This window comes from Eptesicus fuscus, chromosome 1, assembly GCF_027574615.1.
Source record: "Eptesicus fuscus isolate TK198812 chromosome 1, DD_ASM_mEF_20220401, whole genome shotgun sequence".
Lineage (NCBI taxonomy): Eukaryota > Metazoa > Chordata > Mammalia > Chiroptera > Vespertilionidae > Eptesicus > Eptesicus fuscus.
The window spans coordinates 130,320,401-130,432,038 of NC_072473.1; the positions used below are offsets into that span (position 1 = coordinate 130,320,401).

The following is a 111,638-nucleotide window of genomic DNA, read 5'->3' on the forward strand; positions in this document are numbered from 1 at the left end:
TGGGGGGTGTGCAGGAGGCAGCTGATCAATGTTTCTCTCTCATCAATGTTTCAGCTCTCTAGCCTCTCCCTTCCTCTCTGTGAAAAATCAATTAAAAAACAATGGGAAAAGTATCGTTGGGTGAGGATTTAAAATTCTATATAATAAAAGCCTAAAATGCAAATTGTCCCCTCGACTGGGAGTTCAACCACTCGTTATGACGTGTGCTGACCACCAGAGAGCGGTGCGGAACATGGCAGGCATCAGCAATGCGCTGCGACCTCTTGCCAGCTACCTGGGGGTGGGGGTGACGGGAATGGAGGTGTGGTGAGAATGCGAGGTGTCCACTGAGCTTGCTCTCACTCCCCCTGCTACCCTCTCCCGGGTCACCAGGGCTTGTGCACCAGCGAAGCCCTCAGGCTCAGGTGCTGGGCGCCCATGAGGAGCCCACCCCACACCCACGCAGCATCTTCCAGGTAAGCCAGGCCACAGCCGCCAGGACTGCAGGGGTGGGGCGGGCTCCCCATGGGGGTTCATGCAGAAGCCGGTCTGCGAGGCCGGCTGGGAGAGAGTGCACTGCCCACTCAGCTTCCATGCGATGCCGTTGGGCAGCCCAGAGGCCCACTCTGCACCCCAGCCCACAGCATCTGGCTGCACTCACTGCATCTCCATGTGGGGACTCAGGCACCGTGACTCAGGCAGAGGAGGGCGTACAGGGGCCCAGGGGCCAAGTGCTGTCCAGGGCCCAGAGGTCAGCTGAGACCTGCCCATCCACACCAGATGCATGTGCTTTGATCGCTGGCCAGGCCTAGGGACCACACCTGTGCACGAATTTCATGCACCGGGCCTCTAGTTAATAAAATCAAAGGAAACAGCAGTTCAGTCCATGTCCAGCTTTTCTTTTTTTAAATAAATTTTATTGATTTTTTGCAGAGAGGAAGGGAGAGGGAGAGAGAGTCAGAAACATAGATGAGAGAGAAACATCGATCAGCTGCCTCCTGCACACCCCCTATTGGGGATGTGCCCGCAACCTACTGGGGATGTGCCCGCAACCAAGGTACATGCCCTTGACCTGAATCGAACCTGGGACCCTTGAGTCTGCAGGCCGACGCTCTATCCACTGAGCCAAACCGGTTAGGGCAAACTTTTCTTTTTCTAAGTAAAGACAGACTTGAATTAATGTGGTGCTGCACTTTGCATATACTTGGAACTAGGTTTTATTCATAGCGTTCTGGTAAACACAATCAGAGGTTCTCCACTTGCCCCAAACCATCTCATAGTTAATTGCACATGTAAGAAAGTCATGTTTCAACCCCTTGTGAGAAACGAAGCTTCTGTCCTCAGTCAGCAGTGCTGTCAGTGTTGCTTAAAATCCTTCAGTGACTCTCTGCCAAACAGAAAACACATTCCTTCCTTTAACCTGCAAGATTATTAACATCCCTCATGGCTTCTCCCTTGGACTATCCACTCCAAACACTACAATCACAATAGCCAACACTTAGCGAGTGCTTATTATATGCCAGGCACTCAATGTTCTAGATACTTTCCACACATTAATTCATTAATCCTCACAATAACCCATGAGGTAGGTGCTATCATCCCCATTTTACAGATGAAGAAACTGGGTAACTTGCTCAGAATCACACAAGGAGTAAGTGGCAGAATTGAGACCTGAACCCAGGCTACCTTGTTCCAGGAGCTCTTTTCAGTTCTCCCAGAAATGGCATCGGATTCTAAGTCACCGTGCATCTGGCAACACACCATCTTTGGCAAAAGTTACTCATTTTTAAAAAAAAGACATTGCTTACGTGTCCCTTCTTCCTGTAGCAGTTCTGGTTTCCCCCTCTTCTTGTTTTCAAAAACAAACAAACAAACAAACAAATGATTTAAGACATCATGGTTAGCAGTGTGGACCCAAGTTAGGCTCTCCATATGGCTTTGTATCCATAAAACTCTATTTCTACTATGGAAAATTTCAAACATATAGAAAAGTAGAGAGAATCTCTCTATATATAAACCTAATATGCAAATAGACCGAATGGTGGAACAACTGAACAACTGAACAACCGGTCACTGTGATGTGCGCTGACCACCAGGGGGCGCATGTAGAACATGGCGGGCATCTGCCGTAGCAGGATGCTGGAGCAGGTGAGTTGGGGCACCAGATCAAGGAGGGGGGCTGGTTGCTGTCATCAGGGCGAGCCTCTGGTGGTTACTGAAAATTCTTTGCTCACACCCATTGCCGGTGCCCAGCACTGGTCCTGATCACTCAGTGCTGTCAGCAGGTGCAAGCGGTGGCTGCCAGCCCCAATTGCCCCTGAGGGCTTCTCTACCTCCCCCTGCTCCTGAGGAGCGATCGGGGCAGCAGCTGCTGCTCGCACCCACTGCTGGTGCCGGCCCCAATTGCTTCGCACCATCAGCAGGTGTGAGTAGGGCTGGTGCAGTCAGCGTGTGGGAGCGGCGGTGGCAGGAGCGGGGCTGTGGGCAGACAGGGGGCTGGGGGCCATGGCGTAGGGGTTGGGTGGGGGCGCAGAGGATGGGCCGAGACCCGCCCCTGTGCCCACCACAGCCTCATGGCCCACAGTTCCTTTCAAGGTGCATGAATTCATGCACTGGGCCCCTAGTAATAGAATAAATCTCCATTATCCATTACTCCATTGCAACAGTTATCAATTCACATCCAATCTTATTTCATCTATAGCCTCCACCCTTTTCCCTATCCCCACTGAATTATTCTGAAGCAAACCAGATATATCATTTTATCCACAAATATTTCAAGATGTTGCTGTAAATGATAACTCTTTTGAACAAGTTAGCTTTACATCATTATCATATCTCAAAAATTCATCAATGAATTTTGGATATCATAAATTGTCTAGTCAGTTACTTTTTCTCTATTCTCCAGAATAATGTGCTGGTTCATTAGCATCTTTCAAAGGTGGTCAATGATTTTTGTAGCTTCATCGTGATCTCATGGCTAGTGGAGTATTTTTTTAAAATATATTTTATTGATTTTTACAGAGAGGAAGGGAGCAGGATAGAGAGTTAGAAACATCGATGAGAAAGAAACATCGATCAGCTGCCTCCTGCACACCCACTACTGGGGATGTGCCCGAAACCAAGGTACATGCCCTTGACCGGAATCGAACGTGGGACCCTTCAGTCTGCAGGCCTGATGCTCTATCCACTGAGCCACACCGGTTAGGGCTAGTGGAGTATTTCAATCCATTGCAGTTATTCTTTTTGATGCTTACATTGCTCCACCTTTGTCCAGTGGAAGCCTTTTAGACTTGGTTGATGTAATCCCAGTAATATTCAATATGTTCCTTACTCTGGAGTATGACAAGACATTTGAAATAGAATATAATTATATATAACATGATTAGTATATACTAGAGGCCCAATGCACAAAATTTGTGCACAGGTGGAGTCCCTAGGCCTGGCCAGCAATCAGGGCCTATCTGTGGAGCGCCAGGTGGGGCGATGTCCCCCCTCCCCCCGCCCTCTGGCACCCGCCTTGGCCGGCCTGGCACCGCCTGCTTGCCGGCTCTGCCCCCTAGTGGTCAGTGCATGTCATAGCAACCAGTCATTCTGCCGTTCAGTTGATTTGCATATTAGGCTTTTACTATATAGGATTTACAAGATTCCAAATACAATAGTATGGTGTATTCAGAGAAATCTAGCTTCTCTTCCTGTCTCCTCCCCCTTTACCCCTTCTTCTCTCCTCCCATAGGAAATCACATTTTCCTTTTTTTAATTGATTGTCTTAAAAAACAGCTGTTTATTTTTTTGGCTTATACTTCCATTAAAAATATGTAAATAGCTAGATATTTTTTAAAAATAAATGTAAAAAGTAACTTCCAGGCAATGGAATTCTTGGGTCAAATGTGTATAAAGTGAAAACTGATCAATATTGCTCCACTTCCTCCAAAACTCTTGTTTAATTTTCTACTTTCACCTACTGTGTATTATCACATTTCCTCATATTCTCGTCTGCACTGGCTATTAGAGAACGTATACATTTCTATCAATCTGAAAAAATGAAAAGAATATCTCCTTGCTTGGTTAGAATTTTTTCACTTATGAATTAAATTGAGCATATTTTTTACATGTTTATTGGCTATTTGTCTTCCTTTTTGTGAGCTTTCCATTCATATCTTTCGTCCATTTTCTGGTCATTTTTTGTCTTTCCTTATTGATTTATAAATTAAAGAAGTTAGCCCTTTCTTTTGGGTTCGGGACCCAATCCCACTGTGGGGGGAGGGGGTTTCCCTACACATCCAACAAGCATTTTTCTGACACAAGCTGGGTGTCCTATGAGAGCTCAATTCTGACATGATCTAACCAGAAATAGCATCAGAATCTACAGGTTTCGGGCTCAACCCCCAGACGGTCCGCAGTCAACTTCATCCTTTTTGTTTTTTAATATATTTTATTGATTTTTTACAGAGAGGAAGGGAGAGGGAGAGTTAGAAACACCAATGAGAGAGAAACATTGATCAGCTGCCTCCTGCACACCCCCTACTGGGGATGTGCCCACAACCAAGGTACATGCCCTTGACCAGAATCAAACCCGGGACCCTTCAGTCCGCAGACCGACGCTCTATCCACTGAGCCACACCGGTCAGGGCTCCTTTTTGTTGTTAATCCTCACCTAAGGATATTTCCCCATTGATTTTTAGAGAGAGTAAAAGGGAGGAGGAGGAGAGAGAGACAGAACCATTAATGTGAGAGAGACACATCAATTGGTTGCCTCCGGCACGCACGCACCCCGATCAGGGCTGGGGATCGACACTCTATCCACTGAGCCAGACCGGCTAGGTCCCAGTCAACTTCAGACCCCAGGCTCAAGGCCAGATTACCAACAGCATTTCTGTCCAACTTGGCTATAACTAGGACGTTCCCACAACCCCAACTGGGGTTTAATTTGCTCAAGTGGGTCGAAGAACTCAGAGGAACATTGACTTACTAGATCACTGCTTTATGATGAAAGGATCTGACTCAGGAACAGCCAGATGGAAGAGATGCTTAGGGCAAGGTTTGGGCAAAGGGTGGAGAGCTACCTTCCATGCTGTCTTTCAGCACGCCACTCTCCCCAAACCTCCTCTGTTCACCAAAAGAAGCTCTCCAAACCCCGTCCTTTTCTTTCTTTCTTTTTTCTTTTTTTTTCTTTTTTAAGCGGGCTTCATTACAGAGGCATGGCTGATTAAATCATGGTCTTGGGTCATTGAACTCAAGCTCCAGCCCCTCTCCCTTTCCCAGGGGCCAGGGGGTGGTACTGAAGGTCCTAATCCTCTAATCACTTGGTTGGTTACTCTGGCAACCAGGCCCAATCCTTAGGTGCTTTGCAAAGTAACCTCATTAGCATAACAAGAGACACCTTTATCGCTCCCAGCACTTAGGAAATTCCAAGGGTTTGGGGAGCCTTGAGCCAGGAACTGTGGACAAAGACAAAATATAAATATAAATCACCATCTCACACCCTTTGTCTTTCCTGTGTTGCAAATATTTCCCCCAGCTTATCTTTGGTCTGTCGATTTTGTTTTGGGTATATTGTTTGGGAGTTTTCAACTATATCTTGAATATGTTAAACTATGCATTTTGCACTGAGATTGTATCTTATGCATTTTGGTAGGTAATGTTTTCATAACAAAAATGGTTCAGTATTTCCACTCTCGATGTTCTGCAAATTTCGGTTTATTTATACGTTGATGCAAGAGTTGCTTAGAAGACACGCAAAAAGAGCTGCTTAAGAGAGTAAACTTTTCTTTCAAAGCTATTGGAGTTTTGTGATTAAAAAAAAAAAAAAAATCCAAGTTTATTCCATTTTGGCCAAAGAATGTAATGTGGATTCATTCTTCTTTTGGGAATTTATTGACATTTTCTTTGTGGCCTAACATGAGTATGAATGATTATTAATGCTCCATAGTTACTGACTAAAAAAATGTATTCATGGGTGTACGAGAATAAACTTGCTAGAGCTTTATTAATTATACTATTTTTTTCTGTGACTACTAGATCTATCCTAGGCTGACAAAGTAAGTCCGCTGCTTCTGTTTCCATGATCCATTTCTTGCATTTCCTGGAGGTTTTATTTTTGCATCTTGCCACTCTAGTATTAATACATTCAGGCTTATGACCGTTACAGCGTTATTATAAACTGTTCCCTTCAGCACCGGAAGTGCTTGTGGAGTCATTCTGAATCCCCAGCACTACCTTTTGAACAATGTCATACTTTGCTTTCTGGTCATTTGACATGTTTTCAGTTAGTGTTTATTTATGTGTTGTTTTTCTTTCTTTTTTAAAAAAAATATTTTTTATTGTTTTGAGAGAGGAAGGGAGAGGAGAGAGAGATAAAAACATCAATGATGAGAGAGAATCATTGATCAGCTGCCTCCCATACGCCCCACACTGGGGATGGAGCCCGCAACCCGGGCATATGCCTGTTAGGTCTGATCAAATAATTGAATCGATACCCCTCCACCCTCCCTCCACCCTCCGGACCTGCACAAAGACTTCTTTTTTAAAAAATATATATATATTTTATTGATTTTTTTACAGAGAGGAAGGGAGAGGGATAGAGAGCTAGAAACATCGATGAGAGAGAAACATCGATCAGCTGCCTCCTGCACTCTCCCCACCGGGGATGTGCCCGCAACCAAGGTACATGCCCCTGACCGGAATCGAACCCGGGACCTTTGAGTCCGCAGGACAACGCTCTATCCACTGAGCCAAACCGGTCAGGGCTGCACAAAGAATTCTCCGCCCAGAAAAAGCCCGCCACAAGTCCTTTAAAAGCCGCTGGCTCCCCTCACTGGGTGCTGGAGCCATCCAGGCTCAGCCACCTGGTGTGCAGATGGTCGAATAAATTCGTAATCCCTCACCACTCTGGCCTCGTGCGTTCCCCCTTAAGCGACCTAACGGTGCCCTGACTGGGAATCTAACTGTGACCTCCTGGTTCGCAGGTAGATGCTCAACCACTGAGCCACACCCTTTCATATCACTTCCTGAAGAGAGGCTCTGATCACAGCCATCACATAGGGGTGCCTCTGTTGGCATGAGTTGTTAGGCTCTTTCCAAGTAGGGTTGCCTTCTGCTCACACATCAACTTCTGGTCTCCTCAGCTGTGGCCAAGGGGCAGGAAGGTTCTCAACCCACATGGAAAGAGCCATTGTAATCTGGACCACCAGCATCAAATGCGGACCCCTCCTCCCAGGGAGCAACAGAATTGGCAGCCATTTCAAGGTTCTGTAATTTGGTACAGACCTTGTGCAGGAAAGAGTATATAGCATACTTGAGACTTGTCCTTAGAAAGGCCTGCAAATTTGGTCATTGGTTATTGTTATGGTCTGAATCCTGTTCCCCCCGCACCGCAAATGTATATGTTAAAGCCCTAATCCCCCAAAGTAACTATATTTGAAGATGAGGCCTTTAAGAAGGTAATTAAGGTTAAATAAGGTCATAAGGGTGGGGCCCTAATCCAATAGGATTGGTGTCCTTATATGAAGAAGAGTCCAGAGATCTTTCTCCTTGCAGGCACAGAGGGAAGGCCATGTGAGGACGTAGTGAGAAGGCGGCCATCTACAAATCAGAAGGAGAGTCTTCACCAGAAACCAACCCTGGTGGCACCTTGATTTTGGACTTCTAGCCTCCAGAACTGTAAGAAATACATTTCTGTTTTTTAAGCCACCCCGTCTTAAAACCCAGCAACCCACAGGTTGAGAACCGCTGCTGTAGAGCCTAAGAGCCATCGGAAAACACAGATATTTACATTACGATTCATTAACAGTAGCAAAATTACAGTTATGAGGTAGCAACGAAAATAACTTTATGGTTGGGGGTCACCACAACATGAGGAACTGTATTAAAGGGTCGCGGCGTTAGGAAGGTTGAGAACCACTGCTCTAAATGAGTGGCTCACTGCACCTACACTGTATTGTACAAACACTGGTTTATGCTGAACATCTGCTTTCCTTCTGGGGATCTGGGACTTTGGTATATGCTAGCTAGCCTATGTGACTGGCCCCTGATAAAAATCTTGGGGTCTTTGGCTCAGGTGAGTTTTCCTGCAGACAATATTTCCGATATGTTGTTACAGTTTGTTGTCAGAGGAATTAAGCACGTCCTGTGTGACTCCCCTGGGAGAAGCGTCATGGCAGCTTGTTCCTGTTCCTTTTCCCTTTGGGGATTGTGTTTCTGTCCTTTCACTGTAATAAATCATAGCCATAAGCATGACTACATGGAGTCCTGGCGTACTATGCCATTATTCTCAAAGCCCCTCCATCCGTTGCTTTACTGCCTGGATTGCTGCCAGCAACTTGGGGCAGAATCCTTGCCTTAAAAACCATTGTATTCCCAGTGCCTGGCAGAGAATAGGCTCCCAATAAATGTCTGCTGAGTCCTTTTTCTGCCTTAAAATGTATTCTCTAGTGGCGTTGGAGGTCAGAAGTCTGAAATCAAGGTGTTGGCAGCGCCATTCTCCCTCTGAAGGCTCTAGGGAAGGATCCTTTCCGGCCTTGTGGATGAAAAGGGGCCACATGTCAACCTAAGAGACCTAAAGTAACCACAAAGGATGGTCTGAAATGAAAACCTTTAATTTAAAAGCAGTTTATAGTGGGTCGTCATGTCTAAGGGGGGGGGGGTATCTTCCCTGACAAAATCAACTTGGATCTTTACTGAGCTTATTGTGGTATTTTGCATCTAGATAACATACCTGTGGAATGTCATAGTAACTTGTAACTTCCCTTTTTCCAGACCCCTCAGGACACAACCAATGGCCAGGGCACCAGGGCAGAGACCACATATCCCCTCACTCTTATTGTTACTTGTTAATTATTGACTGTTAACTATCCTGTCCCCACTTATGTAAAAGAAGTATGTGTCATGGGCAATAGGGTAGTGAAGAACTGGTGGGAGGGGGTGGGTAGGGGCTGGGAGGGGGGCAAGGGGGGAAATGGGAGATATCTGTAATACTATCAACAATTAAAAAATATATTTTAAAAAAAGAAGTATGTGTCTATCGTTTTACTCTTTATCCAATCCCAGAGGTTTCCCCGCTTTGCTTTCTCCCACCTCCCTAATCTATCACCAATGGATTTCCTGTAACCCACTTAGATTATAATGTATAAAACAAGGTGAAAAACTGCCATTCTCAATACGTTGAGATTCTGCTTTCTGGCAATTGTCGACAGCTTGGCTCAAACAAACTCACAACAATTCTTTACAGGTTTGAATGTTTTCACACGTTAACAGCCTCTTCTAGCTTCAGGTGGTTGGTAGTCCATAGCTTTCAGCTGCATCACTCTAATGTCTTCCTCCATAGTTACATGGCATTCTCCCAGTGTGTGTCTATTTCTTCTCATAAGGATACTAGTGAGTGGATTTGGGGCCAACCCTAATCTGGTATGACTTCATCTTAACTTATATCTTAATTACATCTGCAAAGACCTGATTTCCAAATGAGGTCACATTCACAGGTACCAGGGGTTAAGACTTGAATAATTTCCTAATGAAAGATGATACGGAACCTAGTATACCTTGTACCACGCCACAAATAAGCAATTAGGACCCCTGCTCTGGGTTCTGAGCCAAGGGGCCCCATGCTTTGGGTTACCTTCCTTAAAGTGGTCTAAAATCCCCTCTAGCGGCTGGGACTGGCTAGGGCCATAAGTACCATTTGAGTGAGGCACCCTGAGTCTGGACCAGGACCTAAGTGGGCCCTGATCCCCACTTTTCCTTTTTAGGGGTGTTTTCTCTTACCTTCTACCCCATGTATGGGGCCAGACAGTTCCCCTCATGAACTCTGGTACTTATACCTATGGGGCTGCCCCAGGACTCTCTGGCCAGCCCCAAGGGGTGTGACCTAGCAAAGGGTTCGCTTCTGCTGGCTAGTGGAGCTTTCTTTCACAGGATCTCATGAGACCGCGCCATCAGAATGCTGGTGATATGCTGATTTTGAGTGACTCATTCATGTCCTTCACAGGCCATGTTCAAAGCCCTGGGTCACTGGCCACTGCCAACCTTTGGGCTTGAGCTGCACTCGAGGCCCATGTGTCAGCTCTCACCTGTCAGCATTCCTACCTCCTGTCTAGAGCACCCAATGGTGGGCGGAGGTAGTGGCAGGTGGCTCTGTGGCTCCCCTTGCCAAATAAGGTCACATGCACAGGTACCAGGGGTGCGGGCTCGATCCCCAGTGAGGGGCGTGCAGGAGGCAGCCGATCCATGATTCTCTCTTCATCGTGGATGTTTCTCTCTCTGTCCCTCTCCCTTCCTCTGAAATCAATAATAAGAAAAAACTCACAATTAGCTCATCTGGACCCATGATTTTGTAATAGATTTTTATTCAAATTATTTATATAGACACAGATCCTGTGAAAAAAAATATCTGTGTAGGGTCCCACACACCTGATGGAATCATTTCCGAATGAAAGGAAATTATTCAAGTTTTGCCACCGGCCACCCGGCTGACATGGCTCAGGGTGACTTATGAACCAGGAGGTCATGATTCGATTCCAGTCAGGGCGCATGCCCAGACTGCGGGCTTGATCCTTAGTACGGGGTGTGCAGGAAGCAGCCAATCAATTATTTTCTCTCTCCCTCTCCCTTCCTCTCTGAAATCAATATATATATATATATATATATATATATATATATATATATATATATATATATATATTTTAAGTCTTGCCCTGACTGGTTTGGCTCAGTGGATAGAGCGTCGGCCTGCGGACTCAAGGGTCCCAGGTTCGATTCCGGTCAAGGGCATGTACCTTGGTTGCGGGCACATGCCCAGCGGGGGGTGTGCAGGAGGCAGCTGGTCGATGTTTCTCTCTCATCGATGTTTCTAGCTCTCTGTCCCTCTCCCTACCTCTCTGTAAAAAAATCAATAAAATGTATTTTTAAAAAAATAAAAAATAACAAAAGTCTTGCCACTGGCACCCAGGACAAGTCACTCCCTCCACAGGCCGCGCACCAGGTACCAGGCCATGTCTCCCACCTCTAAGGACTTTTGAGACGATTGCCCCCCAACTCCAAGGCGGTCTTTTGGCTCATCAACGTGGGGGGTCTCATGCTTCTCCAGGTCAGTCTCAAGTCATGCCAGATAGGAATGGACATTCTTTGTACAAATGGGACTTCTCTTTTCATTCTGCCAGGGCCCCTGGCTTTCCCCCCGCCTGCTGGCGGTGTGTGGAAAGCAAGGGCACAGTCAAGCTTGCATCCTAGGAATGCAGGGATTACTGTTCAAAGAGTGCAAGAGAAGAGGCAGTTGGAGGGTGTGGTTTTCTACATTTATGCTATAAAATTCCAGACGGGAAAGTTAACAGGACCAGGAAATGAAGTCTTGTTCCCATTTTCTTGCTTGCTCTGCGTCATGTTTGCTTTTGTGGCCCTTATCAACAAAGCACAGTTGCTGAAGGAGGAGGCATTGTTGGAAGCCAGTGTTCAGGGGCAGCCCAACGAATGGTGCAGTGCTTGTCACAAGTAAGACATAACCAGTATTAAACCAACGGTATTAGGGACACACAGAGGCAAGATCTTTCTTTCCCCAGTATAAACAGGTTCTGAAGAGCCATGGCATTGTAAGAAAGGTGCTGCTGCCCTCTTGTGGTGGGAGATGGAGTTAGCCAGGAATGTCACATCTGACAATAAAGAACATCAAGAATATAAGGAGATGGTTCCTGGACCCGAACAGGAAAAAGTTGGAGCCTGGACACTTCGAGGATTCCTCAGGTGCATTAATTAGACAATAAACAAGTAAGGAGGTACTTCTTCTTTGCACTTTGTTCTAAATCTTCATCAATAAATCACAATAGCCCAGCCGGTCGACCTATAAACCAGGATGTCACAGTTCAATTCCCGGTCAGGGCACATGCCCGGGTTGTGGGCTCGATCCCCAGTGTGGGACGTGCAGGAGGCAGCCGATCCATGATTCTCTCTCATCATGGATGTTTCTACCTCTGTCCCTCTCCCTTCCTCTGAAATCAATAATAAGAAAAAAGTCACAATAGCTCATCTGGACCCATGATTTTGTAATAGATTTTTATTCAAATTACTTATATAGACACAGATCCTATGAAAAAATATTTGTGTAGGGTCCCACACACGTTAGGGGCAGTGTGATAGGCAGCTTCCAAGGTCGTCCCCCATGACCCCCCCACCTCCTAGGGTTCATGCCCCTGTGTAACCCTCTCCCTTTGGGGGTGGCCTGGATTTACTGACTCACTTCTAACAAAGACAATATGGTAGAAAGGATGGGATATCATCTCTGAGGTTAGTTTATAAAAGGATTGCAGCTTCCATCTTAAGTGTGCTCTCTCTCCCTTGTTGGTTCTCTCCCTCTTTTCCCTCCCTCAGTTGGAGCCCAGCCAGGGTAAAGAAGTCCAGGCTATCCTGCTGGAAAAACCATATGGAAAAGAGAGGCCCTGGAGGATAAAAGGACGCAGCGGGGGAGCCGAAGCACTCCAGCCAGCAGCCAGCATCAACCACCAACCACGTAAGTGGGCCTTCTTGGCAGTGGACCCTACAGCCCCAGATGCAAATTCCGGACAAACCCTGAGCCACAGCTATCCACCCCAGCTGCACCCAGATTCCAGACCAATAGAAACGGTGAGATAATACATGTTTGTGGTTTTAAGTCATTCCAAGAAAAAAATGTTAGATAAAATGTCTCTAAGGCCAATGATTAAACCTATTTTCCCAAAGACGTCAATGAATACTATATCTGATTTATTAAAATGGGTGACAAAATGGATGAATAAATTTTTATGAAGAAAAAATATTGAGATATATAATAATCCTAAGACATAGTATATATAATTTACCAAGGATATTAAGTAAGTGGGTTCAGTAAGTTTGGAGTAGATTCTAAACACACACACACACACACACACACACACACACACACACACACACACACACACATTATTGATTTCAGAGAGGAAGGGAGAGGGAGAGAGAAATAGAAACATCAATGATAAGAGAGAATCATCAATCAGCTGCCTCCAGCACACCCCCAACTGGGGATAGAGCCCGCAACCCGGGCATGTGCCCTTGACCAGAATCGAACCTAGGACTCTTCAGTCCCCAGGCCAATGCTCTATCCACTGAGCCAAACCGGGTAGGGCTAAACATCTATATTTTAATAATACTTTCTGGGTAAGTCTGTTGCACATTGAGAATCACTGGCCTAGAAAATGCTAGATTTAAATAAAAGAAGTAAAGTTGTGACTGATAATTCTTTTTTTATTTATTGGTGTTTTTTTTTTAATTGATTTCAGAGAGGAAGGGAGAGGGAGAGTAGATAGAAACATCAATGATGAGAGAGAATTTTGGATCAGCTGCCTCCTGCACGCCCCCTACTGGGGATCCAGCCTGCACCTCGGCCATGTGCTCTGACTGGGAATGGAACTGTGACCTCCTTGTTCCTAGGCCTATGCTCAACCACTGAGCCCTGCCCACCAGGCACTGATAATTCTTTACTGCTGTTGTCTTAGATCATCAGGCAAAGGACCACCAAGACTGTCAAATATAGGAAAACTCAATGAAAATGTTTTATAAGAGTTTTGGTCAGTGTTTCGACATTTTTATGAAAAGCAAGGGCACAAATCTCCAGGGGATTCTCACTTTCTGCACTTTCTAAGATATTTATGTTAGCATTTTAACCATACAGATGTAACCTAAAGAAAGCTGAGGATCTCTCCTGATTGGCCAGCTCTTCCCATGCAATTCATCAATAGTAACACGTCAGCCCTAACCGGTGTGGCTCAGTGGATAGAGCGTCGGCTTGCAGACTAAAGGGTCCCAGTTTCGATTCCAGTCAAGGGCATGTACCTTGGTTGCGGGCACATCCCCAGTGGGGGAGTGTGCAGGAGGCAGCTGATCAATGTTTCTTTCTCATCGATGTTTCTAACTCTCTACCCCTCTCCCTTCCTCTCTGTAAAAATCAATAAAATATATATTTTTAAAAATAGTAACACATCAAATAAGCTGAATTATTTCTAGCATCTTTTTTTTTTTTTTTTAATAAGGCGAAAGAAGAGATCTTTGTGAAGGACCCTGTGTGAAATCTCAAAGATAGTTTTAGGCGCAAAGAGATGCTGAAAATAATTGAATTTTATTTTGTTTTGTTTTTTCAATATTTAAGTCTGATTTGGGCACTTGGTAAAGATAGGATCACAGGTGTCTGAGAAACAATACTGGGCACCTTTTGCTTGTTCGTTTGTTTGTTTGTTTTGTTAATCCTCATCCTAGGATACTTTTTCCATTGATTTCTAAAGAGAGTGGCAGGGAAGGAGGGGGGAGAGAGAGAGAAACATCTATGTGAGAGACACACAGCCACTGGCCACCTCCCACATACGCATGAACCGGGGCAGGATGAACCCGCAACCCAGGTACATCTCTTTGACTGGGACTCAAACCTTCCACCTTTCGGTGTGCGAACCAATGCTTTAACCACTTAGCCACACTGGCCAGGGCAATGTAACTAACGTGACAATCCTACCTAATAATAGACAAATATGCAAATTGACCACACCTTTGCTATGCCCAAGCCACGCCCACCAGCCAATCAGGGCGAGTATGCAAATTACTCCAACCAAGATGGCGGTTAATTTGCATATCAAGACAGCGTAGAAAGAAGCCAAGAGCTGCAGAAGGGAGCAAAGCTGCAGAGAAGCAAGCTAGCCGGGGGGAGGAGAAGGGAAGAGTGGAGGCAGGGCGGGGGAGAAGGAAGGAGAGCAGGTGGGGCGGGGTAGAGTGCAGCAGGAAGCCCTATTGCAGGAAACTTCCTGCAACGGGAACGCTAGTAAAACATAAAAAGGAACATAGGAAGCAATACTATTGTAAAGAACTTAAGTGAGAAAACTTTGTTCTTTTTATTTTTTTTCCTTCAAAAATTAATAACAATAAAGTCCATATAAAGCACAGAAAATTATTCTAGAGAAAGTCTTCACTATCTGGGCAGATTAGATTGAAAGGAAAAATAACAATTCATGTTGTGGGTGAAGGCAATAGACAGCACACCAAGGAGATGAACACATAAGTCCATCAAAATTGAACAAACTATGATAGCAACACAGCTTCATTCAAAACTCCGGTATTAGCCCTGGCCGGGTAGGTCAGTTGGTTTGGGCATTGTCCTGATATGCCAATGTTTCGGGTTCCATCCCCTGTCAGGGCACATACAAGAATGAATCAACTAATGAATGCATAAATAAGTGGAACAACAAATCTCTCTCTCTCTCTCTCTCTCTCTCTCTCTCTCTCCCCCCCTCCCTCCCTCTCCCTCTCCCTTCTTCTCTCTCTAAAATCAATAAAAACATATTTTTTTAAAGTTCAAAAATTATGCTTAGTAATCAGTGTTTCTGTTTTCTACCTGATGTAGAAATGATCTGGGCATCTAACGAATCCATTAATTAACTCAATCTAACATCAGTCTAAGTTTTCAGTTACTTAAAGATCTCGGAAATTTATTATATATATATATATATATATATATATATATATATATATATATATATAATGTTAATCCTCACCCAAGGATATTTTCCCATTGATTTTTTTTTAAGAGAGAGTGGAAGGGAAGGGGAGAGACAGAGACACAGAGAGAGAAACATTGATGTGAGAGAGATACATCAATTTGTTGCCTCCCCCATGAGCCCGACCAGGGCCAGGGATCGAGCTGCAACCACGGTAAGTGGCCTTGCCCAGAATTGAACCTGGGACCCTTCGGTTCGTGGGCTGACATTCTATCTACTGAGCCAAACAGGCTAGGGCTTTAAAAATACGTTTTTATTTATTGCAGAGCGAGGAAGGGAGAGAGAGAGAGAGATAGAAACATCAATGGGGCCCTAGCCAGTTTTGCTCAGTGGATAGAGCGTCGTCGGCCTGTGGACTGAAGGGTCCCAGGTTCGATTCCGGTAAAGGGCATATGCCTGGGTTGCAGGCTTGATCCCCAGTAGGAGGCGTGCAGGAGGCAGCTGATCAATGATTCTCTCTCATCATTGATGTTTCCAACTCTCTCTCTTCCTCTCCCTTCCTCTCTGAAATCAATAAAAATGTTTTTGTTTTTTTAAAAAAAAAACATCAATGGGATTGTGCCCACTACCCTGGCATGTACCCTGACCAGGAATCAAATCATGACCTCCTGGTGCATGGGTCTATGCTCAACCACTGAGCAACACCAGCCGGGCCCTGGAAATTGCTGTTGAAATAAATTTATCAGAATAATGATTCATTTGAGTCAAACACAAATATACATTTTTTTGTATCTTAAACAATCCATTGGAGTAAGAGCTGCTTATTTGGTCAGTAAACCTGTATACGTTTAGGAAAAAACAAACCCAAGTACTGTAGAATAAAATGCACATTTGTATTATACTTAACATTGATAATCAGAGAAAACATAATTGTTTTTATTAAACCCAAGTTCGTAAACTGGTTTCATTTGCCAAAGATTTACCTTAATTATGTCGACCTGGATTTTGTTAAAAGCCTCTAAGTTAGTTTATGAAAGAATTTTTTTCAAGTCTACCACACGTCAATGTCCTCGTTTTCTTGGAATTTTAGGAATATTTGATTTGTATGAGTGCTTAATTCTTTCTATATGCCAATCAGAACAGAGCTCTCTTAATTTAACAGACTTCACAAAATAATTTTTTGGTGCCTTCTGGAGACAGGACAACGTTACACACACACGTAATACTGAATGAATGACAGACTCAGACTCAGAGCACTTTAAGCTTCAGTTCTACAGAGGCAAGAGCTGCCAGAGGTGCAGACTAACAAAGCAGATGCTCTGTGGTATCTCACCCATCCATCCATCCATCCATTCATTCATTCATTCATTCATTCACAGAGCTCCATTCATTTATTCACAGAGCTCACCAAATGGTCAGATCATAAACCAAAATCCCAATCATTGCTGCCACGGATGGGAAATAACTGGGCTACAAACAAACCAAAAACGAACATTTAATCCACAGCTGGACAGGCAGCGTAGCCTGGCTTTGGCTGGCTATATTCCCTTATTTGATCCATGTGAGGAGCAGGGTGATAGGCAGTAAAAAAGTCTTTTTCCTGCACTTCGCTTTTTGACTGCTGCTGGAAAAACCCTTGTAAAACTCCACCCTGATCTCTCTGAGCTCCTGCTAAGAACTCCCTGTGGCGGCTCCCTCCCTCCCTCCCTCCATGTGAATGCAGCTGGTTATTTCCTCGGCTCCACGCCAGGCCATCATCTGTCTGAATATGCATTGAGGCCACGGCATTTACCGTGTGTCAAACAAGCAAGGCCAGGAATGACGTCTGCTCTGAGTGTGCGTCACTGGATGGGTGTCAGGGATCACTGAGGGCAGAGGTTTGGCCTGCTTTTCTTTTTTATACATGTTTATTGATTTCCGGGAGGAAGGGAGAGTTAGAAACATCAACGATGAGAGAGAATCATGGATTGGCTGCCTCCTGCATGCCCCTCACTTGGGATCGAGCCCACAACCCAGGCCTGTGCCCTGACTGGGAATTGGATCGTGACCTCCTGGTTCATAGGTCGATGCTCAACCACTGAGCCACACCGGCTGGGCGATTTTGCCTGTTTAGTTCAGCATTATATCCTGATAGTGCCTAGCCCAGTGTAGAGACTCAGTCAATATATGTCAGAAGAATAAATGAAATGACTCCTGAACCCTCAGCTGAGTCTGGAGAAAATGGAGGTAGAGTGTGAGGCGCCTGGCTCAGGACTGTGGGCTGACTGATGGAGGAACCAGGCTTTAACCTGGGTCCCCAGTTACTCCCCAAGTGGCATATTTGTTGATTTTCACAGTGCCTTTCCTGGCACCAGCCAGACCCGTTTCCAGGAAGCACTCGCTGGGCAGCTGGCGGCTTCTCAGGGTGGAGCTCAGCTTTGGAGAGCCACCTCCCCTGAGGTTCCGCCCTGCCTGGGCCAGGCCACGTGGTGGCTGAGCTGGGCAGAGGTACAGAGCTGGGCATTTCCTCTCCGCAGGGCTGTGCTCTGACGGGCGATGCCTGCTCCAGAGCCGTCCACTGGGCCACCGAGGCTTCATGGGGCCTGCACTGCAGTTCAGCTGTCCCACACTTGGAGGAATACACACTGGGCTGTGGGACCCCACATAGAATTGGCGCCACAAGGGCATTGCTGGGAAAATGACAGGCGCTCAGATTCAAGGTCAGGACTGAGGGTCCTAAAGGTTGGATTGGAGCAACAGGGCACTGATCGCAATCAAGAGAATCTCAGAATTCAAGGTCAGATCAGAAGACAATAGCTGGTAGAATAGCATACAGAGGCCCTGGTTTGAGAACTGACGAGTGGTACACGGATAGGTAATAATTAACTAAGGCCCGGCTTCAAGCTCAGACCAGAGAGGCTTCTGATGAAGTAAACACACAGATTCCAAGTCAGACAAAGGACATGGAACAGTTAACGGAGGCCTGGAATTGAGGCAAGACTTGAGTGGCATTGATGGCAGAATGGTTAAGAGTTCCAGATCTGATGTTAAACCAGAGGCACGGTGATGATGGATAAATGAACAGAGGCCCAATTTGACCAATAAGATTATTTTTATTATATGCTCATTATTTATTGAAGATTATTGTATTTATTTATTTTAAAAAGTTTTTAAAATTGATTTTTTAGAGAGAGGGAGAGGGAAGGAGGGAGGGAGGGGGAGAGAGAGAGAGAGAGAGAGAGAGAGAGAGAGAGAAACATCAGTGATCAGCTGCCTCCTCTGCCTCCTGCATGCCCCCTACTGGGAATCGAGCCTATACCCCAGACATGTGCCCTGACCGGGACTCGAACCAGCAACCTTTCAGTGCACAGGATGACACCCAACCAACTGAGCCACACCAGCCAGGGCTGAAGATGATTTCAAAGCAGGATGTCAACTCTGCCACCTCCGAATTTTACAATGAGAAAACCTCCAAAGCCATGTATAACAACATGCATAATCAGCCATCTTGATCACAGACTCCATAAAGAACACGAAGAGTGTGAAGGAAAGAAAGTGTTAGAGAACAATGAAATCCTCCCAAATGATCTTGGCCACCCCGACTTTGGATGGAACCCAGCAACCTTTTGGTGTTGCATGCTGTGCAGAAGAGTTAACAGAGCAGGCCCGAACTGCTGTCCTTGGAAAGGTCTGCTTCAAGGTGAGCCCTTGGCTGGCGTTTGGAAACTTAGACCTCAGAATGGCCCTCACTACTCTATTCGTATAAGCACCGTGGTTCATGCTGAACACCTGCTTCCCTCTGGGAGTCCGGAAGTTGTATATGTACCAGGAAGGGGTTGCCTAGGTGACCAGCCACCAATAGAAACCCTGCGTGCTGAATCTCTAAGGAGCTTCCCTGGTTGGAAACCTTTCGCGTGTGTTGTCACAACCCAGGGCTGAGGGAATTACGTGTCCCGTGCAACTCCACTGGGACAGGATCCCTGGAAGCTTGTGCCCCTGGACTTCATCCCATGGGCCTTTTGCCCTTGCAGGTTGATCTCTGTATCTTTTGGCTGGAAGAAATCATCGCCATGTATGTGCTGAGACTGAGTCCTCCTAGCAAACCATTGAGTCTGGGTGGTCCTGAGGACCTCCAACACACATATACACTGAGTGGCCAGATTATGATGATCTCTGAACGCATAATAATCTGGCCACTCAGTGTGTGTGTGTGTGTGTGTGTGTGTGTGTATTAGAGGCCCAGTGCATGAATTCGTGCATGGGTGGGTCTGGCCAGCCTGGCCAGGGGGAGGGGACATGGGTGGTTGGCCTGCCTGCCTGATGGCCAAAATCCTGGTTGAGGGGACAACTTGCATATTAGCCTTTTATTATATAGGATATACACTGAGTGGCCAGATTATTATGCGTTCAGAGTTCATCATCATCTGGCCACTCAGTGTATACATGACCTTGATCCTGAGCAGTCCAGCTCTCTGCTGTCCCCATCTCCTCACCATTTACCTTAGGGTCTCTGAGATGGAAGCACAGTAAGTCCTCACTTAAAGTCATCAACAGGTTCTATACTTCAAGCAAAACGACATATAACAAAACCAATTTTACCACAGGCTAACTGATATCAACCAGAGTTCAGTTTCTACGGCATCTCACCAACATCATCACAAAACGACATTGAACAAAACAGCGTTATTCAAGGACCTGCTTCTGGCTACGAGTAACCACACAGTCCAATAACAGTGGCTGGAACCAACAGGAGGCTATTTTCCTCCCGCAGCAAGACTGCTGGTGTTAGTTCAGCAGCTCAACAATGTTGGGCCAGGCTGGGGTCTCTGTGACTCTGTGCACTGACCCTGAGGTCTCAAGATGGGTGTCACGCTTCCCACTGATGCTTCTGGACATGGCAGCCTACAGAGGTGGAGCAGCTGGACCAAGAGCCTCTGCCATTTCTGGCAACGTTGACATTCCTTGGTGACTCAGGTCATTGACAAGGGACTTGGGTTATCTATCGCCCCGTCTGTACCCCAAGCTTTCTCTTCTCACTCAGTGCTCCCCTCAAATACTGAACATGGCTTGGTGGCCTCTGAGTAGTTCCAGGACTGGACTTTGGGCCCTGGGTGGGCATGAGAGGAGCTATGGGTGGTTTGGAGTTCCTCTGGGGGTAGAGAGAAGCCCCATGTCCTCCACTCCTAGTAGAAGCCATTAGCTCCGCCTTAGGGTTCATGGTTGCTCCTGCCCTGGCGTGCACTTCAAGTCCTCAACGCCTTTGCTTCCTGCTTCTGGACAACCCGATGCACAGACAGGTGTGGGGCCCAGGCAGTGGCTGCCCTAGGGCAGGGGGTGGGGGAGACTGGGCGTCCCCGAGGCAGCAGAGTCCAGCAGACTCACAAGGTTAAACCCTGGGGTAGAAGCCAACATTCGCCACCTCAACTTCTCCAGTGCCCCTGGCGCAGCTCCCCATCATGCTCGCTTCAACTACTGCAGGGTCTCCTGACTGGCCCTCCTGCTTCCACCCTCGCCCCCCACGCCCCTCTGTTCTCTTCATGGCACCCAGAGGGATCCTCTGCTCAAAACCATCCGGTACCCTGGCCGGTTTGGCTCAGTGGATAGAGCGTCGGCCTGCGGACTGAAGGGTCCCAGGTTCGATTCCGGTCAAGAGCACATGCCCAGGTTGTGGTCTCGATCCCCAGTGTGGGGCATGCAGGAGGCAGCCAATCAATGATTCTCTCTCATCATTGATGTTTCTAGCTCTCTCTCCCTCTCCCTTCCTCTCTGAAATCAATAAAGAAATATATTAAAAAACAAAATATGTCCGGTGAGTCCTAGCTGGTTTGGCTCAGTGGACAGAGCATCAGCCTGCGGACTGAAGGGTCCCGGGTTTGATTCCTGGTCAAGGGCACATGCCCAGGTTGCAGGATTGATCCCCAGTGGGGAGTGCAGGAGGCAGCAGATCGATGATTCTCTCTCATCAATGATGTTTCTCTCTCTCTCTCCCTCTCCCTTCCTCTCTGAAATCAATGTGTTGTGTTTTTGGTTTTTTTTAAAGTTCTCAAGGTTCATCCATGTTATATGTAGCGTCTATGAAAACTTTATTTAAAAAAACAAGCCCGGTGACGCACGCCTCACTCAGACAAAAGCCCAAGTTCTCCTGCTGGCCCACAAAGCCCTCCAGGATCAGGCCGGGCCAACCTCATCCCTCCCACAGTGGCCTCCGTGCCTTTGCACTGCTCTGTCTGGAACGTTCTCCCCCAGGTGCCATGGCTCCCTCTCTCACTTCATTCGGATCTGTTTACATTTCACAGGCAGGAACGTCTCCCAGGGTGACGGCACCCAAAGGAGCCCAACCTTCCACTCCTGCACCGCTGTCTCCTGGCCTCGCTTTCTTTTTCCTCCCGGCGCCCATTTTCAGCTGGCCTGTTACACATTTCTGTTATCTGCCTGCTCCCACTAGAACGCGACCCCGTGAGGGAGGGCAGGGATTTGTCAGTTCAGGTCACAGCTTACCCCCCGAGCCTAGAACAGTTCCCGACCCACAGGACATACTTAGTAATGTCTGTCAATGCACGACTGTAAAACCCTCAGAGTGGTGCCTCTGACATAGGCAGCCAGACGGTCAATGGTTGTTGAATGAGAAAAGAAATCAGCACACGCATGCATGAATGAATAAGTGAGCCCCTGCCCTCTCCCCTCTCCCGCCCCCAGCGGCCCTGGGAGCCAGCCATGGGCATGAGCACAGGATCTTTATTTACAAACACGAGGCTGGAGCACGGGCCGGGTGGGAAGGTGGGCATGGCAGGGCCGGGAGCCCCCTACTTCTGCTCCCGCCGCCAGACGATGACCATGCCGCTGGCGTCGCTGGAAGCCAGCAGGCTCTCGTCGCAGTTGAAGCTGACGTCCAGCACCGGGGCGCTGTGGCCCTGCAGCTTGTTCACGGCGGCCTTGGCTGCCCGCTCCACGTCGAAGAAGTGCACGCACATATCCTCGCTGCCCGTCACTGCGCGGGCGCGGAGGACAGGCCGTCAGCGGGTGTTGCGGGAGGTGGGGTGACCCAGGGGGACGTCTCTGAGGTCCCAGCGGGCGCCTGGGGGGTAGGGGGACCCATTCCTAGATGGGGAGGTTAACTAGCCCTTTGGGATCTACATCTGGAGACTGATGAGAGAGACTCCCTCTTTGGAAGGCCCATGCCTTAACAGGGGTCCTCAAACTATGGCCCGTGGGCCACATGCGGCCCGCCGAGGACATTTATCCGGCCCGCCGGGTGTTTTTGCCGCTGCTGCCTGTCCTGCTTAGCAGCCGACTTAGCAGTGTGCATGGGAATTTGTTCATAGTCTTTTTTTAAACTATAGTCCGGCCCTCCAACGGTCTGAGGGACAGTGAACTGGCCCCCTGTTTAAAAAGTTTGAGGACCCCTGCCTTATGGCGTGAGGTTTCTGAGCTGGTTGGGGCTCTGTGTTCACAGTGGAGGGCTGGTGGGGTGGGAGACGCCTCGGGGCCCGGAAGGCAGGGCCTCGGGGTGTCCCGATGTCTGAGCCAGATCAGCACCAGCCTGGTGTCTGCCTGTCCCCGGCCACCCAGACACCCAACCCTATGGGACTCACCCACGCAGGCGCCCTGGCGGAAGGACATGAGGGGGCAGAAGATGCTGCGCACGGGGTGCGAGCTCTGCTCAATGGGGAAGCTCCTCTTCAGCTGCAGGGTCCCCTCGTTGTCCACCACCCTGAGGGAGAAGGAGGGCGGGTCAGGCGCAGCCTCAGGCCCCGAGGGGGAGGCGTGCTGTGCTAGTCCGCGTCCCTGTCCCTGCACCGAGTTCTTTCAAGGTTCATGAAACCCAGTCCTGGGACGACTGCGTCAACCTGGAAAGCATGGCTGGTGTGGGGTTTAGTGACTGTTTGGACACTCTAGCTGTTTTTTTTGTGTGTGTTTTTTTAAAATATATTTTATTCAAAAAGATAGATAGAGAGACAGTAAAGCATCAAACAGACTTTCAAATTACAGGGGGAAAGTTTGGGAAAGGTGGGGGAGTTTTGAAATCAAACGAAGGACTTGTATGCATGCATATAAGCATAAACAATGGACGCAAAACTCTGGGGGGGGAGGGCATGTGTGGGTGTGGGGTGGGGGGGTAATAATAAGATATGTACACATATAATACCTCAATAAAAATATTTAAAAAAAAATAAAATAAAATATATTTTATTGATTTTTTTACAGAGAGGAAGGGAGAGGGATAGAGAGTTAGAAACATCGATGAGAGAGAAACATCGATCAGCTGCCTCCTGCACACCCCCCAGTGGGGATGTGCCCGCAACCAAGGTACGTGCCCTTGACCGGAATCGAACCTGGGACCCTTCAGTCCGCAGGCCGACGCTCTATCCACTGAGCCACACCGGTTAGGGCCGGACACTCCATCTGTTGATATAAACAGAGAGCCTCTGCGCTGTAATTCACTAGTTACTCTTCCTAAGGGTCTCTAAGCGCTCTGGCGCTCAGATGGGCACGGAGAAGAAACGGCTGGCTACACTATGGCACCCGTGTACCATGCACACCACACGGCTGTTCAAAGGAATGAACCAAAGCTACCGCAGGTGGTCTGCGGCTTGTCCACGGGCATCGTCTGCTGAGAAGAGAGAGGCGTGGGGAAGGGTGCAGAAGGAACCCACGTCCATAAAACCATGACCCTCCTTTGTGGGTGTGTGCGCGCAGAGGACGACGGGAGAGGGAACAAAGAGTGGAATGGTACATTCGAAGCTGTTAACATGCTTGACTGTGGCAGGTGGTGGCCAAGATGGCAGAAACGAGGAAGAGAGCAGGCAGAGGATGGGGGAAAGAGGCAAAAAACTTAGGAGTATGCTTAAATTAAAAGTTTAAAAGGAGAAGAAAAATAAAATAGTAAAATGGCAAGCATCCTGTCAGGCAGTGGTCTTCAGACATGGCTGGATGATACTTGGGGAACTTTTCAATATACCAATGCCCAGCTTGCCCCAGAGCTTCTGAAATCCCTGGCCCCATCCGGCTGGCATGGCTCAGTGGTAGAGCATCGACCTATGAACCAGGAGGTCACTGGTTCGATTCCCGGTCAGGGCACATGCCGGGGTTGTGGGCTCAATCCCGTGTGGGGTGTGCAGGAGGCAGCCAATCAGTGATTCTCTCTCATCACTGATGTTTCTATCTCTCTCTCTCCCTCTCCCTTCCTCTCTGAAATCAATAAAAATATATTAAAAAGAAAAAAGAAATCCCTGGCCTGGAGTGGGGCCTGGCCATGACTTATTTTTTAATATTATTTTTATTGATTTCAGGGTAGAAGGGAGAGAGAGAGAGATTAATGAGAGAGAATCACTCATCAGCTGCCTCCTACACCGCCCCTACTGGGGATCAAGCCCACAACCTGGGTATGTGCCCTGGGTATGTGACCAGGAATCGAACTGTGACCTCTTGGTTCCTAGGTTGACACTCAACCACAGAGCCACACCAGCTGGGCCTGGCCATGACTTTTGAAGTCGTTCAGGTCATTCCAACATGTGGTCCAGCCGAAACCGGTTTGGCTCAGTGGATGGAGCGTCGGTCTGCAGACTGAGGGGTCCCGGGTTCGATTCCGGTCAAGGGCATGTACCTTGGTTGGGGGCACATCCCCGGTGGGGGGTGTGCATGAGGCAGCTGGTCGATGTTTCTCTCTCATTGATGTTTCTAGCTCTCTGTCCCTCTCCCTTCCTCTCTGTAAAAAATCAATAAAATATATATTTAAAAAATAATAAATAAATAAAACAACATGTGGTCCAGGCTGAGAACTGCATTTGGGTAACATGATATATGTGAGTGGGGACAGAAAAACTTCCCTCCTCAAAAAAAAAAAAAAGGGAAAACGGGTCACTGCTTTATGGGGCCCTAGTCCATGTTATGCCTCAGTTTGCTCATCTATAAAATGGACATGATAAGAGCACCCACCTCACAGAGCTGTTATGAGGATTAAATGAGGTGATAGGTATGAGGTGCTTTGAAGAGGACCTGGCCCCAGTAACTGCTACCAACTGCTAGTACTGCCATTACTTTTTTTTTTAAAAAAAACATATTTTTATTGATTTCAGAGAGAGAGGAAGGGAGGGGGAGAGAGAGATAGAAACATCATCGATGAGCCCTGGCTGGTTTGGCTCGGTGGATAGAGCATTGGCCTGTGGACTAAAGGGTCCCAGGTTCGATTCCGGTCAAAGGCACATGCTCTGGTTGTGGGCTCGACCCCCAGTAGAGGGCGTGTAGGAGGCAGCTGATCAATGGTTCTCTCTCATCATTGACGTTTCTATCTCTCCTCTCCCTTCCTCACTGAAATCAATAAAAAATGTTAAAAAAAAGAAAAAAGAAACATCAATGATGAGAGAGAATCATGGATCGGCTGCCTCCTGCACGCCCCCTAGTGGGGATCAAGCCTGCGACCCAGGCATGTACCCTTGACCGGAATCGAACCCTGGACCCTTCAGTCCACAGGCCGATGCTCTATCCACTGAGCCAAACCGGTCAGGGCTGCCGTTACTTTTTACTGCTACTACTGAGGTCATCATAATATGAGGAGGAGGAGGAGGAGGAGGAGGGGGAGGGGAGGAGGGGGAGGGGGAGGGGAGAAGGAGACAGGCCTCCCCTCCCATCCCCAGGTGGCCGGAGGAGGGAGACCCACCTGTAGAGCAGCAGCTTGTTGAGACAAGCATTGATGAGCAGCGAGGGGTCCCGGGCCTCGCGGCTGACCCAGGAGCGGGCAGAGATGCTCGTCACAGGGCTGCCTTCATGCACCACCAGGCGCTTGGCCTTGGTCAGCTTCCCTGCCACAACGGAGGGGAGAGGAGGCCAAAGTGAGGGCGAGGGCTGCGGACCAGGAGGGCGGGGGTGCGAACACCCGGATGTGGGCCTGGGGCCCGCCTACCTGTGGCCATGTCGAAGAGGAAGGAGAACACGCTGCCTCGGTCATCCCCTGCCCAGAGCAGCCGGCCAGGGGCATCGAAGGACAGAGCCAGGACACGGCCTGTCAGTTTGCTGGAACCGCCCTTCACCTTCTTGCCCGTGGAGATGTTGACGACGTGCAGGTTTTGCTTGGCATTCCCCACCTGTGGGTGAGACCCGCGCACCATCATCCGGCTCCCAGCCAGTCCCTCCTCGAGTCTGACCACCGTGGGGCTGCGATGAACGGGACCCGCTTCTCTCTGCTGGAGTCTGATTCCAGGAGGGCCGTGGTGGGTAGACTAGAGGTGACCCAGGCCCATAACCCTCCTGAGCCAGCCCTTCTTATAAGCTGACCAGAGCACCCAGCGCGGCAGGGACTACAGGGGTCACAGACCCACAGTGCTGGCCCTCGGCCAGTGCCCACTGTTCTCAGCAAAGCACAGGGCCGTCCCAGGCCAGGGGTCGGCAAACTCATTCGTCCACAGAGCCAAATAGCAACAGGACAACGATTGAAATTTCTTTGGAGAGCCAAATGTTTTCAACTTAAACTTCTAACGCCACTTCTTCAACATAGACTCGCCCAGGCCGTGGTATTTTGTGGAAGAGCCACACTCAAGGGGCCAGAGAGCCGCATGTGGCTCGCGAGCCGCAGTCTGCCGACCACTGGGGCGGGGGCTGCTTCTCCATCTGACAGGCTCACTCAGCCAGCTCCCCCTCCACTCCCACTCGGGGCCAAGCCAGACCTCATTTCCTTGCCCCACTGCCCCCCCCTCTGACTCTCTATCCGAGGGTCGGACCACAGTGGAGCGTCCACTGAGACGAGATGAGGTTTCCATCTAGTAATCCTGCTCCACACCCAGCAGCCCCTGCAGCTGGAAATGGAAGGCCTACAGCTGACGGGACCACAGGGGTGGCAGACCCATGACCCCACCCCCCGACTGGTCACCCCCTGGTGTCTGCCACAGCGAGGCCATCCCAAACCAAGAACTGCATGTCCCCATTCTGACTGGATTCCCTCTGAGTCTGACCGCCCGGGGACTACGGCGATGGACTAGAGGGGATCCCCCCACATCGAGGCCCTAGAACAGCTCTCCTGGCCCCGCCCCCCGCCCTCGGCGATGGCGCCCTGGAGCCTGACCACAGTGAGGTTGTTGTTGACCGGCTGGAAGGTGCAGCAGAGCAGTTCAGCGCCATCGGGGTCGGGGATCTCCCGGATGCAGCGGCCGTCGTCAGAGGCCCAGATGCGCATGGTAGCATCGAGTGAGGTGGACACGAGGATGTCATTGGAGAGGGACCAGGCAAAATCGGAGACGCCGCGGGTGTGGCCGCGCAGCACACGGAGCACGGTGGGTGGAGCGGGCACCAGCTGGCACAGGGAGATGCTGCCATCGAGGGAACAGCAGGCCAGGCGGTGCCGGTCGTCATTGGCGAAGCGCACCCGGGGCACTGCAATGCCAAGGAGCCGCGGGTAGGAGTCAGCACACTCACCAGGTGCTTTTGTTTATCAAAGGTTCTGCCCGTCCGGTGTGGCTCAGGGGTTGAGCATCGACCTAGGAACCAGGAGGTCACGGTTCGATTCCCGGTCAGGGCACAGGCTCGGGTTGCGGGCTCGATCCCCAGTGTGGGGCGTGCAGGAGGCAGCCAATCAATGATTCTCTCTCATCATGGATGTTTCTCTCCTCTCTCTCCCTTCCTCTCTGAAATCAATAAAAATATATCTTTTACATATATATATATGTAAAAGTGGCCTGCAAAATCTTGGGTATTTTTATATAAATAAAATATATACATATATATATACACATATGTATATATGTATATACACACACACATATATTCACATATATACACACACATATATATACACACACATATATATATATATCTATATATATTTCTTTATTGATTTCAGAGAAGAAGGGAGAGGGAGAGAGACGTCAATGATGAGAGAGAATCATTGATCAGCTGCCTCCTGCATGCCCCACACTGGGGACCGAGCCCGAAACCCTGACAAGTGCCCTTGGCCGGAATCGAACCTGGGACCCTTCAGTCCACAGGGCAACGCTCTATCCACTGAGCCAAACCGGCTAGGGCTAAAATAGATCTTTTGTAAAAAGGTTCTGATGCGTGAACTGAGGGCAAGGAACCCACCGCACCAGGCACAGGGGCCTTAGCAAAGGGCTTTCCTTGACTGATAAAGGGGGTTGCACCCCTGGAAAGCGCTCTGTTGAAAGTCTCGCGCATCTTAGCCGGTGCGCAATGGACTGCAAGACTTCTGCAATCTGAAAAGGCCTCCGCACCTCAGCAGGCATTAGTCACCAAGGTCTTAGCAGTTTGCAAGACGCACTCTGACCTCTGCAAGGGGATTTCTCTGCAGCAAAAGCTTTGGACTGGTTCAAGTGACTCCCAACCCCAGAAGCCGCAAAGGGCTCTTTTACACTCCTGAGCCCCTTCTTTTAAAAATTCTTTTTTCTTGCCCTAGCTGGTTTGGCTCAGTGGATAGAGCGTAGGCCTGTGGACTCAAGGGTCCCAGGTTCGATTCCGGTCAAGGGCATGTACCTTGGTTGCGGGCACATCCCCAGTCGGGGGTGTGCAGGAGGCAGCTGATTGATGTCTCTCTCATCGATGTTTCTAACTCTCTCTCCTTCTCCCTTCCTCTCTGTAAAAAAAAAAAAATCAATAAAGTATTTTTTAAAAAATTCTTTTTTCTTTTGTTAATCCTCACCCAAGGATATTTTTCCATTGATTTTTAGAGAGCGTGGAAGGGAGGGAGAGAGACAGAGAGAGAGAGAAACATCGATGTGTGAGAGACACATCAAATGGTTGCCTCCCGCACAGCCCTGACCAGGCCGGGCTAGATGGCAACTGAGGTATGTGCCCTTGACCGGAATTGAACGCAGGACCTTCCAGTCCACAGGCCGACACTTTATCCACGGAGCCAGTTTGGCTAGGGCTGCGGAGCCCCTTCATGGTAGACAAAATACCCAAGATTTTGCAGGCCACTTTGCAGAGGGCTTTTAGGTTTGGGAAAGGGTTTTTTTAAAAAATATATATTTTATTGATTTTTTACAGAGAGGAAGAGAGAGGGATAGAGAGTTAGAAACATCGATGAGAGAGAAACATCGATCAGCTGCCTCTTGCACACCCCCTACTGGGGATGTGCCCGCAACCAAGGTACATGCCCTTGACCGGAATCGAACCCGGGACCCTTGAGTCCGCAGGCTGACGCTCTATCCACTGAGCCAAACTGGTTTTGGCTGGGGAAGGTTTTAAGGGCTGGCAATTCCTCCTTCGGAGGGGGCCAGAGACTGCGTTCTAGAAAAGGATATAATGGGTGGTTGTGACAGTTTGGGCGAATTCGTGGTGATGGGACCTGCCATCTACTGGCTCACCTGCCTCGTCCACGTGCTGGTCAAAAACATGGTACATGCCCGCGAAGGCGTAGTTCTCACTCAGCGACGTGTCCCCAGCCATGGCTCGGCTTGCTTCTGCTGCGGATGTGGGGACCACACTGCCAGGGGGTCTGGGCCCCAACCGAGGGAGGAGGTGAGAGGAGACAGGTTCTGGCATCCAGCCTGCCATTGCACCGTGGCTCCCTTCCTTCTCACAACCCCCCCCCCCCCCCGCGCGGTCCCTGGTGCATACCTGTCCTCATAGACGGCACGATTCATCTGGGCCTGCAGCTGGTAGGAGCCTCGGCTGACAGAACGGCGGTGTCCACGGGCCCCCAGGGCCCGAGGATCATCCTCGAAGTCCTGCCGAGAGGATCAGGGTGGGCGCATCTTGAAAAGAGCCCTCAGGAACCTGAGGTCTAGAGCCTTCAAAATATACCCAGAACCAGATCCCTGCTCACCCCGTCCCCTGCCACCACCGTCACCTACCTGTACCACGGTGGCCTCTGCACTGGTTACCCTGCTCCCACCCTTGCCCTGCTCAGGAGATACTCAATAAATGGTCTCTGAACCAAGAATGGACACCTCCCAGGAAACCACTCAGCTCAGTGTCTCGCTTCATTCAAGTCTCAGATCAACTTTCACCTCCGCAGAGAGGCCTTCCCTCATCATCCCCATCAAAAATAGCTTCCTGCCCTGACCGGTTTGGCCCAGTGGATAGAGCGTCGGCCTGCGGACTGAAGGGTGCCAGGTTCGATTCCGGTCAAGAGCATGTACCTTGGTTGCGGGCACATCCCCAGTAGGGGGTGTGTAGGAGGCAGCTGATGGATGTTTCTCTCTCATCGATGTTCCTAACTCTATCCTGCTTCCTTCCTCTCTGTGAAAAATCAATAAAATATATTTTAAAAAATAGCTACCTGCCTGGCTGGCATGGTGTGGCTCAGTGGTTGAGCATAGATCTATGAACCAGGAGGTCACGGTTCCATTCCCAGTCAGAGTACATGCCCGGGTTGGCGGCTGGATCCCCAGTAAGGGACGTGCAGGAAGCAGGCAATTCATGATTCTCTCTCATTATTGATATTTCTCCCCCTCTCCTTTCCTTTCTGAAGTCAATTAAAAAATTATATCTATCTATCTATCTATCTATCTATCATCTATCTATCTTATCTGTATATAAGTTTCCCTTTGTCACCCACAACAGTTGTTTTTTCCCCCAATCTGCTTTATTTTTTTGCATGTTAGCATGTGTCACTATAAGCGATGGTAATTATTGATTTGTTTATCTGGTTTGCTATGATTATTGACCTACTTATCATGTGTATTGCCTACTTATCAACCCATTTGTCTTATTTATTGTCTGTTTATTGACTTCTCTCATCTATTATCTCTTTTGCCCTCTACTCAATCCTAAGAGCTTAGAGCAGTGCCTTGCACAGGGCAGGTGCTTGACAGTTCTGTTGAAGAAATAAACACGGAGGCAGGTGGTATGCTCGGCAGGCGGCGTGGAGGAAGCTCACCTCCATGCGGTCAAGGGTAGTGCGGCTGCTGCGGACGATGCTGTTGCTATAGGCACGAGCACTGCCTGGCTCGGAGAGGGGCCCGTAGCGCTGGCCCAAGAGCTGCCCCCGCAGCCTCAGGTACTGCCGCCGCAGCGCTGGGGGGTGCCCGGCCTTGGCATTCTCCCGCAGTAGCTGGCTGCGCCGCCGGATATACTGTGTCCGAAACTGTGGAAACGTTGGTGTGCGGTACGCGTTGTACCTGTGATGGCAGGAGGCAGGCGAGCGGCAGGCACAAGACAGATGGAATCAATCAACTCGGAGGGTAGGGAAGGAGCATGGAGGTGTGTGGCAGGGAGGGGCCAGGATGGCAAGTGATCAGCCGTGCTGATGGGGGTTCCTCTGGCAATGTGCAAGGGGGCGTGTACAGTAATAATGAACATGGAGAAGAGGTCACGTGGGGACAAGCGCAGTCCGCAGCTCGGCTGAAGTTGGTATGGGGTGACCGAGTCAGTGTAGACAACGGGAGGGGTCAGTCTGACATGGTGATGGGGGTTAATGGGGGGCAGAGGTGGGCGGGGGTCAGTATGGGATGGTGATGGGATGAGACTGGGGAAATGATGGTGGTAAGAGAAGTCTGGCGAACAATGGTGGGAAATAGGATGTCACCAGCCTGAGCTCCATCACCTTCCTCCCACCCCCCGACTCCCCACTCCCGCAAAGGGTCTGCTAACCCAGCCTCTTTGGGCATGCCCACATCTGACCGCCTTTTCCCAGCATGCTCTTTAAGACCCTCTCCGGCCAGCCCTCGCCCAGGGCCGGCTCGCACACCCTGCCACTGCGCATGTTCACCTCCGGCATGCCCACGCCCAGCCTCGCTGATGCCATTGCCCGGGCACCACAGTCACTTCCGCTCCCAGGGGATCCGACCCCACGCCTCACCTCGCGTCTACGGCTAAGACCTGCTGCCACACCGCGGCCATCACCCGGCCTCCTCTTCCGCCGCGTCCGCCCGCGGGCGCCTGCAGGACAAGGGCCTGGAATGTCAGCGGCTCAGGCGAAGGGGGGCCGTTCCGCCCCTCCTGCCGGGCGATCGTGGCCACAGACAGTGCGTCCCTCCGCGCCGAGATACCGTGAAATCACACCGAGCTGCGAGCATGGTCAGCACTCCGGCCCTGTCCAGGCAGCTCCGGGAAGACTCACGGCGGCGATTCGGCCCTCACTCCGCCCCCCCCGGTCGCCATAGCAACGCCCCTCCCCCAGCCTAGCAACCCGGCCCGGCCTTCCCCACCCACCTGGCCCCCACCGCCCCGCCTTCCCTTTTCGGGTCCGAGAACGGGGGCCCGGGATCGGGAACCACCTCCGGGGCTGCCTCCGGCTCTCAAGGCCCCCGGGGCGGCCCTGAGGCCGGCGTCACCCTTCCCTACTGCCTCCTCCCTCTCTCCAGCTCCAGGCAAGATGGCTGCCCGCGGCCAGGAAGAGCTGCCAAGCGTGGAGCGAACGGATGGGAATCCTCCCCGGAGTGGGGGAGAACCACGCAGGCGCACTAAGGGCCGGTGGCTTCCGGCGCGAGGGCGGGGGCTCCGCCCCTTAAATTCAACCCATTCCCAGCCCCTATGCGCCCTTTTTTACACCCAAGAATACTGTCCAGGGGCAAGGATGCGAGTCACTCACTAAAAATCAGAAATATGACTTTCAGAAACAGAAACAGGATTTTCTTTTTTAAATAGATTTTTATTGATTTCAGAGAGGAAGGGAGAGGGAGACATCAATGAGAGAGCATCACGGATGGGCTGCCTCCTGCACGCCCCACACTGGGGATTGAGCCCGGAACTCGGACTTACGCCCGGAATCCAGCTGGGATCTCCTGGTTCGTAGGTTGATGTTCAACCACTGAACCACCCAGGCCAGGCCGATTTTCTTTTAAAGGAGTGGTGTATATATAAGCTGCTTTTTAGCAGCACAATCTTAGCCAAGCAAGATCTGAAGCATAGAATACAACCATCACACATGCACAGGCCCCTACAACGTTCTCCAGTTCTTAGAACGATTGATGGGCCTCCGGACACCCCAAGATGAGAAGTCTGTTCTGTGGGAAGGATGGGAATGTGTGTGTGTGTGTGTGTGTGTGTGTGTGTGTGAGCGCGTGTGCGTGGGGGGGGGGGTGCGGGGGTGCGGATGCGCTGGGCTTGATGCTCCTAGGCAACGGAACGGTTTGGCCATGAGTCTGCAAATAATTAGGCACAACAATCTCAGGACCCTATCCGAATCATCCTTATTTCAACTTCTACCGGAAGCTGCATCTCTATTCCTCTTAAAGTGGTCAGGATATACAACTTACGAAGTTGAAATACAAGGTTTAGTAGCTTCCTACTGGATTTTAACATCAACTGCTACAATTCTCAAAATTGTGATTTTTTACACGATTTTTATCACAAATTCCATAATCTGAAAAATGTTCTAAAGCCACCTGAAACGAGGAGACACATCCAAAAGCATACTGCCGCCCTGGACAGTTTGGCTCAGCGGTTAGAGCACTGACCCGTGAACCAAAGGGTCTCGGGTTCGATTCCTAGTCAAGGGCAAGTACTTTGGTTGCAGGTTCAATCCTCCACCCCTGGTTGGAGCGCGAGTGGGAGGCAACCAATGGGATGTTTCTCTAACACATGGATGTCTCTCTCTTCCCCTCACCCATCCTTTCCACTCTCTCTAAATATCAATGGGAAAAATATTCTCACTCATTGGGTGGGGATTAAAATAACATTTTTTAAAAAGCATATTGCCGCCCTAACCGGTTTGGCTCAGTGGATAGAGCGTCGGCCTGCGGACTGAAGGGTCCCAGGTTCAATTCCGGTCAAGGGCATGTACCTTGGTTGTGGGCACATCCCCAGTGGGGGGTGTGCAGGAGGCGGCTGATAGATGTTCCTCTCTCATCAATGTTTCTAACTCTCTATCCCTCTCCCTTCCTCTCTGTAAAAAATCAATAAAATATATTAAAGAAAGGGAGAAAGAAAGAAGAAAGAAAGATAGAAAGAAAGAGAAAGAGAGAGAGGGGAGGGAGGGCGGGAGGAAGGAAGGGAGGAAGGAAGGGAGGAAGGAAGGAAGAAAGAAACAAACAAACAAACGTGGTGGGAAGAAATCACAGGAAAGTCAGCAATGCCAGGGAGATTGTCTCACTGGCAGAATTGATTCTATTTTTAAAAATATTTTTATTGACTTGAGAGGAAGAAAGAATGAGAGAAAGAAATATCGATGATGAGAATCGCTGATGGGCTTGGTCAAGCCCACAACCCTACAGAATCAAACCATGACCTCATGGTTCCATAGGTTGATGCTCAAGCACTGAGCCACGATGGCTGGGTCTGTTGATTTAAAAACTTTTCCCAAGGGAAAACACACACACACACACACACACACACACACACACACACACACATAAAAATAAATAAAAACGTTGCCCAATAGCAGATCCATCTGCCAGAGGCAGATCTGGTGCAGAAATAATGTGAATTAGAATGACCACAGCTGCCTCTTGCATCCATTATGTACTCTGCATTTTTTCAATTTTTGTTCTTTTCTAAGCATTCACACACTCTCATTGGCTTAAAAATAGGTTTTGAACAATAAGCTAGTGATAGAAAGCACTTTCAGTTGTTAGAGAGAAAGGGGCAGAGATTATCAGCATGAATGGCAGGTCAGTGGGTGGGGAAAGGAGGGTCTCAGGACTGGAGGTGTCAAGTCATGAGAATCTATCTGTTCCTGGAGGTTGTGAGTGACAGTGGTTACAATCATGACCTCTAGAAAAGAAGCTCAAGCCCACAGAGGACCACAAGTCCTACTCACTCCAACAGGATCAGGGTTCTTTCACTGTCAGAATGACAGTTGTGGGTCCTAGCCAAATGAACGAACTAAAATAGATTTGGACAGAAAAGACAGGTAAGCCAGAGCTGTTTGAAGATCACACCACATCACAATAGCAACTTAAATGGTGGCAGAAACAGGCAGGGGCCATGTCTGTTCTGGATTCCTCCTTCCTTCATGTACCTTCTGCCTATCTGGCCCCCAGAGTTTAGAAATGCAAAGGCGAGCATTGAACCACACTGGCTGTGGCCACTTTTCATTACTAACAGAGGCTAAAAGGAAACCTGAAATTGGGCCCAATCTTCAGGAACAAACAGGAGCATGATTTAAAGGAAAGCCTGGGTCGTTTGGGATGCCAAGAATCAAGGCCAGAGAGTGAAATTTGGGGAGACATGGAGCTGAAGTATAATTCACTTATCTCATCCCTGAAGTTTCTTCCTAAACGGGACAAATGGGGGTTGAGAGTCATAACTTAAAATTTTATCCTTTCCTCCTGGGGAAACATTTGCCTCTGAAGCCAAAGTTCTCACAGTGCTCAAAGTTCTTTTTAAAAAAGTGTTTTATTGATTTCAGAGAGAGGGAGAGGGAGAGAGAAAGGGAGACGGAGAGGGAGAGGGAGAGGGAGATGGAGAGGGAGAGAAAAATCAATGATGAGAGAGAATCATTGATTGGCTGCCTCCTGTAAGCCCCACACTGGAGATCCAGCCTGCAACCCGGGCATGGCCCTGACCGGGAGAGAACCGTGATCTCTTGGTTCATAGGTTGAGGCTCAACCACTGAGCCACGCCAGCTGGGCCCATTCTTGAAGTCTTAATGGTGATAGAACTCTCCACAGCCTGAGTCAGAAACAAGATTCCTGCAAAAGCCTCCCAGACCACTTGAACTCCCCCCCCCACCCCCCGGTAAGTTGAAACAGGGAGTCAGCCTTCCAGCACATATCAATCAAGCCCCTGCTAGGTATCAGGCACTGGGGCAGCAGCAGTAACTCAGAGAAATGGTCTCCAGCCTCATGGAGTTGCCATTTTAGCTGGAGAGATAAACAATAATGACAATCATTTATAAATTGGTACTTACTATCATGAAAATAGTTCCCTTAGCGTTGCTAAGCTGTGGAGGGAGGGGGAAGAATGGGAAATAAATTTAAACTCGAACCTGAATAAAATGGAGCAATAGACACAAAGCTCTGAATGCTGAATGTGCGGACAAGGCCAGTGAGGCCAGTCAGTGACCGGTTCCCAAAAGGGGACAATCACTTTGCAGGGCTAGAACTGCGGCTGCTCTGCTCTCAAGATCACAATTCCTGCCGAAACCGGTTTGGCTCAGTGGATAGAGCGTCGGCCTGCAGACTCAAGGGTCCCAGGTTCGATTCCGGTCAAGGGCATGTACCTTGGTTGCGGGCACATCCCCAGTAGGGAGTGTGCAGGAGGCAGCTGATCGATGTTTCTCTGTCATTGATGTTTCTAACTCTCTATCCCTCTCTCTTCCTCTCTGTAAAAAAAAAAAAAAAAAAGATCCTGCCCGGCCAGCAGGGCTCAGTGGTTGAGCATTGACCTATGAACCAGGAGGTCATGGTTTGATTCCTGGTCAGGGCACATGCCCAGTTTTGGGCTCGATCCCCCAGTGTGGGGCATGCAGGAGGCAGCCAATTAATGATTCTCTCTCATCATTGATGTTTCTATCTCTCTCTCCCTCTCCCTTCCTCTCTAAAATTAATATATATATTAAAATATATATATATATTATATAATCTATATATAAAACCCTCATATGCAAATAGACCAAATGGTGGAATAACCAAACAACCGGTTGCTATGACATGCACTGACCACCAGGGGGCGCATACAGAACATGGTGGGAGTTGGCAGCAGGTGGCAGAGCATGGAACACGGCTGTGGTGGGATGGTGGAGTAGGTGGGGGGGCGGGGTGAGAACAAGGCAGGGCACTGGTCACTGTCATCGGGGCAAGCCTCTGGTGGTTACTGAAAATTTTTTGCTCTTGTGTGCCTCGATCTGGCGCTCACACCTGCTGCCGGCCCTGCTCGCACCCGCTGCCAGCGCCAGAGCTGCCGCTCGCACTCGCTGCTGTGGCCCGGGGCCGGCCCCAATTGCTTGGTGCCATCAGCAGGTGTGAGCGGCAGTGGTGGTGGGAGCAGGGCTGCCGGCAGACAGGGGACCGGGGCTGCGGTGGGAGGAGCCAGGCAGGGGCGGTGCCGCTCTGCCCACTACAGCCTTGCTGCCCACAGTTCCTTTCAAGGTGCATGAATTCATGCACTGGGCCCCTAGTATATATATATTTTTTATTTTGTAGTTTTTAAAGTATATTTTTATTGATTTCAGAGAGGGAGAGAAATAGAAACATCAATGATGAGAGCATTATTCATCAGCTGCCTCCTGCACGCCCCCTACTGGGCATGGAGCCCGCAACCTGGGTATCTGCCCTTGACCGGAATCGAACCTGGGACCCTTCAGTCCGCAGGCTGACGCTCCATCCACTGAGCCAAACCAGCTAGGGCTATATATTTTTTTAAAGTTTGGAATTCCTTTTACTCAGTAAGAGCTTTAGGGCCAGACTGTGGGCCTGGGAAAGACTGGATCCTGGGTTTGGTAGCTCAGTCCTAGGCAATATAGCTAAGTGAGCACAGCCCTTGGTTCTTCTCATCTTTTTCTGTCAATACACTGCATGCAGCTCATTGCTTTTAGAACGTTAAGCCACCCTTTCTTTCCTGGGATGTGCCCCACCTGGTTTCATCCATCTCCTGTAATTGTCACAACCACCCTAATGCGGTAGGTGCAATACTGAGCCCCACTTGGAAGATGAGAAAAGTGATCCTCCAAGGGGTTTACTTCTCATGGTCACAGAAGTAGAAAATTTGAGAACTAGCATCTGGACCCCGGCAGGAAGTAGAACTGGACAGTTTCTCATCCTGGACACAGAGACCACTTGGTAACCAGCCAGCAGTGTTGACAATAGTGCCCCCATTCCTCTCTCTCCTCTGTACATCCCCCTGCATCTAGTCCCTAATCAATTTCTTCTCCTCTCTTCCAACCTCCTGCACTGAAATTCACAGTAGCGCCCCCCCCCCCCCCATGGGGAGAAGCTGATCTCTTAGGCCTCCTCTCCAACTTTGTCCCTTGTTGCTCTTCGTCAGTCAGGGTATGTTCTAGCCACAATGACTTAATTGCACATCCTTTGAAAACTGCACAAGCTGTTCCTGGGATCTGGAGCGTTCTCTTCTGTATACTCACGCAGAGAACACACGTCAACACATCCCACAGTAATATTATTAATACCCAGCTCGCTGTGCCAGGTACTGCTATACTCACTTTACAGACAGAAAGCCTGTGTGAGCTCCTCCAGTGCAGATTCCTAACAAGTACTTTCTCTCTTCCTACCCTCCTCACTTGATCTGTCAGCAAACCCTGTCAGGGCCTTTGTACTCGCTTGCTTTTTCTTCTGCCATCCTCGGAATGACCTCCAGCCCTGGGCAGGTAACTCAGCTGGTTAGAGCATCATCCCAATACGCCAAGGCTGCAGGTGTGATCCCCAGTCAGGGCACATACAAGGACCAACCAATGAGTGCATCAACAGGTGGAACAAAGCGACGTTTCTCTTTCTCTAATTGAAGAAGAAAATGCTCTATACTCCGGGAATGGGATTTGAGGTTTTTTAAAAATATATTTTTTATTGATTTCAGAAAGGAAGGGAGAGGGGAGCAGCCAATCAGTCTCTCTCTCATCATTGATGTTTCTCTCTCTCTCCCCTCTCCCTTCCTCTCTGAAATCAATAATATATATACACTGAGTGGCCAGATTATTATGATCTCTGAACACATAATCTGGCCTCTCTCTCTCTCTCTCTCTCTCTCTCTCTCTCTCTCTATATATATATATATATATATATATATATATATATTATATATATATATATATATATACACTAGAGGCCCGGTGCACGAAATTCGTGCATGGCAGGGGGTTGTCCCTTAGCCCAGTCTATACCCTCTCCAATCTCGGACATCCCTCTCACAATCCAGGACTGCTGGCTCCCAACTGCTTGCCTGCCTGCCTTCCTGATTGCCCCTAACCGCTTCTGCCTGCCTCTCACAATCCAGGACTGCTGGCTCCCAACTGCTTGCCTGCCTGCCTTCCTGATTGCCCCTAACCGCTTCTGCCTGCCAGCCTGACCACCCCCTAACCACTCTGCTGCCAGCCTGTTTGCCCCCAACTTCCCTCCTCTGCCAGCCTGGTCACCCCTAACTGCCCTCTCCTGCAGGGTTGATCACCTCCAACTGCCCTCCCTTGCAGGCCGGGTGCCTCCCAACTGCCCTCTCCTGCTGGCCATCTTGTGGTGGCCATCCTGTGTCCACATGGGGGCAGGATCTTTGACCACATGGGGGCAGCTATATTGTGTGTTGCAGTGATGATCAATGTGCATATTACTCTTTTATTAGATAGGATAGAGGCCTGGTACAGGGGTGGGGGCCAGCTGGTTTGCCCTGAAGGGTGTCCCGGATCAGGGTGAGGTACCCTGGGGGCATGGGGCAGCCTGAGCAAGGGGCCTGTTGTGGTTTGCAGGCCGGCCACGCCCCCTGGCAACTCAAGCGGAGGCCCTGGTATCTGGAATTTATTTTCCTTCTACAATTGAAACTTTGTAGCCTGGAGCGGAGCCAAGCCTGGGGCTCCCTCCGAGGCCTGAAGCTGTTTGTGTTGGGGTTATAATTGAAACTTTGTTGCCTTAAGTGGGTGGGCCCGGCCAGGGTGTGTGGAAAGCTTTGCTTCCCGTTTCCGGCGGCAACCCTGGCCTGCTCTCTCAAGCTCCATTCTGCTGCCATTTGTTTGAATTTATTTACCTTCTATAATTGAAACTTTGTAGCTTGAGTGGAGGCTTAGGCCTGCAACGGCTGGCAGAAAGCTTGGCTTCCTCTGTTACCTAGGAAACCTTGCTCCCTGTGACTGTAGCCATCTTGGTTTGGATTAATTTGCATACTCGTGCTGATTGGATGGTGGGCGTGGCTTGTGGGTGTGTCGGAGGTATGGTCAATTTGCATATTTGTCTATTATTAGATTAGATATTAGAGGCCCGGTGCATGAATTTGTGCATGGGTGGGGTCCGGCCAACCTGGCCAGGGGGAGGGGACATGGGCGGTTGGGCGGCCTGCCTGCTGGTCGAACTCCTGGTCGAGGGGACAATTTGCATATTAGCCTTTTATTATATAGGATATACACTGAATGGCCAGATTATTATGCATTCAGAGATCATCATAATCTGGCCACTCAGTGTATATATAAAAAAAAGAATTAAAAAAAAAATCCAACCTCTCCTTGCCATGCCCACTGCCTCCACCACCCGGACTACTGCCCTGGCCTCCTCACTGCTTCCGCCTGGATCCCTCCCCCCGATCTGTCCTCACAGCAGCCAGAGGGTCCTGTTACAACCAAGTCAGCCCGAAGCCCTCCTCTGCCCAGACCCCTGTTGTGGCTCCAGCTCTCTCAGAGACAAGGCCAAAGTCCTCCCCGTGGCCAGTGAGGGCCCTCAGGACCAGGCCCCTGTCACCTCTCCAATCTCACCTCCTGCCATCTGCCTTCTGGCTCTCTCTGCTCCTGTGCACTGACCTTGTTAATCACACACCAAGCAAGCTCCACCTCAGGGCCTTTGTACTTGCTTGCTTTTTCTTCTGCCTGTAATTCTCCCTTCCCAGAGGCAAAGCTGACAGATTTGGCCAGGAGAGACCAGCTCTTACTTAATTCAGGTGTTTGCTGCTTTACATAGATCGCAAAAGCAAGAATAGCCCTCGTTGGTTTGGTTCAGTGGATAGAGCGTCGGCCCATGGACTAAAGGGTCCCAGGTTCAATTCCAGTCAAGGGCATGTACCTTGGCTGCAGGTTCCCTGGCCCTAATTGGGGTGTGTGCAGGAGGCAACCAATTGATGTGTCTTTCTCACATCGATGTTTCTGTCTCTCCCTCTCCCTTCCACTCTCTCTAAAAATCAACGAAAAAAAAAATATCCTCGGGCAAGGATTAATAAAAAAATAAATAAAACAGGTTCATTAAAAAAAAAAAAGCAATAGCCACAGATGCCAGCTCATGTTCCTTGTGTGGGTGACACTGAAACAAAGGGGCTGATGACTACAGCAGAAGTGGTAGGACACCCTGCTGCAGAGAAACTGATGCCACGCTGAGCAATTCCACAGCCCCTGAGTCAGGGAGGACAGAACGCCTCCTACCTCATCAGGACCTTAGGGGGTGAAAAACTGGTTCAGGACAGTCTCTTTGGTGGACAGGGAGGTTAATGAGAGCTGGCCTCCAAGCATTTCCTCACAAGCCTGTCAGGCTGTGTTCCGAAGATCAGAGTGTTCTGCCAATTCTTAGATGAGCTTGCCTACCTGGCTTATGCGGAGATGTGCAAGACAGCCAAAACGCCATGGCGGAACCATTGCCCTACCCCATCTCCTCCTCCTCCTCGCTTGCTCTCCCTCTATCTGCATCTCTATTGTAAAGCTGCCTTCCCCGACCACCCTGTGTAAATAGCACACCCTCTCCCTCTCCATCCCGTTTCATTTTCCTTACTGCTTGCGGCGTCCTAATGTTCCATTACGCACCGGTTTACTACGTTATTGTCCGTGGGCCTCATCAATACAAGCATGATTTCTGAGGGGAAGAAATTTGTGTATTCTTTGCTGTGTCCCTACTATTACCTGGCACACATAACACTTACTGACTACGTCTAACTACCAGACACTATTCTAGATGTTTCCCATGTCTTGACTCATTTAATGGGCATTACCCCCATCTTACAGAGACAGGTTTTTATTTAATTTTTTCCCTTCCCAATTTAAAAAAAATTTTTTTAATGTATTTTATTTATTTTTTACAGAGAGGAAGAGAGAGGGATAAAGAGTTAGAAACATTGATCAGCTGCCTCTTACACCCCCCCTCCCACACTGGGGATGTGCCCGCAACCAAGGTACATGCCCCTGACCGGAATTGAACCCGGGACCCTTGAGTCCACAGGCCGACGCTCCATCCACTGAGCCAAACCGGTTTTGGCAATTTTTAAAAATCTTTATTGTTGAAAGTATTACATATGCTTCCTTCCTGCCCCCCATTGACCTCCTCCAGCCTGCCACCAGCCCCCACCCCATTGTCTGTGTCCATGGGTTATGCATATATGCATACAAGGGAGAGACAGGTTTTTAGAGGTCCTAGGTTTTGGAGGAGGGAACGCAGGGCTTCTGGTGCTGGGCAAAGGGATGGTCCCTCTGTCTAAAGAACCCAGAGGGATCCTGAGGGGAGGGGAAGCTGGAAGCCATTATCTGGAAGATAGTAACTTAAGGAATGTCAGATGTCAAGAAATAGAAGCTAGCATTTATAGAGCAGGGTGTCTTGAGGCCCTTGGAGTAGAAATGCCTGCAACTAATGGAGAGGCTTGGGGAGAAAGGGCAAGTCTGCAGAAAACAGATGACAGCTACCCACCTCCCACACAAATGTGGCAAAACTCTGTTTTATTTTTTTAACTTTTTATTATGCAAAGTCTCAAACTTACATTAGTATTGATAGAATAAACATTCTTGTACCATCCCCCAGTTTCAACAATTATAGACATAGTATTTTTCTTTTAAATTCTCATCCGATAATGTCTATTTTTAATTTTAATTTTTGTTAATCCTCACCCGAGGATATTTTCCCATTGATTTTTAGGGAGAGTGGGAGAGAGAGGGAAAGACAAAAACACTGATGAGAGAGAAACACATCGATTGCTTGCCTCCTGAAACCAGGGCCCAGGCCAGGGAGGAGCCTGCAACCAAGGGATGTGCCCTTGACTGGAATCGAACTCGAGACCCTTTGGTCCGAAGGCCGGCACTTTATCCACTGAACCAAACCGGCTAGGGAGTGTGTTTTTTTAAAAATTGATTTTAGAGAGGAAGGGAAACATCACTGAGAGAAACCGATCAGTTAGTTGCCTCCTGCATTCGTGCCTTGACTAGGAACCCAACAAGCCACAGTGGCCAGAGCTAAACATAGTATTTTCCAAACTGCAGCCTCCATAAGCATTTGAGTCATTTGGGGCCAGCTGACTTCGCTAAAATACAATAAACTAGGAGACATCAGGGAACTTAGGGTATTTCACCATTAAAGTTTCCTTCCCCTTACACAAATGCGTGGACTGGACCCCAGTGAGGAAAAATGTACTTCATATTATGGATTACAATAATAAAGTTTAAAATAGACCGAAAATTATGTGCTTGTGAAACTAAAGAAAACTTTCAGAGATGAGTTTTCAAGTTTAAAATTTTGACTTGATGGCCTATTAGAAATGTTTATGTAGAACAATGCCATGGATTTAAAAAAAATGTTTTATTGATTTTTTACAGAGAGGAAGGGAGAGGAATAGAGTTAGAAACATTGATCAGCTGCCTCCTGCACACCTCCTTCTGGGGATGTGCCCTCAACCAAGGTACATGCCCTTGACCGGAATCAAATCTGGGACCCTTCAGTCCGCAGGCCGACGCTCTATCCACTGAGCAAAACCGGTCAGGGCTGCCACCGATTTTTTAAAAAACAATTTAGAAGCCCTAATGGTCTTTTGGCATTCATTGTTATATTGAAGAAAAAAATCCCTTCTAGTTTTCCAGATATTGGGGCAGTCTGAATTCCAAGGGATCGTGGTCCTTGTTAGCCCGGGAAGGGATGGGAGATGGAAGAGGTATTCAGCTGGGCTGGGACGCGGCAAGTTTTGTCTTGATAAGCAGGAGTGGTAAGAACACTGGCAGTGATCCTTATCCAATTTTTTGTTTGTTAGCATGCCTGAAGTATTCACAGCATATTTTAAAAGGCTATCCGGGCCCTAGCTGGTTTGGCTCAGTGGATAGAGCGTCGGCCTGTAGACTGAAGGGTCCCAGGTTTGATTCCAGGCTAAGGGCACATGCCAGGTTTCTGGCTTGATCCCCAGTAGGGGGCGTGTAGGAGGTAGCGGATCAACGAGTCCCTCATCATTAATGTTTCTCCCTCTCTGAAATCAACAAAAATATACTTTAAAAAATTGGAAGGCTATTTGGAAGTTTTCTACACCCCTACATCTAGAATGGGGGCAGTATCAGGGACCCTTAACTCCATCAGGTGGGGCACTATCTCCATTTTACATACGTTGAACCTGAGGTAAAGAAATTAAGCTAGGAAGCAAGGTCTGAAGGGATTCAGTTCATAGGGGGTAGGGGGGGCAGGGCTTGGGATTTATCTGGGTCCTTGCAGTGGTGGGGGGTGGTCATGGGATGTTTGTAAGATGGCTCTTCATAGGCCCTGGAACAGATTCTCAAGGGACCTTGAAATGTTTGGGAATTCCTGGTTTCGGTGGGTGCTTGGGAAACATGCATGTTAGTGAGATGCTGAAAAACTGAAGTGGAGGAATAATTGGCACTTTTGTCTGGAAATGTTATTGATTAGCAATTTTAGTGCCAGAGAAAACCAGCTGAGAGTTCTCTAGGCCCTTCCTTAAGAGCAAATACACAGCGAGACTGGGCTGCCCTCCCTGGGCTGGATTACGAGGCACCTTCCGAAACCAGGAGAGAAGAGCAAGTTGATCAGGTTGTCATTCAGGTCTAGGAGGCTACTTATTGATGTAGTTCAGGGGATCATTTTGTTGCAGAACTTCCAGTTGATGGGAGTCTCATGCTGCACTGAGAGGGAGGATACTTGACTCCCTGAGGTGCAGGGAAACCCGGCCTCACTCAAGGCTGTAATAATGGTCCACTACCTCAGCTCCTTGCAGGTCCAGCACAGAATGCCTACAGGTACCCAAATGGTGAGGGTAGGACAATGCCTTTACCCAGGCCTTGTTCAGGGGGCTAGGTAGGACCACCTGTATGGGAAGAAAGGTCCAGGCCTGGGAAGCAGGCTGCCAATACTGACACGCCCAATCCAGGGACCCATGCTGTCAGTTTGGTCTGCTTTAACAGTACCACACACTGGGTGGCTTATAAACAGAAAGGTCTCAATTCTGGAGGTTGGAAACTCAAGATCAGGGTACCAGCATGGTTCAGCCCTTTCAGAATGCCTTCTTGTAGCCCTAGCTGGTTTGGCTCAGTGGATAGAGCGCCAGACTGCGGACTGAAGGGTCCCAGGTTCGATTCCGGTCAAGGGCACATGCCTGGGTTGCAGGCTTGATCCTCAGTTGGGGGCATGCAAGGAGGCATGTTTCTCTCTCTCTGAAATCAGTAAAATAAAGGCCTTCTTGTACACTCACATGCAGAGCTGAGCAGGGAGGCAAACTATTTCTAATATCAAGGTCTCACCCTCATTAGCAAGGAAGGTCTCACTTTCGAATACTATCATATTGGGGAGGATTGCAACGTATGTATTTTGAGGGGACATGATCAGTCCATGACAGTCATGTCCCAGGAATGAGGTAGTAAGGCAGTTCAAGTTGTCCAGGAACTCAAGACTAGTCCAAGGTACAAAACTGGACCAAACCATTGCCACCACCTTAGCACTGAATCTGTGACTGAAGGGTTGGCCAATGGTTGTATATGCCCATTAAATGTACTTTACCCTCAACAGAAAAGGTAAAATGCCCAGGGTGCTGAGGCACACAGGTTAAATGACCCACAGTCAAATAGCTGGGAAGCAGCAGAATCCAGTTTGAGCTTAGAATTCTGTTCTTAAACCAGGATTCTCCTGGGACCCTCACACTAAAATGAGTTTAGTATTCTTTTTCTCACATATCTGAGGTGTGCCTATATACACACACACCCCCCCAAACCAGCCCCAAACTCTAGATGTATTTGCCCTTTGGGCAGTCCCTGCTCACCCCTCTAAATTTTTTACTCAAAGTCTCCTTTCCCAATCTTTATTTTTAAAATTACAAGCTAGAGTAAGGAAAAAGCAGCAGCAATATCAATTCTTTAGGTATCATTTTTTTAATCAGCTCCATGAAAGACATCCTAACACTACATGAAACACAACAGAATATTTTTCTTCCAGTATTAAAAAAATGACATTCACAATTATTTTAAGAAACTTCTATATAATTAGGGCAGTGATCTTCAGTTAAAAAAAAAAAAAAAAAACTCCAAGTAATCAGGTCCTTGATTTATTGCAATTATATTTGGAAATTGTTTTTAACCATGATAAACACTGTATACAAGTTTTAAAAAATGTCTCTTAGATGCACATTATTTCTGGGTGGGGGGAAAAAGTCTGGCCAAACATTTTTTTTTGGCTAAGACCACTCCTGAGAGCCCAAACTTCAAAAAAAAAAAAAGGGTAAAAGGAAATATTCCAGACTCTATAAATGTTCCAGAATTTGTCTTTAAACGGGAGAGAGAAAAATAAAAACACATGGAGCTTTCTAAAAGGTCTTTAGCAAGCTACCTTGGGAGCTCAATTCAAAAATAGAAGTTGACATACTAAAACAGGTGTTTCAGTGCAGCTCCAAAACTCTATAAATACAGCCATTTGGAAGGACGATCCTGGATCAGAAGTTTTATTCCTTGTGTTTGTGTATCTGAGAACAGTAAGAAGGGGAAGAGCTGTGATTTTAGGAAGAAACAGGCTGACATGCTTACCTTCTGGGGTTGATAAAGATACAGAAAGGGCTTCACAACAAGGACACCCCCTCATCTCCATGGCCAGCAGATTACAGGGGAGACAGGTTTTCCCATACAAGTCTCACCTACATTAGGTGTGGCATGCCTCATCTCAGTTGTCATAATTGTCTCTGTAATTTCCTCCTGAGTAGCGGTCATAACCACCCTGGCTTCTGGGAAAAAAACACAATGTTACAGGAAATGTATCAGACACCCCCAGATAATACAGAAACTCTTATTTACTTATTCCATCACATCTTATAAACGTTAATGTGCAAAACAGGGTATGTTAAAGCATGTGAACATCATATAGAAGTCACAATTATACGGTATGTAATTCACACAACACACTGAATCGTATCAAACATTAATGCAATGGACAAAATTAACCACAGCACAAAACATACATGTTACCTATCATATACTGCAATTATGTGATCTTATAATTTATTAACGCGTTACACATAAGTCAAAATATCCCTCATATTTGTTTTACAGTTTCATCATGGTTTGTAAAACAAACACTAGCAACACCGAGGTAAGATAGGTATACATACCCAGGCAGCCCAGCTCTTAAGGAGAGAAAGGCAGTACCACCCAAGCACCCCAACCCCTTGGCTACCCACCTGCCACCATAGTCTCTGGATCTTCCATATCCATAGCCATATCCTCCAGGCCGACTGTCATACCTGCCACTCCCATAACCCTGGTCTCCACCACCTACAGTAGACAAAAAATAAAAAATAAAATACTTCAATTGCAATTGTCCCAGACAGAGGCCACTAACAGGTGGCTCTTCCCCACACCACATGACCAAATTTACCACTGTCATTACCTCTAGAGTAGCTGCGACCACGCCCTCCAAAGCCACCACCTCTGCCCCGGGCCGACTTGCCAGCATGGTCCACACGGATCTGGCGGCCATCCAGAGACTAGGTGCGAGGAGACATAAAGAGGATAAGTTGGTGGTCACACAGGGAAGTGGCAAGTCAAGAGTGGGCAGGGCAGGTGGGCAAAAGAGCCCAGAAACTCCTGCTGAGCACCAAGTTTTGGGTGCTATGTTCCATAACAGGCTCCTCTGACCAGAATGGCCTTATCAGGAGCTATAGAACCCCACAAAATGACCTGGATCCACCGTGCTCCCCTGCTACTACTTACATCTTGACTGAACTCAGGTGAGTTCTCCTCCCCACTCCTCTAAGCTGCCCAACTATTCGGGCTAGACAGACACCTCTCTTGGTTTGAGGCTTCAGAGTCCATCCCGGAAGACTCACGAGGTCCTCTCCGGGCCAGGCCCGCAGATCTGCAGACTCTACTACCTAAGCCCAGGGCAGGTCAACCATCCACAGGTGGCTTCTCGGCCTCATGCAGGACCAGTCGTCGCCTCCCAGGCAGCCCGGCTCTGTCTGCCGCTGCCCTCCACCCCCTAGAACAGAAGGCAGTCACGCTCCTGTGAGTGGGCACTGTGGGGTTTGGTGGCCGCGCTGCCCCTAGCAGACACAGAGGGAAAAACAGAAAGAATGGTGGAAGTGGTAGAGACGGGGGCAGGACCCCTAATGCAGGTAAAAGGCCTCACCTCTCCGTTCATGGCTCTCATGGCATCTGAAGCATGCTCTGGGTTGGTGAAGGTAATGAAGCCAAAACCCCGGGATCGCTGAGTCTCCCGGTCCTTGACAACGACCACTGAGAAAGAGGAAGCAAAAAGTGACCCATCTTCAATGAAAAGTGATCAGGTTCTCCAAAGCCTGAACTATCCCCTTAGACCTAAGAACCGAGCAAGGAAAAGTAGCACAAGGCGGCCTGGAGCCCTGGCCTCGCTCTCCAAGTTTGCTGAAATGCAAGGGTCCCAGATTTCCGGTCACTGTCCACCCCCTTCTGGGTCTGGCCTGCCGCTCACCCTCCGAAATTGGCCCGAAGCTGCTGAAATGATCTTCCAGAGCCTGCTCGTCGGTGTTGAAGTTGAGCCCTCCAACGAAGAGCTTCCCTTCTTCAGAGGACATGGCAATGAATTCGAGTCCTGTGGGGGAGAGCACGGAAGAGCGTGGGGTGCAAGTGGGAGAAAGGTCGGGGGGAAAAAGGACGAAGAGAAAAAAAATGTTGCGAACAGAACGCAGACAGGAACAACAAAACAAGGTGTAACCAAGGAGGCAGACCGAAAAGACGGCAAACGGCGGGGCAGCCATTTGGGGGCCGCCTTCGCGCATGCCCACAACATCCCCACCGCCACGCCCGTCATTTTGTGCCACAGCGCAGGCCCAGAACGTCCATGCGTTCACTGTGCGCCCACGGAACAAGATGGCGGCGGTCACGTGGGAAAAAAGCCCCCCCTCCCCCGCAGTTCTCGGCCGCCGCGTGGTCACTCCCGAGACCAACCCCAGCCCAAGTCACTCCGCTAGCCCCTCCGGCTACTCCTCGTGCCGGGACGCAGTGCGCCGGCACCCCACCAAGTCAAAAAAGTTTAACCTCGAAGCACGGGACCCGCCCGCCTCGAAGAAGCCCGAGCCTACGTGTCCGAAGCTGCTCCTCGTCCCACCTGCACGCCTCGCTCTAGGGCAGCGCGGCGCACACCAGTGAGGCGAGGAGAGGCCGCTCCGTCAAGGCCGACACCACTTACCTAGAAGTTCAGGAAAAGGGCCGTAAGGACAGTTACCGCCAAGGAGCAGAGCGACTGAGGGGGAGATCGCGCGGGAAGACGCTTAATAAAGCGTACGTAGCGTGCACGTCACTGAACGTCGCCCCGCACGCGCTCATTGGCTGAGGCCGGCGAGGGCGGTGGGAGGCGTGGTCTGCCGAGCAGAGGAAGCCAAGTTCTCTGCCTGCTTCCGGGAACGGAGGCGGAGGTTTGTGTGGTCGGGGCCCTATGACGTCAGTATACCTCCATTGGCCCCAGCCATTTTCGTCTCTTCTGCGCACGAACCTTTTGGCTCCCACATCCCTTCCCTGCCCTTACTTCCTTGACGTCATTTCCCCATTGGTTCCCACGATTTTCTCACCATCTCAAGTCTTTTTCTAGGTCCCCGACGACATACCTGGCAGCCACTAGCATAACCTGCACTCACTTTCTAGTCCTCTAACCTTATTATCCCTCCAGGGCCTGATGCTAATCCTCCAGTTTCTCTGATGTCATCACCCTTTACATCGAACGGTACCTTTTCTCAGTGTCTGATCCTGACCTCTAGGTTTTCTTCTCTGCCCCGCCTGTCACGGGACCCTTTTTCCTGGCATCATTCCTTCTCATTTCTTTTTTAAAATATATATATTTTATTGATTTCAGGGAGGAAAGGAGAGGGAGAGAGATAGACACATCAATGATGAGAATCATTGATCTGCTGCCTTCTGCACGCCCCGCTGGGGATCCAGCCCGGAACCCGGGTGTGTGCCCTGACTGACAATCGAACCGTGGCCTCTTGGTTCACAGGTCGACGCTCAATCACTGAGCCACACCAGCTAGGCATTCCTTCTCATTTCTGACTTCAGCCCTCATCTTTATCTGACAGCCTCCTGAAGCCATTCTTGATCCCCACCCCCCAATAGACTGCCTGAGGGGCCTTCTTAAAGAAACAGGATGCTCCAATCTCCAGAGGAAGTAAATCCCGGTCCACACAACAATTTTTGCTGTCACTCAGGGTTGCTGAGCCCTTGATCCACAGAAAGGACGTTGACAATACACAGTGGACTTATGCAAAGCAAAGTGTGTCTGACCCATTACCCACAATTTGGTCTTGTGAAGCCTTCAGTGTCTGAACTACCTTTGCAATGAATGGATGTGACAGACTCAATTTCTGCGGTCCCAGTCCAAGAAGAAATGGGTTAGTTTCCCTCAAAGATTAAGCTTCTCATCCATAGAATGGAAATCTACTTTCTAAGCGTCAGCCCCTCAAACACAGTCTAGATTTGTTAACTTTCAGAGTACAGTATCATATGCATCTACAAAATGAACTTGTCTGACTTTTGCCATATTCAGACCTCCTATGCCCAGGTTTTATGTGAACAGTTTTCACACTGTCCACATTCATTCTGGTATTAGACAGACCTCAGAGAATCTGAGCCCCATGCAAAAAAAAAAAGAGGTACTTGTTTGCTTTTCAAAGTGTCTGATCTCTGATCATATTCCACAGTTCATGACGCATCCTCATTGTTGTTCCATGCAAAGCCCCTAATTTTATTAATTCTTTTATTCCTGCACCCAACAATCTTTCTCTTCTTCCCACAGTTTTACCATTTTATTGGGTTCAATGTGTATCTTTATGCATGATTACATATAAAATCTACATTTTACCTGTGCTTTTAATTAAATGGTAGTGTCATTCTGTGTGTTCCCCTCCCTGCCCCCCTCTCCCAACTGGCATTATGTTAAGATTCACCTGTGTTGTTATGGGTGTAGATAATCTATCTGTTGCTTCTAATGGTTCCAATAAACCCCAATGTGTACATCCACTGTATCATTTTACCCCTAGGTGCTCCCAATGAGGTACACTGGGCTGCCTCCAATACCCCATTTCAATAAATTATGCCTTGTAAATGCTCCCTATGGGCCAGTGTGAAAATTTCTTTAGGATGTATATTCAGAAAATAGCTGGGCCATAGGGATGTACATAATTTCTGTAAGCAGTGCCAGATTTGATCTGGAATAGGTGGAGCAATGTATGAAGGACCCTACATTCCCCTGTCTCCATCAACACTTATCATTATCCAGCTTACTAAAATTTTCTAGTCTAACCAGTACAGTCATATTTCATTAGTTTTTAACTTAAAAACCTAATTGGCTTTATTGAACGATTCATGAATTGGGCAGCATCCCATCTAGTAAATAGAAAGGTGCTCTTCTCATTAGTTTTTTTTTTTTTAACTTGTATTTTAAAGTGATTGATAATGATTTTGAGCCCTCGCTGGTTTGGCTCAGTGGATAGAGTGTCAGCCCAAGGACTGAAGGGTCCCGGGTTCCAGTCAAGGGCATGTATCTCAGGTCCTTGATTCCAGTCAAGGGCATGTATCTTGGTTGCAGGTTCCATCATTGGCTCTGGTGGGGTGTCTGTGGGAGGCAACCAATCGATGCGTCTCTCTCACATCGATGTTTTTCTGTCTCTCCCCCTTCCTTCCACTCTCTCTAAAAACAAATTGAAAAATATCTTCAGGTGAGGATTAACAACAAAAAAGAGATAATGATTTTGAGTACTTTTCACACGCTTGTTTGATTTTGGGTTTCCTCATGTAAATTGCTTATTCATATCTATATTCCTATTAGGCTATTTCCCACATCCCCATAGTTCTCTTGTTGATTTTCAGGGGTCCGTCACCTAGTCCAATTATGAATCCCTTCCTATAGCCTTTCTTCATCATTTCCTTTCCAACATTTCTAAATCTTTTTATGTGTGTGTACACTGCTGGATCTTTTTTTTTTTTAAATATATTTTATTGATTTTAGAGAGGAAGGGAGAGGGACAGTGTGATAGAAACATCAATGATGAGAATCATCGACCGGCTGCCTCATGCACTCCCCCCACTGGGGGATCGAGCCCGCAACCCAGGCATGTGCCCTTGGCCGGAATCGAACCTGGGACCCCTCAGTCCACAGGCCAACGCTCCATCCACCGAGCCAAACCAGCCAGGGCTGCTGGATCTTTTAAAAAAATCCAATGAGGGCTCTCTTGTGTTCTACTCTTTTTTTTTAAAAGTATATTTTATTGATTTTTTACAGAGAGGAAGAGAGAGGGACAGAGAGTCAGAAACATCGATGAGAGAGAGACATCAATCAGCCGCCTCCTGCACACCCCCCACTGGGGATGTGCCCACAACCAAGGCACATGCCCCTGACCGGAATCGAACCTGGGACCCTTAAGTCCACAGGCCAACGCTCTATCCACTGAGCCAAACCAGTTTCGGCGTGTTCTACTCTTGTACTATTTAAAACTTCTGACATCTCATTTCATATTTTCTATTTACAGTGTTTTTCTACTATCATTCTCATAGTATTTTGGGGGTCTTTTTATATCTCTTGTTCTTGTTTTATCTTTTTTATATTACCTATTATACTTATTTAAAATTATTCGTCTGACCTAGTCCTTCTGTTTTGGATATTATGTCTCCTAGTGTGGCAGCCAGCCTCCAATATAGCCCCCAATGATCCCTATCTCCTGGTATTCACGTCCTGTGTAGTTCCTTCCTATGTTCTACTAGGGTTGGCCAGATACCCCAATATTTTGGATGGTCCTCAGTGTGTGGGGTTGCCTGAGACCCTTATGTGTACCTGTTAGACCCACAGTCTTGCAGCACCCCAGATAATGGTCTTGTCCTGCTCTCCCAGTGACTGAGCCCTTATCTGAGGAATGGTCAGCTTCCCTTCTAATACTGGGGTGTGCTGGGAGCCTTTTAAGAGTTATCTCCATGCCCTGACTGGTTTGGCTCAGTGGATAGAGCGTCGGCCTGTGGACTCAAGGGTCCCAGGTTCGATTCCGGTCAAGGGCATGTACCTTGGTTGCGGGCACATCCCCAGTAGGGGGTGTACAGGAGGCAGCTGATCGATGTATCTCTCTCATTGATGTTTCTAACTCTCTCTCTCCCTTCCTCTCTGTAAAAAATCAATAAAATATATTTTAAAAAAAGAGTTATCTCCAGCTTTATATGGCATTCTTGGGAAGGAGATGAGAGGATGGCTACCCTGATGCCCCTTGTGGAGCAATTTCTGGCCAGAACCTGGCACAGCAAGGTCACAACCTGTAGGACCCCAGTTACCCCACCCATTGCCTGCCACTCCTTGTGGAGGATAGCACCGGACCTGTGACACATCTGCCTTCTGAGAACGTACGTGGGAAAAAGGACTTTGGTTTGATCATTAACCTCCAAAAAAGCAAGTGACTTCTTTTAGGGCCTGAGCTTTAGCAGTGCTTGATTTGTTTGTCCATAGTGGTGGGTTGGAGAAGGCAAATAAAAGGTGTCTGTTGGTGAAGCAGTTAAGACAGATACCCATAACCTGGAAACCCAGTTTAGGGCTCAGAGTCCTAGGCATGGCAAGGCCACAGTCCCTCAAGGTAGCCCCAAAGCAAGTACCAAGAATAGGAGCCGTAGATCCCTGCCTAGGACTCCCGAGGAAGGGTCTGGATCCTAGAACGGGTGACATGTGGAAGGCTAGAGGTGGCTGCCCAATGTTTCTCTCTAAGTAGCCCACACTTCCCAGCCTTTGTGATGAATCTTGCCCTTTTTGAGTCAGGAACTCTCTCATTCTTCATTCAGGGGCCTGTCCTGAAATCATACACTCACAGCTATAATCCAGAGCCTTACAGGTAGACAGCTGTACCACACAACACCCTCAAGGCTTCCTTCCTCCAGCTGTCCTCCACCTGGGCTCATCTTTCAGAACCAATTCTCAGCATCCACTCTCCGACCGCCGGGGAAGAAGGCGCTGCATGACCCCCCCCCTCCACCAAGTGAAGCATTTCGGCTCCATCAGGTAAAGAGCCCCTGGAGACTCCATGTATAACAAAAATCAGAAAGAGGGCAGAGAAATCAACAGACCACAGGGAGCTTCATGTGTGCAAAGTCCAGTTGTTAAAAACAAAGCAACAACAGAAAAGAGGCTGTGGCCTCAATGGGACAGTGCTGAAGCAGAGCCCCATATTCCCAGACCTGTGGAGAGAGGGTCCCTGCACCCCAACAGGTCTAGGGCTGGCAGGCAGGGAGGTAGGGTCTCATGTGGAGGCCCTCGTGGCAAATAATGGAGATCTGGTGGGGCTGATGGTGGGCTGGAGGGAGCCTGATTACAATGGGGCTGTGGCCTCAGCTCCCTCCTCCGAGTCCCACACCTCAGACTGCAGGTAATCAGCAAAGAGAGCCTTGGCCCGGCGTAGGACGCGCCCCAGGTGGTGTTTTCGCACGAGTCGGTCAAAGTGCATGGCCAGCTCGTTGTAATCCAGCCCGTTGCGCATGATGTGGTCACGGTGCTCCAGCAGTATGGCGAGACAGAGGAAGAGCATGAATGGGTTCCCCTGGCCAAACTCCTGGGGTGGGGGCAGGCCCAATGGGTGTGGGGGTGGCAGAGACTTCCCAGGGTCTTGTGGGGAGCCCGCCTCAGGCATCAGGGGGGATCCTGCAGCCACATCACCAGCAGGAGAGGCCTCCTGGGAGGATGGCGGAGATGAGGAGGATGGTGAATCGGGGTGGGAAGAGGAGGAGAGTAGCGGGTCTGAGGAGTTCAGCAAGGGCTCTGAGAGGGACTTGGAGCTGATGAGGGCAACTGGGTGGGGCAGCTGGACCCGAAGGTCCCTCCTGGGGCTGGTGTTATCCCTGAGTTGCTGGAAGTCATCCAGACTGGCTTGTCTCAGGAGACGTCCCCCGCCACCGGGCCCCTGACTGGTCATGGCCAAGTGGTCAACCGCATCTTCAAAAGCACCGCCTCCCCCACCGGCAGGCCTCAACATGTGCCTCTGCCGCACAGGCCGCCCCCTGTGGCTGCCGAAGCCAGTGTCTGCCACTTGGCTCGGGGGTCCGATGAGCTCTACCTCGTGTTCAGGAGGATCGGGAGGCAGCGAGCTCCAGGTGACCTCGAGCATGCGGAGGGCGTCGTCAAAGGCGAACTCGCGCTTGAGCTCCAGCAGCAGCCAGCGGTAGCAGAAGAAGAGATCATCAGCACCAGCTTCCTGCAAGTATTGGTAGAAGTCGGGGTCGGCGTGTCGCAGCAGCAACTTGAGGTGCGCGAACTTGGTGGCCATGGCGCGGCCATCCGGGTGGAAGTTGCCAGCCAGGCGCTTCATGATGCCACAGAAGCAGACGAAGGCATGGCCTTCGTGGTCCATGACGGCAAGGATGGGTGAGGCGAGATCGCTCATGCCCTGGCAGTAGGACACCTGTGGGTGGGTAACGGCGTAAGTGGTGAGCAGGTCGTGCAGTGCCCGCAGGTGGGGGCCGTCCTCGGGCCCCGCGTAGTAGGGGTGGGCCCGGTCGGTACGCAGCACATCCTTGAGGACCGTGCTGCGGATGAACTCCAAGTCCTCGGGGCTGGCTCGCTGTGCCCACTCACTCTTAAGCTGCTCATATTCCCGACTCTTTCGTTTCATGTAGTCCATCCTTTCGCGGCCTGTCAGCCCGTCTGGGTACACATTCAGCAGATACCGCCACACCACCTGGCCAGGGACACAAAGGATGAGGCTGAGGATCTACAGATGAGCTGCCACATCCCAGGGTATACCTGTCACCACCCCCCCCCCCGCCCCCGCCCTGGACCTCTGTCCTCCTTCAGAAAAGTTTGCCTTCCCACCTTTGACTCCTAGCCCCTCGGGAAGGAGAGCTTGCTGCCCGGGAACATCACCACGCCATCCCATGACAGTGTGGGTCCACTGCATGTGTCTCATGAGCTACTCATGACTGCGGGAGGAATGGATCCAGTGAGTGGTCCAGGGGGCTCACCTTGCGCAGGGAGGGCTCAACACCACCGTGATAGATCCGCAGGCGCAACTCCTCGGGGCGGGAGAGCTGGCCCTCGTGGTTCAGGTATGTGTGGAACTCAGCATCACTCAGGGGTGGCTTGAAAGGCTTCACATCCTCCCCGTATGACCAGCTCAGCACCTGCTGGACCTTCGACAAGGTGCGGCCCACCTGTGGAGGAGGGGGGAGGCCACTGGTCAGCTGGCAGGCTAGGGGCAGGTGCCAACCAGCACACCCAGAATCAGGGGAGCCAGGCAGGCCCTGCCCTACAACCACCTGAGAGTCCTGGGGGGTCCCTGAAACCACCTGAGAGAGGATGGACTGCGTGAAGGGCAGGGCAGCTGCTGTCAGCGATGACCGTTTCTCAGCCAGCAGCACGTCGGAGCCAATGACATCCTTGGGGCTGATTATGTCCCAGTCTTCCAGCAGCGGGCCTGGACACACAGAGTGCAGCAACATGATAATGGAGATAAGAACCCCACACCTCAGGGCTGGGTTCCTCTCCTGCCGAAGCCAGGCAACCATAGGGCAATGAGCGACTCCCACTCTCTCTTTCCATGTCATCTAAATCATGCAAAACATAGAGCCATAAATGATTCTTTTCTATTAGACCGACTGTCTTTTATATTAGGTAACTATCTCACAAAATGGCTGGGCAGACTCTAATAGTAATATTTACCATGTGCCAGGTACTATGTGACAAGGGCTTAGCTTTAACATAAATAGTAACATGAGACAATGTTTCCATAGTGCTAAGTGCCAGGAAGTGTTCTGAGCCCTTAGCTTTTTTTTTAAGAGTTGAATTTTTAAATATTTTTTTAATTGATTTCTGAGAGGAAGGGAGGGGAGAGAGATAGAAACATCAATGATGAGAGAGAATCATTGATCGGCTGCCTCCTGCACGCCCCATACTGGGGATCGAGCCCACAACCCGGGCATGTGCCCTGAGCAGGAATCGAACTGTGACCTCCTGGTTCATAGGTCGATGCTCAACCACTGAGCCACACTGGCTGGGCAGAGTTGAATTTTTAAAATTGATTGTTTTGGGGGAGAGAGTGAGGAAGGGAGGGAGGGAAGAAAGGAAGGAGGGAGAGAGGGAGAGGAAGACATAGAGGGAGAGAAAAGGAGAGAGAGAGAGAGAGAGAGAGACATGGATGTGAGCGAGAAACATCTATCAGTTGTCTCACGCACGCACCCTGACCAGGGATTGAACCCACAACCTTTTGGTGCATGGGATGACGCTCTAACCAACTGAACCACATTGGCCAAGGCTTAGCTTATTTACTAGTCCCATCCATCCTATAAGTTAGGCACTATTATTATCACCACTCTTTCATGAGGAAACAGGCGCAGTCAGCATAAGATAGTTGCCCAAGGCCCCACAGCTAATGAGTGAAAGAACCAAAATGTGGAGTGCCCAAACTCTTTATCTTATACTAGAGGCCCAGTGCACGAAATTCGTGCACGGAGGGGGAGAGGTCCCCTCAGCCCAGCCTGCACCCTCTCCAATCTGGGATCCCTCTCACAATCCAGGACTGCTGGCTCCCAACTGCTCACCTGCCTGCCTGCCTGATTGCCCCTAACCACTTCTGCCTGCCAGCCTGATCACCCCCTAACTACTCCCCTGCCAGCCTGATCAACACCTAACTGCTCCCCTGCCGGCCCAATTGCCCCTAACGGCCTCCCCTGCAGGCCTGGTCACCCCTAACTGCCTTCCCTTGCCAGCCTGGTCGCCCCCAACTGCCCTCCCCTGCTGGCCTGATCTCCTCCCCTGCTGGCCATCTTGTGTCCACATGGGGGTGGCCATCTTGTGTGTTGGAGTGACAGTCAATTTGCATATCACCTCTTTATTATATAGGATTCATGCCACAGCTCCTCCCACAATCAGTATAGATTACCATAGTCATTACTGAAGATGGAAAACGGTTGGAATAATTAGTAAGTGGCCAAGATTCCACGGCTAGGAAATGGTAGGGCCAGGATCTGAATCTCATTGGCCTTACTCCAGAGCCCAGATAGATCTCAGAAAAAAATATTTGTGGAATATGTATGTTGTGTATGTTAGATAGAGGAAACAATGCTATGCTGGACTTTCTCCAGTTCTGGCCCTTGGAACATCAGCAGAAGTCTGTCCCTTCTCTCAGTTCTTTACACCCCTAGAATCCTTTCTTCCCACCTCAAATGTGATGTGGTGGCTGAAGCAACAGTGGCCACCTGGAGGTTAAGTTGGAGAGATTTAGGAGATGTCAGCCTTGGCACCACAGAGCTGCTAAACTGACAACCGCAACATCCAGTGCCTTTCAAACTCTATATATGAAACAAATCAACTTGGATTTGCTTAATCTGTTATCATCTGCAGGCAACTGCCAGCCCTAAGCAGCATTTCCATGGAGTTCACTGTACTTTCTCCCTCAAGCTGAGGAGGAAGCAGACTGACCAGTGGTTCTCAACATGGGGCACATGCCCCACAGGGGGGAAATTTGATTTTTAAAAAAAAATATTTTATTGATTTTTTTACAGAGAGGAAGGGACAGGGATAGAGAGTTAGAAACATCAATGAGAGAGAAACATCGATCAGCTGCCTCCTGGACACCCCCCACTGGGGATGTGCCCACAACCAAGGTACATGCCCCTGACAGGAATCAAACCTGGGACCCTTGACTCTGCAGGCTGATGCTCTATCCACTGAGCCAAACCGGTTAGGGCAGATATTTGATTTTTAAGGGGGGCAATTCGAGGATGAGTCATTAACAGTGATTTTTTTTTGCATTTCTTATGGTTCTAGGGGCCTCATATACAGTATATAAATATACACTGAGTGGCCAGATTATTATGATCTCTGAACGCATAATAATCGGGCCACTCAGTGTATATCCTGTATAATAAAAGGCTAATATGCAAATTGTCCCCTCGACCAGGAGTTTGACCAGCAGGCAGACTGGCCAACCGGCCATGTCCCCTCCCCCTGGCCAGGGTGGCCGGACCCCACCCATGCACGAATTCATGCACCGGGCCTCTAATACACACACACACACACACACACACACACACACACACACACTTGAGTGGCCAGATTATTATGCGTTCTGAGATCCTAATAATCTGCCCACTCAGTGTATATTGTGACATATTTATGCATTTCAGTTCTGTTATATGTTTTGAAATTTTATTTGCTATTTTTTCATATCACTTCATATTATTATTTTTAACAATTTCTTCCTCAGCACTTCAACTGTCCTTTTGTTCTTTTATTTTTCTCTTTCATAGATGCCATGTTCTTTGGAAGCTTGTTTAGACCAAATTAATGGCCTTTTAGGCTTCCTCCATGTGAATAGGAGTTCACTTTTTGAATAATAAGAATTATATGTCATGAGGGGGGGGCATCAGGATTTTAGAGATGCTTAGGTGGGGCATGGCCAAAAAAAAGGTTGGGAACCACTGTCCTAGACCATTTGGATGTCGCTGGCCCTCCCTGGCTGTCTCACCTTGCATTACGAACCTACGGGATCCAAAAGGGGAGCCTGAGTGCTCGCTTCGGCAGCACATACTAGTGTACTAAAATTGGAACGATACAGAGAAGATTAGCACGGCCCCTGAGCAAGGATGACACGCAAATTTGTGAAGCGTTCCATATTAAAACAAACAAACAAACAAACAAACAAAAAACACACACAAAAGGGGAGCCTGAGAGCCACTCTGCACATGGCCTCCTCTGCTCCTCGTATGAGTGAACAGTGTCTCTATCCGTTCAGTTGCTAAGCCAGCAACCTGAGAGACGTCCTTGCTGCCTCCCCCTCTCTCAACTCCCAGTGCCAAACCGTTGCTAAGCCCCATGGTTCCTGCATGCAGAACATACTTTAATTCCACCTCTTCTCTCGTTTCCACCTTGTCAGCCTGTCTGAGCCACCACATCTCCTACCTGAAACTGCCGCCTAACCAGTCCCTGCTTCCTTTTTGCCCCTCCCCTCTCTCCCAACAGCTGCTAGAGTGGTCTTTCTAAAACATTAATCAGAGCATTAAAACACAACAGGTAAAATGGAGGTCACGCTACTGGACGGGTAAAATGAAGGAGAAGACCAAGGAGAACCCCTTCAAGGCACAGACCTAAGCTTGAGGATTCGAGTGAAAAAGTAGAGAGACCTGGAGGCCAAGTCCAAAACACCTAATACTCCAACACTAGGAAACGCAGGGGGAGAAGGGGGATCAGGTGAAGACATTGTAGTCACACAGACATGAAAGAGAATGCCCTTGAGATGAAGAAATGGCTCACCAAGCCTTAGATAGGATTATTGAACAAACCACACATATAACAGGCCTTCCCAGCTCTATCCAGATGCTAGTGAAATGCCCAAATTCCAGGAAGGAAGAAAAACTCTTGCCAGCTTCCAAAGTCGAGGAATAGGCTGCTTACGACAGAAAGAAGGTCATCGGAACTCCAGAAGCAAGAAGACAGTGCCTTGTGGCACAAATGGAGCGCTGAGAAGAAAGGCCCAAGACCCAAGGGCTCCATGCCCAGCCAACCAGTACCTGTCTATGGTGGCCTAAAAAAGACATTTTTGGTCACTAGAGTACATCTAACTCACATACCTTATTGGAAGAGGAAGAAGAAGTTCTCAAAGGAAATGACTACAACGGCTCAAGGGAGGGAAGGCAAAGGAAGTGTAAATGGTGAGGAGCCACAGTTTGTAGCATATATAGTTAAACATGAAATGACAGAGACACTGTGATTGGGAGTTTGTCATCTTAAGTGTTACTTTTGCATTCCTGAAACTTAAGCAACCTACTATAAAGAAAAGATAATGATAGCCTGGAATTTAAAAAGAAACAAAAATTACCGTCTCAGCAAAACCCACAAGTTAAGGGTTAGGGATCAGAAGAAGAATTCGAATTAAAAGTGTTCCAGCCCTGGCCTGGTATCTCGGTTAGAGCATCATCCCGATATGCCAAGGTTGCAGGTTCCATTCCCAATCAGGGCACATACAGAAATCAACCAATGAATGTATAAACAGGTGAAACAACAAATCTCTCAATCAATCAATCAATATCTCTCTCTCTCTCTCTCTCTTCCTCCCTCCCTCTCTCCCCTCCCTCTTCCTCTCCAAAAATCAATTAAAAGTGTTCCAAAGCTTTCTTTTCAAGGGCCAGGGAGGGTGGGAAACACTGGACGAGAAAAGTAAGATTTCACTGTTGCCCTAGCTGGTTTGCCTCCGTGGATAGAGCATTGGCCTGCAGACTGAAGGGTCCTGAGTTCAATTCCGGTCAAGGGCATATGCTGGGTTGCAGGCTCAATCCCCAGTAGGGGGCGTGCAGGAGGCAGCCAACCAATGAATCTCCCTTATCATTGATGTTTCTATCTCTCTTTCCCTCTCCTTTCCTCTCTGAAATCAATAAAAATATATTTTTAAAAAAGATTTCACTGTCAATTATGTAAAAAAGCATACATCCGGCTATGGGATTTTAATGAGCGATATACCTAAAATTAGGTGACAAAAAAAAAAAAGATGAAAATTGGCCCTGGCTGGCTTGGCTCAGTGGGTAGAGCATTGGCCTGTGGACTGAAGGGTCCTAGATTCAATCCCCGATCAGGGGCACATGTCTGGGTTGCGGGCTTGATCCCCAGTGTGGGGTGTGCGGGAGGCAGCCAATCAGTAATCCTCTCTCATCATTGATGTTTCTATCTCTCTACCTCTCCCTTCCTCTTTGAAAGCAATAAAAATATATTAAAAAAAACTCTCAGAGACTGAAAAGAAAAAAGAAAAGATGAAAATTGAAGAAACCTGAAGGAATACCTGGCAAACACAAACAGGACAAGAGCAGCAATATGAATGTCAGAAAAAAACAAAAACAAAACACCACTCAAGGCCAAAAACATTACAGGAAAAAAGAGACAGTCTTATGTTGATTTTAAAAAGAAAGAACCCATTGGGTAAAGGATTTCTACAAGCACAAACTCATCTAGTGGCAAAACCTGATCTGAACTGACATGAGGCTATATCTAGTCTTTATGTAACCCACTGAGTGTGAATATGCATACATTTCCCTGAAGAAACGCCCAAGTATTTTATTACAGGGTGTTGCCTCAGGCCCTGCATGCGGTATTACATAATAGATGCTGTACAGACTACATTTCCTCATCATAAAATTGTCAAACTTCCCAAACCCCAAATACATACATAAATGCTGTGTAATGCCAAGCGGAAATGCAGTGGGGTTTTTCCTGGAACTGGATAAAATTATTTTAAGGTTCATATGAAAGAATTCACAGTTAAGGATAGTTAAAGGAAAAGAAGAGTCATGAAAAAGAATAGTGGGAGGATGGCACTGCTTGACTTATTAATATTTACCACAAAAGTACTATGATAAAAATATGATGTTAGCATAGCAGTAGAGAAAGAGAGTCAATTGGTGGAATGCAATAGAAAGCCGAGAAATAATTCCAAGTACACATGGGAACTCAGTATTGACAAAAATGGCATTTCAAATCAGTGTAGAAAAGGTGGTTATTTAAAAAACGCTGCTGCTCTGGCCGGTGTGGCTCAGTTGGTTGGACCGTCATTCTGTACAACAAAAGGTGGCAGGTTCCACTCCCGGTCAGGGCACATACCCAGGTTGCAGGTTCAATCCCTGGTCAGGGGGCATGCAGGAAGCAACTGATTGGTGTTTCTCTCTCATCTCTCTCTCTCTCTCTCTCTCTCTTAATAAATAAATAACATGTATAAATGATGCTGGCATAATTGACTCTTTGGGATTTAAAAAAAACCTATGTCTAGTTATCAGAATGTTGACAGAGTAGATATTTACAAATCCTATCTGATAAAAGAGTAATATACAAATTGACCATCACACCAAGCCACAAGATGGCTGCCCCCATGTGCACAAGATGGCCGCCGCAAGGTGGCCTGCAGGGGAAGGCAGTTGTGGGAAGTTAGGGGTGACCAGGCCTGCAGAGGAGGGCAGCTGGGGGGGGACCCAGGCCTGCAGGGGAGGGCAGTAGTGGGCGAGCAGGAGGGCAGTTAGGGGTGACTGGGCCAGCAGAGGAGGGCAGTTGGGGGAGACCAGATCAGCAGGGTAGGGCAGTTGCGGGGGACCAGGCCTGTAGGGAAGGGCAGTTGTGTGCGATCAGGCCAGCAGGAAGGGCAGTTAGGGGTGACCAGGCCAGCAGGGGAGGGCAGTTGCGGGGGGACCAGGACTGCAGGGGAGGGCAGTTGGGGAGGCCAGGGCTGCAGGGGAGGGCAGTTGGGAGGGACCAGGCCTGCAGGGAAGGGCAGTTGGGAGGGACCAGGCCAGCAGAGAAGGGCAATTAGGGGCAATCAGGCCAGCAGAGGATGGCAGTTAGGGGTGATTGGGCCAGCAGGGGAGGGCAGTTGGGGAAGACAAGGCCAGCAGGGGAGGGTAGTTGGGGGGGTGACAAGGCCTGCAGGGGAGGGCTGTTGGGGGGACCAGGCCAGCAGGGGAGGGTAGTTGGGAGCCAGCGGTTGGACATCCTTCAAGGGGTCCCAGATTGGAGAGGGTGCAGGCTGGGCTGAGGGCCACCCCCTCCCTGCCGTGCATGAATTTCATGCACCGAGCCTCTAGTAAAGAAAATAATAAGCATATTAGGAGATATAGGGGAAGGTGTTCCAAATTAAGAGGAGAATATCAGAAAACATAAAGAAATAGGTATCCTATATAATAATACCCTAATATGCAAATTGACCAAATGGTGGAAAGACCCTATGATGCACACTGACCACCAGAGGGCAGACACTCAACACAGGAGCTGCCCCCTGGTGATCAGTGCACTCCCACAAGGGAAGCACCGCTCAGCCAGAAGCCGGGCTCATGGCTGGCAAGCGAAGCGGTGGTGGTGGTGGGAGCCCCTCCCACCTCTGCGGCAGCTCTAAGGAGCAGCGAGCAGGTGGGTGGCAAGGAGCAAGGGGTCCTGGACGGCGAGAAGGCACAGGTCAGGCTGAGGGACTGCCGCCGCCGCCCCCTGCCATGCACGAATTTCAGGAACTGGTCCTCTAGTCCTATCTAATAAAGAGGGAATATGCTGAAACCGGTTTGGCTCAGTGGATAGAGCGTCGCCTGCAGACTGAAGGGTCCCAGGTTCGATTCCGGTCAACGGCATGTGCCTTGGTTGCGGGCACATCCCCAGTAGGGGGTGTGCAAGAGGCAGCTGATCGGTGTTTCTCTATCATCGATGTTTCTAACTCTCTATCCCTCTCTCTTCCTCTCTGTAAAAAAATCAATAAAATATATTTAAAAAATTAATAAAGAGGGAATATGCTAATTGACCATCACTCCGTCACATTCCCATAAGGAGCCTTAATGAGTAATCAGCAGGGACCTGAGGCTACGCCCTCCCCCGCTCCCATGGGGCTGGACAGGGGATCTCAGGCCACATCCCCCACCATGGCATCAGGCTGCAGGACCTCAGACTGCACCCTGCGCCCCAGTGCCAGGCCAGGGGACCTGAGGCCACGCCTTCCACCCGGCAGGGCTTGACGGGGTACCTCAAGGTGCACTTTCCATCCTGGTGCTGGGCTAGGGGACCTCAGGCTGCTCCCCCCGCCCCAGCGCCAGGCCGGGGGACCTCAGGCCACACCCCCCACCAGGTAGGGCTTGACACAGGACCTCAGGCTGCACCCCCCACCCCAGTACCGGGCCAGGGGACCTGAGGCTGCGCCCCCCTGCCTGGCTGGGCTTACCAGGGAACCTCAGGCCATGCCCCCCACCCAGCGGGGCTTGATGGGGGACCTTAAGGTGCACCCCCAGTGCTGGGTCAGGGGAACTCAGGCCACGCCCCCACCCAGTGGGGCTTGATGGGGGACCTGAGGCTGCATCCCCCTCCCAGTGCTGGGCCAAGGGACCTGAGGCTACGCCCCCCCGCTTGGCGGAGCTTGATGGGGGACCTCAGGCCATGTCCCCCACCCAGTGGGGCTTGACAGGGGATCTCAGGCCGTGTCCCCCACCTGGCGGGGCTTGATGGAGGACCTCAAGGCACGCCCCCACCCCAGTCTGGGCTGGGGGACCTCAGGCCATGCCCCCCATCCTGGAGCTGGGCCAGGGGACCTGAGGCTACGCCCCCTGCCCAGCAGGGCTTGACAAGGGTGGGACTGGCCAGGTCTGGATCTAGCCCAATGGGGCGGGGGGGGGGGGGTGGCCGGGTCTGGGTCTCACGCGATTTTGAGGTGCATGTGGGTGGGTGGGGACTTGACTCTGGGTCCCGAGGTGTGCCCCAGACTCTGACAGGAGGAAGGTTTTCATATACCTTTTATTAACACTTCTATTATAGAGAAAGGGCAAATAGCAATATTAAATTATTTCCTCTAATTAATCCCCCTTTTTAAAAAAATATATTTTATTGATTTTTTACAGAGAGGAAGGGAGAGGGATAGAGAGTTAGAAACATCAATGAGAGAGAAACATCAACCAGCTGCCTACCAGGGATGTGCCTGCAACCAAGGTACATGCCCTTGACCGGAATCGAACCTGGGACCCTTGAGTCTGCAGGCCGATGCTCTATCCACTTAACCAAACCTGTCAGAGCTAATTAATCCCCTTTTAATGTGCATGAATTTCGTACACCGGGTCACTAGTATATGTATAAGTTTGCATCTACATTTTAATTTTCTTAAAAAATATATTTTTATTGATTTCAGAGAGGAAGGGAAAGGGAGAGATAGAAACATCAATGATGAGGCAGAATCATGGATTGGCTGCCTCCTGCATGCCCTCTACTGGGGATCAAGCCCAAAACCCGAGCATGTGCCCTGAATGGGAATCGCACTGTGACCTCCTGGTTCCTAGGTGGATGCTCAACCACTAAGCCACACCAGCCGGGCTTAATTTTTGATAGGACAAAAAAAATACCATAAATAAAACCATTAAACAAAAGGTAAGCTGGGGAAAAACATTTGCAATTCATCTAATTGAAAGAAGATTCTTTTTTTAAAATATATTTTTATTGATTTCAGAGAGGAAAGATAGGGAGAGAGAGATAGAAACATTAATGATGAGAGAGAATCTACAGACGAATGAACCAGGAGGTCATGGTTCAATTCCTGGTCAGGCCAATTCGAGGTTGTGGGCTTAATCCTCAGTAGGGGGTATGCAGGAGGCAGTCGATCAACGATTCTCTCTCATCACTAATGCTTCTATCTCTCCCTCTCCCTTCCTCTCCGAAATCAATAAAAATAAATTAAAAAAATAAATACAACTGCCATTATTACAATCACATTGCTACATTTACATATTAATATAGTTGAAACATATCTATAGCTCTATTGTTATATTGCATTGTATAATTATATATTACTAGATTATATGCTACAATAATATAATTATTGTTACTAGAGCTAATACTTTTTTAAAAAAAATATATTTCTTTATTGATTTCAGAGAGGAAGGGGGAGGGATAGAGAGATAGAAACATCAATGATGAGAGAGAATCATTGACTGGCTGCCTCCTGCACGCCCCCTATTGGGGATCGAGCCCACAACCCGGGCATGTGCCCCTGACCGGAATCGAACCCGGGACCCTTCAGTCCGTAGGCCGACGCTCTATCCACTGAGCCAAACCGGCTAGGGCTAGAGCTAATACTTTTTGAGCATTTACTATGTAGCAATGCACCGTTACACGCATTTTACATGAATTTCCCTGTTTAATCCTCTCAAAAGCCCTAAGATACCATTATCTCTACAGGTAAAGAAATTGAGGCCCAGTGGCCAACCCAGAACTTGGAATGAGGCTACCTTGCTCCCTAGCCCACGGTGAGGGAGTGTATTGCATCCTACAGGGACAGGGTAGGTCCCGGAGCAGTGCCCCTCAGGACACTGGGTACTCACTGTCCTCAGTGGGCCGAATATCCACACGCAGCTGCAGGTAAGGTTTGGAGGCAGTGGCGAAGGCGGTGCTGAGGTCCCAGTCAGACAGGAGTGAGAGGTAAGCTTCCTGCCCCAGCCGATCCCGGCCCAGGTAGCTGGTGCCAAAGTTCTTCTTCCTGGACACGGGAGGTGCGGCAGCTCTCAGTGCCCCGGTGCCCTGGAGGCTCAGGGACAGTTTCCAAAAGAACCAGGGGAAGGTAAATGGTGTTGACAACAACTCTCTACTGTGTGCTAGATACTGTGCTAAGGATTGAGGGCAGATCCCTCATCTCTACTTTGTTACGCTAACACAGAAACACACACACACACACCTGCTTGTATCTGGAGGACACACTGGAAACTGGTAAAATGTTGGTACCCTCTAGGGAGGGTAACAGGGTAGTTGAAGGGTAGAAGTGGAAAGAAAGCAGCCTTCTTACTGCATAAAAAAAGCAACCTGTATGATTGTCATTTTTCACAACAAAAGATGTTTACGAAAAAAAGTCAAATAACAACTAGGAATTTGTTCTCAGATACATTTGTGTAACTATGCAAAGAAGTATGTTGTGTGCTGACTACTGTAACCATGACAACATCCTAAATACCCATTACTTCGGTACTCTTTGAGTTTGTTACCATGTGCTTGTATTCCTCCCAAATAGCCACCAAAAGAAAAGAACCATCACACCTGCCCCCAAGGGACCCCACTTTTCATCTATCAGGTTGGCAAATTTTCCAGTATTTTATAGTAACCCGTGTTTGTGAGGGGAACAGGCATTTTATACACTGAGCGGCCAGATGATTATGATCTCTGAACGCATAATAATCTGGCCACTCAGTGTATATCCTATATAATAAAAGGCTAATAAGCAAATTGTCCCCTCAACCAGGAGTTCGACCAGCAGGCAGGCCGGCCAACCGCCCATGTCCCCTCCCCCTGGCCAGGCTGGCTGGACCCCACTCATGCACGAATTCATGCACCGGGCCTCTAATATATATACATACACTGAGTGGCCAGATTATTATGCGTTCAGAGATCATCATAATCTGGCCACTCAGTGTATACTGCTGGTGAGACTGTAAATTGGTAAAACCTGTCCGGAGAGCATTTTGGAACCACCCACTGAAAATTTATAAAGCAGACACCCTTTAATCCAGCAACACCAGTGCTAGGTGGCTGTTCACTGTGGGGTTATTTATAATAAAACAAGCAAATAACCTATCAAACAACGACAATGAAAAGGCCAATCAGTCACTGTTGAGGTGGGTAGCTCACTGGTCAGTCACCAGCATCCCCTTACTCACCCATTCAAGTCAAATGCTCGGATGAGGATGTGCTGCAACACATCCAGTGAGGTGATCTGGGGGTCAACAGCAAAAGAGCGGAACTCAGGTGGCAAGAAGCTCTCACATTTCTGGGGAGAGAAGACCCAGGGGAGGCCATCAGGGGTTACATCACCACGCTGAAGCAGAGGGAGCAGGAGGAGGCAAGGTCAGAGGAGTGGTGGGGGCCAGATCAAGGTGGGCATTCTGGACGATGGTGAAGACTTTGGTTTTACTTTTTAAAAAATATATTTTATTGATTTTTTACAGACAGGAAGAGAGAGGGATAGAGAGTCAGAAACATCGATGAGAGAGAAACACCAATCAGCTGCCTCCTGCACAGTCCCCTACTGGGGATGTGCCTGCAACCAAGGTACATGCCCTTGACTGGAATCGAACCTGGGACCCTTCAGTCCTGCAGGCCGACGCTCTATCCACCGAGCCAAACCCGTCAGGGCAAGACTTTGGTTTTTGCTCTGAGTGAGGCAGTAGCATTGGGAGGGTTCTGAGCAGAGGAAAAATGTGGTCTGACTTAAGATTTACAGGATCCTTCTGGCTTCTCTGCTTGGGACAGACTGTGGGGTGCAAGGGAGAAAGCAGCAGTTGAGTGAGGAGGAGGCTACTGCAATGGTCCAGACACCCAATCTTTCTTCTGTATTCCCTCAACGATGGTTGTGAGGATCACCATGTCCAGTGTGGCCTCTATTAAATTCGTCCTCCATGCTGCGACCAATCTAGCACATCGAGCTACAACACTCCCCTGCGTAAATATCTTTAAAAAAGTATTTTTATTGATTTCAGAGAGCAAAGGAGAGGGAAAGAGAGATAGAAACATCAATGATGAGAGAGAAGCATCTGATCGGCTGCCTTCTGCACGCCCCCTACTGGGGATCGAGCCCACAAACCGGGCATGTGCCCTAGACCAGAATCAAACCCGGGACCCTTCACTCCACAGGCCAACACTCTATCCACTGAGCCAAACTGGCTAGGGCTTAAATATCTTTAAAGGGTCCCCAACAGGTGGGCCTATAGGATCCCAGCCAGCCTCTCTCCCATCAGCTATTTTTAAAAATATATATTTTATTGATTTTTTTACAGAGAGCAAGGGAGAGGGATAGAGAGTTAGAAACATCGATGAGAGAGAAACATCGAATCAGCTGCCTCCTGCACACCTCCTACTGGGGATGTGCCCGCAAGCAAGGTACATGCCCTTGACCTGAATTGAACCTGGGACCTTTCAGTCCGCAGGCCGACGACGCTCCATCCACTGAGCCAAACCGGTTAGGGCCCATCAGCTATTTTGTGTTTTTTTTTTTTTTCAATCCTCACCCGAGGATATTTTCCATTGACTTTTAGGGAGTGGAAGAGAGAGGGAAAGACCGAGAGAAATATCAGTGTGAGAGAAACACTTCGATTGGTTGCCTCCTACACGTGCCCTGACCAGGACCAGGGCCTGGGCCGGGGAGGAGCTTGCAACCCAACAGAGGAACACGTCCTAGAGCAGAATGGAACCCGGGACCCTTCCATCAGGTCTGCAGGCCGACACGCTATCCATCGAGCCGAACCGGCTCGGGCCCATCAGCTTTTTTGAACTTGACACTCGTACTGCCAAACTGCTGTAAGTTGACTTCTCTCCAGAACCTACCCTCTTCTCAGCGCCACCACCTTAGTCTGAGCCACCAGCACTGCTTGCTGGGACTAGTGCAACAGCTTTCTTACTCAGAGCAACACTTCAAAGGCCCTTCACCATCTGCCCCTCACCCCTCCGCTTCCCCTGCATCCACTCCTCCCCTCCCTCTCTCCGGGGCTCCAGGAACATGGGAGCCTAAGGGCACAGGCCAAGCTCATCCCCGCCCCCGCAGCCTTTGCCCTTGCTGTTCCCTCTGCCCAGGACACTCACCCCCACCTCCCACCCCCACAAGGCACAGGCTGACTCCTTTCCACGCGGGTCTCTGCTCCTTCAATCCCTTCCTGGGGATTTCCCTGCACCACCTTGGCTAAAGTAACGCCCCCGTTGAGAACCTTTTCCAGTATTTCCTCATGACATTCACCAGTGTCCGAAGCATCTCATTTATCCAGCTGTGTGCCTCCCTCACCAGGTGGGCACCTGCACACAAGTGCGCTCTCGACGCAGATGTTCACTGACCTAGGCGCCTCCTTTTCAGACAGCAACCCCCCCACCCCATCCTCAGGGACCCACTCCTCAACAAGTAAGGCCCCTCCTCCATCCCTCCGGCCCCCCTTCTCCACCCTAATCCCCACCCTGCCATTTTCAGTCTCCACGCCTTCCAGCCCTGGCCTCGCATTCCCACGTCCTGCCTACTCCACCCCTCCCTGTCACTATCGCCAGGCAGGCCCTCCAGCCTCGCCCCTCAGGTGACACCCCAAATCTCAGGTCCCGCCCTCCATCCTAGGACAGTCACCGCCTTCTCCTCCCCTGGGAGCCCCGGGCCGGCTGGTGGAGCGGCAGCCGACCTCACCTTGACTCGGACCCGTACCACTTCTCGCTCCTCCTCCTCAGCCGCCGCCGCCGCTTGGACTCCCCCACCAGGCGGGGGCGCCCCAGAGCCGGCCAAATCCGAGGACCCAGTGGCCGTCGCCATCCCGCCGCCACCCGCCGCCACCCGCCTGAGGGTGACGGGTGACGGTTACCCCCCTACCCCGGCGCGCACTCCAGATTGCGGGCGCCCGCAGCCCCACCTTGCGCCCGGGCGCAGGCGCAGAGGGCGCTGCGCGACCCTAGCACCCCCCACACCTGATAGAGTGGAGGTCGCTTCTGCGCGTGCGCAGAGAGTGCTGTTGCCAGGAGCCCCGCCCCACAACGCCGGGTGTTTTGCTTCACTTCGGCCAGTGCGCAGGCGCCTACTGAGGTCCCACCTCCCCTTGTCCGTGGTTTGGCTGTTTGGATAGTTTACTTCCGGATTCACCTAGTTGGTGTTAAAGTGTTGACCTATTCCAGCGAGGGGAGTGGGCGGGGAAAGGAAGCTGCTGCGCGATGACGTCAGGGCCCCCCCACAGCCTGCCGCAAGTGGCCTTGTGCCTCAGCTTCCAGGTGATGTCATCTATTTCAGATGCTGTGGCCCCCTTCAAAGGATTCCGCCGACCAGAAAAATAACCCTGTTCTCGAACCTTTTTTAAAAAATAGTTTACACATTGTGAAAATTAATGGATAGCGCTTGTGTTTGTTTATGTAATTTGTAGACAAAAACTACGTACAGGTGCTAAAAATAAAGCCTCTTTTGCAACTCAGAACTCATTGTTCAGTATGAGTTTTGATACAGATAAGAAGGAACATGATACAAAACAAAGACAAACAAAAACCCCCCAAAAAACACAAACAAAACAAACAAACAAACAAAACAAAACAAAAGAAAATTAATGGAGCCATACATTTTAAATGTTTGTGATTTTGTTCACATGTTATACTTAAATAATTTCCAAGAAAAGCCGTTTTCACGCTCTCTAGAGATCCTAGCTTTTTAACGTTCGCCTTCATTTTATTTAATCTTTGAGGACAACATGTTGAGGTCAGGCCTGTTATTAAATGGTGTGCCCACTAAATATTGGCTGAATGATTGAACATATCTTAGATTCCTCTGAGAAACTTGATGTATGGAATGCACAAACACATTCTCCTTACTGGTACTTTACTGCACAATATCCATATGGTTTGGACAAAATACAGACTGCTCTTGCAAATGTAATTTTTTTGGGTATTTTGTATTTTTTTCTTTTTCTTCAAGTGTAATTTCTAACAAAGGAGTCCTGTAAGATGCCTGGACTTCAGCTATTGTTGCAGTGTTATATGGATGCTACCCTTAACATCAACTTTTTTAAAGAATACTGCAATTTTGTTTTGGTATCTTTTGAAATAATTTGTTGCTTTGGTACTAATATTAAATTGACATATTTTCTGGAATCTATCTATATAAAAGCCTAAGCGACTGAATGACAGGTCAACCGGTCGCTATGATGTGCACTGACCAACAGGGGCTGCCCCGTGGTGATTAGTGTGCTCCCACAGCGGGAGTGCCACTCAGCTGACTGTCGGGCGCCAGATGCAAGGCTCATGGCTGGCCACCACTGCCCAGAGACCGCAGCAGAGCAGCAGTGAGCCTACCGAGCGGTGCAGCAGCAGGTGCAGCGGGGCTGGGATGAGCAGGAGTGGCAAGCAGGAGGGCAGGTGATGTTGGACTGCTGGTTTCGGCCTGATCCCCACAGGGTATGCTGAGGGACCCCACCAGTGCACAAATCCATGCACCGGGCCTCTAGAGTATAAATAATGATTTTTTTTTGAAAGCTAGAAGAGGGTTATTGGCACATTTCTCTTATCCCAGGTTCTGGAGTCCAAAATACTTATGGCATTGCCGGATTTTTTTATGGAAACAAGGAGCTTGAGAGTCTGCTTTTCATTAAAATTACTGTAGAATGGGATGAGCAAAACAGCCTGGAGCTTGAAGTTTACCCTGAGTGCACTAGAGCAGCGGTCGCCAACCAGTGGTCCATGAGGTCCGAAAGATTGGTGACCGCTGGTTTAAGGAAACCTTTGGAGCAGCGGTTGCCAACTGATGGTCCGTGGACCACTGGTGGTCTGTGAGGTCTGAAAGGTTGGCGACCGCTGCTCTGGAGCACAGGTTTTAGATGTGGTCAGAAGCCTCTGTCTTGGTTGTGGAGAGAGTTTTTGATGGAAAGATAATGGAAACAAGATAAAAAAGGAGGTATTCACCATGGTCCTGGGGAGAACTCTTTCTTTCTTTGATTTATTCTTCCATTCAACAAATAGAAATTGCATGCCAGAGAGTCTACATATATTGATTCACTTAATCTGCATAAAACCCTATGAGGTAGTCACTATTATTACGAGCATTTTACAGATGAGAGCATTGAAGGTCAGGAAGAAACATGCTCAAGGTCAAAGGGATAGTAAGTGACACAGAGAGTAGACAGTGCAATGGATGGGAGGTGGAGCTATGCCTGGCGTGTTTGAGGAAGAGCAAGAAGGCCAGGATGCCTTAAGTAATAAGGTAAGTGATGGATATGAAGTGAGGAAGTAACTCACAGCTTTGACCTTAAAAATGAGGCATTTCTCAAAAGTTATACTGTAAGCTCAAGCAGAACCAAGATTGGAACTGAAGTCCTACTCTGCACAGGTCACCTGGAACCAGTCTACAGGTACCATACTTTCCAGCGTATAAGACGACTGGGCGTATAAGATTTTCCTGGGTTAAAAAGTCATTTTATACACCAGAAAATATGGTATATTGGACTATATTGATGGGATTAGATATAATGGATTAGATATATTGGACTACTGTATTTTTCGGCGTATAAAACGACTTTTTAACCCAGGAAAATCTTATATGCCCAGTCGTCTTATACGCCGGAAAATACGGTATCTGTAATTTTATTATTCATGTCACCTCCTCTAAATTCGTCAAGTTCCCATTAAAAAATTTTATATATATATATTATATATATTGATTTCAGAGAGGGAGAGGGAAAGATAGAAACACCAATGATGAGAGAGAATCATTGATTGGCTGCCAATGGCATTCCCCCTACTGGGGATTGAGCCCGCAACCTGGGCATGTGCCCTTGACCAGAATCGAACCAGAGACCCTTCAGTCTGCAGGCTGATGCTCTACCACTGACCCAAACCGGCTTGGGCAAGTACCCATTGTTTTTTGATTGAAGGTCTGTGAGGTTAATGACAGAAATTGTGAGATGAATGATGATGAATTCTTCAAGGTGAGTTATGGGGATTTTTTAAATCCTATATAATAAAGAGTTAATATGCAAATTGACTGTCACTCCAACACACAAGATGGCTGCCCCCATGTGGTCAAAGATGGCTGCTCCCATGTGGACACAAGATGGCCACCATAAGACAGCCAGCAGGGGAGGTCAGCTGGGCCAGCAGGGGAGGTCAGCTGTGGGCGATCAGGCCAGCAGGGGAGGGCAGTTGGGGGGGACCAGGCCAGCAAGGGAGTGCAGTTAGGGGCGACAGGGCCGGCAGGGGAGGGCAGTTGGGGGTGATCAGGCTGGCAGGGGAGTGGTTAGGGGGCAACCAGGCTGGTAGGCAGGTGAGCAGTTGTGATCCAGCAATACTGGATTGTGAGAGGGATCCCAGACTGGAGAGGGTGCAGGCTGGGCTGAGGGACACCCCCACCCCCAGTGCACGAATTTCGTGCACTGGGCCTCTAGTTATTTAATATATGTTTATAGATTTGAGAGAAGGGAGTGGGAGAGATAGAAACATCAGCGATGAGAGAGAATCATTGATTGGCTGCCTCCTGCACACCCCACACTGGGGACCGAGCCTGCAACCCAGGCATATGTCCTTGGCCGGAATTGAACCTGGAACTCTTCAGTCTGCAGGCCGACACTCTATCCACTGAGGCAAACCACCTAGGGTAGTTATGGGGATTTTAAAGAGTGGGTGATGGGCCCTAACCGGTTTGGCACAGTGGATAGAGCGTCGGCCTGCCGACTGAAGGGTCCCAGGTTTGATTCCCATCAAGGGCATGTACTTTGGTTGCGGGCACATCCCCAGTGCGGGGTGTGCAGGAGGCAGCTGATCGATGTTTCCCTCTTGTCGATGTTTCTCTTTATCCTTCTTTCTTCCTCTCTGTAAAAAATCAATAAAATGTATTAAAAAAAAGAGTGGGTGATGGGGCATCTGTAGGGTGAGTGATTAAAGGCCAATAGGGTAAATGATAGGGTTCTGTGTGATACGTGATGCGGGGGTCTATAGGGTGAGTCATGGGGTTGTTGGGTACATGATGGGAGGTCTGTTGGGGCAAGTGATAGGTCCATGGTGTGATAGAGGTCTGTGAGTGATAGAGATCACTCTATAGGGCAAATGAAAGGCTGTTGTGGGGCCCTGACTGGTTTGGCTCAGTGGATAGAGCATTGGCCTGTGGACTGAAGGGTCCCAGGTTCAATTCCAGTCAAGGGCATGTACCTTAGTTGCGGGCACATCCCCAGTAGGGGGTGTGCAGGAGGCAGCTGATTGATGTTTTTCTCTCATCGGTTTCTACCTCTCTACCCCTCTCTTCCTCTCCGTAAAAAAATCAATAAGAGCCCTAACCGGTTTGGCTCAGTGGATAGAGCGTCGGCCTGCAGACTGAAAGGTCCCAGGTTCGATTCTGGTCAAGGGCATGTACCTTGGTTGCGGGCACATCCCTGGTAGGGGGTGTGCAGGAGGCAGCTGAATCGGTGTCTCTCTCATCGATGTTTCTAACTCTCTATCCCTCTCCTTCCTCTCTGTAAAAAATCAATAAGATGTATTAAAAAATAAGAAAAGCTGTTGTAGGGAGGGTGATAGGTGTCTTAAGGGGTAATGATGGGGTATATAGGGTAAGTGATGGGAGGGTCTGTGGGGGTGAGTTTTGTGGGGTCACGGGTAAATGATGGGGATCTTTGGAATAGTGATGGGTGAGTCTGTGGGGTCAGTGTTGGGGTTTTTGGAGTACCTGGGGGGGGGTCTGTGCGTTGAGTGATGGGGTATCTGTGGGGTGCTTAATTAGGAGACAAGGGGCTGAGTAAATTGAAGAACTTGAAGATTTGGAAAATTCTCAGCTTATCCCTATTACAAAAAATGAGCAAGTGTGTTCTGGAGAGAACACCAAGTATGTGGGGTTCTCTCCTTAAGAGAGATTGCAGGTGTGTGACTCATGACTCTAATCAGCCATCATGGGACTTTCTGGAGTTAGTGAAGTCTACATGATTGAAGGTCTATGTGATGGGGATGGGAATCTATGGCTGAGATAATGGTGGTCTGTGGAATGAGTGAGTGATAGAGGGGTCTTTGGGGTCAGTAATTAAAGATCTTTCAATGTTAGGGTCATGACCTTTTATTTCCTTATTTTAAAAATTACCACCACTGCGGACCTTGTAGGTTCTCTTGGACGTTTGTCCCCACAGCTCCTTGCAATAGCTCCACACAGCTCCTTCCTTCCCCATTGCTGGCCCTTTTGGTGCCCGCCCATCAGCCTGTTTGACAGATCAATTCACTTTGTCCTTTCCACCTGTGGGAGCAAGGAACAGACTCCTCTGGCAGATGGAGAGTTCGTCATCAGCCCGTGGGAAAGCCCAGTCCATCACTCATCATTTCTGCTTGCTCTTCATTTTTATGGCTTTGACATCCAGCAGGCTCTGGGCGTGCATGAGCTGCGTCACAGAATCGAGCACAAGGATTCCGGGCAGCACCATCCACAGGGCATTCAGGAAGACAAAGTAAAACCAGAAGTAGAGTGGGTGGCCCAGCTCGCTGTGCTTGAATCCATCACGGTACTCTGTCAGGAAGTAGAGCACATCCCCGTACATCTGACCTGTGGGAGGTGGAAGGGAAATGTGAGGAGGAGGAGGAGCTATTGCAAGGCATTTTCCAAGTCATCATTTGAGGTCTCAGTCCTTAGGATTCCCAAATTCAGAGAGCTAAAAATTATGAAATCATATAGCTAAACAGTTGAAAAAAATCAGAAAAGTGAGAATTCCAGAAATTGGAAGCTGAGAATTTCAGAACCCAGGAGAGCTCATATCTCCAGAATGTAAGGAAGCTCAAAATCCTTTCATTCAAGACAGCTGAGGATTCCAGGACTAAAGATAACCCACATTTCTAGAACTAAAGAAAGCTAACAATGTAAGAACACTGAATCTTAGATGAAAGAGGCTGGAAATCCTAAGCCTACAGGACCCAAGGACTTCCTGCCAGCGTGGGCCACCTCATGTAACCTTCACAGGAGACTGTTTTTAAAAATATATATTTTTATTGATTTCAGAGAGGAAGGGAGAGGGAGAGAGAGACAGAAACACCAATGATGAGAGAGAATCATTGATCGGCTGCCTCCTGCACAACCCACACTAGGGATCAAGCCTGCAACCCGGGTATGTGCCCTGACCTGGAATCAAACCATGACCTCCTACACAGGAGACTTTGTGATGGAGGAGGAAGAGAAATGAACACTTCCCACTTGAGAACACAGGCTGAGAGGGGCATAGCTGTTCTAGAACTTCAGGGAATTTATCATTCAATCTGACTCAGTCCTGGGTGGGCGCAATTGAGAGATCCTACCCACACGGACGCCCCCATATCCGCGCATCCCTGATAACCCCTCCAGCATCAGTGTGGGCCCTCTTCTCACCCGCAGAGACCACGAGCTGTAGGATAAAGCGGACAGGATGCTGTCGGAGAAAGGCAACAACCACACAAATGCTGAGTGGTCCCCACAGGAAAGCCGTGATAGTCTCCATGCATATCATGAAGTTGTCATTCCTGCAGGAGAAAGGGTGAGGCGACACTGGTATCACTGTGCTCCAAGCTCAGGGAACCCCGTTAGCGCTCCCTGACTCACCACCACCCCAAACCAATTCAGGCCGCCCTTGACAGAGGCAAACACTTACAGGATGTAACGGCTGTCTCCCTTGGCATACTCTTTCCCTGAAGAAGACAAGAGACACACATGAAGAATAAAGGCGGGAAAAGAAACTCACACGTGTGACAGCGGAGGGCCCAGGGAATAAGGCAGGCTTCATAACCTCTCCATGCCTCCAACTCCTCATCTGCGATGAGGTGGCTGTCTGGATTTTAGAGTTCATATATGTATGCAAGACATGTGTGCAAACCTGCCATAGAACAGTAAGTGCTGCTGTGATTGTCTGGCATTCCATAAATATCTGTAGAATAATGGAGGCAGGTATAGATGATGAAGTGAATGACGTAGCCAATGAGAGAGAGAGAGAGAGAGAGAGAGAGAGAGAGAGAGAGAAGAGAGAGAGAAGAAGAAGAAGAAGAAGAGAAGAAGAAGAAGGAGGAGGAGGAGGAGGAGGAGGAGGAGGAGGAGGAGGGAGGGAGGGAGGAGAGAGAGAGAGAGAGAGAGAGAGAGAGAGAGAGAGAGAGAGAGAGAAAGAGGGCAGGAGGGAAGGAGGAAGGGACTGAGCGAGAAAGTGAACAGATGAATGAATGAAAATGCAAGCAGAGAATCAATAAGAAAAAGGCAGATCACATGACATAAAAACAGGCAGGAGACTGGAGTAGGTTCTTCACTAAAGAGGATTTCCAGATGGACAATACACAAATGAAAGGTGCTCAAACTTGCATTTATCATTAAGCAAAAGCAAATTAAAACCCCACAATGAGAGAGCACCCACATCCACTAGAAGGTCTACAATTTAAGAAACAGCCGAAACCGGTTTGGCTCAGTGGATAGAGCGTCGGCCTGCGGACTCAAGGGTCCCAGGTTCGATTCCGGTCAAGGGCATGTACCTTGGTTGCGGGCACGTCCCCAGTAGGGGGTGTGCAAGAGGCAGCTGATCGATGTTTCTCTCTCATCGATGTTTCTAACTCTCTATCCCTCTCTCTTCCTCTCTGTAAAAAATCAATAAAATATATTAAAAAAAAAAAAAAAAAAGAAACACCTGACCATACCAAGTGTCAGCGAGGATGTAGAACTCTCATATACTGCTGGTGGGAATATAAAATGATGCAGCAGTTTTTGAAAACAGTTTGGCAGTTTTTCATAAAGTTAAACACATATCTACCATACAACCCAGCCACTCCTCCATAGTTACCCGAGAGAAATGAAAGCAGAGCCCCACACAAAGATTCTTATAACAATGTTCATAGCTGTTTTATTCATGAGACCAAAAGGAGTATTACTTATAACAGCAAAATACTGGGGGAAATGATCATTAATACTAGACAAGTCAAGCCTGGCTGGCATGGCTCAGTGGTTGAGCATGGACCTATGACCCAGGAGGTCACAGTTCGATTCCTGGTCAGGGCATATGCCTGGGTTGCTGGCTCCATCCCCAGTGCAGGGTGTGCAGGAGGCAGCCGATCAATGTTTCTCTCTCATCATGGATGTTTCTCTCTCTCTTTCTCTCTGAAATTAATAAAAATATATTTAAAAAATACTGGACAAGTCAAATAATTCTGTAACATTTAAGCTTTGAAAGCTCTTTAAGAGCTGATGAGGAATGATCTGATTAAAAAAAAGCAAAGTTCAGAAGTGTATATAGCATGTTTCCATTTGTTTATATAAAAGGGAAAAATAAAAATGATGATGATAATAAACAGTTATATAGCACCTGTTGTCTGCCAAATAATAATAATAATAATCAGTTATATGGCTTTCCAAACATTGTTCTAAATGCCTTACATATATTTGGGTATTACTATTATCCCTCTTTTACAATTAAGCAAACTGAGACTTCTGTGTATAATTTATGTGTAAATAAACCCTGGAAGAAAACAAGCAATTATTAACAGTGATTAATAATTGAGGAAACTTGGTGGACAGAAGGTAGATTTTCACTGCATGCTTCTTTTTATTATTTGTTAAACCTCACCTGAGGATATATTTTCCATTGCTTTTCAGAGAGATTGGGAGGGAGGGAAGAAGATGGGAGAGAGAGAAACATCAATGTGAAAGAGACACATCAATTGGTTGCCTCCTGCACGCACCCCAACCAGGGTGGGGTATTGAACCTGCAACCCAGGTTTGTGCCCTTGACCTGGAACCGAACCCTCAACCCTTTGATGCACAGACCGACGCTCTAACCACTAAACCATGCTGGTCAGGGCACACTGCATACCTCTTTATTTTATTATTTATTTATTTATGTTATATATTTTTATTGATTTCAGAGAGGAAGGGAGAGAGAGATAGAAACATCAGTGATGAGAGAGAATCATTGATCGGCTGCCTCCTGCACGCCCCACACTGGGAATTGTGCCCACAACCCAGGCACATGCCCTGACCAGGAATCAAACTGTGATCTCCGATTCATAGCTCAACGCTCAACCACTGAGCCACACCGGCCAGGCTGCATACCTCTTTAAATAGTTTTGTTTTTTGACCCATGCGAATATATATGCGACAGTTAAATAAAAATTTAAAATAAATTAATAGAAGAAAAGTTGTTAGCCAATCCCTGCCCCCCAAATTCCCTCCCACAGCATATGAAAGAACTCAGGACTCACAGAGTTGGGACAAGAAGGCTTGGTCTCCAAGAAGTTCCTTGCTGTAGAGGCTGAACCAGCCTTCAATCACCAAGTGAATGAACCCACAGACTGCAAACCAGCACAGTGACAGTCGTCGCCAGGTTCCCAGGGGGATGATGGCAACAGGTCCTGACAACAGCCATGTGATCCCAACTACGACCCCGGTGGCGGAGAAGAGGCCAGCTATTATATGCCAGGCAGGGTAGTCATTAGGCACATAGCTGTCCAATCTCAGGTGCCGAGGCCAGTATGGGTGCAAGGGGCTGGCATTGGTGGCCATGTCTTTGTAGGCTGATGGCTGTGCGTGGATAAGCAGAAAGAAGACAAAGGGAAGAGAAAAACCTGAACAAATAGAAAGCACAGAATGAGATAATAAAATCACATCCGAATGGTTTATTATCACACAAAAAAAATGCAAACGGACGAAATGGATCAGTTACTAGCCTTCTAAAAACTGGCTCAAAACCAAAATCGAGTCATATGCTGCTTTAAGGCCACAGAAGGAATGAAAACCTGTCCCAGCCCTCGGGGACCCATATGCGGTAAACACAGTAACCAGACCAGCTCCCTGCCCTCAGGGTCAGAGTCAGCTGAGGAAGACAGGAATCAGGACGGGTCCCGGCTCTCATTGGTCACAGTCCGGTGGGCAGACAGAAGAATCTGACTAGGTCACAGCCCTCATTGGTCACGCCCTGCTAAGGTTAGACCCAGGAACCAAGCTCGGTCCGTGCCCCCCGGGGGTCACAGGCTGCTGGGGGAGAAACGGACACCAGGTTGGGCCCCATGGCTGGAGTCGGTGTCCTGCATCGTTCAGCGGAGAGCTAGCCCCGCTCTGTAGTCCTGGGAACGGCAGGACAGAAGAGAGAAGACTAACGAGAACCGCAACCCTCGGGCTCAGCGCGCGGAAAGCCAGACGCTTCCCCGCACCAGCGTCCACCGCCGGCCACCTGCAGGGAACGGGCAAGTGGAAGGCACAGGTCTCCGCGGCGCTTACGGAGGAAAAGGAGGGTTCAATGCAGAGACCACCAATCAGAACTCGAACCCTCTGGTCCAGCTGCCCAATGGGAAGGAGGATCTTCGGTAGCCCGGACGACCACGCGGTACCAGGGGGTCTCGCGCAGGCGCGTGAGGTGCGTGGCGCGGTGGCGGATTGCAGGGGGGGGGGGGGAAAGGGTCTCGCGCAGGCGCGCCCTTGGCGGGCGCTCTCAGGCAGCGGAGAGCGACGGGATGGAGCGGCAGGCGGGGCGGGGGTAGGGGGGGCACTCACCCAGCGGCGCTGTCTCAGCGACCTGTCCAGCAGGGTCCCGGCTCTGCTGAGCTGGCCTGCGGGCTCCGTGACAACCTAGCTCAGACCCATTGCCTCACAGGTTCCTCGTCTTAGGGAGTTGGCCAATGGAGGGGGCTGGGAGGCGGCCAGTGCCACTCCCCACCAATCAGAGCTCTCTATGCGCCGCCGGCCCCGCCCTCAGGCGTGGTGCCACTTTCGTTGTTGGCTGAGCCCGAGTCTGGAGGTGGGTGAAGGCAGGGAGTGCCGCGGTTGGTGGGCGTTTTCGACCGAAACCAACTTGCAAGCAGTCTTGGCTTCAGTTTCCCTATCCTCTTATCAGTCAATCGTCTGCTGTGGAGTCAGCATTGCATTGTGTCCTCTCTTCTTTGCCCTCGTTTTCTAATCAGACCAGTGAATCCGTTGCCAGACAAAACCTGCGTTCTCTCTTTTTTTTTTTTTAAATATATTTTATTGATTTTTTTTACAGAGAGGAAGGGAGAGGGATAGAAAGCTAGAAACATCGATGAGAGAGAAACATCGACCAGCTGCCTCCTGCACACCCCGTACCGGGGATGTGCCCGCAAACAACGTACATGCCCTTGACCGGAATCGAACCCAGGACCCCTCAGTCCGCAGGCCGACGCTCTATCCACTGAGCCAAAGCGGTTTTGGCCTGCGTTCTCTTTTTAAAAAAGTAGGTTCTTATTGATTTTTAGAGAGAGAGGGAGGGAGAGGGTTAGAGATAGAAACATCCATGAGAAACATCATCCATTGGCTGCCTCCTGCACGCCCCCTACTGGGGATCGAGCTGCAACCCGGGCATGTGCCCTTGACCAGAATCAAATCAGGAACCCTTCAGTCCGAAGGCTGATGCTCTATCCACTGAGCAAAACCGGCTAAGGCCAAAAGCCTTCATTCTTATTGCCCGAATGCACAAGGAAACAATACTACGATCACATCCTGTAAACTACACCTCTATCCTCTACCTCAGTGCTCAGGACTCCTTAGCGGTCATCCTCACCTCTCCCGACTTCAGGTCAGAAATACCAATCAAAACACCTTGAGAGCCAATTGGCATGGAGATACTCAATCTCCCTGTGCCAGCTCTACAGAACCAAATTGAACTCCACAATTCTAAGCCAGTGAGCACCCAGAATGCACCGTCAGAATCCAGACCCATCCCAAACCTCCTGTCCAATTACAACTCATAACCCTCAGTCCTAAGGATCAGTAAGCATCAACTATGTATATAAATATATATATATATACTAGAGGCCCGGTGCACGGATTCGTGTACTGATGGGGGTCCCTCGGCCTGGCCTGCGGGGGTCAGGCTGAAACCAGCTCTAGGACATCCCCTGAGGGGTCCTGGATTGCGAGAGGGCAGTTCTCAGGTGACACACTCCGGAATCGGGCTCCCTCCTCTCTGGTTCCAGGTGTGTTACCTGAGAACTGCTGCTGCCAAGTGACCGCAGCTCAGCAGCTCCTGCATTGAGCATCTGCCCCCTGGTGGTCAGTGTGCTTCATAGCTATTGGCCAGTAGGCTGGTTGGCCGGTCACTTAGGCTTTTATATATGTAGATATATATCAGAGAGAGGGAGAGTTAGAAACATCAATGATGAGACAGAATCATTGGTCAGCTGCCTCCTGCATGCCCCACACTGGGGATGGAGCTGCAACCTGGGCATGTGCCCTGACCTAGAATCGAACTGTGACCTCCTGGTTCATAGGTTAATTCTCAACCACTGAGCCATGCTGGCCAGGCTCAACTGTGTCTTGCTTTCTCTTTTCTCTGTCCCAGTTAGAGCAACCAATCAGCTTTCCTGCCAGATGGTATTAGGCCTCCCCCACACGCAACTAATTCGTCCCAGCCCTACTTATATCAGGCAGTGCCATCTTCTATCTCAACATCCAATCATGAACAATGAGCTAATCACAAACTGTTCCCTCTTCATGGTTTCAGCCTCCAAACCTTTATCCATGCTGTGCCCCCCTCCTCACTCACTTCTATTCCCCACTAAGCAGTGAAGAAAGAGTCTTTTGTATATTTCCTACTTTTATTTGACAATAACAAACTGTATATAAAAAGGGAGTGGGAAGGCGGGAAGGCTGTGGATCTCCCCCTCTCTGCTTCCCTAAGCATCCCCCATCCCTTGGCCCCAGCAGGGACCACCCCCTTCCCGCCTTGTGGTGGGGTGGGGGATCAGCAGGCATGAAAATGGTGTGTGTGTGTGTGTGTGTGTGTGTGTGTGTGTGTGTGTGTCTAAGGGTGTTAGGGGGACTATGATGGAGAGGGGTCAAGAATTAGGGGGCCATCCCTCATCCTCCATCAGAGCTGGCACCCTGAGGAGGGGTTGAGCCTTGAGGGAAGTTGGAAGGTCCACAGATGTGCCTCAGCCTATGAGACGGTAGAAGATCCAGCATCCAAAAGTGACCCAGTGACTGGCCCAGCTGAGCTCTGACCACTTGTGGACAGTGTATGCCATGCCATAACCCTGTGGGAGAGAAAGAAGTGATGGTCCCACTCAGCAAGAACAAAGACGGTCTCAGGAAAACCCATCCTTTGCTTAAGGCCATTTCTGTGACTCCATGCTGACCTTAGGTGAGGCCCCAGAGAAAAAACTGGGTGATATAAAAGATAAACAGGTTTAGTTTTATTTCTTTTGTGTTTTCTTCTTCAATCCCACTGTCTGACCTGTACTCTGCATATAAAAGGTAAGCAGATTTAGGTTTTTTTTCTTTCATGCTTTCTTTAGAAATCATTTTAAAGACAGGGCAAGATAACCCCACTCTCTGACCTGTACTCTCCTTTATATGTAAAGAGCTCCTAGAAATCAATATTTTAAAAAGACAAAAATTGGCAAAGGAGGTGAGTAGACCATTCTCAGTAAAGGAGAAAACCAAATAGTTCTTAAATGTATGGCCTCACTCATAATCTTCCTCCTCTCAAACTGGCAAACACATCCGGAAAGTCTGAGAGGCACTCTGTTGGTGGGGGGACAGACATGTTCACACACTGCTGGTGGGAGAGCAAAAAGGTAACTTCTCCACTTCGACTACCAAAAATCGATCCTACAGTTCTGTCTGCACCTGTGTGAATCTACACGGGTATGAGGATATTACTGGCTGCAATGTGATTTGCAATAGGAAAGGACTGGAAATCACCTGGGTGTCCACTGATAAGGGACAAACTACCCTGTGTCATAGCCTTACAATGGAAAAAAAGTGAGTGAGGACACTCTATGTACTGATGTGGAAGATTTTCAAGGATCATTATATAGAAAAGCAACATGTAGTGCGCACTGTCATCCATGAGTTACCTTTAGGGTAAAAACCAGGGGAGGGAATTAAAAGATGCTTTTATATTCGATTATTATACTTACATTTTTGAAAGATATTTTAATAAAATGAAGGAAAGTGGTTACCTGTAAGAGGGCAGTGAGTAGACCGTAGGAGCAAGACTTTCCCCTGAATATCTTAAATACTGTTTGTTTGTTTTTTAACTTTGTGATATACATTAATTATTTTTAAATGTTTTGATTAAAACAAGATAAAAACTTTATTTAAAAAGAAGCAAAACCCTGCCCTGGCTGGTGTGCACAGTGGTTAGAACACTGGTCTGCACACCGAAGGGTCTTGGGTTTGATTCCTGGTCAAGGGCACATACCTGAGTTGCAGGTTCACGCCCCACCCCCTGATCCGGGTGTGTGTGGTAGGCAGTTAGTTGATGTGTCTCTCTCACATCAATGTTTCTCTCTCTCTCTCTCTCTCTCTCTCTCTCTCTTCTCTCTCTCTACCTCCCTCCCTCCCTCCCTTCTACTCTCTTTGAAAAGCAACAGCAAAAAGGAACCCCCAAAATAAAAAGAAGCAAAACCCAGATTTTGCACACTCAACCTGATTAAAAATTAAAAGCTGTTTTTAATGATGAAAATAATATAAAGTTTTATTTTTAATCAAAACCAAAAATGTAAAAGAGAAGCAAAACCCGGATCCTGCAAGAGCTCTGTGAGAAAACGTTATTTTAGAAATTGTTTTTAATTTAAAAAGGAGTAAAATCTGGAACGTGCATACTCCACATGCATAAAAATAGCCTAGCCATTTTAATAGCCATTTTAAAAGTTGAATCTAGAGTTTGCATAATCAACTTGAGTGAAGATTCTTTTTTAAAAAAAAATTAAATAAGAATAAACCTTGCGGATTCGACCTAAACAAAAATATGATGAGATGACTAATTGAAAAAAAAAAAAAAAAGGCAAACCTGGATTTTTGCATTCCATCTCTATAAAATAAGTAAAAGAAATAATATTTTTGCAAACTTCACCCAAATAAAAGACCCGGCAGTGCCCAGAGGGACAACGGGAAGGAAGGACCGAGGAGCACTGGCTGATTTGACCAGAATCAAATCAGAGACACACCACACACGGTCCTCACGTCTCAGCCTCCCCGCCCCCTTTGTCTTCATGGGTCCCATGAGCAGGTGGCACATCCCTGGGTACCCCCAGCCCAGGGCCCCACCTCACCTGCTCCTCTGTGGTATCATCCACATCGACATCAAACAGGGAACCCAGGTAGGCCAGGTGGAAGATGGCCAGGGCCCCAAAGAGCAGGTTTAGGGCTCGTACCCCCAGGCCCTGTGGGGGACAGATGCATTTGCTTGGCAGCTGGACCTACTCACTGTCCCTCAGTCCCACCTGGGCAAGGGGAGCCCAGGGAGATGCACCAAGTGCAGTGGGTTCCAGGAATGAGGATGCCCATGGTACCCCCGGGTAGGAACGAGATGGTTCAGATGCGCCAAGGGGAGCCCAACAGGTCTCCAGGGCTCAGGGTACTGTTTGCATTGAGGGCGTCCAGGTTGGGGGAGATGCGAGTATTCAGGCAAAGGAGGCAGAATGGTGGAGCTCTGACTTGGGGATTTATGGTAAGAAACATCAGCTGTCTGATAGGAGACAAAGCTGAGGTTGTCCATACTTCTTATTGCAAACAGAAGGAAAACCAAAAAAAAAAACCAAAAATCAAAAGTAAATTCCTAGCATGTCCTACAGGACCCATCGTTCGCCCCCTCGCTCGCTTTGCTCAAGCTACACTGGCCTCCTCGCTGTTCCTCAAATATTCCAGGCCCTCTCCCGTCATGGCGCCTTTACACTGGTTCTTCCCTTTGCCTGGAATGCTTCCGTCCCTCACCTCCCTCAGCGGGGGAACTCAAAAGGCACCTCCCTATTCAAAATGGAATCCATTCACCCCCTGATCATTCCCTTCTCCTTTCCCTTGTGTAGTTCCTCCTTGGCACTAATCACCATCTGACAAACTATTACACTTCACTGGCTTATTTTTTATTTCCTGACTCCCCTGTTAAAATGTGTGTCCCAGAGGGCTGGAACTTTCTAGTCTGTTGTTCACCACTGTGTCTCCAGCATCTAAAAGAGTGTCTGGTACCAGCAGGTGTTCCAGAAATGTTCACTGGGGACCTGAGTGCCCGGTGTGCATACAGCAGGTGCTTGATAAATGTTTGTTAGAGAGACGCGTGGCAGTGAACAGAGGTGAGGTTCTGGGATGGCTCAGGCACCAGAACAGGAAGCTGGGCACCCTGAGACACATATAAGATGGAGACAGAAGCAACATTTTTTGAGGGGGGAGCGTTGGGCTTGAGGTTGCCCCAGGCTGAACCCTCACCAAGCGATGCTGGTGTGAACAGTCCGGTGGGCACCGTTTCGACAAGACGCAGGCACTGAGGATCCGAGCCAGGCGCTTCCGGAGGACTGGGGTAGATGGGGGGAGGGAAGGGGGTCAGGTTAGCCTCAGGGGAGAGTGGTTCTAGCCCCCTCCCAACCTCCCATCCTGTCTCCTAGGTTGGGCTCCAAACTCACCGTGCTCCACGTAAGTGATAAATGCCAGGGACAGCAGCACCGCAGCCAGATGGAAGCTGAAGCCCTGGTGGGGCCCCAGGGGGCAATGAGGTGAGTGAAGAGGAGGCCCTGTCACCCCCGCCCAGCTCCCACCCTGATCCCCCTTCACCCTGCTCACGTGCAGGAGGGCGCTGGCTGCATAGGTGACCAGCACGGCTGAGAAGGTGCCCAGGCGGAGAGCATTCTTGAAAACATCTAGAAGAGGGAGATGGGGGTCAAGAGTCTCCCAAGATTCCCTCCTGCCCGGGAGGGGGGTGGGCATTGAGCAGGGTGAGGATACACCCATGTGTTGGAAGGCCCAGGACAAAGTCTTGTGTAATGGTCTCACACTTCCTCTGTCCAAAACTTAGCTCCTGAACTTCCCTCCCAATCTGTCTCTCCCACAGTCTGTCCCACTTCAGCCAATGTCAATCAACTCCACCGTTCCAGTTCCTCAGGGCAAAACCCTGAGAATCACCCTTAATCTGCCCTGCCCTCACTCCCACAGCCAAACTCAGCAAATCCTGTGAGTGTCACCATCAGAATTTACCCGCAATCTGACCTCTCCTCGCCATGCCCACTGCCTCCACCACCCGGACTACTGCCCTGGCCTCCTCACTGCTTCCGCCTGGCTCCCTCCCCCCGATCTGTCCTCACAGCAGCCAGAGGGTCCTGTTACAACCAAGTCAGCCCGAAGCCCTCCTCTGCCCAGACCCCTGTTGTGGCTCCAGCTCTCTCAGAGACAAGGCCAAAGTCCTCCCCGTGGCCAGTGAGGGCCCTCAGGACCAGGCCCCTGTCACCTCTCCAACCTCACCTCCTGCTGCTGGCCCTCTCGCTCTCTTTCCTTCTGCCGAACTGGTCTCCTCAAACATGCCAGGCACATTCCTGTCTCAGGACCTTTGCACTGGCTGTTCTCTCCATCTGTTACACTCCTCCCCCACATTTGACAATGCTTGCTCTCTCACCTTATTCAGATCTCGGCTCAAATGTCACCTCCTCCGTGGGACTTATTCTGTTACTTTATTTAAGATTGCGACATCCCACCCACACTGCCAACACCCCAGATCATCCTTTCCTGCTTTATTCTTATTGTTTTTCACCGTAGCACTTATCACCATCTGAACTCTTTTGTATTTTCCTCTCTTTTAAGAAAATCTTTTTATTGATTTCAGAGAGGAAGGGAGAGGGAAACAGAGATAGAAACACCAACGATGAGAGAGAATCATTGGTCGGCTGCCTCCTGCACACCCCCTACTGGGGATCAAGCCCGCAGCCCGGGCATGTGCCCTAACCGACCTGGAATCGAACTGTGACCTTCCTGGTTCATAGGTCGTCGCTCAACCACAACACCGGCTGGGCCATTTTTTCTCTTATTAGGTGCTCCCCCCACAAAAATGCCAGCTCCACAAGGGCAGGGATTTGGGGCTGTGGTCGTTTTTTTTGGTCCCTGCAGTACCTTCAGCCTAGCATACAATAGGTTCTCAGTGAATGTTATATGAGTATGTAAAAGGGCCTGGGGTGAGGACTCCCCACTCTTGGATCGGTGGCTTGATGACTCACAGTTATTTAGCCAATAAGACATGGGCAGGTTCCAGCTTGTGACAACTTCCACCATGGACCGCGGCAGCTCCACATTCAGTGGCTTGGACACTGTCAGGTCCCTGTGGGGCAAAAGGTATACAAATTCATCTGGGATCTCCACTCATCTGACTGGCACACTTTTGTCTTGGCTGTTTCCTCCCACGGGAGCACCCCCCTTCCTCCCTGCAGCTCCTGTAGGCGACACCCCGAGGGAGAGGATGGCCCCCCAGCCCGCCCCACCATTTCAGGTGATCCTTCTCCTCGGTGAAGCCAGCTCCCGCCAACGTGGTCGTGGCCTCGGACAGGAAGCCCACAAAATAGTTGCTGAAGTGGAAGGAGACAGCACTCTCGTAGGCTCGCAGCCACCTGGGGAGAAAGGAGCAGGGGGGAGGCCTCATGCCCAGGGGCCGGCATGACACCCCGCCATGTGCCAGCATCCCCAGCCCCACTCTGTAGACTCACCTTACCATGGTGCCCCTAATGCCCCCAGGGGTCAGGAAGGCAGCAGAGAAGAAAGGAAAGAGAGTCAGAGGCCCAGGAGGCTGGCCTGAGTTGGTCTTAGACAAGACAGAAACACAGTGGCCAACACATAGGTGCGGTGTGATCGCCACACACATGCAGACACTGTCAGTTTTATGGGGCTCAGATGGGTGCGTGAGCTGCTCTACAATGTGCTATGGTCCCGCAGTCTCACATGGCCAGATATCCAGACCCAGCTTCTGTCAGAGGCCCGTCCTAACAGCCCTACACCGTGACACAGCCACGTGGCCAGACACACACAGTATCAGACTCTCAGCCTCGCAGCTCTCTAACCTGCCTCAGTGACCATAAGACATACAAAAGTCCTGTATAGTTAGGCACAGAGATCATCAAGCTCCCTGCTACGCACACATACGCATGTCTACCCCCCAACAGTCATCCTGTCAGTCATCCAATAGACACAGGCAGAGTCCTGCATTGGAAAAGGCTGGTTCTGGAATCAGGCCTGGGATTGACGCCTGGCTGCTTAACTGGGTGACATTGGGCAAGTCACCCCACCTGCCAGAGCCTCAGTCAGCATTAGCCACAATCAGCTGCCAGTGAGGAGGGGGGAGGGAGGGGGCCGCACAATCCAAGAGCTGGATGGAATCCTAGTTCTACCAGAGGCAGATGGTCAGTCGGTCACAACCCCTCCGCTAGACAACACCATGCAGCCAGAGAAGGCAGACCCGTCAGAGAGGCACATGACATGCTACAGTCAGACCCATTCCCAGCCAGAGTGACAGACAAGCCAGACTTACCCAACGACAGCCACACACCCCGTCATTGACAATGGCACAGCCAGAACTCCAGTCCCACATCGGGAGTCAGCGGCTGAGAGACAAACAACCCATACACACGCCTAGCCAGAGTCTCAGACAGGTCAGCACCACCAGCCAACCCATACTGGTCACTCCCTGTTACAGTCATGTACTTGGCTTCTGAAGGTGAAACAGCGGAACAGATGGACATTCAGACAGAGTATGTGTCAGGGTGTCAGTCATACATGGAGTTACAGAGCCGATCTTGGCCAACCAACAGCCACAGACAGACATTCAATCTCGGTCCAGTCAATGGGGGACATGGTCAGATAGTCTCAGACTTAACAGAACCAAGAGGTCACAGACTATGCCCCCACCCCCCAGTTAGCCCACTCGCCCTCAGCACCTGCCCTCATTTACCTGGCTTTGCGTTTCTTGCTGTAGTAACAGAAGATAGACAGAAGCATTAAGAGACAGGCTCAGAGCTGGGGAGACCCCAGGTCCCTACCCAACCCCCTCTGCAGGGCAGAGGCCTCGAAGGCCGTGCTCACTTTCGAAGGAGGCGGTCACCATCAAGGGGGATGAAGTACGGGAAGAGGTAAGGGCCCACACAGGTGGACAGCACAAGGCACAGCAGGGCCAGCGCCAGACTCCGGGTCACCTTCTGCAGCCACCGGCGGCTCTGTTGGGGATCAAGGCTCCATGAAGACTGCCCTATGGGGGCTCCCACAGTCCCTGCCCACCTGTCCACCCAGGACCTCACCAGAGGGCGACCTTGGACAGCCTGTAGGTAGCTTTGGAAGGATATCCAGGGCCCAAAGACGATGGTGCCCACGAAGTAGAGGTAGCCCATGAACTCCACTGGTGAGGGCACCGCACCCACCTCGCCCCGGTCCAGGTCGAAGCCCAGGGACACCGCCTTCATGGCCACGATCATCTGGGCCCCTGTGTGTGGTGCCCATAATCAAGTGAATGGGCACAGAGCAGGTCAGCATGGGGCGGGGGGGGAGGGGGGAGAGGGGGAGCACCAGGTGAGGGGTGGTAGGAAAAGAGAAGTTCAAGGGTGGACAGGTGGGCACACAGTCTGACAGGCAGATGAGCAGGTAGGCCCAGGACTGGCAGATGCCCTTTTTCAAGAGCCAGGCACATACATGAGATGGGAAAGGCAGATGGGGGCGGGGGGGAGGCCTACCAGAGACAGATGTAAAGGGCATCTGAGGCCTGCATGTCCAGCAGGGTGGACGGATGAGGGACCAAAGTGGGGAAGGGAGGACAGGGTTGGGGGAGTTAGGAGATGCAGAGTGGGGCAGGGGGCTGGGGCAGGTGAGAGAGCCAGGGCTTCCTACCTCGCATCTTGTGCCACGTCACAGTGTCCACCATGTGCATCTCACTGAGGACAAAAAGGGTGGTGGTCTTGGGCCCAGGACTCCCCTGGCCTCAGAGGCCACAAAGGGAGGTGGGGATCAAGGTTCAGAGAGGCTTATACCCCTGTCCAGCACCACCTCATGGAGGAATCATTCCCCAGGACTCCCTCCTCCAGGGGGAGCCCAAGTCCAGCGGGTGCTCTTCCTGTCCTGCACAACCGCCTGAGGAGCAGCCAGGGGACACCCCCCCCCCCCACTTCTGCCAACAGCGTGGGCACGAGGGCTCACACCCATACCCCATGAGCAGGTAGATCAGGATGGTGACGGAGAGGAAGACGCCTCGATGGGAGGAATGTCGGCAGAGGAACAGCACGAGATAGCACAGGAGGCTGAGGAGCACAACCCAGACCATGTGCAGCTGGAAGAAGTGGTAGAGACTGAAGAACCCTCCTGCCACGGTGCTCGCGTGCTTCAGGTAGGATGGCAGCCCTTCCGGTGAGAGAGACGGAGAACAAGAAAGGGAGGTTGGGTGGGCTGGCAACAAGGGGAGGGCAACCTGAGCAGAGGGCACAGCCTGGGCAAAGGCCTAGAGGTTGGAATGTGGTGGGCTTGCAGGGGGCTCAAAGCAGGTGTTGAGGAGCTGGAGAGGTGGCAGGGCCTGGATTTATTTGTTTATTTTTACTGATTGATTTGAGAGAAAGAGAGAGAGAGAAACATCGATGTGTTATTCCACTAATTTATGCATTCATCGGTTGATTCTTGCATGTGCCCTGACTGGGAACTGAATTGCAACCTTGGCATATCGGGAAGATGTTCTAACCAACTGCGCAACCCGACCAAGGCCCAATCCCGGGTTTAAAGAAAAGGAACATCTCTAAAGGACATGTGGGAACCCTGGGAGAAAGGTGAGTATCAACTGATATTGGGTAATATTATTGCATCCAGATTAGATTTCTTGAGGGGTGATGGTTGCGGCTGTGGTTGTTGGGGGAAGTTGTCCTTTTTGGGGGAACACACTGATGCATTCGGGGTGAAGTGTCAGCAGGTTATTCAAATGATTTAGAAAGATGATAGATAGATAGATAGATAGATAGATAGATAGATAGATAGAACGAACAGGCTAGTGTGGGAAGATGCTGACCATTGGGAATCTGGTAATGCATATAATGGGTGTTCATTGTATTATTCTTTCAATTTAACTTTAGTAACCGAAATATTGCAAAGTGATAAACCGAAGAAAAAAATAAACATCCATTTAAAATAAAAATAGAATGTAGAACTTTTGAGTGTCAGATTCCCAAAATTCTCAGCATCCTATAGGGACCTTGGGAACTTAGAGTCTTAGCATTTGGATGTAGGCTTGCTGTGAATGTGGAAACATTCCAGAATTCCAGCATTCAGAAATCTCATCATGCCCTGATTCTAGAAATCCATATTGCGAGCATTTTGGAAGCCTGGAATGTGAAAATTTCAACTTGTCAGCTCCCCAAACCCTATAGTGTGGTACTCTGGGATTCCATAACCCTTTGACACCAGCATTGCTGAATCTTATCACGTTGGGATGTAGACATTCCAGGTTGCCAAAATCCAAGAACCTCAGCTTTCCAGAATCCTAGAACCCAGGAATACTAAAAGGCATGGCTTGGCATGGCTGGATGTGGCTTGGCATGGTATGGCTGGGCATAGTAGGATGTGGTGTGGTAGCATGGTGCTTTGCCTGGTGGGAGGGGGTGGGCTGGACGTATTGGCGCCTGGCTTGGCATGGCAAGATGCGGCAGGATAAGGTGTGGCTTGGTATGGATGAATGTGGCAGTGTGATATGGCCTGGCATGGCGCATAGTGGGGCAGGCACTTACCGAGCCTCCAGAAGAGGCGGCAGGCGAGGCAGATGGCAAGGAGCAGCCAGATCTGGTCAAGGCCCTGCTGGGCAGTAGGCAGGAGACAGCCCTGCAGCAGCTGCTGGAAAAATTCCTGGCGGCTGAAGGTGGCCATCGCAGCCCCTCACGGATGGATGGACAGATGGATAGACCTGTCAAAGTGGGGACACAGAGCAGGGATGTCCATGGGGCAGACCATGCTCAAGGCATAGACTTGAGCGCTCAGATTTCAGTTTGGGGCTGTCCAACCCATTTAGACACACAGTGCTGGGGGAGGGGGAGCTGGGAGAGGGTGTGGGTGTCAGGTACATCAGGTTGAGCCGCCAACTGTGCGTGTGTGAGCGTCCTGGGTGCACACACACAGCCCACGACCTGTGGTGAATGAAGGACCTGTGTCTCTCCTATGCTGTGAGGAGTCGGGGTCCGATGGGGAATGAATGGTGTACATTCCAGGCCGGTATATCAAATGGGGACGCTCTCTGGTTTCCAAGGTAGAGTCACTCTGTGTGGAGGGCAGAGAGGGAGATCCTGTGACACTTGGGGGCCGTGTGCATCTCTCCTTGTACGGATGTGAGGGGTGTCCTGTATCCCCTGCGTGCCCCATCTCACCCCCACCCGCCCACTCCTGGCCACCGAGAAAGCCCTGCCCAGGCCCCGGGACTTCAGGGAGGTGGTGGTGGTGGTTGGGGACAGAGCAGAAGGGGGAGTCTGAAAGGTGATGGAGAGGGGACCCAAAGAACACGCGCTGCAGATCGGTGCGGGGAGGCCGTCTCAGGATGGGAGCGGAGGAGCCGCGCGCGCACTCCTGTGACCTACCTGGCAGGAAGGAAGCTGCGGTCCCGGGGACCGGGGACGCACTGCCGCCGCCACCGTCGCCTCCTCCTCCGGGCAGCCTCCCCCGCAGGCCGCAAGGCCGGGACCAGCTGCGGCTTGGAGAGCAGCGCGGCGAGCGGGCCCTTTAAATCCCGGGGAGGCCCGGCCGGCCAGCTCGGCCAATGAGAGGGCAGGAGCGGGGCGGGGCCGGCAGAGGAGGTGGGAGGCGGGAGGGTCGAGGGAAGGAGGAGCGGGAGGTTGAGAGGAGCGGGGTGCTGCGGGGGACCTTTGCGCCCGCACCTTTCGGGCCCTGAGTGTTGCAGCCCCTGATCATTCCCGTCCGGCGGTGTCGGGCCGGCCAAGATCCAACGCCTCAATGATCAGATTCCCAATCCTTGGGAGCCGAGATGGGAAAGATGGGGGGAGGGAGGAGGGAGAGCCCCTCACCTTGACTGTTCACCCACGCACGTTCTCGCGCGCAGTGCCGCCTTGGTTCACAGATGGGCAAAGGAACCGAGGTCTGTCCTGCCCCATCCTTCGAGGGAACTACAGGCATTTCCAATCCTCTCCACCCGCAGGGACGGGCCCGAAACATTTCTTCGTATTGACTGTGTCACCGAGGAACACCAATTAGGCGCCTGGGTTCCCCCGGGGGGGGGGGACTCCTTGGCTGGTCGTTGAGAACTGATTTGCTTGCTTCATTTCCCAGCCCGTAGTTCTTCGCCTCGCACTGAGGGTGACCCCAGCAAGGAGTGCGTGAACCAGGAGGCTAGTTCGGAGCATCCGACGGATCCGGAGCATTTCTGAAGCTTGTACAGCGTCCCCAACACTGCCCCAACCCAGGATTGACGCTGCACCTGCTGTCTGCCTCCCTTACCCCGCAGTGTCTGGGCACCCCACTCGGTCCCTAGGCTGATGAAGGGCCTATTTTTCCAAAGGAACATTGGCTGCGCAAGCACTGCGTGCTCAGCTACGATGGGGAAAGGAGAAGGAAGCCCAGATCAAGCTGGACCCCGCCGTCACCTGAGGAGCTAAGGAAAACAGGCTCTAATCAGATTAGTGCTTGCCTGTATGGAGCTGGGCAAGTCATGCCCACTAACCGGGCTTTGGTGTCCCTTTCTCTTAAACAAAAGAATGGGATTAGCAGTTCTTTGCTTGGAAATAGCGGTGGCAATGGAAGAGAAATGTGTCTTTAAAACAAATGTTAACGTGAAGTTAAATGGAGTTTTAACTCATGAGTTAATATTCATGTATCACAAGCAAAATAATTGAATCCAGTCATTATGAATAAACTGCATAGACCAGATTCACCAATGCTAATCCCTCTTCTTCTTATTTATTTCTCTTCTTTTTTGCTAATTCCTTTCCTTAACAGCAGAGTGCAGGCCATAAATTTTAGAAATTAGACTTCATTCTTATTTTTTTTTTCTATTTTCAGACATACTCAAGTAGAGTCAACAATGACCCACCGCACATGCCAGAAATATTTCCCTTAATTGCAAGTCTTGGTATTTAAAACGGAAAGATCCTTTACTCTATGCCTCACTGAGCTTCACAGACTTGATTGTTTCATTCTAGTCTTTTGATGTGTGTGATAAAGAACTAGTATCTAGATTCTGGGATGTATAAAGCACATCTACAAATCAATCAGAAGAGGACAAACACTACACTAGAAAATGGACAGTGGATATGAACAGGGAATTCACAGAAGTCCCCAGAAATGGCCAATATGTATAACCTATGAAAAGATAACTCATTCTTTTTCGTTATCAGGGAAATGCAAAATTAAAACAACAATTAGATACATGTCACATCTACTAGAAGTGGTGTTTCATATTTTTGTCACTGGAGCTTAGTAGAGAGTGGCACTCAATAAATATCTTTCAAATTGGATAGGCTTTGTGGTCTTCTGCATTATGGTTTCTGGGGCATTTTAAATGGTCTCTCCATAATTAAAGAGATGCAAATGAATACAATGAGATCACATTTTTCATTTATTAGATTGGCAAAAATTGCCAAGCCTCATAATAACCACGTTGTATCTATCTATTTATCTATATCCCTATCTATATATTTTCCTAAACTGTTTGATCGTAGTTGTAGACACGATGGCCTTTTAACTAAATAGTTAAGTATGAATTTCCTAACAAGGACATTTTCTTACATTCTTACCAGCAGTGTATGAGGGCTCCAATATCTCCACATCCTCAACACTTGTTATCTGACTTTTTCATTCTAGCCATCCTAGTGGGTGAGCCAGTAATGGCCCTCTATAGGAAAAGGAAATCCTGGGTCATGTGCTGCATGCTGTTATCAGGTCTTTTCAGCCTCCCTCAGTCGGAACAATGCCACACTCTTCCCTTAACTTTCATGATCTCCAGGTTTTCAAAAAAAGTCACAGGCCAATTATTTGGAAGAATGTCCTTCAATTTTGGGTTATCTGATATTTCCTCAGGGTTAGATTTGGATTCTGCATTTTTGGCAGGAATTCCAAAGAAGTGACCTGTGTTTTTCTTAGTGTGTCCGGAGGCACAAGGTATTGGCTAGGTCCCAAATTGTTATTAGCTTTGGTGATTTGATTAAGGTCGCATCTTCCAGGTTTCTCCACTGTCAATGTACTATTTCCCTTTGTAATGAATAGGTATCTTGCAGGGACATACTTTGAGACTCTGTAACTCTCCTGTTTTTCTTCAAACTTCCACTCACTAGTTTAGCATCCTTGGTGATTCTTGCCTGAAGCCATGACTACGATTATGGTGGTCAAAGGATGATTTTCTTTTACACGTACAGTGGGATTTTACTGTAAGGAAGAGCTTTCCTTTCTCCCCCACGTATTTATTTATACATTTGTTTATTTGTATCAGTATGAGACTCATGAATTCTTCTTTTATTTTTTTTATTTTATGAATTCTTCTTTTAATTTACAGGTTAAAGTCAGTTGCTTTATTTATTAATAAAATAGTTTAACCCTGCCGGTGTGGCTCAGTGGTTGACTGTTGACCTATGAACCAGGAGGTCACGGTTTGATTCCCCATCAGGGCACATGCCAGGGTTGTGGGCTCGATCAGGAGGTAGCCGATCAATGATTCTCTCTCATCATTGATGCTTTTCTCTCTCTCTCTCTCTCTCTCTCTCTCTCTCTCTGTTCCTCTCTGAAATCAATAAAAATATATTAAAAAAATAAAAGTTGTTTAATTGAGGTATAATTAACATACCATAAATTTCACCTGAGGTAGTTGTACAATGCTCAGATTGTTCTAGATGTGGCCAGTGGGAGTCCCCTCAAGTTGGCTCCCGTGTCCTTTTGGCATACCTCCATCATTTTTGAGCCTATCTTTCCTTTAGATTACATCAGGGTGTTTCAGGCTCATCTTGTACTTTCCCAGTTCTGGTCCTGGAGTCAGCCATCTCCCCCAAGAAGCCTTGTTTCCTTTCAGTGAAGAATGGCATCCAGGAAACCAAGATCTGGGCACTAGAAGTACTTACTGCTTCTGCAGTGTGGCTGATTCCAGGCTCTCTCAGTGGACAGAGTTAGGATGTATGTGTAATCTCCTATATATGTACCATATGTAGCGAAACCGTCTACACATATGTATGTAAATGCATCCACACATCTATCTTATATGTATATCTACTTATATATAAAAATCCATGAATTCCTATTGATATCTATAATACCAATCCCATACTAGGGTGTTCATCATAGCTTTTCCCTTTTCTGTATTTGTAACTCCATTCTCCAACAGTGAGAAACCTAATTCTCATTATCCACAAGAATTTTACTTATTTGTCAATCCTAGGTTACACATTCAGTAGTTTCAGATTCATGCCCTAGCTGGTTTGGCTCAGTGAATAGAGCGTCAGCCTGCGGACTGAAGAGTCCCGGGTTCTATTCCAGTCAAGGGCACATGCCTGGGTTGGGGGCTCAATCCCCAGTAGGGGGCATGCAGGAGGCAGCCGATCAATGATTCTCATCATTGATGTTTCTCCTTGGTGTTTCTATCTCTCTTTCTCCCTCTCCCTTCATCTTTGAAATAAAAATATATATATATTAAAAAAAATAGTTTCAGATTCACTACCCATACCACTATAGAAGACAAATCTACTAACTAGAGGTCAATATTTGTTACAGTCCTTCTTGTCTTTAACCTGATGAACACCATGATCAAAAGTTACTTGGGTTAGTTCTTCCCATTCCCTTTGAGTGAGGCTGTGTTTAAAATGCAATTAAGGTTCATCTGTTTCTGATTGTGTTCTGTTTTAGGATTCCCCCTTCCCATCCTTGTTATTTTTATTTTTTTTAGTCTGTGAAACATGAACATGGTTTCAAAAGTCAGAACTATTCCAACAAGTAAACTCAGTATCCCTTTGTTCCTTCTAGTCTGCTCCCACCCAGTGCCTCTAGGCAACCAGGCTCAATAGTTGCTGGTTTATCCTTCCTTTGTTTCTTTTTGTAAAGATAAGCAAATATACGTGTTTTCTTGTTAATCCTCACCAAGGATATTTTTTCCATTTTTTTTTTTTTTAGAGAGACTGGAAAGAAGTGGGGGAAAGAGAATCATCAATGTAAGAGAGACATATCAACTGGTTGCCTCCTGAACCGCCCTGACTGGCATTGGGGATTGAACCTGCAACCCAGGTAAGTGCCCTTGACTAGGAATCTAACCTGCGACCCTTTGGTGCACAGGCTAGTGCTCTAACCACTGATCAGCACTGGCCAGGGCACTTATATCATCTTGGTTTCTACATGAAGGCTTGTATACTATAGATACTGGTGAGCATTTTGCTTTTATCCCGCCCCCCCTCACTTAACCGTATGTTCTGGAAACCACTCCTCATCAGTTCATAGTTTTCTTCCATTGCTGTGTAGGATTCCATTGTGTGAATGTATCACAGTTTATTCAACCACTGCCTACGCCTAGGAACTGACATTGTTGCCTTCCCTCCACCCCACCCCCCAATTATCAGCCAAGCTACAATGAATAAACTTGTGCATATGTATTTTCACATTGTTGGAAGTTTATCTTTAGGGCAAATTGCCAGGAGTGGGATTGCTGGGACAAAAGAGAAACACATATTCATTTTTGTTAGATGACAAATTCCCTTCCATTGGGGTTATAAAAAGGACATTTTAAAAAGCACAAAGAAGAAAAGCTGCTATTCATAACAAAAACCAAACAGTCTTTCTTGCTGCCATTTAGTAGTCCATGTTGGTTTTAAGATTGAGGGATTTAACTTTAAAAAGACTGGCTTTTACAGAGTGATTACATTTCACCAACATTGTTGGAACCTCTGTCGGTGGTTACACCCTCCCCCCAACAACCTAAATTCTGCCATCAGAATCGCCCATTTCGCGGAGGCAGAAACTGAGGTCACATATAATAAGCCACAGGAGGGGCCACCTACGGACTGGGATCTGTGATTCAAACCTTGTCTGTCTGGGCTACATCAAGGCAGATGGCCCTCCTAGGCATGTCAGAGCTCTAGGCTCCTCTGCTCCCTTCCTCGTATAGGTGTGTATTCATCAAGCATTGGTTTCTAACATTGAAAAGGGATCTTTCTAAAAAAGGAGGTTAGAGAGTAAGCATTTGTTTCTTTGTGGGATCCCAGGCTTCCCAGAAAAATCTGATCCAGAAAATCTGGGAAAGAGCAAAGCAGCCCCCACATCCAGGAGCTGGCCTCCCACTCACAGCTAGACCTTGGTGTCTTCCTGCTGAACATGAACAATTGTATCGACCATCAGCTTCAGACAAGACCACTCTGCGATTGGGATAGATCGAGATAAAAGCAAGACCACTCCATAATCACATCTGAATACCGATAGAACACAAGCATTGTTCCAGCCACACAAATGACCAGCTGACCCTGCCACACAGAACTTATCTGTAATCATCCAGAGGAATAAACCTCCCTTTTTAGAAAGATCCCTTTTCAATGTTAGAAACCAATGCTTGATGAATACACACCTATACGAGGAAGGGAGCAGAGGAGCCTAGAGCTCTGACATGCCTGGGAGGGCCATCTGCCTTGAATGGAGACCTAGGATGGGAAGGAGATCTTCTTTCCTCCTGGGCTGCCTTTGTACCGTTAGGTCCACTGCGTACTTGGAAGTCTCCCCGGAGCCCTCCCGGTCCTTTTCTCACGCTGCCCTAAATTCTACCATTAGATTAATCTCGCCATTTCCAGGTATTCCTTTTGTCAACTCAGCACCCCTTCCTCTTCTATTAAACACCACCCTCCATTTTCTTCTGGTGACACACCTCACCCCACATGTAGTTCCTATGGGACTAACTCCCCCCAGCCCTTTTCCAAAACTCTAGGAGGTGTCCCTTGACTAGCATAGTTGATAGAGCAATCTGTCATCCCATCCACAGAGCCAGGAGTGGGTATGTGACCCAAGCCCGGCCACATGACCTATAAAACTGACACTACAGGGAAAGAGGTGTTTCTATATTTTGGGGCTCCTAGCTGTTCAGGGGAAGGTGAGGTGGCCCAACATGATGGGCAGCCATCACATGAGAAGAGCCTGCTGAGGGTGAAGCTGTCAAAAAGTAGAACCCACTTCCAGGGAAAGATAGGGTTCTTAGATGTGGGGTGCATACCCCATGCTCACTCTGCCTTGGTCTCTTCAGTTACCTAAGTCTCTTTTTCTTCAGCTGGTTTAATCTGTGCTTCTGTCACTTACAACCCCTAAATCCCTGAAGAATACATCCATCTTCCCACCTTCGCATGTCCCGGTGGAGTTATTTGCTCATTTTATTTACTTATTTATTTATCCAGTTATTTTATTTTATTTGCTCATTTTAAATGTTGGTCCTCTGAGGTCACAGAAATGCCACAGCCAGGAGTCAGTTCCAAGGGCTGGAAGGGACCCCTCAGGCCTGGAATCCACCACTCTGGTACCTACAAGGTTCTCAGGCAGGCCTTCTTCTTCACTAGCCAAGAAACTTGGGAACATGGGCTCCTGGCCAACTCTGCCTTTCAGCCTACACTGAGTGGCCAGATGATGATGATCTCTGAACGCATAATAATCTGGCCACTCAGTGTATATCCTATATAATAAAAGGCTAATAGGCAAATTGTCCCCTCGGCCAGGAGTTCCACCAGCAGGCAGGCCAGCCAACTGCCCATGTCCCCTCCCCCTGGCCAGGCTGGCCGGACCCCAGTCATGCACGAATTCATGCACTGGGCCTCTAATATATATACACACTGAGTGGCCAGATTATTATGATCTCTGAACGCATAATAATCTGGCCACTCAGTGTATTTAGGTGACTTCTGGTGGTATGGAGGGGAGTGCCTTTCCCTTACTTGTCTTCTCTGGTTTGTCTCCAGAAGCAGAGCCTTGATTGGGAGACCTTCAGCTTCCAGCTGTTACTGGTATGTTCTCAGAGACCATCTATTTTTCCCTAAAAGGTGGCTGCAGAGGCCCTCAGCAATTCCCAGCTCTAAAGTGCAGATGGAGAAACCAAGGCCCTTAGAAATGACCCCCTCCCCCCACCCGCCCCACAGTTACCTGTAAGGAATTCACTTTTCCTTATCCTCCTCCCCCTTTGTCCTCCAGGTCCCAGGATCCCCTGGGTGGGAGCATGGGAGTGCCAGAGAGAGCAGGTGGGGCATAACCTTACTGGCCAGGGACCTGACCCCCTGATCCATCACCCAGGAAGCGCTTGCTGAGTGTCTTAGCCAAGGATGGAGCACTTGGCTCCTCCTGGGCCAGCATCTGGAAGGAGTCACAAGCATCCTTTCCCAAATGTCTGCCTCTGGGAATTCTGCAAAGTGAACAGACCTAATGACTGACAGCTGGTATTTATTGAGTGCTTACTGTATACTGAGCTATGTAAAGAGCTTTACATCCACTATGTCATTTCATCTTCTCCACACCACGGTCAGGCAGGAACCATATTACATGCATTTTATTGGTAATGAAACTGAGGAGGCCCAGCAGTTGAAACAACCCACCCCAGAATAAAGCCCTTCCCACAGGTGTCACCAGCACAGGGTCCAGGATGGCAATGGGGCATTTCAGCGCCTAAATAAACCCACCCAAACTACCACTGGAGGTGGGGAGCTGTCTGTGTCTTGGATCTGAATGGAGGCACAGAACAAAGGGTGGGGACCAATGTTTGAGGCCAAAGGGGTCATTCCACATCCTCAGAGTGGGGGGATGTGTCACAGCTCCCCATTCCACATCCTGTGCAAAGCACAGCCCCCTCCCTCCAGGAGCAGGGCAGAGTCCAGAATGGTCTGGATTAAGCTCTGTCTCCCAGTCCCAGCCCCTGAGATTCCCTTGAAGCAAGTCTCCTCCCTCTCAGTGACCTCCGCTATACTATGAGCTGGTAGATGAAGTTAAAGGATAACTCCCCAAATGATAACATCACTGCTCATACAAATGCAAAATGCACATGCATCAAAGGTCTTTTATTAATGAAAGAACTGGCAAGATGTCAGCAATTCTTGGAGGAAAATCTGCAGAACAGATACATGTATAGGCTACCCTGATCCTGAAATGAATTTGCCAATAGATGCACTAGAACCGTGGTCGGCAAACTGCTGCTCGCGAGCCGCATGCGGCTCTTTGGCCCCTTGAGTGAGGCTCTTCCACAAAATACCACGGCGTGGGTGAGTCTATTTTGAAGAAGTGGCGTTAGAAGAAGTTTAAGTGTAAAAAATTTGGCTCTCCAAAGAAATTTCAATCGTTGGACTGTTGATATTTGGCTCTGTTGACTAATGAGTTTGCCGACCACTGCCCTAGACTATTTATAATCATCTTTTCTACAGGACAGAATAAAATGTATCTCTACAGGACCAAATGCATTTGCATGTTTACGAATGGGAATTGTCAGCCCTGCACATGTTAACTCTTGTCTGTTCAGGCCCAGAGACAGATGAGCTGGGTCGGCTACACATCAGCATTCCATTTGAAGGGACACCTGGGGCTAGTTCTGTCCCGTTAAAAGCCTTTCAGAGTCTTTCCCGACAACGCACAGGACTGGTCTAGACAATGGCTGAGACTTTTCCGGCTCAGAGGCACCCTGGGCTGAGGCGTGCCCAGCCCTCAGACTGTGACCACGTTCTGACTCATCTCCTGACTTCTTTGCCTTTAAAGACCTGGACGCTGAGGGGCGCCACTAGCTTGCTCAGTAGTGCTTTGGTGAACTTCAGAAAAAGAGGCCCCTTCCTCCTGAGGGATGCAGCCCTAAGTCAGAACAAGAGGGATGCAAGAGGGGGCCCAGGCTGCATTTCTGTCCCCCACTCTCCCCCTGGGCCGGGCATTCTTTGTCAGGGCACAGCCTGTGCAACTAGTGGCCTGCTGCCAGATAGCCACAGTCAGCGGTGACTAAAAGAAAGTCATTGGTCTGGGGTTGAGGTGGGGGCACAGATAGGTCCTGACACTGCACCCGAGGGGATTTTGGGGTGGAAGCTAGGCAGGGCTGGGGTGCTGAGGCTGGAAGGAGAGACCCCACTGCCCTCTCCAAACCTGCTCTACCGCTGAGTCAGACTTGGAATTCAGGAGCAGCAGTCACCCCTTGTTCAACCAGAGCCTGTGTTTCCCCTGCGGCACCCCAGTGGGTTGGTGGGGGACCGGGGCTAGTGGTGGAGGTGCCCCCTCCTAGTCCAGGTTGTGCCTGCACCAGGTCTGGCCTACCTGCTGCTGCTGGGCCAGTGGGCATGGCTCCCCCAGCCCATTTCGAAGCGTTGTCCCTGGAGGCAGGGTGTGAGGACTCAGAGGTGGCAGAGGAGCAGGAGGGGGTCCAATCTTGGGGAGTAGCCACCTGTCTGCTCACTACCTGTGAGCTACTCTTTTAGGTTAGATGCTTCCCTGGGCTTCGGCTGCAGACAGGCGAGCTATTTGGCAATAAAGAGTACTGAGGCCGAAACCGGTTTGGCTCAGTGGATAGAGCGTCGGCCTGCGGACTCAAGGGTCCCGGGTTTGATTCTGGTCAAGGGCATGTACCTTGGTTGCAGGCTGGATCCCTGGCCCTGGGCTTGTGCGGGAGGCAGCCAATCGATGTCTCTCTCTCACATTGATGTTTATCTCTCTGTCTCTCCCCCTCTCTTTCACTTTCTCTAAAAAATCAATGGAAAATGTCCTCAGGGGAGGATTCCCAACAATACCAAAAGGAAAAGGAAAGTAAGAGTCCTGAGGCCTAGAAAGGGCAGGTGGCTTACCCTAGGGCCTAGGCCTCTGTGGCCCAGGGAATCTTCCTAAGTGTAGGCTACCTGTTCCAGGGACAGAGAGACAACTCCCCTGCCACCAACCCCCATTCATCTCTGGGACCCTTTCAAGCCTGGACACTCGGGCACCTCTCTCAGCCACAAGCAGCTTCCTGACCCAACACACTGCTGTCCCACTTCCAGGCCTTTGCCTTCTGAGTTTTCCTTGCCTTGACTTCTGTCTCCCTACTCCCATACCTGCGTGTCCAGGCTCCCCATTCCATTGCTATGGGCTCCCCTCCCTCCGCCCCCGCCCCCCCTCCCCCAGGAAGCCTCACTGGAGGCTCTTCTCCGTGCTCTGAGCAGTTTCCTGGCACCTCTGCGTCATATGGTGGTGACTTACAAGCATTGCTCATCTCTCCTGGAGTCTGGAGTCTGGCCACATGGTCTCTGGGTTGCGACAGAGCCCAGTGCAGTGCTCAAGTCAGGGGCATCGTGTTGAATGAAGAAAGGGGCATTTCCCAAGCTCCACTTTTGTCCCAAGTATCAAGGTTTGAGAAAAGGAAAGTGGTCCTGACTTCCACTCCTCTGGCTCTGTGGAAACCTGGGTTCTTAGAGGAAGTGCAGTCCTTGGTTTTCCTTACTGTCCCAGCCAGGTGCAGGTGGAAGTGAAGCTACACACCCATCCCCCGACACAGCCACACATGCATGCACAGATGTCATATGTGGGCCCCCAAGGAGACACGTGCACGGACACCAAGATCCAAGACCACAGACAGGCACATCTGAACACATGACCATACCCATGCATGGGCCCCTGGGGATACACATACATCCATGCCCTGACCCAGGCCCAGGTGCACATATTTTACATGTTGAAACCATGCACATACACACATGCACGGGTACCCAGAGTTACACATGCATAGATACGGAGGCCCAGGCCTATGCGCACACCTAATCCACACATAAACATTCATACAGGGTCCATGTGCACAAGCACCCAGACCCAGGCCCATGGACAAATATGCACTTGTGTGCGCACACACATTTATGAGCACCTAGGGGTACATGTGCACAGATGCCCAGGCCTGAACCCATGGATACACCTGTACTCTGCACACATACACATTCATGGCTGCCCAGAGGTCCCTGTGCAAAGACACCACGGTCCAGACTACTGGATGCTTGTGCCTTCATGCACACACATGTGTGCTTTCATGAGCCCCCCCCGCCCGGGGACATGAAAATACCCATAGAAATACCTGCACCCATGCCACACACATGCCCAGGCACAGGCTCTCAGGAGTACATGTGTACCGATACCCAGGCTCAGCCATGTGTGCACCTGTTCCCTCACATCTTCCCCTCCAACTAGACAAATGGACACCCATTGTTGTTATGAATTTTCCCTTCTTTCACTCGAATGCCTGCTTCCCTCACACATGGCTGAGATATCTTGAAGTCAGATCTGAACCTGAGAGGCAATATGTTAGTCTGCTCAGGCTGTCATAACAAAATACCACAGACTGAGTGGCTTAAACAACAAACATTTATTTCCTCATCGACCTGGAGGCTGGAAGTCCAAGATCAAGATGCCAGCAGGGTTGGTTTCTGGTGAGGACTCTCTTCCAGGCTTGTAGACGGCCACCTTTCTACTGTCTTCACATGGCCTTTCCTCTGTGCATGTGTGTGAGGAAAGAGCACACTGGTATCTCTTCCTCTTCTTATAATGCCACTGGTCCTATCAGATTAGGGGATATATACTCTTTTTAAAAAAATATATATTTTATTGATTTTTTACAGAGAGGAAGGGAGAGAGATAGAGAGTTAGAAACATCGATGAGAGAGAAACATCGATCAGCTGCCTCCTTCACACCCCCTACTAGGGATGTGCCCGCAACCAAGGTACATGCCCTTGACTGGAATCGAACCTGGGACCTTTCAGTCTGCAGGCTGACACTCTATCCACTGAGCCAAACCGGTTTCGGTGATATGTACTCTTATGACATCACTTAACCTTTATTACCTCCTTAAAAGCCTATCTACAAATGCAGCCACTAGGGGGTTAGTTAGGGCCTAACATGAATTTTGAGAGAACAGAGTTCAGGTCCTAACAGTCAATAAACAAAGCACTACCTTTAAAAAAAAAATCCTCACCTGAAGACACTCCCTGCATTGATTTTCAGAGAGAGTGGAAGGGAAGGAGGAGTAGGGGGAAAGAGAAACATTGATGTGAGAGGGCCACATCAATTGGTTGCCTCCTGCACCCGCTGACCAGGGCGGGGGATCGAACCTGCAACCTGAGACCTTTCTGTGCACAGGCCAACCCTCCAACCACTGAGCAACACCAGCCAGGGTAACAAACCCCTACCTTGAAGAACTTCAGGATGCTCAAGGCGTCTCCTTTTCCTTAGGTGCATTCCTGAGACATGTCTGTGCAGACACCACACAGAGAGGAGAAATAACAACAGGCATGATCACCACCCTCTTGTACACATAGAATTCTTTATTGCTTGCAAAGTATTGCACTTAAAAAAAGGTCATGTTTATTGAGGCATATTTTACATACAGTAACTTTTCCCTTTGTAGCATACAGTTCTCTGAGGCTTGACAAACAAAAATAGTTGGTTAACTGCCACCAAAAATAGGACACAGAACAGTTCTCTCACTTCAAAATACTTCTTTTTTTTTTCATCTGAGGATATGTTTATATAGAAGAGGAGAAGGAGGAGGTGAAGGAGAAGGAGGAGGAGGAGGAGGAGGAGGAGGAGGAGGAGGAGGAGAGAGATTGTGTTGTAGACACCCCTGTGGGTTGAGAATGACTAGGGTGTGGTACCCCTTAGGTTACAAAGACTGGGAAATGGACACCCATTGTTGTTACACAGTTTGAAGAATTGACAAACCTGTGGTCAAACTGACTGGGGCATGTATACTTTTGGGGTGACACAGACTGGGTTATGGACAACCTGGGGCCGCACACAATGGAAAGTAGTCATTTCTGTCACCACAGACTGGGGTGGAAACACTCCAGGAGCCACTCAGACTGAAGCACTCCACTGAGGACACACGGTCTGAGGTCATGTGTACCTCTGTGGGCAAACTGACTCTGGTATGGGAAGTTCTGAAGTCACACAGAGGGGTGTGGACACTCCTGGAGTCATAGTCAGGGCTGGGCAGATGGAGAGGGGTGCACCTGAGGTCAGAGACGGCCTGGGCCAGACTGGTTCCTCCTGGGCCACACACACGGGAGTGTAGACACCACTGGGTCACACAGATTGGAGATTAGACATTGCTCCTGTCACAGCTACTTGCATGTGCATACTTTGGATGTCAAACAGATGGGGGCGGAACAACTAGGGACATATAGCCTGAGGCGAGTACACTCTTGAGGTCGAGAAGGCTGTGTTTATGTTCCTGGAAATTGAGATGTGAACACTCCTGTGACAGAGATGGGAGTGTGCTCACTCCTGGGACCTCATAGACTGTAGTGTTGACACTGCTGGATTCTTACAGTCATGGGCATGGATACTCCCATGGTCACAGAGTCTTCTGTGTGGACTCTTCAGTCATGTCTTCCTTATTGTCACAATGACTTGGGTGGGAAGAATCCTGGGTTAACACTCCGTGGTGTGTCCCCCAACCCAAGGGTTACAGAGACTTGGTATGGACACTCCTAGGGTCACACAGTCAGGTACAGAAACAATTAGGGTCACAGAGTGGGATGTAGGGAATCTTGATGTCACTGGACTGGGGTTTGGACGAAGAAGGTGTGTGGTTTTTTTTTAAAATATGTATTGATTTTTTTTTTAGAGAGGAAGGAAGGGAGAGGGAGAGAGAGATAGAAACATCAATGAGAGAGAATCATTGATCAGCTCCCTCTTGCAACTCCGGCATGTGCCTTGAGCAGGAATCGAACTGGTGGCCTCTTGGTTCCAGGGTCGATGCTCAACTGCTGAGCTACACCGGCCAGGCAGAAAGTGAGTTTCAAAAGATATGGAAGTGAGCCTGGGCTGGCGTGGCTCAGTGATTGAGCGTTGACCTATGAAGGAGGTTACAGTTCAATTCCTGGTCTGGGCACATGCCCGAGTTGTGGGCTCAGTCCCCAGTAGGGGGCGTGCAGGAGGCAGCTGATCAATGATTCTCTCTCATCATTGATGTTTCTTTCTTTTTTAAAAAATATATTTTTATTGATTTCAGAGAGAAAGGGAGAGGGAGATAGAAACATCGATGATCAGAGAGAATCACCGATTGGCTGCCTCCTGCACATCCCCACTGGGGATGGAGCCCACAACCTGGGCATGTGCCCTGACTGGAATCGAATCAGGGACCCTTCCGTCCACAATCCGAAGCTCTATCCACTGAGCCAAACCAGCCAGGGCTCATCATTGATGTTTCTATTCTCTCTCCCTCTCCCTTCCTCTCTGAAATCAATGAAATATATTAAAAAATAAAAAAGATATGGAAGTGAGTTGCAGAAACCGGTTCTGTCCAGGTAGCTGATGAGTTTGTGAGCTCCTGTTTGCTAAACTATAGAAATTCAAGACTGCAGTCAAGACAGGCTATCTGACATTTCCTTAAGAGAAGGGATTTAACATAAAAATTGTTCTGTGGAACCCTTTGACATCTAGTTAAATCTGTGGACCTCTTTTTTTAAAAAAAATTAAATCTTTATTTTTGAAAGTATTACATATGTTCCCTTCCCCCCCCATTAACCCCTTCTAGCCCCCCATCTTGCCCCAGGCCTTCACCACCTTATTGTCTGTGTCCATGGGTTATGCACATATGCATACAAGGTCTTTGGTTGATCTCTCCCCACCCACCCACCCTCCCCTGCCTTCCCTCTGAGATTCCACAGTCTGTTCTATGCTTCTATGTCTCTGGATCTATTTTGTTCATGTTTATTTTGTTCATTAGATTCCACATATGAGTGAGATGATGTGATCTTGCCTTTCTCTCACTGGCTTATTTTGCTTATCATAATATTCTCCAGGTCTGATCTGTGGACCTATTAAAAGAATATATATATTTTTAAAAATATATTTTATTGATTTTTTACAGAGAGGAAGGGAGAGGGATAGAGAGCTAGAAACATCGATGAGAGAGAAACATCGACCAGCTGCCTCCTGCACACCCCTTACTGGGGATGTGCCCGCAACCAATGTACATGCCCTTGACCGGAATCGAACCTGGGACCTTTCAGTCCACAGACCGACACTCTATCCACTGAGCCAAACCGGTTTCAGCTAAAAGAATATTTTAAAAAGCATACACATGCAGCCCTGGCCAGTGTGATCAGTGGTTAGAGTGTCCACCTGCTCACCAATGGGTTGCGGGTTTGATTCCTGGTCTTGGTTGGGGCATGTGCAGGAGGCAACCAACCAATGTGTCTCTCTCACATTGATATTTCTCTCTCTCTCTCCCCCTCCCTCTCTACCTTACACTCTCTCTAAAAATCAATGGAAAAAATATCCTTGGGTGGAGAATTCACACACACACACACACACACACACACACACACACACACACACACAAAGCATGCACATGCAAAAACACACTCAGATACAAAAAATTACTATGAAACCAATTGAATAGTACAGGGGTTCCTCAAAAGGTTAAATAGCACTACCATATGATCCAGGAATCCCACTTCTTGTATTTATCCAAAGGAGATGAAAACACTATCTCAAAGAGATATCTACACCTCTATGTTCACAGCGGCATTATTCAAAACAGACAAGATACGGAAACAACCTATGTGTCTGTCGACGGATGAATTAATACAGAAAATGTAGTGTATGCATACAATGAAATACTAAAGCTGCATGTATGCCCATTCCACTCCTAAGAACTGACTGCTAGAATGTACAGCTATAAAAAAATGAAATCCTGTCATTTGTGACAATATGGATGGACCTTGAGGGTTAGGATTAGGGAGCTAAGTCAGACAATGACCAAAACCAGGTGATTTCATTTATATGTGGAATCTTTAAAAAATGAACTCAGAGAAACAGAGACCAGATTGGTGGTTGCCAGAGGTGGGGGTGGGGTAAGGGACATGGGTGAATGGTTAAAAGGTACAAACTTCCAGTTATAAATAAGTCATGGGGATGTAATGTATAGCATGGTGACTATCCTATATAATAAAAGGGTAATATGCAAATTAACCTAACGGCAGAATGACCGGTCGCTATGATGTGCGCTGACCACCAGGGGCAGATGCTCAATGCAGCAGCTGCCCCCATCCGGCAGGCCCCGATCGCCCGATGGGGAATGGTGAACCGGGGGTGGTGGCGGCAGACACAGGTGGCACCAGGCCAAGGCCCCCACCCTGCCAGTCACCCCATGACCCGCTTCGGGGGATGGGGCTGGCGAGTGGGCAGGAACAGCCAACCTCTTGGTCCCTCCCCCCAACCGGCAGGCTCTGATTGACTGATGGCGAATAGGGAACTGGAAGTGGGTGGCAGCGGGGGGTGGGGCCGGCAGCCAGGGAAGTTGGCCCTGATCTCAGGCCAGGCCTAGGGACTGTACCCCGTGCATGAATTTCATGCACTAGGCCTCTAGTAGTTAATAATATGGTATTGTGGCCCGGCCAGTGTGGCTCAGAGGTTGAGTGTTGGCCCATGATCCAGGAGGTCACGGTTCGATTTCCGGTCAGGACATATGCCTGGGTTGTCGGCTTGATCCCCAGTGTGGGGCGTGCAGGAGGCAGCTGATCAATGATTATCTCTCATCACTGATATTTATCTCTCTCTCTTCCTCTCCCTTCCTTTGAAATAAAAAACATATTAAAAAATAATATGGTATTGTGTATTTGAAAGTTGCCAAGAGAGATCTTAAAAATACCCATCAGAGGAAAAAAATTTAACTCTGTGAGGTGACATTTCACAATATACTATGTGGTGAACATTTCACAATATGCATACATACCAAATAATTATGTTGCACACTTTTTAAAAAAATATATATTCTATTTATTTTTTACAGAGAGGAAGGGAGAGGGATAGAGAGTTAGAAACATCGATCAGCTGCCTCCTGCACACCTCCTACTGGGGATGTGCCCGCAACCAAGGTCCATGCCCTTGACCGGAATCGAACCTGGGACCCTTGAGTCCGCAGGCCGATGCTCTATCCACTG

At 49.1% G+C, this 111,638-nt stretch overlaps 5 protein-coding genes, 1 long non-coding RNA gene, 1 other non-coding gene and 1 pseudogene across 20 annotated transcripts; 3 read left to right on the forward strand and 5 right to left on the reverse strand.

The window, feature by feature from the left end:
* Positions 1-22,155: 22,155 nt before the first annotated feature.
* WDR13 (WD repeat domain 13) lies at positions 22,156-32,765 on the reverse strand. 6 transcript variants are annotated; one of them, XM_054714168.1, is made up of 10 exons: positions 32,600-32,765; positions 32,182-32,261; positions 31,261-31,501; positions 29,997-30,106; positions 29,744-29,874; positions 27,490-27,797; positions 26,335-26,515; positions 26,092-26,233; positions 23,027-23,145; positions 22,156-22,422 (listed from the first exon to the last, which is right to left on the reverse strand). In XM_054714168.1, the coding sequence occupies exons 2-10, from the start codon at positions 32,220-32,222 to the stop codon at positions 22,238-22,240; spliced, it is 1,458 nt and encodes a 485-aa protein (XP_054570143.1). In that variant the 5' UTR covers positions 32,223-32,261; positions 32,600-32,765; the 3' UTR covers positions 22,156-22,237. The 6 variants fall into 6 exon arrangements, with proteins under 6 accessions (XP_054570143.1, XP_054570137.1, XP_054570149.1 ...); XM_054714162.1 differs by having other exon boundaries at positions 32,535-32,765; XM_054714174.1 differs by having other exon boundaries at positions 31,261-31,467; positions 32,535-32,648.
* A 13,226-nt stretch (positions 32,766-45,991) lies between these two features.
* On the reverse strand, positions 45,992-49,373 carry RBM3 (RNA binding motif protein 3). 2 transcript variants are annotated; one of them, XM_028134912.2, is made up of 7 exons: positions 49,298-49,373; positions 48,581-48,700; positions 48,260-48,366; positions 47,519-47,615; positions 47,310-47,403; positions 46,770-46,853; positions 45,992-46,601 (listed from the first exon to the last, which is right to left on the reverse strand). In XM_028134912.2, exons 2-6 carry the CDS (start codon positions 48,681-48,683, stop codon positions 46,796-46,798), a joined length of 459 nt encoding a protein of 152 aa, XP_027990713.1. In that variant the 5' UTR covers positions 48,684-48,700; positions 49,298-49,373; the 3' UTR covers positions 45,992-46,601; positions 46,770-46,795. The 2 variants fall into 2 exon arrangements, with proteins under 2 accessions (XP_027990713.1, XP_008156429.1); XM_008158207.3 differs by having other exon boundaries at positions 46,770-46,856.
* A 4,832-nt stretch (positions 49,374-54,205) lies between these two features.
* TBC1D25 (TBC1 domain family member 25) lies at positions 54,206-71,046 on the reverse strand. Of its 2 annotated transcripts, none has more exons than XM_054714183.1 (6): positions 70,770-71,046; positions 68,254-68,363; positions 66,931-67,085; positions 56,407-56,534; positions 56,083-56,271; positions 54,206-55,799 (listed from the first exon to the last, which is right to left on the reverse strand). In XM_054714183.1, exons 1-6 carry the CDS (start codon positions 70,872-70,874, stop codon positions 54,438-54,440), a joined length of 2,049 nt encoding a protein of 682 aa, XP_054570158.1. In that variant the 5' UTR covers positions 70,875-71,046; the 3' UTR covers positions 54,206-54,437. The 2 variants fall into 2 exon arrangements, with proteins under 2 accessions (XP_054570158.1, XP_008156426.1); XM_008158204.3 differs by having other exon boundaries at positions 70,752-71,046.
* On the forward strand, positions 59,626-59,738 carry LOC114228571 (U6 spliceosomal RNA; annotated as a pseudogene).
* Positions 71,047-71,442: 396 nt separating the features above from the next.
* On the forward strand, positions 71,443-71,567 carry LOC114228573 (small nucleolar RNA SNORA40). The gene has a single exon (XR_003614724.2). It is a non-coding gene; the product is annotated as a small nucleolar RNA SNORA40 (small nucleolar RNA).
* A 4,544-nt stretch (positions 71,568-76,111) lies between these two features.
* Positions 76,112-81,662, reverse strand: EBP (EBP cholestenol delta-isomerase). Of its 2 annotated transcripts, none has more exons than XM_008158201.3 (5): positions 81,546-81,662; positions 80,258-80,576; positions 77,677-77,713; positions 77,418-77,548; positions 76,112-76,604 (listed from the first exon to the last, which is right to left on the reverse strand). In XM_008158201.3, exons 2-5 carry the CDS (start codon positions 80,556-80,558, stop codon positions 76,381-76,383), a joined length of 693 nt encoding a protein of 230 aa, XP_008156423.2. In that variant the 5' UTR covers positions 80,559-80,576; positions 81,546-81,662; the 3' UTR covers positions 76,112-76,380. The 2 variants fall into 2 exon arrangements, with proteins under 2 accessions (XP_008156423.2, XP_027990774.2); XM_028134973.2 differs by having other exon boundaries at positions 80,258-80,620.
* On the forward strand, positions 80,993-92,017 carry LOC114228569 (uncharacterized). Its single transcript, XR_008555651.1, has 3 exons — positions 80,993-81,408; positions 87,392-87,499; positions 91,960-92,017. It is a non-coding gene; the product is annotated as an uncharacterized LOC114228569 (long non-coding RNA).
* Positions 83,606-94,454, reverse strand: PORCN (porcupine O-acyltransferase). 6 transcript variants are annotated; one of them, XM_028134970.2, is made up of 16 exons: positions 94,346-94,454; positions 93,920-94,031; positions 93,509-93,681; positions 91,949-92,141; positions 91,635-91,678; positions 91,052-91,233; positions 90,840-90,970; positions 90,709-90,726; positions 89,471-89,485; positions 89,249-89,374; positions 88,988-89,088; positions 87,567-87,643; positions 87,410-87,473; positions 87,216-87,301; positions 86,066-86,176; positions 83,606-84,040 (listed from the first exon to the last, which is right to left on the reverse strand). In XM_028134970.2, the coding sequence occupies exons 3-16, from the start codon at positions 93,642-93,644 to the stop codon at positions 83,939-83,941; spliced, it is 1,386 nt and encodes a 461-aa protein (XP_027990771.1). In that variant the 5' UTR covers positions 93,645-93,681; positions 93,920-94,031; positions 94,346-94,454; the 3' UTR covers positions 83,606-83,938. The 6 variants fall into 6 exon arrangements, with proteins under 6 accessions (XP_027990771.1, XP_054570184.1, XP_008156418.1 ...); XM_054714209.1 differs by lacking the exon at positions 93,920-94,031 and having other exon boundaries at positions 91,172-91,233; XM_008158196.3 differs by lacking the exon at positions 93,920-94,031.
* Between the last annotated feature and the right edge of the window lie 17,184 nt (positions 94,455-111,638).

Coding starts and splice junctions, on each gene's coding strand:
- EBP (XM_008158201.3), bottom strand. CDS start 80,558: ATGGCCACCAATGCCAGCCCCTTGCACCCATACTGGCCTCGGCACCTG. Junction 77,549..77,676: donor GGAGACAGCCGTTACATCCT/GTAAGTGTTTGC, acceptor TTTCTCCTGCAG/GAATGACAACTTCATGATAT. Junction 76,605..77,417: donor ACAGCTCGTGGTCTCTGCGG/GTGAGAAGAGGG, acceptor CACCTCCCACAG/GTCAGATGTACGGGGATGTG.
- RBM3 (XM_008158207.3), bottom strand. CDS start 48,683: ATGTCCTCTGAAGAAGGGAAGCTCTTCGTTGGAGGGCTCAACTTCAAC. Junction 48,367..48,580: donor CTTCGGGCCAATTTCGGAGG/GTGAGCGGCAGG, acceptor CCTCTTTCTCAG/TGGTCGTTGTCAAGGACCGG. Junction 46,857..47,309: donor TCCAGAGACTATGGTGGCAG/GTGGGTAGCCAA, acceptor TTTTTTTCCCAG/AAGCCAGGGTGGTTATGACC.
- TBC1D25 (XM_008158204.3), bottom strand. CDS start 70,874: ATGGCGACGGCCACTGGGTCCTCGGATTTGGCCGGCTCTGGGGCGCCC. Junction 68,364..70,751: donor TGGTACGGGTCCGAGTCAAG/GTGAGGTCGGCT, acceptor TTCTCTCCCCAG/AAATGTGAGAGCTTCTTGCC. Junction 55,800..56,082: donor TTGAGCCCTCCCTGCGCAAG/GTGAGCCCCCTG, acceptor GTCCCTGGCCAG/GTGGTGTGGCGGTATCTGCT.
- WDR13 (XM_054714158.1), bottom strand. CDS start 32,398: ATGCTCGCAGCTCGGTGTGATTTCACG. Junction 29,875..29,996: donor CGTGCCGTCTATGAGGACAG/GTATGCACCAGG, acceptor GTTGGGGCCCAG/ACCCCCTGGCAGTGTGGTCC. Junction 23,146..26,091: donor AACAAGCTGCTGCTCTACAG/GTGGGTCTCCCT, acceptor CTTCTCCCTCAG/GGTGGTGGACAACGAGGGGA.
- PORCN (XM_008158196.3), bottom strand. CDS start 93,644: ATGGCCACCTTCAGCCGCCAGGAATTTTTCCAGCAGCTGCTGCAGGGC. Junction 91,679..91,948: donor CTGATCTACCTGCTCATGGG/GTATGGGTGTGA, acceptor TTTTGTCCTCAG/TGAGATGCACATGGTGGACA. Junction 86,177..87,215: donor GTTCACACCAGCATCGCTTG/GTGAGGGTTCAG, acceptor TGTCCCCCACAG/GGCCTGGGGGTACGAGCCCT.